The sequence below is a fragment of the Drosophila grimshawi genome, unplaced genomic scaffold (genome assembly GCF_018153295.1).
Source record: "Drosophila grimshawi isolate 15287-2541.00 unplaced genomic scaffold, ASM1815329v1 contig_311, whole genome shotgun sequence".
NCBI classification, from domain to species: domain Eukaryota; kingdom Metazoa; phylum Arthropoda; class Insecta; order Diptera; family Drosophilidae; genus Drosophila; species Drosophila grimshawi.
Window position 1 is genome coordinate 7,308,228 of NW_025063098.1, and position 135,120 is coordinate 7,443,347.

At 38.9% G+C, this 135,120-nt stretch overlaps 26 protein-coding genes and 5 non-coding genes across 38 annotated transcripts; 20 read left to right on the forward strand and 11 right to left on the reverse strand.

Annotated features, from left to right (window-relative positions):
* Positions 1-9,160: 9,160 nt before the first annotated feature.
* Positions 9,161-9,427, reverse strand: LOC6564218 (cecropin-C). The gene is made up of 2 exons (XM_001990068.1): positions 9,329-9,427; positions 9,161-9,253 (listed from the first exon to the last, which is right to left on the reverse strand). Exons 1-2 carry the CDS (start codon positions 9,425-9,427, stop codon positions 9,161-9,163), a joined length of 192 nt encoding a protein of 63 aa, XP_001990104.1.
* Positions 9,428-10,707: 1,280 nt separating this feature from the next.
* LOC6564217 (cecropin-C) lies at positions 10,708-11,097 on the reverse strand. The gene is made up of 2 exons (XM_001990067.3): positions 10,945-11,097; positions 10,708-10,879 (listed from the first exon to the last, which is right to left on the reverse strand). The coding sequence occupies exons 1-2, from the start codon at positions 11,041-11,043 to the stop codon at positions 10,787-10,789; spliced, it is 192 nt and encodes a 63-aa protein (XP_001990103.1). The 5' UTR covers positions 11,044-11,097; the 3' UTR covers positions 10,708-10,786.
* A 2,756-nt stretch (positions 11,098-13,853) lies between these two features.
* Positions 13,854-14,209, reverse strand: LOC6564216 (cecropin-C). The gene is made up of 2 exons (XM_001990066.3): positions 14,068-14,209; positions 13,854-14,002 (listed from the first exon to the last, which is right to left on the reverse strand). Exons 1-2 carry the CDS (start codon positions 14,164-14,166, stop codon positions 13,910-13,912), a joined length of 192 nt encoding a protein of 63 aa, XP_001990102.1. The 5' UTR covers positions 14,167-14,209; the 3' UTR covers positions 13,854-13,909.
* A 1,520-nt stretch (positions 14,210-15,729) lies between these two features.
* LOC122322514 (cecropin-C) lies at positions 15,730-16,099 on the forward strand. Its single transcript, XM_043215100.1, has 2 exons — positions 15,730-15,883; positions 15,949-16,099. The coding sequence occupies exons 1-2, from the start codon at positions 15,785-15,787 to the stop codon at positions 16,039-16,041; spliced, it is 192 nt and encodes a 63-aa protein (XP_043071035.1). The 5' UTR covers positions 15,730-15,784; the 3' UTR covers positions 16,042-16,099.
* Positions 16,100-17,134: 1,035 nt separating this feature from the next.
* LOC6571774 (cecropin-C) lies at positions 17,135-17,504 on the reverse strand. Its single transcript, XM_001997911.3, has 2 exons — positions 17,353-17,504; positions 17,135-17,287 (listed from the first exon to the last, which is right to left on the reverse strand). Exons 1-2 carry the CDS (start codon positions 17,449-17,451, stop codon positions 17,195-17,197), a joined length of 192 nt encoding a protein of 63 aa, XP_001997947.1. The 5' UTR covers positions 17,452-17,504; the 3' UTR covers positions 17,135-17,194.
* Positions 17,505-19,266: 1,762 nt separating this feature from the next.
* LOC6571866 (cecropin-C) lies at positions 19,267-19,625 on the forward strand. Its single transcript, XM_001997999.3, has 2 exons — positions 19,267-19,424; positions 19,490-19,625. The coding sequence occupies exons 1-2, from the start codon at positions 19,326-19,328 to the stop codon at positions 19,580-19,582; spliced, it is 192 nt and encodes a 63-aa protein (XP_001998035.1). The 5' UTR covers positions 19,267-19,325; the 3' UTR covers positions 19,583-19,625.
* Positions 19,626-20,581: 956 nt separating this feature from the next.
* On the reverse strand, positions 20,582-20,992 carry LOC122322515 (cecropin-C-like). The gene is made up of 2 exons (XM_043215101.1): positions 20,854-20,992; positions 20,582-20,788 (listed from the first exon to the last, which is right to left on the reverse strand). The coding sequence occupies exons 1-2, from the start codon at positions 20,950-20,952 to the stop codon at positions 20,696-20,698; spliced, it is 192 nt and encodes a 63-aa protein (XP_043071036.1). The 5' UTR covers positions 20,953-20,992; the 3' UTR covers positions 20,582-20,695.
* Positions 20,993-22,520: 1,528 nt separating this feature from the next.
* LOC6564215 (cecropin-C) lies at positions 22,521-22,887 on the forward strand. Its single transcript, XM_001990065.3, has 2 exons — positions 22,521-22,668; positions 22,734-22,887. The coding sequence occupies exons 1-2, from the start codon at positions 22,570-22,572 to the stop codon at positions 22,824-22,826; spliced, it is 192 nt and encodes a 63-aa protein (XP_001990101.1). The 5' UTR covers positions 22,521-22,569; the 3' UTR covers positions 22,827-22,887.
* A 984-nt stretch (positions 22,888-23,871) lies between these two features.
* Positions 23,872-24,312, reverse strand: LOC6564214 (cecropin-C). Its single transcript, XM_001990064.3, has 2 exons — positions 24,130-24,312; positions 23,872-24,064 (listed from the first exon to the last, which is right to left on the reverse strand). Exons 1-2 carry the CDS (start codon positions 24,226-24,228, stop codon positions 23,972-23,974), a joined length of 192 nt encoding a protein of 63 aa, XP_001990100.1. The 5' UTR covers positions 24,229-24,312; the 3' UTR covers positions 23,872-23,971.
* A 724-nt stretch (positions 24,313-25,036) lies between these two features.
* LOC6564007 (40S ribosomal protein S7) lies at positions 25,037-28,405 on the forward strand. The gene is made up of 4 exons (XM_001990063.2): positions 25,037-25,103; positions 25,383-25,550; positions 25,643-25,975; positions 28,177-28,405. The coding sequence occupies exons 2-4, from the start codon at positions 25,383-25,385 to the stop codon at positions 28,258-28,260; spliced, it is 585 nt and encodes a 194-aa protein (XP_001990099.1). The 5' UTR covers positions 25,037-25,103; the 3' UTR covers positions 28,261-28,405.
* On the forward strand, positions 26,182-26,324 carry LOC6564212. The gene has a single exon (XR_047192.2). It is a non-coding gene; the product is annotated as a small nucleolar RNA psi18S-1377 (small nucleolar RNA).
* On the forward strand, positions 26,548-26,690 carry LOC6564211. The gene has a single exon (XR_047191.2). It is a non-coding gene; the product is annotated as a small nucleolar RNA psi18S-1377 (small nucleolar RNA).
* On the forward strand, positions 26,948-27,090 carry LOC6564210. Its single transcript, XR_047190.2, has one exon. It is a non-coding gene; the product is annotated as a small nucleolar RNA psi18S-1377 (small nucleolar RNA).
* LOC6564209 lies at positions 27,360-27,502 on the forward strand. The gene has a single exon (XR_047189.2). It is a non-coding gene; the product is annotated as a small nucleolar RNA psi18S-1377 (small nucleolar RNA).
* On the forward strand, positions 27,737-27,875 carry LOC6564208. The gene has a single exon (XR_047188.2). It is a non-coding gene; the product is annotated as a small nucleolar RNA psi18S-1377 (small nucleolar RNA).
* Positions 28,406-33,350: 4,945 nt separating the features above from the next.
* LOC6564006 (acyl-CoA Delta-9 desaturase) lies at positions 33,351-42,370 on the forward strand. Of its 3 annotated transcripts, none has more exons than XM_001990062.3 (6): positions 33,351-33,545; positions 38,477-38,932; positions 40,310-40,440; positions 40,507-40,898; positions 41,759-41,934; positions 41,997-42,370. In XM_001990062.3, the coding sequence occupies exons 2-6, from the start codon at positions 38,527-38,529 to the stop codon at positions 42,158-42,160; spliced, it is 1,269 nt and encodes a 422-aa protein (XP_001990098.1). In that variant the 5' UTR covers positions 33,351-33,545; positions 38,477-38,526; the 3' UTR covers positions 42,161-42,370. The 3 variants fall into 3 exon arrangements, with proteins under 3 accessions (XP_001990098.1, XP_032593053.1, XP_032593054.1); XM_032737162.2 differs by lacking the exon at positions 33,351-33,545 and adding an exon at positions 36,503-36,581; XM_032737163.2 differs by lacking the exon at positions 33,351-33,545 and adding an exon at positions 36,862-36,958.
* Positions 42,371-42,540: 170 nt separating this feature from the next.
* Positions 42,541-44,406, forward strand: LOC6564005 (acyl-CoA Delta-12 desaturase). The gene is made up of 4 exons (XM_001990061.2): positions 42,541-42,844; positions 42,932-43,062; positions 43,554-43,759; positions 43,835-44,406. The coding sequence occupies exons 1-4, from the start codon at positions 42,664-42,666 to the stop codon at positions 44,334-44,336; spliced, it is 1,020 nt and encodes a 339-aa protein (XP_001990097.1). The 5' UTR covers positions 42,541-42,663; the 3' UTR covers positions 44,337-44,406.
* A 5,613-nt stretch (positions 44,407-50,019) lies between these two features.
* Positions 50,020-56,246, forward strand: LOC6564004 (acyl-CoA Delta-9 desaturase). Its single transcript, XM_001990060.3, has 4 exons — positions 50,020-50,683; positions 53,840-53,970; positions 54,977-55,368; positions 55,448-56,246. The coding sequence occupies exons 1-4, from the start codon at positions 50,224-50,226 to the stop codon at positions 55,890-55,892; spliced, it is 1,428 nt and encodes a 475-aa protein (XP_001990096.1). The 5' UTR covers positions 50,020-50,223; the 3' UTR covers positions 55,893-56,246.
* Positions 56,247-62,949: 6,703 nt separating this feature from the next.
* Positions 62,950-63,612, reverse strand: LOC6564003 (trafficking protein particle complex subunit 1). The gene is made up of 3 exons (XM_001990059.3): positions 63,490-63,612; positions 63,283-63,425; positions 62,950-63,216 (listed from the first exon to the last, which is right to left on the reverse strand). Exons 1-3 carry the CDS (start codon positions 63,586-63,588, stop codon positions 63,021-63,023), a joined length of 438 nt encoding a protein of 145 aa, XP_001990095.1. The 5' UTR covers positions 63,589-63,612; the 3' UTR covers positions 62,950-63,020.
* Positions 63,613-64,603: 991 nt separating this feature from the next.
* Positions 64,604-69,502, forward strand: LOC6564002 (protein suppressor of variegation 3-7). Of its 4 annotated transcripts, none has more exons than XM_043215102.1 (5): positions 64,604-65,410; positions 65,470-66,039; positions 66,108-66,443; positions 66,574-67,509; positions 67,573-69,502. In XM_043215102.1, the coding sequence occupies exons 1-5, from the start codon at positions 64,731-64,733 to the stop codon at positions 68,948-68,950; spliced, it is 3,900 nt and encodes a 1,299-aa protein (XP_043071037.1). In that variant the 5' UTR covers positions 64,604-64,730; the 3' UTR covers positions 68,951-69,502. The 4 variants fall into 4 exon arrangements, with proteins under 4 accessions (XP_043071037.1, XP_043071038.1, XP_032592707.1 ...); XM_043215103.1 differs by having other exon boundaries at positions 64,605-65,410; positions 67,585-69,502; XM_032736816.1 differs by having other exon boundaries at positions 64,605-65,410; positions 65,473-66,039.
* LOC6563812 (TBC1 domain family member 5) lies at positions 69,190-72,542 on the reverse strand. Its single transcript, XM_001990057.2, has 7 exons — positions 72,006-72,542; positions 71,532-71,936; positions 71,369-71,471; positions 71,154-71,299; positions 70,728-70,870; positions 70,284-70,666; positions 69,190-70,087 (listed from the first exon to the last, which is right to left on the reverse strand). The coding sequence occupies exons 1-7, from the start codon at positions 72,359-72,361 to the stop codon at positions 69,575-69,577; spliced, it is 2,049 nt and encodes a 682-aa protein (XP_001990093.1). The 5' UTR covers positions 72,362-72,542; the 3' UTR covers positions 69,190-69,574.
* An 8,286-nt stretch (positions 72,543-80,828) lies between these two features.
* On the forward strand, positions 80,829-86,776 carry LOC6563811 (acyl-CoA Delta-9 desaturase). The gene is made up of 5 exons (XM_001990056.2): positions 80,829-81,178; positions 84,670-84,964; positions 85,049-85,385; positions 85,443-85,789; positions 85,857-86,776. Exons 2-5 carry the CDS (start codon positions 84,670-84,672, stop codon positions 86,120-86,122), a joined length of 1,245 nt encoding a protein of 414 aa, XP_001990092.1. The 5' UTR covers positions 80,829-81,178; the 3' UTR covers positions 86,123-86,776.
* Positions 86,777-88,094: 1,318 nt separating this feature from the next.
* On the reverse strand, positions 88,095-89,302 carry LOC6563810. The gene is made up of 3 exons (XM_001990055.1): positions 89,237-89,302; positions 88,624-89,023; positions 88,095-88,564 (listed from the first exon to the last, which is right to left on the reverse strand). The coding sequence occupies exons 1-3, from the start codon at positions 89,300-89,302 to the stop codon at positions 88,095-88,097; spliced, it is 936 nt and encodes a 311-aa protein (XP_001990091.1).
* A 1,164-nt stretch (positions 89,303-90,466) lies between these two features.
* LOC6563809 (protein apnoia) lies at positions 90,467-90,938 on the reverse strand. The gene is made up of 2 exons (XM_001990054.1): positions 90,830-90,938; positions 90,467-90,753 (listed from the first exon to the last, which is right to left on the reverse strand). The coding sequence occupies exons 1-2, from the start codon at positions 90,936-90,938 to the stop codon at positions 90,467-90,469; spliced, it is 396 nt and encodes a 131-aa protein (XP_001990090.1).
* A 1,842-nt stretch (positions 90,939-92,780) lies between these two features.
* LOC6563808 lies at positions 92,781-93,942 on the forward strand. The gene is made up of 2 exons (XM_001990053.2): positions 92,781-93,471; positions 93,533-93,942. The coding sequence occupies exons 1-2, from the start codon at positions 92,781-92,783 to the stop codon at positions 93,859-93,861; spliced, it is 1,020 nt and encodes a 339-aa protein (XP_001990089.1). The 3' UTR covers positions 93,862-93,942.
* Positions 93,943-94,283: 341 nt separating this feature from the next.
* On the reverse strand, positions 94,284-95,962 carry LOC6563807 (wnt inhibitor of Dorsal protein). The gene has a single exon (XM_001990052.2). It carries the CDS (start codon positions 95,337-95,339, stop codon positions 94,395-94,397), a length of 945 nt encoding a protein of 314 aa, XP_001990088.1. The 5' UTR covers positions 95,340-95,962; the 3' UTR covers positions 94,284-94,394.
* Positions 95,963-96,805: 843 nt separating this feature from the next.
* LOC6564063 lies at positions 96,806-104,573 on the forward strand. Its single transcript, XM_001990051.3, has 12 exons — positions 96,806-98,037; positions 98,102-98,199; positions 98,265-98,582; positions 98,675-98,793; positions 98,872-98,957; positions 99,029-99,434; positions 99,862-100,516; positions 100,934-101,071; positions 101,139-101,494; positions 101,576-102,257; positions 102,499-103,424; positions 103,825-104,573. Exons 1-12 carry the CDS (start codon positions 96,849-96,851, stop codon positions 104,498-104,500), a joined length of 5,649 nt encoding a protein of 1,882 aa, XP_001990087.2. The 5' UTR covers positions 96,806-96,848; the 3' UTR covers positions 104,501-104,573.
* Positions 104,574-108,667: 4,094 nt separating this feature from the next.
* Positions 108,668-113,241, forward strand: LOC116805451 (glutamyl aminopeptidase-like). The gene is made up of 5 exons (XM_032737407.2): positions 108,668-108,815; positions 108,883-109,238; positions 109,889-110,570; positions 110,866-111,791; positions 112,500-113,241. Exons 1-5 carry the CDS (start codon positions 108,705-108,707, stop codon positions 113,173-113,175), a joined length of 2,751 nt encoding a protein of 916 aa, XP_032593298.1. The 5' UTR covers positions 108,668-108,704; the 3' UTR covers positions 113,176-113,241.
* Positions 113,242-115,434: 2,193 nt separating this feature from the next.
* On the forward strand, positions 115,435-119,384 carry LOC116805450 (glutamyl aminopeptidase-like). The gene is made up of 5 exons (XM_032737406.2): positions 115,435-115,571; positions 115,639-115,994; positions 116,060-116,741; positions 117,037-117,962; positions 118,659-119,384. The coding sequence occupies exons 1-5, from the start codon at positions 115,461-115,463 to the stop codon at positions 119,335-119,337; spliced, it is 2,754 nt and encodes a 917-aa protein (XP_032593297.1). The 5' UTR covers positions 115,435-115,460; the 3' UTR covers positions 119,338-119,384.
* A 342-nt stretch (positions 119,385-119,726) lies between these two features.
* On the forward strand, positions 119,727-130,278 carry LOC6564061 (glutamyl aminopeptidase). 3 transcript variants are annotated; one of them, XM_032737776.2, is made up of 9 exons: positions 119,727-119,817; positions 119,881-120,305; positions 121,026-121,396; positions 127,304-127,451; positions 127,694-128,215; positions 128,280-128,572; positions 128,636-128,779; positions 128,841-129,329; positions 129,409-130,278. In XM_032737776.2, exons 1-9 carry the CDS (start codon positions 119,808-119,810, stop codon positions 130,082-130,084), a joined length of 3,078 nt encoding a protein of 1,025 aa, XP_032593667.1. In that variant the 5' UTR covers positions 119,727-119,807; the 3' UTR covers positions 130,085-130,278. The 3 variants fall into 3 exon arrangements, with proteins under 3 accessions (XP_032593667.1, XP_032593665.1, XP_032593666.1); XM_032737774.2 differs by lacking the exons at positions 119,727-119,817; positions 119,881-120,305; positions 121,026-121,396 and adding exons at positions 121,648-122,042; positions 125,978-126,385; positions 126,670-127,159; XM_032737775.2 differs by lacking the exons at positions 119,727-119,817; positions 119,881-120,305; positions 121,026-121,396 and adding exons at positions 121,648-121,819; positions 125,978-126,385; positions 126,670-127,159.
* Positions 120,518-120,885, forward strand: LOC116805499. Its single transcript, XM_032737777.1, has 2 exons — positions 120,518-120,576; positions 120,639-120,885. The coding sequence occupies exons 1-2, from the start codon at positions 120,552-120,554 to the stop codon at positions 120,827-120,829; spliced, it is 216 nt and encodes a 71-aa protein (XP_032593668.1). The 5' UTR covers positions 120,518-120,551; the 3' UTR covers positions 120,830-120,885.
* Positions 130,279-135,120: the final 4,842 nt, after the last annotated feature.

Sequence of the window (135,120 nt, forward strand, 5' to 3'; positions counted from 1 at the left end):
TGGGCAAAAAGCATTTGTCACACGCGCTGCCCAACTTCAAACAGGTTAAGCAGCTGGCGGCATTTTTTAGCCAGAGTTTGAACTGTCAATTTGACAAATGACTAGCCGCTGGTCAGGTTCAACTTGTGCCCCCATATTAATTGTTGCAACCGAGCGACCGGACAAAAGTTCACTGGCCAATGCACACAAATTGGACAGTTGTGGTGGGGGTCCATATACCGTTTGACAGGCACTTAAGGACACTTTCGTATGCAAAGCGAAAAGGAACGAGCCGCGACATGTCACAACCTTATCATTATCATCTTTAGCTAACCTAATAACGGAGTGAAGTTGAAACAGCTTAACCCTTATGAACAACAAGTCGCAGCTGTGAACTGGGGCGGCTCACCCTTCATAAATCACGCCGAAATAATGCCGTAAGATTCTTATGAAATATTACAAAAAATATATGAACGCGTGGAAAACTGATGGAAAAGTGCCAAGTGACGGGACGTTGTCAGTGTGTTGCAAACCGGGTTAAGGCTCAAAGTCAAACTGCCGGGGAGTGAGTTGAGTTGGTGTGTTGAAAATTCGCGCCGTCGGATTGTGCGGCGACTTACAAGCGTCTGACATCAATCAAAAAAGCGCCCACCTCCCCCCTGCCACCCACGCTCGATGATGCGATTTGCACTAACGATGCAACGCCCAAACGGTTCGGGGTTTCCACATGTGTGACAAGAAGTCATTTGAAATTGGTTGAAATTTTAAAGTAGTTTGCCCAAATACTCGACTGCCCCGACGGATTGGCAAGCGCGTGTCAAAGACGAACCCCTTTGGGATTTGCACAGCTCTTTGAATAATGATGATGATGTCGACGTCGTCTAACGTGTTGGGAAAATTTGCATGTGGAAAATAAATCGCAAGTGTAGAATGCACCATGTAATTTACACGTTTGACAAAGTATCAATGATATCAACGATGACGATGACGACGGCGACAGCGACGGCGGCATCATCACCCATCACACAAATCGTCGCAAATCGTTATTTACAATACACACACATATACACACCTACATAAAAACACACAACAAACGATTCTGTTCCTGCTTTTCCTTCTGACTCTGTAAACTTGTGTGTAATGTGTGCATTTTCACGCTACAGCCAAGAGTGGCATGAGGAGGTGGCGGCACGGGCGGGGCGGGTATGTCTTTGGCGGTGGCAGTGTCACAAATATCCCGCGGCGTTCTCGCTACACATCCTTACAACAATGTGTGAAAGTTTTTTTCTGTATTCGTAAAAAGCAAAAAAAAAAATGAAGCGCCCCATGTGTCAGACACAGGCCTCAGTGCCCCAAGACTCCTTGTTGGGCTGTGCCTCTTCTTTTTAGTAGTTTTTAATGTTGTTATGGTCCCCGAGGCCTTTGGCACTCTGCTTGCCTGGGGCGTTTTGTACTTTTCTACAAAATTAATTTTAACCACAGCCACCGAAATTGCAACAGTTCGATGATTAATGATTTGTTTTTGGACGGCACGCGATCGAGTGAACAACTGTTCTTGTTCCTTTTTAATCGAAATGACGAAATGTGATATATCCACACACATTGGGGCCTTTTTTTTATTGGCGGGAATTATTCATTTCATTGTAAGCGTAATTCATTAATAATTTTTATGGTCGTTTCCAAGCAATCGCTGCATGGCGTATAAGTCAAAGTGGATGTAATGAAAAATGCCGAAACAAACAATTATAAAAACTCTTGTCGAGAGTACTCTAATGGAAAAAAACAACTTGAGTTGGAAGAGGTCGTAAAAAAATCAAATAGAAAATAAACATTTTCAATATACCATTTAAAATTAATTAAACAACTCACAAATTTAGTTCATTATTCACAATTCTTTTTACCAAATCAACCAAATAAATGAAGCACAATTTTCAATAATAATATTAATATTGAATTTGTTGTAAATAACGTGGCAAAATGAAGAGTCAAACGCTGTTGCTAATTATGGATTATCTTTATTATGCGCGATTGTATCTTTACTTGTTGAAGAATTGAGAGCAACTTAACATAGGAGAATAAAAAGCAGTAAAAGAACACGGTTCATGTGTGACCAGAGATTCGATATTAATCGATGCAGCGATACTTAATCGCATTAATCGTTGCTGTGATATTCAAACATATTTCAATAGAATTTAACATATAAATTTAATATTCATATACAGCTGAATTTTGTTAACTATCTTAGTTTATAATATTATTTATTATATGTATTAAATAAAAAACAGTATCTAGAACAGGGTTATCAATTTCAGAAATATTTTTTTTTTGCTTATTTATCTATCTATTTAATCTATTTTAGAAATTGAAATCAAATACAAGTCTCTAGCCGCTCCACTCTCCAAGATACACTACTTCTCATGAATATATTGACTTATACAATTTGTGGGATTGGGAATACCATTCTCTACTCGATCTACAAAACTATTATAATTTCTTCTTGTAAATTGTAAATAAAATAGCTAATAAAAACTTCTTCTTATGCATCATTATCGTAAGCATTTTATCAATTTCAGTCATACTTCCGCTTTTGAATCTTCAATCAATGCTTTGATTCAAAGCTGTTGCGACATCAAGTTCATATCTTATTTGCAATACGACTATTTGCAATTTTTCAGAGCTGTCAGCCACACACACGGCGCACGCCACATGCCACAGTGCCACAGTGCCATATCCTTTCTAGCCACCACACCTTCGCAGCACTTGGCGCCACATCAAGATACGCCCAGGCAATGCAGAAGCAGAAGCAAAAGCAGAAGCAGAAGCTGTTGGGTTGAGTTCAACAATAAAAAGACAAACATATTGACAGCTCAATGCCATTACGGTAATGTTTAAATAACAAATTTGCATTCATTTAGCAGCGTAAAAATGTTGAAGCTGAAGCGTCAGATCCACAGCCAAAGGGCATTGTTATTCCGCTACTCCCCTTGAGAGATTGAGACTGGAACGTCAAAAGTAACGCGCAGCACTTCGACATATGTTTCAGTTAACTTTGCAAAATTTATAAAAATGGCAAATGTGACGCAACAGCAATAAAAACAACAACAGCAACTGGAACAACATTGGCAGCATTGGTGAAAGTGTCCTGATGATTTGGGCGTTGTCGTTTTGAAAAGTTGAAAATGCTAACAGCATCATCATCATCAGTGTTGCCACGCCTAAACGTGCCACACACCCGACCCCTTACTTCAAATTAATGATGTTTTGCCACCAAATAGTTGAAGCCATTGTGAAAAGCGCGAAAACTGGCAACTGAGTGTTTGGGAATTGCCAAACTGGCAACTGGCAACTGGGAACTGAAGCACATGTGCGATTCTGTTTCTGATTCTGATTCTGATTCTAACTGACTGACTTTTCATATCCGTTTGCAATTTTTAAGCTCTGGCAAAAATTGTTATTCTTACGATTTTCCAATTCCCCTTTTGCGTCATTGGCGCGTAAATTGACATTGCTTTGCTTTTTAGTTACATCCATGGGGTGTCCTTTACAGCTCGTTATGCTAATATCCTGTTGGTAGAAAGCGTTTTTGATTAATGATGCCTAAAAACGGTATAAAAATGAGAAAAGCGTGACAGCTGTAGCTACAGCAAGTTATTAGTAAAAGAGTTTTCCAAAAAAGAGGGAATAAATAATCTAAGAATAATGCAAGCATATCTTATTATAAATATGAAAAGGTGTATGAGTTAAAACTCTCCACTTACAATGAAAAAATAAGGGTCTGCGGTATGGTTTTATGTTACGCTACTTTACTCTTTCAATATTTAATCAGTGTGGAGAGGTAGGTAGGCTGAGGCCAAACAATAATCAGCCATCAGGCAACAGGCAACAGGCATCGGATTCGGATCGGGACCCTTAATCAAAAAATCAAACAATTGACATTCAATATGGTCTAATTTTTTACGCTGCCATTAAACAAATTATTGGCATGCCATCAACGGGGACCAAAGAAAAAAAAACAACAACAACACACAAAACAAACACAAAATGACAGGCAACTTCGAGTGCCCAATATTCCCCAGCGAGTTCTGGGCATATCAATAAACCAAACAACAAACAATACACGAGTAGACAAACTGAATGACTGACTGACTGAGTGACTGACTGGTAATTGAAATTTTAGAATGAAAACACGCAACAACAACGTGCAACAAGGTGCGCAACTGTACTAATCATAAACTTCCGTTTGGATTTCACGTTACCAAAAAATACTTTGGCTGCATTTGACGCTCATCAGCCGCAGGCGCGAGCTGAATGGAAAAATAATTGCGGCCAATTTGGTGTAAAATAAGTCAGAAATTAAAGCAAATGTCTACGAATACGTTCGTTTCCGCATAATTAAGTGCACTCAGGGGCTCGTACTTCACTCCGGCGGACAGGACAATGCAACGTGCTGGGGATTTATGTGTGCCACTTGAGTGCCACAAATTAATTCAAATGAAATGCGCATGGGAAAAAAACATTTCTAACAATGCCAGCAAACTGGGACAAACTTGAATGTTAATCCACAGATACATCTTTTTTGCCCCTGCTCTAATATTATGCGATTTGTACACCTCGGACTTGGATTTGATTCGGCACTAATCGCAGAAGTGTCAACGGCCAGGAAACTGGTCGATTGGCCGGCCGGTCCGGGTCTGTTTGCTGTGTGTGCTGTTTGCCTCATTTCCGCGTTTAATCACCCCAAGCAAAAGTGACCCGAAAAAAGAGAAAGCCTCGTCGCCTTTGTTCATCTCATTTTGACACCAGGAATCAGACCAAACACTCCTGCAAAACTAATTTCCCGTTAATGAGGGTGCGGGTCCTGTTCTCTTTTTTCTTCGTTTTTTTTACTTTGATTAAGACTTTTCGCACTCACACATGCGTCTCATTAATAATTTTTTCATCACCGCTGCCACGGATCGAGATTAATTTACGCCCGGCCAGAATCTGACGTGCGCCTGTCAGAGGAAAACGTTTGGCCACATTTTCTTTTATCCTCATAATCGTTGCGATGGCCAACAACTGGGAACTGTGGACTGTCGACCAAGCACGGTGTTGTGCCACGGAGCGTTAAATTGTTATTAATTGAATTGAGAGTCAAAAGTGCGTGGTAAAAGTTTTAATTGGATTGCTAGCTTATCTATATGGATATTAATTGTAGAATTGTAGAATACATGTAGTTCAGCCGTATAAGTTTTAAAGTGCAGAGTGAAGAGCTTTCGGCAGGAAATTACTCAACTGTAACAAAATATTCACATATTTAATAGTAATAAAAATAGTTTTAAATTTTAGCTTAAATCATATTAATTAGTTATTTTGAACAAAAAACTTTTAATCTCAATATTTTTTTTAATTATTGTAATTATTATTTATTTTGTTTGCTTGTTTAGTTGAAACATTTGCATTGTTTTTTTTTATACCATGAACCCATTAAAAATGGATATAGGTATAGTCTATTCATTAATGTATGATATATGTACATTTTCATATAATATTTATGCAGCAACTGTTAAAAAATGCATCACGATCTGACAAGAATCACTCACTTAATTATTTATTTTTCATATCGAACAAGTTTTTACCAGCATGCGCAATTAATTTCTGTATACATATAAAATTCTACATTTGAGTGTGAAAAGTCTTTAATGGGAAATTTGGCAATAAAACTAGAACCTATGTTTTAATCGATTTAATTACTTTTACAGCTGGATACATGGTATCTTCAAGTCGACCCTTTTTAAAAGGCAGTATTCGAGAGTAAGAAGTCTTTGTCTAGATGTATGTATGATTTTCATTAAAAATGATTAACAATTGTATAAGAATTTGAGCGTATTAATTATTATTATATTTTATTACACGAAACTGAAAAATTAAAAAAGAAAATATTAAGTGATAACTGCATGTTTTTCTACTAAAATACATTTGGCGACATATGGCAATAGGACATTTCAAGCCTGCTAGAATCATGCTCGGATATCCATAGGCGAATATTATATGCCCCTTAACGCCCTTACGCGATCTAAGAAGATCTAAAAAAAGGCTTGTTATTGAGGGGCATTCGTGTGGAATTCGACAGTATTTCAATAATTCCTTTTATTACACAACAGTTATGCATTGTGAAGCGCGCCCAGTACGCAGTTCAGTGCCTAAACACAATGCTCGCCTGAATAGTTTTAGCAGTATCTCACAGATACATTCATACGATGTCAGCCAAAACAATTTCAATTGTGCTTGAAAAGCAACCAAAAAAAGATCTCGTTTCTCTTGTTGTTTTGTGTTTATTAAATTGTTGCTCCGTGGCTGGGAAAGGGGTGAGAGTTCGCGACAAAAGGGCGACCCCGACTGGTGCCAAAGGGGCCACCTTTATTAATTTGGACAATGTAATGTGCGACCATCATCAAGCTGGCCATAAATCTGGCAAACGAGGCCAGGCGACATGTGAGTTGAGCACTACAACCGAATTCCGGAAAGGACAGCGAAATTGAATTGCGTATGAAATGTAATGCCTGAGTTCAGGCGAAAGCATCGCATTTTTCATGCTCGTCTGCATTCATCCAGCCAGCCATTCAAGCATTCAATCAGAAAACAAAAATGTATAGATGGGCACAAATATTTCATAAATTGAATTGTTTTGCATTGTTCTCCTTGTCACTGGCTAGCGTATTTTTTTTTGGCGATACAATTTTGATAAATAAAAATAAATATCCAAAATAACAACTGTTTTTGTGAATACTGAATAAAAGCGGTTTGTGTTTCTCGTTGATTTATTGCGAACTTAGGAAATTGTCTGTACCAAAAACAAAATAAGTAAATGCTAACTGAAAATAGTTGAGTATTCGCGCAGTTTGCAATATTGAAAGGAATTAAAGCTAGACAATATTAAGTGTTCGGTGAGATTATGAAATTGTACTTTTTATGACTTACGTCTGCTTAAATATGATAAATTGTGCAGTTAAGTTTGCACAAGCCAAATTAAATCGTTACGCTCGATTGCAAGGATTGCCAAAAAAAAAATATATATATATTTATATGGCGAGGATGCCACAGAGATTCGCAGTGAAAGTCGGTAAATTTGCGGCACGACTCGACAACGAGTGCTGCTGACACCCACCACGCCCCCCTTGGCAACACTTTAAAATCGCTGCTGGCTGGCGAGAAGCGAATTGAATTTAAATTTGCTGATTATGCGGCCGGGGCGCCACTCGGCCGGCTGCTCAAGTAGTGCGAATAATGGTTATATTGAGCCATAAAAGAAATTAAGTCAAACATTATTTTTAGCTGAACCCCCTACCGCCTCCCTTCCGTTGTTTGGTAATAACTTTCACCACCTTTTTGAACTCTAGCTTGGGCAAATATTATTGATACATCGGCGGCTTCTCAATGTATTGTAAACGATTTCTGAAGAGGCAGCCTTGGGGGCAGCCAGGCGAGTGGTGCATACCACATGCGTAGCTTGTATATGTATTTGCTATCTATAGATTCTGTGACGCATATAATAATTTTTTGAAACATATTTTCAAGTGTTCGCTGATGCTGCTCCTGCTGCTGTTGCTGCTGTTGCCTGACGGCTTACAGATGATTTTTTGTTGGGATTTACGACGCCGCCTTTCAGCAATTTTACAATCCGCGCTGCGGGCGGGCGTCAGGAAGTTGTTAAATTACTTATATGTGGCAATGTGCGTAGCATTCTGTCAATTTTTTTTTTCTAATTTAAAAATGATTATTACATAAGCTAACAGAACACGGAGAGCGGATAGAGAATCAATGCATAAATTAGAATTTTTTGTTTGGCAGCAGAGACAAGAAGCTGATCTTTATTGTTATTCAAATGATTTGAGTGTGACGCTGTCTAATCAGGGCATTTGAGGCGCTCAAATGATAATGATTGACTGGCACTTGCGCCACCTAAGCTGTCAATAATTCAAACCATGTGCCGCGAGTTTTACGAACCGCCAACGGCAACGACAATAAAAAGGCTCCAGACGGTCGATTTCCCAGGCGACTTGCCCTAAGCCGATGGAGATGCCATGTAATTAGGCCGCATTCGTATCGTATTCGTATTCAAATTCAATTCGATTACTTTGCTCACTTTTGCAGGCTGGTTATCCGCGAATCCCCCCCTCTCACATTTACTTACTTTAATTGCAACTTCATATATCCTTATATGTATTTTCACAGGGCGTACTGATAATTTAATGTAAACTTTGCGGTCACGTGTCGACATGCTACCAAGCAAGTAAATCAAAGCAAATTACACACAACATACACACACACACACAACATGTGTGTGTTACAGCCACAGGCACAATTGCTATGCAACCCAACCCCAGAGTTTCACAAGTGTTTTGACATTTTATCGCGTTTTATGCCCAAAAATGACCAGCAACAGACAGTTGCTGGGTTCTGAGTCCAGGCCAAGGGTCTATTGCCAAGGGAGCTCTTACACTTGTGCAATTTGGTGGAAGGTTACCCAAAACTGTGAGAACTACTCTGCGCAACTAGAACATCAACCCTGTGATAAAAGTCGATTACCAACTGTACTTACATATTTGTAAATTGGTTTTATTTTTACAGTGTTAATTTATGTAGCTATTATGACTTGGGGTTTATATTTATTCAGAGCTTTGTATTTAATACAGAATATATGTCCGCTTCATGCGACTTATACTACGCGATTCAAGCGACCAAAAGCGACTGACTCTTGCTTCATGAAAATAGCTTAAACATAGCATCGAAGAAGGTCTTGATCATAAGGAACTTACAATTACCGTTGCTCGCAGGCAACAACAGATTAAGACTACAAAACGGGAATGCAAGACAAGCTGCGGTGTACATAGGCAAATACAGTTATTTCCAACAGTAGCAGTGGATATTAGTTTTGGCAAGTTGAAGAATCATTCTTTTAGTTAACAAAATTATTTATCAGCTTCATTTAATAGATTTAGATTTATAATATATATTTGTTTTTTGCATCTTCTAGACAGTCTGTTTTATTTTTTTTAATGTTTAGTTTAATTTAATTCAAATATTATATTATTTCTTAAGCAAGACAGTCTGTTTTGTTTTCTTCTCTCTTATGATCAGTTCATTATAAATTATTAAGTAAATAATATTTTATTTATTTATTTTACTAAGCAGAGTGCCTTTAGCCTCTAACCGTGGCAGTTACATCTGCGGCCTTTTGAGCAATGTCCACAACCTGAATGGTGGCATCTCGAACATGTTGGCCAATACGCTCCTAAAAGGACATTGATAATCAACGAACATTAAGCTCATATTGAATGTTTAAATAAATAAACTTAATTTGACTTACAATTCTCTTGCCGAGCCTTTTCCAAAAATCTGCTTTTGCTTGACCCATGGCAATGGCTAAGATAAGCACAACAAATATAAAAACTTTGTAGATATTCATGCTGAATTATTGGAACTATTCCTTGAGGATAATACTGACGCTCTGGTGGTTGCAGCAAAAATTGAAAGACTATTGATTAAATGGACTACAGGAGATGCTTTTATATTAAGAAATCATCAAACGTTATTCTGTATTCAGTATTCTGTACAAATGGGGATTTTGTTTTGCAGGAAATATACCTAAATTTATGACAGAATAAGGGAAAATACTGTGAAATATGAATCATTAAAAAAATACCCAAATCTTTTAGTCCAGATGGATATTTTGATTAAATAAATAACGAACATACGTGTGTAAGAATTTTGGTGTGCATTAATATTTAATGGGGCTAAAAAGAGAAGCCATTTAAAAAGCGCGAATATTTTTGCTGGCTGATGAATCATTATTTTCTTTTTTTGCAATAGGTTGTTTGATACATTCACTGTCAGCTAGGCTATAATAAACTGTCTTTAACAGTTAATTGGTTGTTTCTGTTAATTACCAAACCGGTTCGTCAAGCTCTTATGACATCAATAAATTCTGTTTCGGCGTTTGCCAATAAATATTGGAATAGGTTTATAATCCAACTTAATTAAATATTTGAAAGTACTTTTGATTCAGACCCTTGAATCCGGTGCTAAAACTTAATGCGAAAATTGCAATTGAGTTAGACATATTCGATTCCATTAAGTGAATATGTTCTTGTCTTTTGAGCATTGTCAATTTGCCAATTAACTAGATGCTTTGAAAATTTGGAATTTCCGGGGGTTGCACACTAAAACGAGAGTTCCCGACATAACATCAAATTTCCGAAAGTAGAAAGAAAGTAGAATATTAAGATTACTCATCACTGCTACAGAAATAAATATATTTGTTTATTTACAAATATTCGAAAGTTGAATATTGTAGCTTCAGTATTCTGCGGCAATCCTAAAGTTCTGATTGCTAAGTTGAGTTCAAAATACTAACAAAAATTATAAAAAATTGGACATTTGTTCTGCCTTCTGCAAAATTTAGCAAGTGTGCCAAGTTAGACAGTTTTTACAACTGAGGGACCAGTTTGCATAGAAACAGACGGACAGACGGAAAAGGCTACACCGACTCGGCTAGTAATGCTGATAAAGAATATATGCATATACTTTGTGGGATCAACATCAAACATCAAAACAAAAACATAATATTCTCTGCAATAATAGAGTCACGAAAGTCATGATATTACTCTGTATATAATTTTATTTTATTTCTTTTAAAAGTCACAAGAGGTTTTGCTTCGAAATATTTTAATTGTTAAATTTATTTATATATGTAAACACTTAAAATTAAAATAAATATATTTAATGAATAATTGAAGAGCACAGCTATTGATGGGGGCTATTGACATCAGCCCCTGGCAGTGGCTGCAACATTGGCGGCCTGTTGGGCGATACCCAGTCCCTGAATGGTGGCATCCCGAGTGTGCTGGCCAATGCGTTCCTGTAATAACACAAAAATATATCATAAGTATTGGTTTATATTGTGTGCACCTTCAAAACACTTACAATTCTCTTGCCAAGCTTCTTCAACCAACCAGCCTCGGATTGACCTATGCTGACGGCAAGGATGAGGGCAACAAAGATGAAGATCTTGTGGAAGTTCATGTTGAGATGTGGTATTTGAAATTCCTTGGAATGTAGTGGGTTAAGAGCTGAGTTGTTACTGTGGCTGCTGGAGCTGAGCGACTGATGATCTGAGTAGCCAGACAGTGCCTCTTTTATATGTCGAATGATTCAAGCTGTGCGCTCACAGATGCATTGCGATGCTGATAAGGCTTGACACGCTGAGTATTGAGGCTCGGGGATTTTGTTTTGCAAAAAAGTACAAAAGTCATACAGAAATACGGGAAAGTCACAATATGTTTTGTCTTCGAGTCGAATAATATTCTGAACGGTTTATGCTTTTTATGTTAAGTAATTCAACATTTATTTTAAACTTGTGTCATAGAATAAAAACCATTTTTTTCTTCAGAATTAAATGAGCTGATACATCAAGTATATATATTTCAAATGTGCATTTTTAACATACAATTATGAATTTTGCTTTTGTTGAGCAGGTCTTTGATTGCAAACGAATGTGAAATCGACAACAACTGTCTCTTTGTTTGTTAGAGATCATACTCTTATGGTTGGCATATCCGAAGGGGGGTGTGGCACACTATCAACCACCAAATGCCTGCTGTAAAAAAGACAACAACAACACCAACAAACGTCTTTAAATGCGAAGAGCAAAGACAACAAGCGAATTAAAATGAACAGAAACACAAGTTATGCCATAGGAGGATGTGCCCACTGTCAGGATATGCCACTAATTTCCTTAACAAGTAAAAACGCTTTACGGTCCTGGGTCTTGACTTCGGGCAGTGCCAAATCAAATTCAAAAGCGTTACCAAGCAATACGCTTCACCCCCATCCGTCGCTTGCAAACCTGTCGTTCTGTCAGCAGTCGACGGCAGTGTCTAAGTTTCTGTTGCGTTACTTTCCGGTTCTGTTTTTGTTGCTGTGGCGGGCTTTTGTCAAAATGTAAATAAACTCGCTTGAATTAACCGCTGAGTGACAGCCGCAAGCAAGGGCAACCCGCCAGGACAACAAGTATGTCAAAACAGACACATTGCAAACTCCAACTTCAACTTCGAGTCGGATTCGGATTCTCGATTCAAACTCTGGCATAATGAGTTAAGAACATTTGTGCGCTCAGAGAAGCGTAAGTAAGACAATAAATGCAACTGATGATAAAAATCAGCTGTGGGGAGAGCATTCTCGCACATTACAGTAAAGCCAATGTAGGGCTACAAGTTTCTATCATAAGAATATGAATAAAATATTGCAATTTAAAAAAAACTGAAATTATATATATACACTTTAATTTAAATAAGTACTATAATCTGTAACGTTATCTATAAGAAAAAAATATATACTCGAAGCAGCTTGCACTCAAAATCATATTTAAGAGAATTTATAAATGTAGTTTCTTTATGAACAAATAAACATAATCATCTGAACAAATAATTGCTACAGTCGAATGGTTTTTTTTTTTTATATATATACATGATAATGTATTCTAAAATACAAATATTATATTTTATTATATTATATACGTATACTCTAACAGATTACTCAGTTCAGTGCGCCTATAAATGATACAATATTTTAGTGCTTGTCTGCTCGCTCTGAGCTCTAAAGTCAGTTCTCTTAATCTCTAAAAGAGGGAGGGCAGCGCTAAGCAAAACCTTCAATGATAATTCGAAATATACACTTTATATGAATACACGCACCCACACCTACATATAGCTTTATACTTCCTGAGTTCTTTATTGTCTTTTGTGTACACACACCCTTTTATGCCTAGGTCTACGTGCCTAATTGTTTCTGAACATGCCGGGGAATTTTTCTTGAGATTGAGAGACCGGGATTCACAGAGTGCAGGTCCAGAGCAGAACAGATCAATAAGCGCAGTCAATCGATAACCAGAAAGAAATGCTGATAAAGCACCAGGCAACAGACAAACGCATCAGCAACAACAACAATGACAAATAAATACAAAAAAAACGTTCTCTTTGCGGTTCTTTTTGTTTGCCGGCTCGAAGCAGAACCGGTAAGTGGCATAGTCATTTTTGAGTAAAGAGGTCACAAAGTTTCATTCCTGATTTAGCTCGTAGTAAAATTTTGTATTTCACACAATTGGCTGTAGTACAGAAGCAGAAAAACCCGCGCAAAATTTCATTCATGATTTGCCTAGTAGTAAACTTTTGTAATTCACCCAATTTGCATTTGGCTTTAAAGTATGACAAATATTTTTGGTGGTTACCCGGATTAAACCTTTTTTACTGACCTTCTTATGAGAGCGACTAATTGGGAGAGTGCGGAAATACCTAGAATTTTGGCTTAAGTGTTATTCGATATTGTTTTGTTTCGTCATTGGTCTTAGCTTACACAAATTTTGCAGCAATACTTTATTAGTTTATTCCTAAAACTGTATCTGGCATAATCGATCACAATTGCCGGACATATAATAACAAAACATCTGAATAAATGCAAATATATTAGTTGCTAATATATTTACTATTTAAACAAAATTATTTAAATTGTCAAGACATGATTCATGGAAATATTTTTTATGGCAAATCTTACCACACTCACCATGCTTTCTTTCAATTCGCTTTCTTGCGGGACAAAATCCCCCTATGCATTCATGAAAGCCAAATTTGCAAAGAAACAGACTAGCAGACGGACCGGAATGGTAATACCGACTCGGGTAGAGATACTGATAAAGAATATATAAATAATATGGAGTCATATAGGTCATGATTTTAATCTGTATATAATTTGATTTTATTTCTTTTAAAATACACAAAAGGTTTTGCTTCGCAATATTTTCATTACTATTTTTTTTATTATATGTAAACACTTAAATTTAATAAATAAATATATTTAATGGATAATTTAAGAACACAGCTTGGGGTTATTGACGTTAGCCCCTGGCAGTGGCTGCAACATTGGCGGCCTGTTGGGCGATACCCAGTCCCTGGATGGTGGCATCCCGAGTGTGCTGGCCAACGCGTTCCTGTAATAACACAAAAATATATCATAAGTCTTGGTTTATACTGAATATACCTTCAAAGCACTTACAATTCTCTTGCCAAGCTTCTTCAACCAACCAGCCTCGGATTGACCTATGCTGATGGCAAGGATGAGGGCAACAAAGATGAAGATCTTGTAGAAGTTCATTTTGAGATGTGGTATTTGAAATTCCTTGGAAGATAGTGAGTAAGGATTTGAGCTGTTACTGTGGTTGCTGGAGCTGAGCGACTGATGATTTGAGTAGCCAGCTGAACGTGCTTATATACCGCAAATCAGCAGTCGAGCACCTTACCGAGTCTGATAAGGTTTGAACAGATGTTGCGCGAATAAAAACAACGCAGATGAATAGGGGATTTTTTATGGGGAATACTACGCGAATGTCAACCTGACTTTGTAAGAGTTTTAAATTGGGGAATCATTTGTTATATGCTTTTTGATATTTCTTTTAGTAGACCTTATATCATTAGAGCAGTTAAATTGTAAACTTTTATAATTAGCTTATATTGTATTTGCTCTGTTAATACACCATTTATTTCAGCAAAATTATTAAACAGTATTTGTCATGATGTAATTCTGAATACATTAAGGGAGACATTTCTGCGGAATATATCCGAGGTATATATATTCCTGATCAGTATAGAAATATGATAAAACTTGGCATATACATAGACTTTTTACTACAGGCGATAAATATATTGGATTTTGCCGGATCAATCAAATCAATCATATAAATCTCATTGGAACAATCAGTCGAAAGATAAATTCTTTTATGAAATCATTTTTTTTAAATACTCACAAAATCAAGTGACAACATTGCAGTCGGGCGTAACCGACTACAAAATACTCTGATACCATAAAGTATCATCCATGAAATATGATCCTTGAAGGAGATTTTAAGTTATCTGGCGTCTAAGTTTGACTTTAAAAGAGCGGTTGATATGGGCTTCTGGGAATTTTGGGGGCGGGAGTGGGCGTGGCTGAAAACAATTATTAGAGAAAGTTCCTTTTAATCGTTCTTCCAAGTTTGGTAAATTTAGCTCTTAAATTGCGGGAGATATAGGCATTTGATCATTTTGGGACCGAGAGTGGGCGTGGTCCAAAAAACTGTTGAGTAGAAAAATACTTAGAATATTAAAGCAACAATATTCTGATTTCAAATATTTTAAATAAACAAATTAACGTTCTCTCTGCGGTTAATTTAATACGTGTAGGCCCGGTCGAAGCGATCGCTAAATGTCATTACGATCAGCCAGAACAGGTCAGTGGCATATTCATTTTTGAGTGAAGAGCAAAAGAAATCCACACAAAATTTCATTCATGATTTAGTTCGTAGTAAAATGTTGTATTTCACACAATTTGCTGTAGTAGAGAAACAGAAAAACCCGCGCAAAATTTCATTAATGATTTGCCTAGTAGTAAACTTCTGTAAATCACCCAATTTGCATTTGGCTTTAAAGTATGACAAACGTGTTTGGTGGTTACCCGAATTAAACATTTTTTCCTGACATTCTTATTAGAACGACTACACTGCTTGCGTTCGTTCGTCTTCTTGCCAGACAAAATCCCCTATGCATTCATGCAAGCCACATTAAAAGCTTATCAGCCTGCTGCTTGCCGACGGCAGCTTGATGGCTTGAATCATTCAACATATAAAAGAGGCACTGTCTGGCTACTCAAATCATCAGTCGCTCAGCTCCAGCAGCCACGGTAACATTCAGATCTTAACCCACTACATTCCAAGGAATTTCAAATACCACATCTCAACATGAACTTCTACAAGATCTTCATCTTTGTTGCCCTCATCCTTGCCATCAGCATAGGTCAATCCGAGGCTGGTTGGTTGAAGAAGCTTGGCAAGAGAATTGTAAGTGTTTTGAAGGTATATTCAGTATAAACCAATACTTATGATGTATTTTTGTGTTATTACAGGAACGCATTGGCCAGCACACTCGGGATGCCACCATCCAGGGACTGGGTATCGCCCAACAGGCCGCCAATGTTGCAGCCACTGCCAGGGGCTAACGTCAATAACCCCAAGCTGTGTTCTTAAATTATCCATTAAATATATTTATTTATTAATTTTAAGTGTTTACATATATAAATAAATTTAACAATTAAAATATATCAAGCAAAACTTTTTATGTCTTTGAAAAGGAAATAAAGTAAAATAATATAAAGATTAAAATTATGACTTGCATGACTCTATTATTGCAGATGATATTATAATTTTGTTTTGATATTTGTAACGCATTTAAGAAGACGTCATAAACAGAAAATATTTGAGAGACTTTATTTTATTATATTTTAACTTATGTGAACACATTTGACATCGCAGCTTGTCTTGCATTTCCCTTTTGTAATTTAATCTGTTGTTAAATGCGAGCAAAGGTAATTGTAATTTATATTTGTATAAGTTACATGAATCGTACCTATTTCCTGTATTAGACACAAAGCTCTGAATAAATATAAACCTCAAGCTATAATTATTATTATTATAGCTCTTTCATCAGCCCAACTCCCTCATGAACGTGAGGATCTTTGTTGGGTTGAGGTCGTCTATGTCATTGCAATTCAAAATATGCGCCCCTAGGGCGCTATAATAGATATAACAATAAAATTCATCCCATGTCCTGTATATTTAATAATAAATACATCAGTTTGAAAGACTTATACCAAATTCTTACGCAATATTGTAGCTTCAGTAGTCTGCGGCAAACGCAGAGTTATGATAATTAACACTTGTATTAGTTGAGTTCAGAATACTGACAAAGATTAAATTAATTTGAAATTTGTTCTGCATGCTTCAAAAATAAGCATATATGCCAAGGTCGATAGTTTTCATACTGAGGGACCAGTTTGCATCGAAACAGACAGACGGAAAAGGATATACCGACTCGGCTAGTGATGCTGATAAAGAATATATACATATACTTTGTGGGGTCAACATCAAACATCAAAACAAAAATATAATGTTCTCTGCAATAATTAAGTCAAGCAAGTCATGATTTTATTCTGTATATAAATTTATTTTATTTCCTTTTAAAAGTCAAAAGAGGTTTTGCTTCGAAATATATTAATTGTTAAATTTATTTATATATGTAAACACTTAAAATGAATAAATAAATATATTTAATGAATAATTGAAGAGCACAGCTATTGACGGGGGCTATTGACATCAGCCTCTGGCAGTGGCTGCAACATTGGCGGCCTGTTGGGCGATACCCAGTCCCTGAATGGTGGCATCCCGAGTGTGCTGGCCAACGCGTTCCTGTAATAACACAAAAATATATAATAAGTATTGGTTTATATTGTGTGCACCTTCAAAACACTTACAATTCTCTTGCCAAGCTTCTTCAACCAACCAGCCTCGGATTGACCTATGCTGACGGCAATGATGAGGGCAACAAAGATGAAGATCTTGTAGAAGTTCATGTTGAGATGTGGTATTTAAAATTCCTTGGAAAATAGTGGGTTAAGATCTGAGCTGTTACTGTGGCTGCTGGAGCTGAGCGACTGATGATTTGAGTAGCCAGCTGAACGTGCTTATATACCGCAAATCATTAGTCGAGCATCTTACCGAGTCTGATAAGGTTTGAACAGATGTTGCGCGAATAAAGAACGCAGATGAATAGGGGATTTTTTATGGGGAATACTACGCAAATGTCAAATTGACTTTGTAAGAGTTTTAAATTGGGGAATCATTTGTTATATGCTTTTTGATATTTCTTTTAGTAGACCTTATCTCATTAGAGTAGTTAAATTGTAAACATTTAATCTTAACTTATATTGTATTTGCTCTGTTAATACAGGGGGAGACATATCGACATATCAGTCGAAGGATAAGTTATTTTATGAAAAACTTTTTTGCTTTTAAATATCCTAAAAAAAAATGATCCAAATGTGTGTTTTACTGATCACACTTGAACACAAAAATCATTGAAATCATTCCTTAAGTACAATCGGTCAAAATAATAATTCTTGAATATTGCTATCAACATTTTGAAATCATCAAAATCGGACTGCGGTATCATACAGCTTTCATAGGTTGGCTTAATAAATTTATATTAAAATTTAAACAACGACAATTTGACTTCAATCTATATGGGTTTGTAATCAAAGATGTAAGAAAGATTTAATTTTGCATGTTCTTATATAAAATAAAGAGCTTGACTAAATTACTAATTAACATTCAGCCCTCAATTTTTGTAAATTTATTTTAAGAAAGTATCTCATAAATCAACTACAGGATAAAACGGGACAGATCTAGATAGTAATGTTTTCTCCTGTTCACTCATCTCCAAAACCGACCAAACGTACTGGTTACTGTGCTGCTTTCATTATGTGGGTAAATATATTAACATCCAACAGGTATTTCTTACACCTTCCTTTTTCGAAAAAGGAACAGAACAGAACAGAGCAGAACAGATTAATAAGCACGGCCAATTTATTACTAGCAATAATTACTGATAAAGAGCCATGCAACAGGCAAACACACCAACAACAACAACGACAATGACGACAAATGAAAATAAAAAACGTTATCTCTGCGGTTCTTTTATTACGTGTTTGCCCGCTCGAAGCGATCGCTCAATGCCATAATGATCAGCCAGAACAGGTCAGTGGCATATTCATTTCTCAGGAGAGAGATAAAAAACCCGCGCAAAATTTCATTCATGATTTGCCTAGTAGTAAAATTCTGTAATTCACCCAATTTGCATTTGGCTTTAAAGTATGACAAACGTGTTTGGTGGTTACCCGGATTAAACATTTTTTACTGACCTTCTTATTAGAGCGACTAATTGGGAGAGTGCGGAAATACCTAAAATTTTGGCTTAAAGTGTTATTCGATATTGGTTTGTTTCGTCATTGGTCTTAGCTTACACAAATTTTGCAGCAATACTTTATTATTTTATTCCTAAAACTGTATCTGGCATAATCGATCACAATTGCCGGACATATAATAACAGCACATCTGAATAAATGCAAATCTAGCATTTAGTATTGACCCAAAACTATTTAAATTCACAAGGTATGATTCATGGCATATTTTACCTTTTTCACCATACTTACTTTCATCTCGTGTGCTTTTTTGCAAGACAAAATCCCCTTTGCATTCATGCAAGCCACATAAAAAGCTTATCAGCCTGCTGCTTGCCGCCGGCAGCTTGATGGCTTGAATCATTCGACATATAAAAGAGGCAATCTCTGGCTACTCAGATCATCAGTCGCTCAGCTCCAGTAGCCACAGTAACAACTCAGCTCTTAACCCACTACATTCCAAGGAATTTCAAATACCACATCTCAACATGAACTTCTACAAGATCTTCATCTTTGTTGCCCTCATCCTTGCCATCAGCATAGGTCAATCCGAGGCTGGTTGGTTGAAGAAGCTTGGCAAGAGAATTGTAAGTGCTTTGAAGGTATATTCAGTATAAACCAATACTTATGATATATTTTTGTGTTATTACAGGAACGCATTGGCCAGCACACTCGGGATGCCACCATCCAGGGACTGGGTATCGCCCAACAGGCCGCCAATGTTGCAGCCACTGCCAGGGGCTGATGTCAATAGCCCCCGCCAATAGCTGTGCTCTTCAATTATTCATTAAATATATTTATTTTATTAAATTTAAGTGTTTACATAGAATAAAATAAAATTAACAGTTAAAAATTATAATATAAAATGTTATTCAGATTAGAATCATTATTTGCATGGCTCCACTGGTGCAGATGATATTATAATTGTGTTATTATGCTTGTATTGCATTGAAGAAGACGATCCCACAAAGTATATTTATATTCTTTATCAGCATCACTAGCCGAGTCGCTTTAGCAATTTTGGTCTGTCCGTCAATTCGTCGTCCGCCTGTTTGTCTCTTGCTATGCAAACTAGTCGACTTGGCATATATACATACTTAATTTTGCAGAAGGCAGAACAAATGTCGAATTTGTTTTCATCTTTGAACGTATTCTGGACTCAACTTATTTATATATATGCTAATAATTATCAGCTACAATATTGTGTAGGAAATTATATTTATTATTTATAAGCACACCAAATTTGTTTATTTATGCAATTATAGAAATATAAATATATTTATATACATATATATATGTATATATATAAATATACAATATATATACATATAAGCTACATTTGACGGTCTATTATTTATAGCGGAAAAACAAATATTTATTACTCCAAATTTTGCAAGTGCAAAAAGGGTAACAAATAAAAATACGTAGCTACATGTTAGAGTCATTTAAACGGATGTATTTTTATTAAATACACAGTTTATTGGATGCATTTTATTGTTTATATCATATTAATTCATGCTGTTAAATACAATGTTAAACATGTCAAATGTGTTCACATAAGTTGACAGCTAAGCGTCAGGCACTCTTCTCTAACATATTTTCTGTTTATTATCTTGACGTCTTCTTCAATGCGTTACAAACATCAAAAGAAAATTATAATATCATCTGAAAGATTAGAGTCGTGCAAGTCATAAGTTTAATCTGTATATAATTTGATTTTATTTATTTTAAAAGACACAAAAGGTTTTGCTTGATATATTTGAATTGTCAATTTTATTTTATTATATGTAAACACTTAAATTTAATAAATAAATATATTTAATGGATAATTTAAGAACACAGCTTGGGGTTATTGACGTTAGCCCCTGGCAGTGGCTGCAACATTGGCGGCCTGTTGGGCGATACCCAGTCCCTGGATGGTGGCATCCCGAGTGTGCTGGCCAACGCGTTCCTGTAATAACACAAAAATATATCATAAGTCTTGGTTTATACTGAATATACCTTCAAAGCACTTACAATTCTCTTGCCAAGCTTCTTCAACCAACCAGCCTCGGATTGACCTATGCTGATGGCAAGGATGAGGGCAACAAAGATGAAGATCTTGTAGAAGTTCATTTTGAGATGTGGTATTTGAAATTCCTTGGAAGATAGTGAGTAAGGATTTGAGCTGTTACTGTGGTTGCTGGAGCTGAGCGACTGATGATTTGAGTAGCCAGCTGAACGTGCTTATATACCGCAAATCAGCAGTCGAGCACCTTACCGAGTCTGATAAGGTTTGAACAGATGTTGCGCGAATAAAAACAACGCAGATGAATAGGGGATTTTTTATGGGGAATACTACGCGAATGTCAACCTGACTTTGTAAGAGTTTTAAATTGGGGAATCATTTGTTATATGCTTTTTGATATTTCTTTTAGTAGACCTTATATCATTAGAGCAGTTAAATTGTAAACTTTTATAATTAGCTTATATTGTATTTGCTCTGTTAATACACCATTTATTTCAGCAAAATTATTAAACAGTATTTGTCATGATGTAATTCTGAATACATTAAGGGAGACATTTCTGCGGAATATATCCGAGGTATATATATTCCTGATCAGTATAGAAATATGATAAAACTTGGCATATACATAGACTTTTTACTACAGGCGATAAATATATTGGATTTTGCCGGATCAATCAAATCAATCATATAAATCTCATTGGAACAATCAGTCGAAAGATAAATTCTTTTATGAAATCATTTTTTTTAAATACTCACAAAATCAAGTGACAACATTGCAGTCGGGCGTAACCGACTACAAAATACTCTGATACCATAAAGTATCATCCATGAAATATGATCCTTGAAGGAGATTTTAAGTTATCTGGCGTCTAAGTTTGACTTTAAAAGAGCGGTTGATATGGGCTTCTGGGAATTTTGGGGGCGGGAGTGGGCGTGGCTGAAAACAATTATTAGAGAAAGTTCCTTTTAATCGTTCTTCCAAGTTTGGTAAATTTAGCTCTTAAATTGCGGGAGATATAGGCATTTGATCATTTTGGGACCGAGAGTGGGCGTGGTCCAAAAAACTGTTGAGTAGAAAAATACTTAGAATATTAAAGCAACAATATTCTGCTTTCAAATATTTTAAATAAACAAATTAACGTTCTCTCTGCGGTTAATTTATTACGTGTAGGCCCGATCGAAGCGATCGCTAAATGTCATTACGATCAGCCAGAACAGGTCAGTGGCACATTCTTTTTGAGTAAAGAGCAAGAGAAATCCACACAAAATTTCATTCATTTTTTAGCTCGTAGTAAAATGTTGTATTTCACACAATTTGCTGTAGTAGAGAAACAGAAAAACCCGCGCAAAATTTCATTAATGATTTGCCTAGTAGTAAACTTCTGTAAATCACCCAATTTGCATTTGGCTTTAAAGTATGACAAACGTGTTTGGTGGTTACCCGAATTAAACATTTTTTCCTGACATTCTTATTAGAACGACTACACTGCTTGCGTTCGTTCGTCTTCTTGCCAGACAAAATCCCCTTTGCATTTATGCAAGCCACATTAAAAGCTTATCAGCCTGCTGCTTGCCGACGGCAGCTTGATGGCTTGAATCATTCAACATATAAAAGAGGCACTGTCTGGCTACTCAAATCATCAGTCGCTCAGCTCCAGCAGCCACGGTAACATTCAGATCTTAACCCACTACATTCCAAGGAATTTCAAATACCACATCTCAACATGAACTTCTACAAGATCTTCATCTTTGTTGCCCTCATCCTTGCCATCAGCATAGGTCAATCCGAGGCTGGTTGGTTGAAGAAGCTTGGCAAGAGAATTGTAAGTGTTTTGAAGGTGCACACAATATAAACCAATACTTATTATATATTTTTGTGTTATTACAGGAACGCGTTGGCCAGCACACTCGGGATGCCACCATCCAGGGACTGGGTATCGCCCAACAGGCCGCCAATGTTGCAGCCACTGCCAGAGGCTGATGTCAATAGCCCCCGTCAATAGCTGTGCTCTTCAATTATTCATTAAATATATTTATTTATTAATTTTAAGTGTTTACATATATAAATAAATTTAACAATTAATATATTTCGAAGCAAAACCTCTTTTGACTTTTAAAAGAAATAAAATAAATTTATATACAGAATAAAATCATGACTTGCTTGACTTAATTATTGCAGATGATATTATATTTTTGTTTTGATGTTTGATGTTGATCCCACAAAGTATATGCATATATGCCGAGTCGGCATATCCTTTTCCCTCTGTCTGTTTCGATGCAAACTGGTCCCTCAGTCTTAAACCTATTGACCTTGGCATATATGCTTAATTTTGAAGCATGCAGAACAAATGTCAAATTAATTTAATCTTTGTCAGTATTCTGAACTCAACTAATACAAGTGTTAATTATCATAACTCTGCGTTTGCCGCAGACTACTGAAGCTACAATATTGCGTTAGAATTTGGTATAAGTCTTTCAAACTGATGTATTTATTATTAATATACAGTACATGGGATGAATTTTCTTGTTATATCTATTATAGCGCCCTCGGGGCGCATGTTTTGAATTGCAAAGACATAGTAGACCCCAACCCAACAAAGATCCTCACGTTCGTGAGGGAGTTGGAGCTGATGGAAGAGCTATAATAATAATAATTATAGCTTGAGGTTTATATTTATTCAGAGCTTTGTGTCTAATACAGGAAATAGGTACGATTCATGTAACTTATACAAATATAAATTACAATTACCTTTGCTCGCATTTAACAACAGATTAAATTACAAAAGGGAAATGCAAGACAAGCTGCGATGTCAAATGTGTTCACATAAGTTGACAGCTAAGCGTCAGGCACTCTTCTCTAACATATTTTCTGTTTATTATCTTGACGTCTTCTTCAATGCGTTACAAACATCAAAAGAAAATTATAATATCATCTGAAAGATTAGAGTCGTGCAAGTCATAAGTTTAATCTGTATATAATTTGATTTTATTTATTTTAAAAGACACAAAAGGTTTTGCTTGATATATTTGAATTGTCAATTTTATTTTATTATATGTAGACACTTAAAATTAATAAATAAATATATTTAATGGATAATTTAAGAACACAGCTTGGGGTTATTGACGTTAGCCCCTGGCAGTGGCTGCAACATTGGCGGCCTGTTGGGCGATACCCAGTCCCTGGATGGTGGCATCCCGAGTGTGCTGGCCAACGCGTTCCTGTAATAACACAAAAATATATAATAAGTATTGGTTTATATTGTGTGCACCTTCAAAACACTTACAATTCTCTTGCCAAGCTTCTTCAACCAACCAGCCTCGGATTGACCTATGCTGATGGCAAGGATGAGGGCAACAAAGATGAAGATCTTGTAGAAGTTCATGTTGAGATGTGGTATTTAGAATTCCTTGGAATGTAGTGGGTTAAGATCTGAGTTGTTACTGTGGCTGCTGCAGCTGAGCGATTGATAATTTGTCTGGCATGCAAGTGCCGTTTTTATAGCTCACTGGTGCTCAGCGATTCTGATAAGACTCGACCTGATGTCGCTGAAATATTTATAATATATAATAGCTTCAAGCGAAGGGGACTTTTTATTGAGCGAAACTACACAGAATTCAACCTTGGCCAAAACAAAAAGACGGGGGAAATTTTTCGGTATGTGATTTTTGATAAGTGAAATTGGAACCGGTGTATTTCTCCAGCACATGTATAAATACCTGTTATTTGCTTAAGAAAATAACTAATTATTCTTACTGTATCTGCAGTATCTAAAATTTGTTATCGTTTTCCCCAAAGTATAAAGTACATTTTTCTTTTATGTGCTGAATCTTAATATTTATATCTATTATTTACATAGATATGGACCGCACTGAAAATTTTAGTTGTCTGTATTATTTATTAATTAGTAGTTTCACCAATTTATTTATTTAATAAGCAAGTATTGTAGTACTAATCTAAATGCTAAGTCCAGATCAAAATGGTTTTGGTGTTGAAAATGATTTTAGATTTAAGAAAAATTATGGTAAAGAATCAAATGAATCATTAAAATGTAATTAAGCTGTTAGATTTGAGTTTTCGTTTTGTTTAATGTTTTTTACGTTCACATTCAAACAGCACACATGCGCCACCTATCGCTTCGCGTACAAAGCAAACCACCGCTGCCAACTTCACGTCAAAAGCAACCCTGAGTACCGATGACGTTTGCACAGTTCAGTGTCGCGTCGCTGACTTCCTTTCCTGTCAAAATAGTCGACAAAGGTTGGTGTAAATTTTCTGTGAACGCGATGAAAAAGTCGAAAAACCGGCGCAACATGCAACGCAAAGCCGAAAATAAATGCGAAAATACGTTAACAAAACAATGCCAATCATTTTGACACAAAGTGCCGAGTGAAAGCCATTCAAATCAAGTCGATGCACAGTGATTAGAAAAACGACTAGCGTTGAAAGAAAATTTGCTTTCGCGGCTTTGCTGTTGCTGTACACTAATTTTGGCAGCATTAATCACAATATTAAACGGGCATTCCATTCGATTTGCAGATGGCTATCGGCTCCAAGATTATTAAGCCCGGCGGCTCCGACCCCGATGAGTTCGAGAAGTCCATTGCCCAGGCGCTCGTTGAGCTGGAGGCCAACAGCGATCTGAAGCCTTATCTGCGCGATTTGCACATTACCCGTGCACGCGAGATTGAGTTTGGCAGCAAGAAGGTGAGTTGTTGCTGTTGATTGATGTCGACTCCAGCTAATGTGTGTTTACTCTCTCTCTCTCTCTCTCTCTGTGTGTGCGCGTGTGTTTGCAGGCCGTCATCATCTACGTGCCCATTCCCCAGCAGAAGGTGTTCCAGAAGATCCAGATCATTCTGGTCCGCGAACTGGAGAAGAAATTCTCCGGCAAGCACGTTGTCGTCATCGGCGAGCGCAAGATTCTGCCCAAGCCGACCCGCAAGGCGCGCAACCCATTGAAACAGAAGCGTCCACGCTCGCGCACTCTGACCGCTGTGTACGATGCCATTCTGGAGGATCTGGTCTTCCCCGCCGAAATCGTTGGCAAGCGTGTCCGCGTCAAGCTGGACGGCTCCCAGCTGGTTAAGGTGCACCTGGACAAGAACCAGCAGACCACCATCGAACACAAAGTGAGTGTCGCCAGCTGTAACAATATTACTCGAAATTTAACCACTGTGCGTTGTTGTTGTCCCCGTGTTATTTGCGGCGCGTCTGCCAAGCGTCGTGATTGTCACAGGGGACACACAGCATTCGCCAATAACTCGTTATTGTGCACCACTAACGCCGCCGTGCCGGTGCACATCTCCATATATTGGCCACATTTATAGCAATGCTACCGTTCTTGTGTTATTTGCTGAACTTAGTTTATCATTCAGTGATTGTCAAACAGAACGCACAGCAAATTCCAAGCCAGTTAACTCCACGTTGTTGAACCTATCAATACCAAGGTGTCTACATAACTATCCTCTGGCTACATTCCTCCTCTAAATATGTATACACAACTAAAGGATAAATCCAGAGCATATGTAATAATTGTATGTTTAAGGCAGATATATTCTATTTAAACTTCTATCAATATAATGTTTAGTGTAATTAGTTTGCATGGAAAAAAACAGAAAGATTGCCACTTATATATAATAATTGTGAAATTTGAGAATATACTTATAACCAGACTTGAAGGGTTTACACGATGAAACAGACACCGTTCTTGTGTTATTTGCTGAATTTAGTCTCTCATTCAGTGATTGTCAAACAGAACGCACAACAAACTCCAAGCCAGTTAACTCCACATTGTTGAACCTATCAAAACCAAGGTGTCTACATAACTATCCTCGGGCTACATTGCTTTAAAGTTATAGAAAAGTTTCAGTAGTACAGATGAACTCAACCTGAATATTTAGATAGTTGCTGTACAAATAAGCAGACGTATTATATGTACAATTATATCCACATATATTCATATAAGAATATATTAGTTTTCGAGAACCATTCAGAAAACCTGATGTTTTATATGATGATTGAGCAAAAACAGTTATAAACAAATTGACTCGAATAACGTCTCCTTTAATATGGGTTATACACTTAGTGACAAATTTTTAATACCGTTCTTGTGTTATTTGCTGAATTTAGTTTATCATTCAGTGATTGTCAAACAGAACGCACAACAAACTCCAAGCCAGTTAACTCCACATTGTTGAACCTATCAAAACCAAGGTGTCTACATAACTATCCTCGGGCTACATTGCTTTAAAGTTATAGAAAAGTTTCAGTAGTACAGATGAGGAACTCAACCTGAATATTTAGATAGTTGCTGTACAAATAAGCAGACGTATTATATGTATAATTATATAATTATATCCACATATATTCATATACGAATATATTAGTTTTCATAGAACCATTCAGAAAACCTGATGTTTTATATGATGATTGAGCAAAAACAGTTATAAACAAATTGACTCGAATAACGTCTCCTTTAATATGGGTTATACACTTAGTGACAAATTTTTAATACCGTTCTTGTGTTATTTGCTGAATTTAGTTTATCATTCAGTGATTGTCAAACAGAACGCACAACAAACTCCAAGCCAGTTAACTCCACGTTGTTGAACCTATCAAAACCAAGGTGTCTACATAACTATCCTCGGGCTACATTAATCTGGAATTTATGCGCAACTAGAATGGTGTTAAAGAACTACAGATTCAGAGCTTAACTTACAAGCTTACTCTAAAAAGGAAATTCTATTAGTATAGCTTTATCAACGAAGTTGAGAGAATCAAAGAGGAAAACGGAAATTTTGAAATGATCAAATTTGAGAACATATTTATAAACAAACGAGTGTTAGGTGTCACACAACATTATATTACTCACTCTATAATTGAAACGGCGACCGTTCTTGTGTTATTTGCTGAATTTAGATACTCGTTCAGTGATTGTCAAACAGAACGCACATTAAGTACCACCTTACTCCATAATGTTGAGCTGACTCTGGTCTATAGCTTTTACATTACTAAAAGCTGGTTACATGCCCCTCTCCATGAACACACGCATCTGTTGTTACTTTAAAGCTTAAAGCCTCCGCCTATTTGCCTCCCAAGCGCCGTTTTGTGCCTGGTGCCTTGGGACTTCCTATATCGGCGGCAAATTAAACAGACTCGTTTAACCAATTTTTACTACAGCTATTTATGTTGCAGCAAAAGGCTGAACCGTTTGACACTTTTTGTCATATTATTTATATAATTATTGTTTATTATTACAATACTGTTTAATATTATTTATATGTTTAACTAAATGGAGCTGTGACTAATTTATTTGTATTCTGTTTTGCAGGTTGACACCTTCACCTCGGTCTACAAGAAGCTTACCGGCCGCGATGTTACCTTCGAATTCCCAGACAACTACCTGAATGTCTAGATTGTGTTCCGCTGGCAATGTCGTCGTCGTCGCGCTGGTTCAGCTCAATCAGAAATTCTGTTGTACAGAAGATGCGGTTTTTTTTACAAGAGCTGAATGAACGTAACTTCAACTAAATAAATCAGTAAACATTTTTAAAAATTAATTAAAGTATTGTTTGAAATTTATAAATGGCTTTAAATTCTAATTGATGCTTGCCACATGACACCTGCCGCGGAAAATTCTTCAAAGCCCCACATGAAACATTAATTGTAATTTAATACTAAACAACGCCTTGTCATTATGAGAGTGTAATTTTTAATTCCTTGGCGCGCTCTGATCCACTTTGATGTACATGGACTTCTTTCTTTGATTAACAGCAATCGTGAATGGAAACACGCATCACTTCCGAGCCTTATGTGTGTCATCTTGTTATCCACTCCCCGAGGCGACATATTCGAATGTGCGTTTAATTAAAAAGTGCGTGGCGCATATTTATTGGATTCACTTTGTAACTTTTGTTGTTTCATAGGCCTGCCTGTTTGCCTGCCCCCTCCAGCCAGCTGGATGCTGTTGTACAAACACTTGTGGTAGCGATGCATGAAATCCTTGCCACACATGTGCGAAAAGGGGTTAATACTGCGGCTGGTGGATCTAGTTTTCCACACGACTCGGCTCATTTACATGCGCCGCTTGTAATTACGGCACATGTGGGAATCGGTAATAAATATTTTGAATAATCACGTGCGCATTCAGGGTGAAGTGTGAGGTAGAAGTAGATGGAGGGGGGAGGTGGGTGTGGTATGTTGGTGGTGGCTTCTTGTACAAAAGGGATTTATCATGTATACTATAAGAAAGCGACTTTTCCATGTTGTGCGACTTAATTTACGATGATAGACTAAATGTTGGGGTTGAAGCCGGCAACATTTTATAAAATTACTCTTGTCAAAGCCTGATGAGCATTTTTTTTTATATTGACTTCGATAATGTATAAGAACATTGTAAGCATTGAAAATAAAATAGTAATTGTTTTGATAAAGTTATAATCCTTTAAATAATATGTTACACCAAAGCGTTGTCAGCTTTTCACCAAGGCGAGGGGCCGAATACAATTTTTGTTGAAGCTTTTCATCTAAAGTCTTGTTGTGGGTGCACCTCTTTCCTGTTCTACTTGGCTATATAAATGCTACACAAATATATTTGAAAAACTAAATAAAATATTCAGTATGCAAATGTGTTGAGGCGAGGTAAATAATGGGAGTTTGAATTGGTTTGCAACTGCGCTAATATGCTTCGTGAAAATTCACCCAAATTTAAAATTCAACTCATTTGGTGTGCGTCTTTACTTTTCAATTTAGTAAGAACATCAACCACTAAAAGCTTAAATACAAATACTTCACATCGCCACCTAAATTATAAGCTTAAATAAAAAGCTTTTAGACGATTTCCTGTAAGAAAATTAACTTGTTCAACAATACTTTTAAATTTAATTAAATTTATTATTAAAGACGGTTACAGCGTGGTAAAATAATGTGTAGCAAATCACATGTTAAGTACATTTAATCTATAAGAAGCTCATAGATAATTATTGCTAATGCAACAAAAGTATTAAAGGCATTTAAATATTTATCGGAATTTTAAACATTATTTAACATTTTGGGCCCTTAATTATAATGTTTTGATAAGATATTATCTTTCGAATTATAAAATGTGTAATGACTGAACATACGAAATGGCATATTTATTAAACTATACTTGAATTATCTCATAATGATAGCTAGAATTTAGTATTATTTTTTTTTTACTACTATCAATACGTGGTTTTACTTTAGAACCTGTAATTCGACAAAAAATTTTTACAGGATACTGATGAAACTTTGACCACAACAAACAGCATGATTGCCATTTTGCTATTTGATTCAAGTCAACAGCCAAATCACGCAATATAACAATTTTGAAATGTGTTCCAGTGCATGTCAGTGGGAATATTCGAACAAGGCCAACACTTACAAAAGCAATATCCAAAGTGTAGCAACACGGGCTTACCCTCGCAATTAAGCCCAGTAATAATCCATTATGGAGGCTGCTCAACTAGGAGATACCCTGGATCAAAGCTTGAGCCTATCACAAGTTGGTTTAGATGACCGAACGAACAGACAGAAGTAAACACATGACAAAATCAAAAGTAAACAATTATTTAAACTAAACTAAAAATAAAATTTAAAATTCCATTTTAATTTAAAAAATATGAAAATTTTATTAGATGTCTGGGGTACTGTCCTCAAAAAACATGGTATAAAATTATTTCCCTTTCGTAACACTTTATTATACCCGTTCTGTACCGTTATAACGATTATAGAATATATAAAGTATTCTACTGGTCACAACATGCGCTGAAAGGCAACAATTGGTGGTAAATGTTGTTGCAGTTGTACGATTTGATAGACACTCCGGCAGACAAACTGACAGACAAACAGACAGACAGACAAACAGGCTGCCTAGGTGGCTGACATATTGGATTATTGTGTGCTTATGGCAATTACAGTTAGACGATTGATATCTTTTACATGCCAGACAACTGGCTCCTTTGGGGGACATGTATTATTAATGTCGTTCATCATTTCGTTAATTTAACTGCTTAGCGACCTTGTGCTTGAGTTTCTATAATTTTGTGAGGCATAGCTAACGAACATGAATGGTTCGCCAAACAATTAATATTCTATACACACCCACACACACACACACACACACATCTATATATATATACACACATACATATACACTAAAACACTAAACTGAATTTACAGCCACTTTGTATGTTAATATTATTTGGCATGTACTTTGCGGAAAAACTTTGTGTGGCACTCATCTAGCCAGAGTTGTCCTTTCTGTCAGCTTTTTTTTTTTTTTTTGTTTCCTTTAAGGGGGTTGGAGTATGGATGACGAATTGAATTGGGTCTATTATGTCATCACATGTTGCTGCTATTGGCAACGCTTCTGTCCAATGACTCACTGTTTGGTATAATGCGAAGTGCTCCTTGTATAAACTATGTATAAACATCAGAGATAAACTAATAGTCAGCACTCTTATCATCTTATCAATTTGAAATCCCATGCGATTGTGAACTTAATTCGAGTATCCCTATCGCTACTTTATTGTCATTGCACAGCTGTGGGGGGACTGAGTGCTGTCATCAAAAAGGGGTATTTATGATGGCATTTTGTGAATTTGCGCGGCTACGTGCCGGTAGAAGCCTGCGCCCCTAAGTTTGTGCTTTCATAACAAAAATAGAAATAGAAATATAGTGAATTTAACCAACTACTTTAACTAGTTTAATAACTGCACTGCGAATCCCACAATCAGAGCCAGATTTCGTCTTGTTCGATAAGCAAACAAACAAACACTCAATGATTATATGGACGTGTACATAAATACACATAAATATATACATATATATATATATATATGTATGTGTGAACATATGTGGAAGTCAAATAGTTGTCTCTCAGTATATTATTTTTCTATATTTATCACCGCGTTGCCATTGCATCATCATTCGCCGCGTTGGCCTACGCCTCCATTCCCCAAAAATACGAAAGAGCAAACCGGTCGCTATCGCTGTGCCAGCATTTTGAGCAGCAACAACAACAATAACAATAACAGATTCACATCATCTCTTCTTTTTTTTTGGTTTTATTTTTCCTGTTTCTCCGCTATGAATTTACGATTGAACATAATTAAAGGGGGCGTGGTTAAACATTTGATCAGCATGTTTTTTTTCTAATCTGATATTTGCTCATCTGAGCAACGGCAAAAGAATTAATTTGCATTTTTTATTTAAAGCAATATATGCGTTTAAATATGTTTATATATGCATATTTTTGGTGTGCTGGCAAATATTAGCTAAGGTGTGCTTATCAGAATTGCTGGAATTACGATTTAACGCTCCGAAGCGATAAGTACGAGCGCCTTGCTTCCGTCTCATTGCTGTACTATGGTCTATACTATTTTATTAATCAGCGTGCATTTTATTGATATTTATTTGTTTATAGTTCAGTTGATATGTCTCATATATTCCACAAAAAGAACTACCAAAAGTTATACTTTTTCAGCATATTTTTGATGGTTACTACATTTGTACTGGCTCATTATACCCCTTTTAAGCATTTCTTTTACGTTTGCAGGGCATAGGAAATATAATTTTTTAAAGCTCATAGAAGACAAGCAAGAGCAGCATGTGTTAATGCCTGATATCTGAGGCCCACGCAGTGGCGGGACTGATATTACCACTGACTAGGCAACAAACAAAAACAACAGACAGAGATAGAGAGAGGGATGGGGAGACAAAGAGAGATAGATGGAGAGAGCGTAGGGGAGAGCCAAAATGGTTTGTTGGTTGACATGGAGAAGCAACAAGCCTGTTTGTGGCAAGGAGCCCAAAACAATAAAAAAAAAAAAACCACAAACTGGGTTAACGTTGAAATTACTCCGACGCAGTGAACACGCTTTGCCGATATTTACGGGCATTGACTGACGAGTTGCGATGACGAAATGCTGCCACAGTTAAGTATATAAAATATAATGCCGGCTGTTGCTCACCCCTAAGCCAGACCAGACCCACCCCCCCTCCAACTACGCCAGGCGAGCTGTCGCCAACGCCTACACAATCAGCAATCAGAGAGTCGACTGGAACCGCTCGCTCAGACATTGACTTTGAACTACAAACTACAAACGCTGAACACACGCTGGCAAAGCTGGTTTTGCTGCTTTTGTAATGTTTACGGAATGTGTGAGCACAACAGAGAATAGTAAATAGCAGACATGGACAAAAGAGAGGGAAGCAGCACGCAATGGGTAGATAATAGCGATAGAGACGACGAAGCGAACAAACAGCAACGGCAACAGCAACAAGAACAGCAACAACAATAGCAACGCAAGCAAATAAAAGTGAAAAACAAATTGAATGCTAGTAAAAGGCAACGTTTGCGACGCCGCTTCCAGCTCCCAGCTCCACGCTCGCTGCGCCAGCAGCGTCAGCGCCAACGGCTGCGGCAGCGGCAGCGTCGAGGCGTCGTTAGCTCTTGGATATGGATGTAAATGTCGGCCAGTTGAGCAGCGGCTGTTAGTCATTTTAGTTCGTTCGGTTGGTGAACAGCGAGAACGCGCTAAACGAGCCAGAGATAAATAAGAAAAAATAATAAAAAATAATATTTTTTATTATTTTTTTGGCGTTAGTTTCAAGATTGTGGACGGAAAAAAGAATTTTTTCATGTGATTAAGCGCGTTGCCAACATAACAACATAAAGTACGTTTCAATTATTGTCGTCCATTCAAAAACCCTAAATAATAACCTTAAAAAAAAGCCGGAAAAAAAAACACTTTTAATTTTAAGAATACTCGTTGACTGACGTCAGCAAATGTTTCAAATTTCGACAAGGGCGCATACAAATTGTGTGAGAGTGAAACACTCGGCAAAATAAAAAAAGAGCCAACTGGCTAGATAAAAAGCAATTCCAGCAGAATTGTTACCAAGTTTGCTCAATTGTTTATTAACACAGTCAACACAGTTTTAAATTACGCGATCGGAACAACAAAATCCATATTCATATTTCGATCTAAAGCAAAAAAAGCAATTAGAAAACATTACGACTCTTTGATATTTATAAAAATATTTACAGGAAAGGTTTTCAGGTTATATATTTACCCATAGCTTGCTGATACGTTTACTGATTTTTAAAAGAATTATATAGGAAGAATGCTTGTATATATAATACACATATTCGAAATAATTTGATTTGATTTACGCGATCTGAAAAACAAAATTCCTATTCATAATTATACTGTGACTGAGAGCTATAGAAACACATTTCAAAATTTCGTATTTGAACATTTTTACAAACTTACACTTGAAAATGTCTGCTAAAGTTTGCCACGATAATCGAAATCTGAAGAGAGCCTCTCTGACTGAAAATACTTATTTTTTTCGACGTTTTCAATTCACTTGATTTGAGTTCCATTAAATTCCACTATTTTTTTGGATATGCTACATTAATCAGAATATAGTATTGCAGCGCAATGGGGCTGGTTTTCTTTATTGGTTTCTTAAATTTATTGCCGGCAACAATTGCCACAATGAAATTGATTCAAAGAAATTGAATGGCAATTAAGCTTGCATATTGTGTATCATTGATCGAAATAAGTTAATTATCAACATTGTATTAAGTGAATAATGAGTCTTTTAATTAGTTTAAGCAGTTACATCTGTTTCAATTTTAGTAAAACAAAATGAGGCAATTATATTTACAATTTTATTTTAATAATGCGAAAAGTTGGAAGCACGTTGCAATTGCTGATTACAGATTTCAAAAATGAGTTGTTTAGAGTCAACTAAACTAACTAGGTACAGTCAGAAGCGAGATGTATCGATTTTGTGACACTGGGGAAGAGTACATAAAGCACATCACAAAATAAGTTGCCTTAGACAGAAAAAGATATAGTATTCTAGAAATACTCTATACGGCAAAGATTCTTGCGAGAAGGATTGATGGAGCGAAAGATTCAAAAGAGTTTGCAATCCATCTAATAATAAATATATGAAATTATCTGAGGTTAATAATGATGGCTGCATTAGTTACCAGTTTAATAAGAATCATCTACTTGTGCCACAATCATGAAGCATGAACCATTTTAAGCAGAATGAAATTTGATAACAATCCACTTGAGAGTCGCTGAATACGAGGAACTGTTTATTGAGGGCAACTGCGAATATATAAATAAATAAATGCTTCCCAAGTGTTCAAATAATAATTTATTAGAAAACAACAAAAAAATCACCCCTTTGCTTATAGATTAAATTTCAAGGTTGTTTACACGTTGCACACTTGTCTAATAGAAATTGTTGTTAGTTGGAAGTCTGCACTCGATAAGCGGCACGGAAAATTTCCATTAAAATTTTTCATATTGATATGAAAGTGTTGATAGAACAATTTGTTTAGTATTTCCTTTTCTCTTTCAACTACTTTTATCTATATATTTATTTAATAGAGACGTGCTGTTGCCGTTGGGCAATTGGCAAGTTTTAAGAACTCGGTCAAGGGGCGGTCAGAAAAATCAGCGATATGGCCCGACTCTGTCATCAGTCAAAGTCCAGACGGACGAGCGGGCTCAACGAATAGCCAATAAAACAGTTGGTTTGGCTCTGGCCTCCTTTATTGTTTTATTATTATTTATTATTAAGAGTAATATAAATTGTTGTTTAGTGTTTGGTGTTGGCTTGCGTTGCCAAGTTGTGGCACAACAGCCAAAAACGGAAAAAACAAAAACCAAAACAATGAATTTTGTATAATAAATACGAGTATAATTTATGCATGCTCGAAGCAGACTTTGCCCTCGCGTTGCGTGTATTGGCACAATGAAAATGTTGATCAACTCCTGTGACATGCTCTCTCCAACCCATGGGCTGGCACTTCAGTCTGGTTGCCACCTTTTTGGCTGGCCACATTGGTTTCACTCTATTTGATTGTCATTGAGTTGGCCCCGTTGTCATCCTGTGTCCGTCCATCCAGCTCATATTCCCGAGCTCGGTTTTCAGCTATTTTGCTATTTGCCTTATCGAATTAGCGTAGCAGTGCGTTTTATGTGCCACATTATCTAATTAAAAGGCAAATACGAAACGGGGAGTGTTAAGCGCCACAGGGGACACCGATGGGCCAATGATGTTTGTCACTCACTGCGTATGATGAATGTCAGAAAACAACACTGTGCTGAAAAATTATCAAGTTTCTTTTCGCTTTTGCAACTGCTATTAGTTAATTATAAAAAAAATTCCCTGGAAAGGATTTGAGGTTAAACATTGACCAACAGTTAGCAAAAGCAATAACTAATTTTCCAGAGAACTTATAAAAAAAAGCAAGCTTGTAAAAAATTATCAACTTAGTTATTTCCTTTGCTTGTTGCAATTACTACTTAATGATTATTGATGATTGATTATAGGAATATTTCCTGGCAATGTTTGAGCTCATAAATTTACTGATTTTCAAAAGAATTATATAGAAAACAACGCTTGCAAATAGCACATAAAAGTTCGAACCAATTCTTAAGCAACGAAAATGATTTTGGATTTATTTAAAGCATATTGCATTGTTCAAGTTGTCAAATTTTCCAGAGTTTCTCAAATCAATTTTCAGAAATGTATAAATATAATGAAAACTTGATGATATACAAAGTACAAAATCAACTCGAAAACAATCTATATAAACCAGTCTGTCAAACTGTAGAAGAAAAATTCCGGTAAGGATTCCATTTTACTCAGAAACTTTTTACGGTTTTCGGTTACGGACTGGTATGTAATAATAATATAAACTCAATTTTTGAAAATTAACGAATATTGCAAAATGAAAATATGAATATTTATATAAACATATTAACCCCATTGTGGAAATGGCACACTTTATTCAGTTATTCAGTCTGCCAGAGGCACTTTAAGCTGACGGATGGGTGACATTGGAATACATCCATCTTATCTTATCAATAATGTGTGCAGAACCAATGGAATATTGGCAGAGTTTTTACGCCCCGTCTGGGCTAGCTTTAATGACTGATTGTTCATTTAACACTACAGTGATCATTTGTGGAACTCATTTGTACAATGAACGGACTCGCAAATATTGCCGAAATTAGTCATTTAACACCTGGCCGTTGTTTTCAGTGTTTGAGTCCGTGAGTCAGCCGAGTCTTTCCTTATTTCTAGTGATCACTTATCAGTCGCGTATCGCTTATCAGTGCCCTGAATGAACTACTCTTGCGTAATATCCACACGGTGGTATTTGCGTCTAATGTGAATGCGCCAGGTGTTTACTCACCTAATCATTCGCCCAGACGCAGCTGCGATTAGAATTGTCTGGCAATTTGTTTGGCTCATATCACATTGATAAGAAAGTTCGTTTTTATTGAAATTCCTGGTCGTGCTGACAACGCATTTTTAGTTGTACAGGTGTTAAACTATTTTTATTTTTTATATTGATAATTCTTTACTCTTTGAACACTGCGTCTTTCTACCCTGAACCCAGTAAAAGTGGGTAAAATGGTATAATGGTTTTGTGTAAATGTATGTAACAGGCAGAAGGAAGCATCTTTGACCCTATAAAGTATATATATTTTTGATCAGGATCGATATGGCCATGTTATGCCATGTATGAAATCGCGGATCTCAGAGACTCTAAGAGCTAGAGACTTCAAATTTGGAGTATAGGCTCTCGTATACCCGGTGCAGTTCAAGTTTGTTTTCTTTTTATCGATAACTGCCTCCGTTTCTCGATTATCGATACATTTAGATTTCCGATAGCAATAAATGCTACAGTTTTAAAGGCAGAATCTTCTAATCAATACACAATATGCATATGCATATTATTGATCAACTGCCCAAATTTCATCAAGATCGGATAAGAATCACACAACTTTTTAAAGAGAAATTTGTAGTCTGCATTTTTTTGGTGCGTTTGTTTTTTTCTGCGTATTTTGTGAGATTATTATGACTTTTTGGTTCGTAATCAGTACAAAAATAGGAAAGAGCAGTTGATTAGCAGTACTCAGTACTCAGTATGCTGGTAGCCTGTCTTTAATATATTTCAACAATTGCCAGCAGAAGATATCTTGAAAATTGTCTGTCGAAACTATGTTTGATAGTGAAGTGAAATGATAATGAAAATAAATAGAGAGACTTATTTTTAAATATTTTAGAGCATCTTATTGAAGATATGCATATTGTAAGAATATTCAAAATTCGAATCGTTTGTCGTCCTTTAATAAATAAGATTAACCATCATAACAAGCATATTCCAACCTGCCAATGGGTTATAATTTGTAGAATCTCAGAAAATAGATTGTTTTTATTGCTGTTGCGATAAGTTGGGTAAAGTCACTCACTTAGATAAGACAAATGAGGGAAATCGACGATGTTAATGGTTTAAAACGAGAATAACAATGTTAATAAATAGTGTAAATTTATGGGCATCTTAAAAGCCTCAAAACATGCTAGAAATGTTAAGTACTAGCAGGCAGTGAGCATGTGAGACATTCGAGCTATTCACAGCAGTCAACAGAGAAATATATATAAAAGCACAATCAATATTTACACAAATAGTCTGTGTTGATTAGATGAGATGAGGCCCATTCAAACCGTTAATTAGCAAGTCTATGGCGAGTCGATTACTCACAGATCAATGTCTCCAATTGCAGATCGTAGACCACCGGAGATTGGAGCAGCAATCAGAACCGATCCACACACGATGTGCCTTTCCACACCGACTATAAGCAAAGCCGGCACGGCAGCCGTTGAAGGACAGAGTAACGGCAACTGTTGCATGGGCGAAATGTGCGGCAAGAATGACCAAGCAGCAACATCAAGTGATACACAATTGAAACACAGAGGCCAAGCCACAGACGCTACACGAAAGACCAAAGAACAAGCTGAGCTCGATGATAATTTAGTCTTTAAGAAGGAGGATGTCATCTACAAGGAGAACGCGGCCAAGAGAGAGCTGCTGCCCAGCAAGGCAGAAGCCATAGAAGCGGAAGTGGCCTACAATCCTCAAATCCGATGGCCCGATCTTATCGCCCAAACATTTTTGCATGTCGGCGCCTTATATGGCGTCTATCTGCTGTTCCATGCCAAGCTCTACACATTCCTATGGCGTATGTATCTAATGACTTGACCTGCATAGTAATTTTCGTATAAGCAAGTTTTGGCGTCTCTGCCCACTTGTATTGTTCCCTGGAGTCGCAATAATTGCTTCAAACAATAGGAAAATTATATTTGTTGCTTATTTGAACAAGTTTATTTACATATTAGGCTCACAAACAAATCCGTTGTTTATATATACATATATAAATCAGCTGTATATAGCTTAGTTGCAGTTAGTTTTGATATGAAATCCTTCGTATATATTTATATGATCTACTAAAATGTGAGTAATACACAAAGTGTGAGTCATATCCACGTTACTTCAATTAGTTTTGAAAAACACTTCAATTCATATATCATATATATATACTTATATATGTCTAATCAGTTGTTTCACACAATCTATTCAGCTATGTGACTTTGACTTGACTATGACTATAAACTTAAAAATTAAGCTCAGCCAGATAAGGTTAACTAGAAGAACTGTTGAGTGGAGTAAAACACTCATTCCAAATGCATTTTTATTAAAATTTAAGCATCTTAATTGGAATAAATACAATTTGGAATAGCAACTGACTACAATTATATTTATTCACAGTAAATACACACATTTTTAGTCGAAATTAAATATTTTTTAGATTCAGATATGGAAGAGAAAATGTTGCACAAATAATTCCCTCATGTGAAAATTTCCTAATAATAATAATGATGATAATAATAATAATAACAATATTAATAATTACTAATTTTATTATTAATATTATAGGAAACATATTAATAATATTAATAATAATGAAATTTTACAAACATCTTAAACATTTTCATGGCAACAGATCCTAATAATATTTATTCTCAATAACTAAATCAAGTTTTAGTCGATACAAAATAAATAATAATAATAATAACAAAATATACATTTTTAGTTGAAATTTAAAAATACGTAAAACTCAGACACGAATATGGATAATAATTACTCCAATTATTAATATCATCATTCTATATTCCAGTCTAGAATCAAAGAATTTCATCTGGTTAAAAACGTGCTCTGATTGAGATTTACTCCAGATGTCTTACATCAATTAGAATACCATGTTTTTTGAACTTTGACCGTCGGTAATTAAAGTAAATTAACGCTTCAATTGCTACTCATTCATTTCGAATGTGCTGATCAAATAGAGAGTGAATAGTTTGAATAACATTAGGCAACTCGGACGGACTGACGCATGCCAATAGTAGAAATAGCTATATGTACTATATATTTATATATATGTTATTATGTCATCGGTTTCATCGAGCACTCAGCGCGCATATCAAGCGAGACAGCAACAAACAATTTTAGCCAAATCCCTACTATGGCCAAAAGCAATAACTGTTTTCATTTCTTGCAGTTGCCGCTAGCATTTTGGTTTCGGGCGTTGGGATTACGGCTGGTGCCCATCGCTTGTGGTCACACAAATCCTACACTGCATCCCTGTTCCTGCGCATCGTTTTGGCTTTTATGTTCACAATTGCAGGACAGGTGAGTCACCTGCCAGACAATTAACAATTGGCCAAATACCAACCCATTTATCATTGACTTCTGTAGCGCGATGCTTATACGTGGGCCTTGGATCATAGAATACATCACAAGTTTTCGGAGACGGACGCCGATCCGCATAATGCCAAGCGGGGTTTCTTCTTTGCCCATGTCGGCTGGCTGTTCCTCACGCCCCATCCGAAGGTTATTGAGAAGCGCAAGGTTATCGATATGTCCGATCTGGAGGAGGACGCCGTTGTCATGTTCCAGCGCAAATATTTTATACCATTGTTTGCTCTCATCTCGATCGGATTGCCAGTGCTGGTGCCCTGGTACTTCTGGGAGGAGGATCTGTGGATGTCATTCTGGATCAATTTCAACATGCGTTTCACCTGGACCCTAAACGTGGCCTTCTTCGTCAACAGCGTTGCCCACATGTATGGCAATAAACCCTACGATAAGTAAGTATTATCTTATTTACAATTGCCTTATCAAAGATATGAAACCCCCTTTCCAGTAAATAATATGACTACACAACTTGTGGGTTACAAAATTACCTGTACCAGGCAAAATGATACTGTCTGAAAAATGTTTGATGTATGAATCAATAGTGGGTTCGGCTTGTATACACAAATATTTGTATTGCAAGGCGTATAACGATAATCTTATGCCAAGTCTGAAATCAAAGACAAGTTCGCGTGAAAATATGATCATTTAGAAAATAGACAAGATATAAACAATTTTACGACTTCTAAATATTTGCTGATATCATAATTTATTGAAATTGGATACTAATTTGGTCAGCACACAGATTTTAGTTGAAAATTAGGTTATTTAAATACTTTTAAAGTGTTAAAAACAAATTACTTAAGTTAAGATCGTAGCTGCCTAAAATAACAGCTTCCTTTTTTCGATCAATACTTATTTTCATATGCAATTAAGAAAATAAAAGATTTCAATTCCAGATAAAATGAATACAATGAATATATGCTAGCTTCTTAGAATCTTAGACTTTAAAGTCAAATTTCTTCAGCTCTCAGATTTTAGCTTATAATTAAAAAAGTTTTGTTTGCTTAAATTAAAATCTTTGCTTTGTATTCCAATCGTAGCCACTTAAAATATCAGCATACTTTTATCGATCAGTACTTGACTGATGAAAACTATCATCTTGTTTTCCAGAAAACTTGACATTTCATTTTAAATTTAAATTAAATTGAATTTAATTTTCTTTATGCATTTCGGTTACTGTTCTGATCGTAGCTGCTTACTTTTATCAATCAGTTCCTAACTATGCAACAAACTGCCATCTGTCATTTCACAGGAACATCACATCCGTGGAGGTGCCAATTGTCTCGTTGCTGGCCATGGGCGAGGGCTGGCACAACTATCATCATGTATTTCCCTGGGATTACAAGGCGGGCGAGTTTGGCAATTACACCTTGAACGTGACGACGGCCTTCATTGACTTCTGTGCCCGCATCGGGCTGGCCAGTGGACGTAAGTCGTTTGCATAAACCAAATACAAATACAAAAATAAAACAAATACCCTACTTGAACAGGCAAATCAGTTTCGCCGGATATGGTACTGCGGCGTGCGGCAAAATGTGGCGATGGCTCCCGATTCCTGAGCGATGAATATGCGCACAAGGATCAAGTTTGGGGCTTTGGGGACTGTGATCTGCCGCGCGAGGATATCGTCGAGCTGTCTAAGATGCAGAATTGAGTATTAGCCGTTAATAATAAAAGCGTTCGCTTTCTGTTAAGCCCAAGTTACAGTTTAAGTATAAAATGTGAAAATGTGTCCCCCCATCACAGCCCACCCGAAATTTTCAAAATTACCATGTTGCATACCCCAAAATGTACACTATTCACCTATGTTGTTGCTTTTGTTACTTATTCGAGGGCATTAAACTATTACATTTAGCAAAACTTATTTCACTCGGAGTGTTTATTTTTTTGGGCATATATACGATCAGGCCTCGCTATGGGCACCAGCAGTCGCAGTGCTTGCGTACTGTGCATATTTTATTTGGGGTCTCATGCATATTGAAATCGTTTTTCGCATTTTACACTTTACTTTGCATTGCTGTTGATCGGGCTTCCAGTTGGACTCTTGGCTTAGGCGATTCGGGTGCGCCTGAGTTCAAATTAGTTGCGTTTAAGCTGGCGCATGCGACGGTTAGCTGGAGCTGAAGACCGCACTCAGGAAGCAAGGAATACCTCAAAATGCCAGGACAAACAAAGGCGGAGACAGTCGAAGGCGTTCAGACGCCGATGACGGAGCAGGAGTTTAAGAAGCGTGACGCCAACTGGGTATTGGTCCTTTTCTATATCCATGTGTATGTGCTGGGCACGTATGCCATTTATGTGACATTCACGAGTGCCTCGTGGTCAACGATATTATTCAGTGAGTTCAATAATCCAGACACTCGCTCATTAATCTTTAATTACACGCACAGTTTTTCATAATTATATTTCACCTTGACTCCTTTAGCGGGTCTGATCAGCCTGCTGGGTGTCCTGGGCGTGACGGTGGGCGTTCATCGGCTGTGGGCTCATCGAACTTTCACCGCAACCGCTCCGCTGCGTGTCTTCCTCATGCTCTGCCAGACGATGGCTGGCCAGGTGAGTGTCTACCCAATCCCCCCCTGACAAAAGCTGCTGCCAAAGCTCAAACTTAGCGAATACACCAACCAAATCCCAGCAGATAATACAACCGAACCGGTTATGGTTGTGTGAAAGCTTTAACACACCTGTTTCAACTTCCATTTTGTTTCATTTCAAATTTGAGAAAAACGTTACTTTTAAATGTGTACTGAAATTGACTTCAAATTTGCCAGAGTTGATTTTAATTCTTGAAAGTGAGATTATTCGATACAATAATTATAGCTTAAACTAAAGTTATTAAAAATGTTGTGCTTTCCATAAAGTGATAATTAATTAATTCGGAAATGCGTTTCAGCAATGTTATATTAACATTATTATTATTTTTATTTTTATTATTATTATTGTTTTAAATTATTGTTTTTTTACTTTTATTATTTAGTTTTATAAATTTGTTAAATGTTTATTAGTTTCAAGATTTATATACAGAACAATTTATAACTTTTGCTTAGGGCACCATCTACAGTCGCGTGCAGGCGCATCGCTTCCATCATGCCAAGTTCCTACAAGATGAGGATCCCTACTACAGCAAAGAGAGCTTCGTGTACGCCCAGTTGCATGGCAATCTGCTAAATTACTCCAAGCAGCAGGAGCAGATGTTGCTCAATGTGGACATGTCCGATATTGCCAGCGATCGCATTGTCATGTTCCAAAAGCGGTAAGTCTCCATATACAAACTTATCCATCATTATATGTGTATATATATATATGGGTTGATCTGCCACTTCCACAGCTACTATGTGCTGCTTTATATTGCGCTGAATGTGCTGCTGCCGTTGAACACAGCCTTCCAGTACTTTGGCGAATCGGTGGCCGTCTCAATTTTTGTTAGCTTCTGGCTGCGGAGTCTGATTGTATTAAATGTGGGCAACCTGGTGAATTCGGCTCACTTTGTGTGGAGCATACACAAGGGCTTCAAGCCCACCGATTCGAATAGCATATTCTTCATAACAAAATCATTTTGGCCACAATATCATTATATGCTGCCCCATGACTATCAAAGTGGCGAGTTTGGCGACTATGCAACTGGCACTGGCTCCACCATGATAAGGGTGTTTGCTGCCCTGGATCTGGCCAAAGAGCTGCTAACCATCTCCTCCGTGGCGGTGCGCAATGGTCTGACCATAGCCGTGGACACAAAACGGCCGATTGTCGAGTGCATTGAGGAGCAGAGGAAGCTGCAGCAAAGTGCCATGCCTGAAAATCATTTTCTCAATCGGGAAAAGTTCATGTGATGCTTAAGCCGGCAAGTAACATAAAAAAAAATACCTGTACAAATAAATAAAATGAAAAAGAAACAAGTAATTATTGCTCAAGTTGAGTTGCTCAATTGTCTACACAGCCAAAGCCAAGCCTAAGCATTTGTTTCTTAAGACCTAATCATTATAATTAGGCTTTCGAATTGATTTTTCGATAGTCGACGACATTTTCAGCCCATTTCCAAATGTCTTTCGATTTCATCAGCTTTCCCAAGCGACAAAAAAATAACACACACAAATTCAAATAAAAGGTTGCTCGGGTTGAGGGGGGTCATTGCTTTGTGGCAGGCACTTTGAGCAAATGAAATGAGTCGCACTCAATAAATTATCACTAATACGCAATGTTTGCCCAGCACTTGATTGATGCGTAAATATTTGAGCACTTGGTGGCCCGCACAGAAGCCTAATTCACTCGGCCAGTTAACCAGTTAGCCAGCCAGTTAGCCGGCCAGTTAGCCAGCCTGTTAGTTAGCCAGCCAGTTATCCAGCCAGCCAATTACTGGGCCTAAAAGCCGACAGGCTACTCACCAAGTAGCATACAATTCAATGTATAGTTGGCTTTTCTCGACAGCTTCTAGTCGCCTCTCCAGTTGCCATCTCAAATATTGACTAATTAAACACTTTTTATGCGCCTGAGCTGCGCCCAATCAAGCTGGGCTCGCTCAACTTATAAAATTCTGTATTGGCCCAAGCCAAGTTTGTTTTTTATTCCTTTATTTTTTGTTTGGATTTTGGTTGGTTGCGTGAAAAACAAATAGCTGAGAGTTTGTTGTATAAAATAAATACTTAACTCAAGATCGAAAATCGAATTGAGCTAAACAAATTGATTTGAGTTGGTATTTAATATTGCCAAACCAATTGAAATGTATATAGTTGTTTATAGCCATGATGATGTGATGTACATCAGTACATCATGAATACTATTCTCGAAATCGAAAATCAACTTTAGCATAAAAAGTGTTTTTTGAAAACAATTGGAAAATAGTCATTATAAACTGATAAACTGATCAAATTTTGCAATATTATTGGAAACAATTGGAATACAAATATATTTATGAAGTGATATACAAATTATATATGCACTTATCCACACCAGATTTAAAGCCTAAGCTTAGTCAGTCAAAACCGCAGTTTGTGTTTGACGTTTATTTTAATTTGTGAGACACTTGTACCAATTCCTAATGGCTGTGAAGTGATTACTAATGAAGTTGCCAGCTAAAAGGCATTCGGTTTGCCATTTTATTGTATACCCTCGCCAAGGGTATTATTATTTTCTAATTATATATTTGAACAACAGCTGACGTAACTATAGATTTCATTTCAATCATTTGAGCAGTTTCCCCAAGGGACAAGGGACTAACTTATGTAATAAGTGATAAATCTGAACTTTCAGTGCACAAAACATTATTTAAACAATAAATTAGAGCGTAGAACTATTGACCTATTTAGACTTTAATACCAATGTAGGCTAATAAGAATATTTAATCTTTTTTAAATTTAGCAGTTGCCGAATTTATTCTAATACAAATTCATCAAAAATTCCAAATTTGTTAAAGATGAAACATGGGTTATCATTCAAAATGCATTTTATCTTTTTATTTCATTTGTACATCAAATAATAACAGGCTCCAAAAACCAACAAAAATCTATAAACAAAAATGAAAAAACTTCATGTTACATAAAATAACCTGCAAATCAATTTCGTCATCATATTTCCCTCATAAGGATGGGCCTGGCTTAAACAAATTGTCCAACGTTATTTGTGCTTTTTTGCCTTCCTATATATTTCTTTCTTCAGTGATTTATAACAGCGAATGGCTGAGTTAATTCCTCGACAAACTTTAGCGCTACGTTCGACGTCAGGATCTTTTCAAGGAGGATGTTTATTCCTTGTTTGAAATATGAAAAAGCTTTCATAAATGTAAAATGCGCCTTAATTGAAGAGGGCCGTTATGGCGAAATGCCGTATAAAAAGCGGCCGTATGGTATGAGGTATGAGTGTATATATATTCTTTATCCGGATCAATAGGCGATTCGATCTAGCCACGTCAGTATGTATGAATGTGCGGATCTCAGAGACTATAAGAGCTAGAGAATACAAATTTTAAGTATAAGCTATCGTATATCGTATATCGATAACTGCTGATAAGAAATCGATTTCCGATAGCAATAAAAATGATTTTAGTTTAGTTTAAATTCGACAATGCAACTAGAATTCTACTTTTATTAGCTGAGGCCTGAGGGTATTTCATTGTCGAGCTGACTCGACTACAGCATTCTTGCTTGTTACTTAGTGCCACTGCCACAAAATGCTACAAAACAGTTCAAGCCCACACATAAATACATACATATATATGCTCATTTGGATAGGTTTTTGTTCACGCCACGCTTGATCATTGAGTTTGTTGCAAATTGCACTTGCGGCACTGTGTATAGTTTTGAGTTTTGTTATGTTAATTTGTTTTTGTGCTACGTATTTTGTTTTATTTTTATTTTTATTTTTTGGCTTATAGAAATAGTCAACAGGGCGACATTTGAAGGTTGCACAAATGCGCAATCTATAATTGTTGAGCGGCTTTGACTTGTGTAATGTTTAATCTTCAATGTTTGCCGTTCAATGCCCGATGCAAGATGCCATTTGACCAATGCAAACCATTCTGCATCTACATATCTGTATTGGTTTGGTTTTTGTTGTTGTTGTAATGACACCGGAACGGACTGGGTGTGCTCACAATTCAAGCAGTTATAACCCTGAGCCAGAGCCACTCTTTTTATGTTAGCTGTTTGTTTGTTTGTTTCTTTTTTTCTAGAAAAAACCTAGAAAACAAAATACAATAAAAACCTTAACAACTAATCGACTGCAAATGGTGTTTTCATACAGGTACATATGTACCTAATGGTACATACATATATACCTAATGGTACATAGCTGAGCTGCATGAATGGCTTTTTATTGTGGGCATGGCCTAAAAGAAGGAAATCATTAGTTTTCAGAATTATGGTGCTCACTCGCATTGTTTGCACGTTAGGCATAATTGCTGTATGTGTGTGTGTGTGTGTGTGTGTTTGTGTGTGTGTGTGTACATATGTGTATAGTAAACAGCTTTGTTCATATTCGCGCAATTCTTTTCGATGGTTTGAGCTCATAAAAAACGCTGACACTGCGCAAAACTGATGAAGTGAAGCTGCGCAATAAATCAGAAGTCGCTGCTGACAATAATTGTTAGCCACATATGCATGTGTGTGTGTGTGTGTGTGCTTAAGCACTTGACAAAATTGTATAAAATATTTTGTCATATTTGCTAAACAAACCTCTTTCGAATTTGAAGGTGCGTTTTATAGTTCGTAAAGGTGTCACACATATAATTAAAGTCATGGAGATGAATACAATCCTACAGTTTACTAGTAATCAGTAAATCAATAGTAAATACCAACAATAATAATATGAAAACTTAATAATAATAACATCGCAATGATTTTTGATAATACAAAAACCAAATCTTTTAACCGACGTTTTTCAATTTATGAGAATCTTTTCCGTTTCCATTTTGAACAAAAATCTTTCGTTTTTATTTTTAGGTGCACATAATTTTGTTAGCCTCCAGTCAAGTTTCATTAAATAGCTGTGAAAACTTTATTCAAATAGGCAACATAAAACAAATAGGTGGAATGAAACTAAAGACTAAAAATGTAATTCTCAAATTACTCCTCAATACACCACCCATTTTCGCTAAGTGTAAATGCGTGTGCAAATATTCTCGCTTTCGTCTCTTGGTTTTGCATTGCGGTAAATTGGGATATTTTTTTCTCGCTGTTTTGTTTGCCCATTTAAATCTGATGTTCAGCACAATTTGCTAATGTGTGAAGCAACCTAAACCACAGAAGAAGAAAAACCAGCAACAACAATAATGGATACCAAAAAAAAAAAAGTGTCGGTGACGGTTGCTTTAAAGTGCACGGGAATCTGAAGTCATTTAGGACCGTGCGAGCTGTAAGTAAAAGCAACGAATTCATTCATTTTTCGGTGTTTCGTTTACGATTTTAAAATATCTGCGCCGAGCGGCAGCTTCCTTTTAGTGTTCGCTTTTTATTTTAGTTTGCTGTTTTTGTTGCCTTTTAATTAACTTTTGGTTTTGTCTTTGCCGTTACGTAAAGAGAAAGCAACGAAGTCGCTGCTGTTGCTGCTGCTGCTGCCGCTGCTGTTGGCGCTTCTGTTATTGTTGTTGCTGTTGTTGAACTTCATGATCATGGAACGGTTTTTGACTTTGGTCAACAGAGAAGAAGCCAAAGTGGGGAAGGCTACACAACAAAGCGAACTGCGACTCGGTGATTCCAATTTTAAATACAAGACACACAGCCCATAGGGACTGGGCTTCCATGTACATATGTACATATGTGTGTACATACATATGTGTGTATGCCTGTTTGTGTACATGCCGCGATTTTGAGATTTCATAGGAGATATTGGATTGAGAAATTTCATATTATGCAAATACTGCCTGTATAAACGGAGAGAATTCGTTGTCGCAGGCCCTTGTCGCCGATTTTACACTATGCATATCCCAAATAGAAATCGATGTAAACCTGATATTTATATAATTTTACATTTACATTTAAAGTTAATAAATACAAATAAATCTAAATCGTTGACACAGTTTACAAATATATTTATTGCCCTTTCCTAAATGCAAATAAGTTGCTTGCAAAAATTTGTATTTTCAAAAATTCAACATGCTGTTGCCAAGAACCGTTCGAAAGCTTTCCAAACATTTATCATTTGAATGCTAGCTAAGACGAAGATCAAGAATAAGAACAAGAGCAAAAGCAAAGCGTGTGAGTAATCATTGATCAGCAGACTTCTTGTCGAGATGCTCCGCTTAGTTTCCAACCAGCACAAGCAATAACAACAACAACAACAATGCGACTGATGGATGCTGTGCGCCGCTATTGAAAACAAAGCTACTGCCCAAGTTGAAGCCGAAGCCGTTGCCGAAGTCACAGCCGAAGTTACAAGCGAAGTTCGTCGTTGTTACAGGTGCCGTCGCCGTGTGTATAGATGTGTGTATGTGTGAGTGGGAATGTGCATTTGTGTGTGTGATGGCATAATCTTGGCCTTAAGTTTATTTTTGTCTGTTTCTGTTTCTGTCTTTGCTTTACCATTCCTGAGTCCACAGTGCGAGCGGCGCATACAGCAACAGACCAACGACAACAACAAAAACAACAAAAAACAGCAAAAATAAAAGAAAAAGAAATACAACAACATTTAGTCAGTCGGTCAATCAGTCAGTTTGCTGGTGTGTCAGCCCAGCAGCAGCGACGCCGACTGCAAAGCGAACGCCAACGCCAACGCCGGCATAGGGTAGAAATTTTAACTTTTGACTGTGATCATTTGTCTACGGAACGGCGTCGCGTAGAGTTCGTTAGATAGTCCGAGCGGAAAGGAAAAACAGTTCCACAGCCCAGCTCCAAAGAGAAACTGCGCTCTTGCGACACACGCACATACTTACACACACACACACACACACACACCGAAAAACATAATATCAACCAGAGATCAGCGCCAAAATAAAAGGGCCGCGTCGAGTGCGCGTTTTAAAGCGGCATAAAGCACAAAAGCAAAACAAAAAATAAATCAGGCAAAGGCCAATAAGAAAAAAAGAAATAGATTATTTAGAGCTGCAATTAAAAATTGTTTTGTGTGTAAAACTGTGAAGAAGAAAGTTTGCATTTTTCGAGTTGCTGTTCTTTGCAATTGTGACACGTGATTTCCGTCCGTTAAGTTTAGTGTATGAAGTGAGAGAAACACCCATTCCACCCACCCCCAAAAACCCCACCCACCCATTCCAGGTATACGATAGAAATTATGGGACACCTGTCCACATCGGAGCGTGTGTGCAGCACAACGCCTGTGGCAAGCACAGGTGAGGGCAGTCCACCGCTTCTCTCTTCTCGTCGCGCCAAGCTGAGCGGCGAGCAGTCGCAGGCGCGTGGACGTGGCGAGGACTCATCGCCGGAGTCGATGCCGCGCGCCAAGCAGCAACAGAAGACGCTGGCAGCAGCAGCAACAGCACAGCAGCAATCTGTAATGGCACCGCCGGCGCCAAGGCATATACCCAAATATCTGATCAATCATGTACCCAAGGATCAAATCAATATGGACGAATATACGCGTAATTTCCAAGGCGACAATATTCTTGGCTGGCAATTCAAGGCACCACTAAAATGGGACAAAGTCATTCAGATCTCGCTGCTGCATCTGGTCGCCTTAATCTGTCTACTCACCTATCCGCTGCACGAGTTGCGCCTCAACACACTCATCTGGTGTAAGTATAAACAACTCCAACTCTCTTGCATAATCACGCTGTGAGTCAAACGAGAAATGTGTGAAAAGGAGAAATTGTCGAACAGACTTTATACAGCTTTGTTGGGTTGCTTAACGTGCATATTTCATATTTCTCATTTGCCCATCTAGCCATTCCATGAACCAAATATCTCCTCCCTCACCTCGTACACACACCAGCGCTCATTATTCACAATTTAGCGCGCACTCGTCCCACACGAGAGAAGAAAAGATTTTACACAGACCCAAAAGCACAACGATTTTTGTTTTTGGTATTTTGTCTCTTTTTGGGTCATCTGGTGTGTTTCACAATTTTGCTTACATTACAGTTAAATTTGTTGGGGATATTATTGATATTGGAATGAATGGAATTAATTGCTACTTAACATGCTTTTCTCCAATCTCAGTCGCAGCCCATCGGCTCTTCCACGCTGGCATCGCAGTCGTTGTCGTCGTCGTCATCGTCGTTGCCGTCTCTGTCGCTGTCGAAGTGGACGCTGACTTTGACTTCGCCATGTTGAAATTTCGTTTTTGGCATCGGGTTTATATTGTTTTTTTTTTGTTGTTGCTTTTGTTTTCATTGTTGTTGTTGTTGTTGTCGTAGTTGCTATTGTGCTCATTTGCTTGCATTGTACTCGTATTTTCATAAATTGTCATCGCATGCAATTTCAGCATAAATTTAACTGACACAGGTGAACCGAGAAAACGAAACGTACAAACCTACAAAAAGAAAAGCACTCAACACTTCAGTTGACACATATTTGTAATTGGGGCTCTCAGTGTGTGAGAGTGTGTGAGTGTAATGTTTAGCCAAGACACAATCCAAGGTTAAGTACAGAAATCGTTGTAAGTACAGAAATTTGAGTTGGGCTAGAAAATTCAATGCTGACAACAGTTAAAACAAAGCACTCGCCTCGCATCGCCATTGGTGGCCACTTGAGATCGCAGATCGTCTCTCAGGTGCCATGTAAGTCGTAGCCAGGGCCACGGCTTCAATACACACGATTTATGACTACTACAATATATATATATATATAAAGTATATATATCCCACATGCGATAAATCAAAAAAAAAAAACATTTTAAAAAACCAATATTAAACACTGGCAAGAAAACCCTCGACGCTTTTAACATTGAGATCTCAGGCATCTTCGATGGCTGGCGCATCATTGGAAATTCCAGGAAACAACTAAAATGCTAAAAAAAAAGTAAATGAAAAAACTTAAACATGCGTACATTGTAAATATTAATATTTATTGCGTGAGCCTGAACATGGGCTCCAAGCACTTGATTAAACGTCATCATTCCAGGCCCTTTTCTGGGCGGCGTTGAGCTCGTAAATATTTTGGCAAATTACAGGCAAACGTGCAGAGTTTACTTAATGACCAGTTAAGTTGTTCATCTTAAAATATTTTCCATTTACATTAAATTAATTTTTTTTTTTTTTTGCTTTTCCACTGGTGGTTTTATTCAGTTTATGTTATCTTTTCTTTGCCATGTTTAACACAACCGCCGCATCTGTAATGATATTAATTTGCTTCTGGGGCGTTGATGTTATACAAAAGTTGTTTCGCACTATTCGGCACGTTTTAACCAATAAAAGCGGCGCTAATGAATCAGAGGAATGTCCCTAATATATATATATTTATTTATTTCTATTTATTAGTTATTATGAACGCTGTTTTTGCAATGGGGATGTTAATGAACTTATGTCAAACCAACACGTAAACAGCAACATCCAATTCGCATTTTAGCTGGAAGCCTTATATAGATATACTTTTGTGAAAGTTGTAGAAAATGAAACTCTTGCATCATTTTTAATTGTAGAAGGTGGACATTTAAATATGAACTTGGCTGCATTTGAAAAAGGCGGCGCACAAGTGTACAAGGGTCTCAGACTCGAACGCATTTCATTTGACTTTCAAATCATGAAATCATGCAACCAAACAAAATTAACAAAAAAAAATATAACACATTAGACCAAGAATTGTAAATCTGCTTAACCTTGATGAACCGCCACAAGACATTCCTGTGCTAAAGTTTAATTAAACCGATTTAATTTAATTATGATACTATCATACCTACATAGGTAGATGGATAGCTAGATGGGTCTGCATGACAATTCAATTTGGGATTTTTGTTCATTTGTGTCAAGTGTGGAACTGGTTTTTGTTTCGACTTTGTCGCAACAACATAACAAGCAATCAACATTTGAAGGTTAATCTTTCATTCAACCGGACGCCATGTAACACCTTTGTGGGCGATTGACGGATCAGCCAGCAACAGAAATCGTTAACTTTTTTCATCACTAAAAAAATCACTAAAAATTGTGAAAGATTGTCATTGGATTAGTAATTTGTATTTGTAATTGTCATTGTCTAATTTCTTTTTGTTTTTGCTCACTTGTCATTAGACCTAATTGTTGCGAAAAACCAATCAATAACTATTAAAAAAACATTGCATTTTTTGTATGATGCTAAGTGCAAGTTGTAAGTTGCAACAGATGTATCTCTATATACATATATCTCCGTCTATATGGTGACAATTCACATATCAAGTCTAATTCATCAATAAACAGTGCAGGGCATAAGGGGAACCACAATCACTATTCTAATTGCCAAGGCTCTAATGAATGCAAATGCAAATGCATTCAGTGTTAACGCCGCAGTCACAGTCACAGTCACAGTCAGAGTGAGAGTCAGAGTCACGTGTTCATTATGCTTAATATATTCATTATAGTTAATATACCCGCACGATATTTCCATGCCATGTGCTTGCAATTACACACCATCCGACAGATACAACGACTTCTATATATATATATTTTTTTAACTCCATCTAACAACAACACCTTTCAACAACATTTTTCCCATGCCTGGCCTTGAGGGGGACGGGGAACAGCCGTCTCTTGCCACGGCTGCTTTGGTATTAAACACTAATTTGATCAACAAATTAACACCATCATACAAATGCCTCAATTTCCGCAAGTATGTAATTTCGGTAGTTTGAATTTTTTATTGTGCACACACACACTCACATAAATAGTTTTTATTTTTTTTATATATATATAATTAGCATGCTATTGTTGTTGTTGCTTTTTAGAGTTTACCTTAATACGATTTTATTCTAATTTTTACAGCCTTCTTTATGGGTGGCGTGGCTGGATTTGGCGTCACTGCGGGCGCCCATCGCTTCTGGACACATCGCAGCTACAAGGCGAACACGCTCCTGAGGAGTCTCCTCATGATCAGTTACTCGGTGGCTGGACAGGTAGGCTATACCAAAAGATTATATATAGTAACAACTTTGACTATACAAAAAAAAAGTTGTGGGCAAAAACTAAAACAAGTTATTAAAAAAAAATTGTTTTAAAAATATTGTTTACTTAAAATAAAATAGAAAATTGTATAAAACAGTTTCTAAAATACAGAAAATATACATAGGTCTCTAATAAATTATCAACAAAATAAATTTAAATTAATAATATATTTGTATCCAACGGAAAAAAAACGTATAATTTCCTTTGAAAATATTATAGTAGTTAAATGTAGTATTTTGCTAATTGAATAATTGAACATAAAATATTTGAGATTGAACAACTACTTTATTACAACAAAACTTCTCAGTTAAATGATTAATTATGCTCGTCACATTTGGACTAAATATGATCAACATCGGACGGTTATTTTTTCAAATTATAATAAAATTTAGATGACGGCAATTTGAGTTGGGTCGCCAAGAGTATCTAATCTTCGGCGTTCATTCTTGTTATATTCTAAAATCGTGGCGCCTCATGACCTTATGACGTCACAACATTTTGCAATTTGTTGAATTCAACTCATTTGATTTATGTCTCGCTACTTTTTGCCACCTGCGGCAAAGGTTTGGTTTTTTTTCTTTTCTTTTCATTTGCGTGATTTTGGGTTTTGGTTTTGTCTCTTTGGTGTTTGCCAACTACAACTTCAAAGTAAAATTGTCGTAATGCAATTAGCATTAATTGCATCATTAAGTACGACAACTTAATGCCTTTTTCTTTTTTTGTCGCTATCGCCGAAACTGTAAATGAACAAAAGCCGTCAACTACAAAAGATATAGGCAAAACGGCTTGTCTCTGTATCTGTCACTGTCTCTGTCTCTGTGAGTGTATCCGACAGATACATTTGTCAATTTTAATGACTGTCACGCAAGGCGGGTGGAACTCCAAACAAAATAGCAAGCCATAAAACCAACTACATATATAACTAATTTTGATGTGTGGGACTTTGGCTCGTTGCAGAATACGCTGTACGATTGGGTGCGGGATCATCGGGTGCATCACAAGTACTCGGAGACGGATGCCGATCCGCATAATGCCAATCGCGGCTTCTTCTTCTCCCACGTCGGCTGGCTGATGATGCTCAAGCATCCAGATGTACTGCGTCGTGGCAGGCAAATCGATATGTCCGACATTCTGGCCGATCCTGTCATCCAGTTCCATCAAAAGTATTTTGTGCTGCTCAAGATCATGCTGTGCTTCGTGCTGCCCACAATGGTGCCGGTGTATTGCTGGAACGACACCTGGTTCCATGCGTTTGTCCATCAGTGCATCTTCCGCTATGTGTTCAGCCTGAATTTCACCTGGTCCGTCAACAGCGCTGCTCATCTCTGGGGCTCCCGTCCGTACGACAAGTGAGTTAATTGTGTAAATGGCTAACTGAGAGTTGGCTACCATTCTCCACCTCTCTCTCCCTCTCTCCCTTTGTTATAGACGCATCATGCCCAGCGAGAATATCTATGTGTCGATTATGGCGATGGGTGAGGGCTGGCACAACTATCATCATGTCTTCCCCTGGGACTACAAAGCAGCTGAGCTGGGCAACTATAAGGTGAACTTTACCACCATGGTGCTGGATACGTTCCATCGCCTGGGCTGGGCCTGGGACATGAAGCAGCCGTCCAAGGAGCTGGTGCGTCGCACTCTCGAGAAATATGGCGATGGCACACACGCCTCCCAGCAGGGTGTGGCTGAGGCAACCACATCCAGTGGCGTTATCGGCAGCACTCAAATGGTTGGACACATCCATTATGCCGAGGTGCCGGATCCAGAACTGGAGTACGATGCGGAGTCGAGCAGCACTGAGAGCGCCAAGCTGGACGAGAATGACAATGAGAGCGAACGACAGAAGAAGGGCACCAAGAAGTTGGCCATTTAGTTGGTAGTTCGGGGGGAAATCTTGAATTTCAGTTGGTTTACTTAAGTGTGGGGCGCTCAAAGCATGTTCAACAACAACAACAACAACAACAGATACAACATGCCACATGCAACATGAAAAATGTTCAGACAATTTTAACACTTAACTCTTATTTAATGCGAGGTCTTGTCATCCCAGGAACAGGCCACGTCTGGCTGTTCTATATATATATACCTATATACATATATATATATATATATATATATTCATATACACGATTTATGCATCTAAGCATCCGCAACTTGTGCGTCTTGGGCGTGGGGCGGGTCATGGTCAATAATCGTTTTATTAAATTAATTAATATTCTTATTTGTATACTTACTATTATTATTTGTTATTCTTATTCACATTTCTATACGAATCACACCATCTGCAAGTGCAAGGCATGTGTGTCTGTGTATGTGTCTGTGTGTGTGTCTGTGTGTTTGTGTGTGTGTGTGTGGCAAGCAGTAACAGTACAGCTACCAACCACCAGACACGCCCCTTACAGATACCATTTCGATATCCATATACTCCATTTATTCATTTGCGTAGGTTTAGGTATTCTAGCTGACTAGCATGGTACGTCATAAGTTAAGCGACAGATTTACAAACACAATGATTGTAATTAAACACACACACACATACACACACACACACACACACACACACACACACACACACATACACACAAACACAAACGAATGTAAAATAAATAATTTACAAAAATAAATTTTCCATGTTTTTATTTCATTGAAAATTAAATTGGGACTAATTCTTTTGGGCCGACTTGGGCACACTCTGACACTTCTGCTGTTAGTGTGGGTGGGGTAGTCTTCGGAGGAGGTTTCTAGTAATCCACTGTCCAAATTTCGTAATCGCAGCTATGAAATTGCGGCGTTTACGATTTTTGGAAGCGTGACTTTGCTAATATTATTATTTTTAGCTTTCAAATTTGGCAGATTTGCGATTGTCGAATATCAATTTTCTAGTTCTCCTAGTGAGTTGAGACAGCATAACCAATATACTCTTTTACCTTCGGCATCAGAGTATGATAATTAAATTGGACAAATATTCTCTTATGAGAATTCCACGATATGTGAAGTCAAACTTTTGTATGAATTTGTGCTTGAATTAGAAAATGATTCTGTGCATATTAAAGCATTTACAATGGAATTATAAAGCTCATTTCTAAAGTACTCTGTAAAATACGTAGAGTCTGTAAGAACTGCGCATCAATTGAATTTGCTACAGATCTTAGATATTATATAGAAAATTTTTCACAATTCGTTTCATTTATGGTACTTATTTTTTGCGATATCATTACTGCCATAATCCAAACGGGATTTCACAGGCAATATCTTTTTAATCATGAGTTGGAACTCGAAAATAATATTACGTTTGAGCTGAGAGATTTTTCGGAATTTCATGTAGAAAATCTGATTTATACTTTCAAACTTAAACGGCATCGCAATGCGGAAAACGTAGTTTTCATCAAATTTCCTTATCAAATTCCTTGTCGTCATTTTTCAACCAACAAATCTTCAAATCTCAACTAAACTCAGAAACACAAAATGTATGACATTTTTATGAACATTTTACTAATTTAGTTTCTCAAATTATGTAAAATAAAGTATTCAAATGCAAATCATTAGAATTCAATATTGATACGGAAAACAGCTAATAATAAAATTGTGATTAGTTTAAGTGTTGAATATTTGTGACGCCTCAGCAAAGTAGACAACAACTTAATTATCAAATTATAAAGTTCTTGTAATTGCAAAGTACGACACGATTTAATTGCACTTTCATAAATCTGTAGTCACGATTTCGAAATTCTGGCAGTTAACTGAAATCCCAGCTTTGATGCTGTGATAATAATATAACAATAACAGAAACTGGGTTTCCACACATTTCCACACGCCTTCATTAAAGATGCACATCTGGCCTACGTGCATACTATATGCATATGTATATATATATATATATATATATATATATGCACCACACATCTCTGATAAATTTGGCAACTGACCTATAGTTCAGTTGATCACCCCACGCCCCGATTAAAATGCAAATGTAAATGAATGCTATCTTTTGTCATCGCATGCGTAGTTTGATTTGAGCGCCCAGGGTAATGACCAACTGGCTAACTGACTACTAACTGGCTAACTGGCTAACTGGCCAATGGTTTAACTGGTTTCGTTAGACCATGGCCTACGTGACCAAGTAGAAGTCAAAGTCAATAGCCAAAGCCAACAGTGGACTTCCTCATTTTGTACAGTCAGCACAAGAACTGTTGCGTCAGTCCTGACTTGTTGTTAATTGCAACCAATATCGATTTGCAAAGCCACGTTGCAACTGGCACGTAGGCCACATCTGGCCTACCTTGAAAAGGTTCTGTGCCTGCCTGCCTGCCAGCCTGCCTGCCTGCCAGCAAGTTGCACGTACGCCAAAAGGGGAATTCCTGATGCACCACGATGTGGCGACGTCTGCATGCCAATTTGCGCCGCCCAGAAGTGGCGTAGCTGAGAACACAAAACCCAGCAATTATTTAAACACATTCATCAGTGATCCACTCTTGATATGCTCATGTCTCATTAATTTTTATGCAATGTTTTTATCAACAATTCACCGTCCTTGTCCAGCCCACTTACTTAACTGCCACACGTTGAGTGCAACACCATGATGCGTTAAAAGAAAAGGTCACCAGTATTTTCAATATCAATATTATTAGGCAACGGCCAAAATAACAAACTGTCGTCTCGTGTCTGTCATCGTCATCTCATTAGCAGGCAGGCAAGTGCCAACTGCAGCTTGGTTGGGCCTGGGACCTGGGGCCTGGTTGCACCTCACTGCGTCTAATTAGTGACACGCCAGCAAACACTGTTGAGCCCCGTTAAGCAGCAGAAGTCTTGTTATGATCTTGCTAAGTAATGATTTAATATCTTTACAAATTATGTAAGTTGCCTTGTTGTGTTTTAAATCGGCTTTCAGATTTGTTCCTTAACAATTGTTATCTTTATAAAATATTTAAGTTGTCCTAAGTTGAAGTACAATTGTGATATAAAACATTTATAAAATATATGTAATAAAAAAATTATGTCCATAAATATATACCAAATTAATATTGATTGATCAATATATAAAATGTAACTCATATAAATATCAGCTCAACCCTTTAACACCAAAGATTCTGTAAAACCAAAAATTTACTTTGTTTGAAAATAATATAATTTCAATAATATATAAATAATAATAATTTCAAAATCCACAGCTGACTGGGCTGGGAATCTCTCGCTGAAGACTTCTCCAGACGGAATTCAAAATACCAAATACAACATTTATGTATTTATTTAGAACTTAGAAATTATCGCGCTAGTAACAAAAGAAATAAATAAAAAGAGGTAAAAAAATAATTGGCTTGATGCTTAAATACAATTAGTGTGAAACTAATTGTTAACTTGTTTATGTGTCTCTTCTTTTTTTGAGCCGAAATGGGGTTTTCAACATTCAGAACTGCTGTATCAGAGTATAAGTAGTATAAGCAAATTAAACAATATAAAAAAGATAAAAACTGAATAACAAAACAAAATGTGCGACATTTGTGGACGTTGTACCCATTGGAGTACACAACATTTTAGCCTCGCTCACCATTTTCTTTGAATTAAAACTCTTTGGTACTGAAAAGAATGAGTCTTAAAGTGAATCACATGATTTTGTTATTGTTTTTTTTTTTTGTTTGTGTACATTGAAAGCAGAAAGTATATTTTTGCCCATGTTTATTGTTTACAATATGTTAATTTTCAGGGCCAATTGTGGGCGTTTATTCCTTAAAAGGGCAGACAATCCATGTTCTTCGAAATGCACGAAAAGCTGAAAGTTGTATCTGCTTCTTGGCCTTAGTTCCCTGGAATTTTTTTTTAAATACAGAAAACCCCCGATATTGTAAGACTATTGCCCAAAAACGTTTTTATACCCTTGTAGAGGGTATTTTAATTTTGTTTTCAGATTTGCATTGTATTACACATGGCATGCAAAGCTTTCATATAAATTCCATATATTGTTTCAGAATTGTTCGACAAAACTTAACAAAATCACAAATAGTTTTTATTATTTTTTTTTAGCTATTATGTTTAAAATAATGTGTTTAGCGTTTAGTGTTGGAATTAATTGTGAAATTATAAGTTTCTTGTAATTACAAATTTCCATACAATATAATTGTGTTTTAATAAATGTTTAGCCACGATTTTGAAATTCTGCCAGTTAACTCAATTATTATTGACTGTGTTTTAAGACACAACTAAAACACTTAAAAACACATCGAACTACATCATTATATCCAATATATAAGAACGGCTATAACAAATGTCATCCTCTCTGCGAGAATATATCTATACAAAATGTAAATGTAATCAGCTAAAACCAAAGAGAATATCAAAAAAAAAAACGTACAAAAATAGAATATTATTATTATTCCGATCTGTGAACGTGTTTTATATTCGGTTTGACTAAGCTAATCGTTCTTTCTTAATTGTGCTAGAAATTTGTTTAAGTAAAAATAATTTATGAGATGCAAGTTTTTTATGGGTAAAATATTTTTTTAAAATCCTATTGCTATTCCTATACCCTGTTAAAGTAATTCCAATTAAGTGAAAATAAGTTTCCTCCGACTCTTTACCAATAATACAATCAATTTGTTTGGCTTTTTACCCGTGTCAATTAGGCAAAGATCTCCTAAATTTAAATTTTGTTCTTCTTAACCAAAATTAATCACTTTGTAAGCAAAATAAAGAAACGGCTTGACTAGAAAATACTCTGATTTCGGCCTTTAAACGGACAGTTCGCTTCCTGATAATTTGTTGTTCAACATTACAATACATTTTAAATGCTTATTAAGTTCTCTGCAATTTGTTTATTAAATATGCAAAATTTTCCTTTCGATTTATCGATTAAATGAAACTAACTTCATCCTTATACGAGAAATGATATTTCAAATTTGAAGTCTATAGCTCTGAGAGTGAACGGCTTGTTGAAACAGACAAAGATGGCTAAATCGATCGATGCTGATCAGGAATATATATACCTTATGAATCTTCCATATTTCCCTTTACCTTATTCGTTATACACTTTTACACATCTTTAATGGATTCGGGGTATACACATATAACACAACATAATAAAATAGGGTATCTTTTGGTGAAGCACTGGCGACTGGAACATTCTGCGTATGTTTACGTTCAGGCCTAAGCGCATTTACATAATATTTTAGTTTGGCCTCATTAGCATCGGGTTACGATAGCGTCGCCAAATGGAAATATTTAGTCAAGGCCCTTTCAAAATCGAGAGATTTTGAGAGAGACTCATCAATTATTGTCACAACAGTTATTTAAGCTTAGTTAGCAACTAAATGAAAATGTGCCACTTGGCTTTTCAAGTTTAATTAAGTTAAAGTGAAAAGCTAAACAACAATTGTGCACGAAAGTCTCCAATTATCTCTGAAAATGATAAATTCCCAAGCTTAAAACAATAGCAATAATAGGTACTTAAAAAAAACCCAGAGAAATTTCAAATATTTTTTAAAACAAGTAAGTGCATTTCAGCTTCGAGCAATATATATTTTCTTTGTTTTGTTTTTATTTTCTTGTTTTCATTTTCCAATCCGGTGCGGCCCAACAAACCGTTAATAACCTTGTCGGGTTGCCCAGTGACGAAAATGAAAACCGTTGACATTATCGTAATTTGCGTAACAATTGCAGCCGCCAAACACCAAAAATGGATAACGAATTAGAGAAGAAAAGAAATCAGCGAAAGATGGAGCAAGGTAGAGCAGAGTAAAGCAAAGCAGCGCAGCGCAGTTACTAATTGACTGTTGAACTGCTGCTGATGGTAATCATGATCATCGTGTCATCGATAAACAAAAGCAAAAGCAAACTGACAAATTGAAAGTCAAACAACAGTAGAAGAAGCCCGCCGACTATCAACCGGTATTCGTTATTCGATATTGGCTATTGGGAATTTGCTGCCTGCAAATCTAAATGCTTATATAATTGCACACATATGTATATATCTGGCTATATATGTGTGTTTGTATGCCTCTATGCCTGTATGCAATTATGAACGCAGATTTGGAAAGGGCCGATTTTGTAATCTGCAGATGCTAATGCTGATGTTGTTGCTGTTGCTGATGCTGCAACTGCGTGACAACGTTGATTTGATGAATTTGATGTTTGCGGGTTCTCTTTATTTGGGCGCGTGCCTTTGAAATGTGTTTTTTTTTTGTGCATATAGACCCGAAAACTGTAAACCGGCTTTGTGGTCATCATTTCCATTGTATTCGACGCTTTTGCAACGAACTGTTGAAACTATTGGTTTCAAATGCGTCAAAAGTGACGCTTTGACAAATAAAAAATATATAAAATGTGGTAAAAGCAAATTTAGACCAAAAACTGCAGATGACTTGCGTTATTTTTTTTTCAAACGGAGTGAGACGTCGTAAAAGTCAGCAAAAAGATAAAAACACAAATAAACAATACATAAATTTGTATGTATAAGTGGATATATACATATGGTATATGGTATTAGCAAGCAACGGTAAATGAGCGACAGGTTTTTATTCATATGTATGTATCTGCCTCTGTCTAATTTTATCGTCTACTCTTTCTTGCAAACAGACACACACATTTGATGGCATTTTGCAAATCATTTTTCATAGTTACAACAACAGTTGCGCAAAACCCTTAACACGAGCGCAGCTGCGTAGCATAAAAGTAACTGGCGATAGGGGCGAGACTTGCGCTCGCCGATTAAATCGCGTGAGGCCAAATAACAGCACTTTTCATATGCAAACGAAATTCACAGAAAACAAACACACAATAATAACTAACATGCAATTGCAAATAACAGTTTGATACTTGTCTAACTCCCCTTCGCCTTCCCCTTTCAGTTCACAGTTCAACTTGCGCAAGTTTTCAAATGTCGCCGTTTCCGCTGTCTGTTAACATTGTGTTAATAACCGCTACAAAGAGCTGCAATTTGCTTATGTGACACATCATTTGCAGTTTTATGCAATGCAATTAACTTAATTTAACAGTGGCGCTATGTAAATCACTAAATATTTCGAATGCCAAAAATGGGCGACTGCTTGACAAACTCGTCGAGTTTGCTCTGGAATAGCTCGGAGGTGACCACTGTGCCGGGCATCCAGAGCGGATCACGAACGACGTACTCCACCCAGACTTTGGCATATAGCTGCTGCAGCAGTTCCTTAACGTTAATCGCTGTCGTGTCGGTGTTTAGCACAAACCTAAAAATACACAAGGCATAACATAAACATAGCAAAATTAAGCAGCTCTCTTTTCATGCTACTCACTTTAATCCTGAGGGCGTTTCCAGATAATGCAAAGCATATCGATTTGTTTTGTAATAAAGGAATCCCTCGCGCGGATCGTGTGGCGATATTTTGCTGACAAACGACTTGATCGAGAATAGCATGCCATATGTAAGCTTAGCTTCCTAAGGAATACATTGATATAAAAAAAACAATTATTTTGTATTTGTTTATGACATTCTACGTCACCTCTTCTCGTGTAATGCCTGATTTCTTGGTGCGATTCCACTCGGCGTAGTGCATCAGAGTGCCCATTTTGTCAAATATATACAGATTGTATATCGTCATTTTGTCATAAGACGCTTAAATTTGCAAAATATAGCAAACAATAACAAACCTAACAAAAACAATCTTGGCAGTGTGACCCTATAATACGTACGATGATATTAATATATCGATAGAAATAGTTGATGTGAGGTTCCTTCGATATTCCTTAAAAATCAAATGTTCTTGACTTATCGATAGGTGCGTGCTGCCGCTTTAGCCTTTTTCCAGACAGATGTGCTGCTTTTTAATTTGAAACAGCGTTTGTTAGGTATTAAAGCCAATTATCCTTTGCTTAATTTAATTAAAAATTAATTAATCAATTTTTTTCTTTAAGAAACGAAGCAAAAATATAATAAACGTAATTTTCTTCTAATTATAATCTTTCTCTTGATTGTTGTTTAACATTGATGAATGAAACCCTCTAGCCTGTTTCATGGATGCTTTACTAAATTTAATTAAATTCTCAATCCGTTCAGTTGTTTGAAACTGATCGCACTGTTAATCGGCTTCAATTATCGGGTAATGCCATTTACTAACAACCGATACAAATCAAATCGATTCAATTCCAATTATCGAATATTTTGTGTAAATTTCGCGGGAAATTACAATGTAAACAAGATACCAAATAAGATTTATATGGAAGAGTTTCGGAAGAAGATCGTATCCAGTAACTGTATTTTATAGCTAAAATAGGAACAATCTGCTGACAGATGAGTTATAACTCAGCTCTACAAAGGTACGTAATCTTTGGCGTGCCTATGATAACCGTTATTTCTTGTATTTCAGCGATAATGATAATCGAAAAGAATTCAATAACTGTCCTAATTTACAATTAACATTAAATTTGTTGTCAGATTCGGGTAAGTCGCCATTAATATTGCTGCAATTCCCATAGCCAGCCTGAAAAATATTTGAAAATGAAAAATTACCCTCGATCTGTGCTATTGTATTAATCGATAGAATCGATAGACTGGCAAAATTGTTGCACACTCGCTTGGTAGAAATCATATTATTCGATACCTGTGAATAAATGCGAGTTAGTTACCTTACATAGCCAACTTGACATTATTTGAAGTACGTATGTGACTTAAACGAATGGTGGCCCGCATTACTCGGTAATTGCACCAGCTGTAAGAGCACAGCAAACTGCAGCATTATCTCCAATGGCAACGGAAAACGGGCAAGATGTTGAAAATACCTTAGGACAGCCAGGTGATGCCGGCAATGGCAACAAAATGGCGTCGATTAAAAAGGAAATCGAGTACGAGCTGAAAATAATGGAAGTGGAAGGCGCTGTCGTTCCAAGCGAGGAAACCGTAACAATTGAGGTGGATAACGATGATGTTGATATGGACGGTGTGCTTCTGGTCGCCGAATATCAAACGGCCTCCATTGACACTACGCTGGCTGCAAAGCCAACGGATGATCCGCTGCTGGAGGACAAACTGTCCACGAAGACGAAGCCGAGCAGCGACGGTGACAGCAACTGTTCGTATAGTGGACCCGATCCCATGGGTCTGCTGGAGCCCATCGATTCTAGCCGGGATGTGGATGACAACGAGGACGACGACGACGATGATAGCTTCGATGAGGTGAGCAGCGCTGGCAGCGGTTCCCGTCGCATCAGCCGCCCCGAACGCTGGCAAATCTGGATGAAGCGTTGGCGCTGGCTCCTGCACGAGGAGTGCGACGGCGACTATGGCTTTTGTCTGTACTGCAATGTGGCCATCAACGTGAACCGTAATCTCAAAAACATACAGCAACATAATATGTCGCTCTACCATCAGGAGCGTGAGAACAACTATTTATCCTTCAAGAGCAGCGAGGCGCAAGTGCGCAACAGGTAAAAAGAATCATTATTCATCATTTTCTAATTGATGTGTTAAAACTATTTAATTTCTGCAGTTGCAGTGATAATGAGGTGAAGCACGAGTTCGGCACGGATATCTATGTGGCTGCTATGAAACAGAAACGCGCCAGCGAAGTGGAAACGTTCAACAATTTCAATTGGCAGCGTTGGCTGAACTGGCATCAGTGGCTGGAACGGGTGCAGAATGATGGCACCATTGGTCTGTGCAAATACTGTAATGTGCGGATGAATGTTGAGTTCGTCTATCTGCGGAAGCGGCACGAGACCAGCAAGGGACACTGCGAGGCGCAGCGATCAGCGCAGGAGAAGTCGTCACGGAAACGTAAGCGTAGCGTTAGCCAAGATGCTGAGCAAATAGACCCGGAGAGACCCAACAGCAACAATAACAACAACAATAAAACCCAAGTTGAGGATCCAATATTCGTTGTTGGCGCCAGCGTCGAGTCAACGGATCCGAGTGACTTCTGGGAGGCGTTGCCGGACACAAATCCGGCACAGTGTCGCTGCAAACTCTGCGACTGTCGCATGGCCGTCACCAGTTTTATGCGTCACCTCAAGACCAAGGTGCACTGCAGCAATCTGTCCAGTCAAAAGCGGAAACTGTACGTTCAGCACAAACTCTTGCTTATTCCAACTGCATTTGCTAATTAATTGTCCATATTTTTTGCAGAATGAATCTGAATCGAGGTATTTGGGCCAAGTATGCGGATCAGCATCCCTGGCTTGTCGCCGATCCACGTGATGAAACGCTGGCCTATTGTCATGTATGCTGTCGTCGCTTCATGTACGGACACTCGGAGATCAAACGCAAGAATCACGAGAACTCCGAGAAGCATCAGGCTGCATTGGTGGCCGCTGCGACGGCAACTGCCGGAGAGGACGCAGAGGAGGCGGCGGCACAAAGCGAGCCGGAACAGTTTGGGGTACGCAGCGAGTCAGATGATGACGACGCCGACTACATTGAGGAAGATGACAAGCTGTCCACGTCCTCAAGGAGTTCCGTTGAGTAGGTGCCAAAATTCTCGTCGATGGGCATTTTATTTTATTTACTGACTGATTTACTGAACGAATTAATGAATTTAGTAATTTATAATCAATTTAATAGTCGATAAATTAAAATTTTTCTAATACCACAGACGCGCAAAGACGGCGCAAGTCGAGTCTCACCAGGCTGAGCCGGTTGTGCGGCATTTTTCGTGGCTGCGCTTCACCAAGGATCGCAAGATACAGATGTGCAAGTATTGCCGTGTGCGGTTCTACAACGAGTCGAGCAAGTTGCGGCACGAGCACAGTGTACGCCACAAGAATCTCAGCCAGCAGTTCAAGGCGCGTCAGGCGGCACAGTTGAGGCAGGCACGCAAGCAGCGCAGACGCGCAGCAAAGGAGGGGAACGTCGACAAAGGCGATGAGGTGGAAGAGGTGCAGAGTAATGCTACAGTCGAGATAATACAGGACAATGACGTCGAGCCATCATCAAGCACCGTAGCCAAACAGAAGCCAGAGTTCCGGCAGACGCCGCCAACAATGCGCGGCAAGGTGTTGATGTGGAAGGAACGCTTTCCATGGCTCTCGTATAAGCGCAGCGAACAGCGCACCAATTACGGCTGGTGCAAACTGTGCGAGGTGTCCGTCTACTTGTCCAGCTTCAAATATGCCTCCAAACATCAGCGCAGCGCGCGACATGTCCGCTTGCGTTTCGAGCGGAAGCGAGCAGCACGCCAAATGCCATCCACAGATGCCACCATCTCGCCCGTAACGCTGACCACGGGCGAAGCGAAGAATAAGGTGGCCATGGCTGAGCTGCAGGCCAAGTACGAGTGGCTGGAACCGGATGCCAGCGATGAGAACTACTGCCATTGCAAGATCTGCGATACACGGCTGCCGATCAAGGTGTTCTTTTTGCGGCAACACGACGGCTCACGCAAGCATGTCGATCAGCTGGAGCGGTTGAGGATCAGGAGTCAAACGGAGGGGGGCACACTAACAGCAACCGGCGAAGCGAAACCCGCTGCTGCTGCTGCTGCCTACGGCATCGAAGACGACCAGGAGACCGATGAAGCGCTGAGCGTCAAGTAAGTGGGACAATTCAAAAAGAGCAACACAGCCAATATCTCGCTATTGATCTCTAATTTAAGTCCGCCTCTTAGGTCCGAGTGCAGCACCGAGGAGCAGCTGCTGTCGAAGCGGATGCGTCGTTCGCTCGAGGTGCGTCGCATCCTGCGCGTCCTCCGCGGCTCGATGGGGAAGCGTGGCGACGAGCGCAGCCAGTTGGACATGGCCAAGGATATGATATGCTCCTCCTTCGAGATTGTGTCACGTCTGCGCACCATGGAGCGCGAGAACGTATCGCGTGAGCTGCCAGCATCATCACCATCACTTCATCATCCTCAGGCATCTGCCTTGGTTTTGCCAACTCAGCCGCGTGACACCATCGATCTGTTCTTGGAGAGCATATCGCAGACGATGAAGAATCTGCCCGCCGACTTGGCTGCCGAGGGCAAGGCCAAGATTATGCAGATTGTCTGTGATTTGGAGCTGCGCGGCATGCAGCGCACAACTGCACAACCAGCTCCGGTCACACCACCACCACCACCCGCAATTACGGTGCAGGCAAAGGAGACGCCAGTGGTGCGCCAGCCTCTCCGATCTAATTCGATGCGTTCGACTGTGGATGAAGTGGTTGAAGCTGCAGCGGTGCCCTGCTCCCCCGAATCTCTATCCTCTACCATAAGCGTTGAGGACCTGACGGATGAGCAGCAGACGGAGCCAGCCAACGGTGCTACGATCAACTTATCCGAAGTAACAGTGACGCCCAAGCCACGAACAGCCGTCACCAGCAATCCGAGTCCAACTGGAGCAGCAGCAGCAATTGCAACTGTTAACCGGTTTAACCGACGTGCCAGGGATGTGACACTCAAAGTACGTCGCCTGATCCCAGGCAAGCTGCAAGTTTCAGCCATACCCGATGCAACGGAGTCAGTTCGCGTTGTGCCCATCAGCAAGCTGGCGTCCACCACACAAACTCATCCAGCGAATGCGACCAATGCTGCACGCATCAATGGCACACCGCATCTGACACAGCGCAACGGTCAGCAGCAGCAGCCAAATCATTCGTCACCCAATGCCATTGTGAAGCCTAAGACGCCCAATTCCAGCTCCCCTTTATATACGGAAGTGACCAATGGAACGGGCACGAATCTTAGTGGCTCAGCAATCATATACCGTAAAATACGCGTCGGCAATGGCAATGGCAACGGCAATGGTACCAAGGTGATAACGTTCCAGAAGCAGCAAGCAACACCATCCCAAACGCAGCAGCCGCAGCAAAAGTCGAATACACAGCAGCCATCACAGTCTGTCCGCTACTCGAATAGCGGCATACCGCTGACGTCGGTGCAGATCCAGGCGCAGGCACAGATGCAGGCCCAGGCACAGCTCCGCTCGGTGAATCTTAATCAACGGACAGTGGTGCGTCCAGTGGCGCCAAACAGGCCACCGCCGCCGAACCAGTAATCATCTTTATTTGTTTCAAAAATATAAATTAGATTAGAAATTAGTTTTCGATGTTACGTTCAAGTTGCAGCGCATACGATTTTAAGAATTAATATATATTTATATAATAAGTACAATTTGCCAATTTAGTCGAGGCAATTATCGAATTGTTTCATTGTCACAATTGAAATAGGCCTAAAACTGAGTAAGTAGCTGATTGCACTTTATAATAATAATAAGAAATATTTATGACCAAAATGTGAATGGAATGAATTGAAAATTTAATATGGATAAAGTGTGTACAATAATTGAGTTACTTTCAGTTCGGCAAGTTAATGAATTATAATGACATATATATATATTGTATACTTGTAAGATATGCACATGCAAATTATGCGAGATGCTCTTCTTTTTGTTCTCTCTTTCGAATTTTGGTTAACTATATGTACAGATAAGTATTTTAGAATTTTCAATATGCAAATGCATTGATTTATTTCCTGTATTTCATTTCACTGCTGCAGCGCATAAAAATAAACACATCACTAAGGTCTTTGTTGACGCAGTTTAAGTTCACTTAATGTTTACATCGCTTAATATTAAAATGTTTCAGTCACCATTGATGATTGATCACCATCATCATCAACATTATTGTTGTGGTCGCTGTTGCGGTTCGGCCGCTGGAAGACCATTTTGTAGCACCATTATTTCCGGCCTTTCATCGCTCGTGATGGTGGACAACTCGATCTCCCGCCGATCGCCCAGCAGACGAGCCGTCGAATTGTGCATGAACGCATTCTCTGGCATCTCATAGCCGCCGCCAAAGCCACTGCCACCTCCACTGGCCGATGGCAGGCCGGGCATCTGCTGACTGTTGCTCATCGTCGGGTTATTTGTTGGCTTCACCGCACTCTGTTTTCGCTCGTTGGCTTCGAGTGCCTCGTCAATGGGCGTGGTGCGTGCATGCATCGGGAATATGAACTTCACATCCAGAAAGCTGCACAACTCCTCGATGCCATCGAGTGTACGATTGAGCTCCTCGTTGCCCTGTTGTTTGTCCATATGCCGGCGCACAGTGGACAGATAATTCAACAGTTTACTGCGAGCGATTTTGATGACAGTGTGCGCATTCTTCAGCTCCAAGCGCAGCAGCTCAGGACTCTGTGGTTAAACACAAGGAAATTAATTTAATTTAGCATGAAGCAAAAAGTCAATATTTAAAGTTATTTAGATTTTGATCAGTTGTTTCTTCAATCAACACCTAGATCTTATTATACTCAAATTAAGGCAGACGGTTTCTGGCCTTTCATACTGATGGAGAATATATATTCTTAAAATAACCTCCATAGGCACTTACGTCTGCTAGGTGGCCATCCATGGCCATGCGATTGGTATCTTGGAGCTTGGCCAACGCGGATAGGCTTTCAGCATTTCGTGCCTGCATGTAGGTTATCTGACGATTAATGTGGCTGCCACTGGCACCAGTTGAAGATTCCGAATTGGTGTGCACACGTTGCGACTTAAATGGCGTTGGTGCAATGGCTGCGCTGGCAGCGGCTGCGCTGGCAGCGGCTGCTGCCAAATTGTCTGCGAACGAGACGCAGGAGAAGGCATTCACCGGATAGTCGAACTGCTTGGGATTCAGCATGTGCAGAGCATGTCGCAGCACCAGGTTGACATCCACATTGCTCGGATAGCGCATCAGATATGTCAGTGACGATGTATAGTCGCTCAGCAGCACTGCAAACAAATGAGCGAATCAATATCAATATTATCTGTAACTATGTTGAGCATTACGCACGCTTGTCGCGAATGTGCACCAGCATGGCAACCAGGATGTAGTTGGGCAGGTCGAAGCGGTCGCTGTCCGCAAAGATGGCATCCCACAGCACCAGCAGATCGATCAGCATAAACTCGCGCCCAAAGAGTAGACGCAGCCAACGGCTGCAATCATAAAGGAGAAAGTTTGAGTTGAGACATGTTTAGAAATTATGTCAATAATTAATTTTAATTTTAAATTAATAACTATTTTTGGCGGATACTTGAATACTTGAGCTGCATCAACTTAACTCATCGATGCAATCAGCATTTATATTTACTTTATAGAGTCTTAGATGTCCGCTTCTTAGTCATAATTTGGCACAATTTCCCAATGGTATCGGGTATATTTGAAAAAGTGAAGCTGAGAATTTGTGTGATGCTCTAACCGGTTTGTACCGCTACTCACATGCCGAATATATGCAATGGTATTTCCATTTTGAGGAGATAATGGTGCAAGTGTTGATCCTGCTTGGCAAGTATTCTATCACGAATGAAATTCAGCTGACTGATAACCTCCGCCTCAGATTGCAGCTCAGCGTCAGCGTTCGGGGACTGTAAACAAGGCAATTATCAAAAAAAAAAAACTTGCACAATATACAATTGAGAGAGATTGTGATGCACCTCGTTTACTCTTTGCGTTTCCAAGTCACCGCCTGGCGTGGAGGCGAAACGAGAAACGCGATAATAGGACTCAACCGAAGCCATAAGACGCGAAAAAATGGAGCTGGAAAGGCATTTGGATTACGATACATAAACCAGAGAGGTCTTAAGCACAATGATTTACTAGGTGTCCGCTTCCAGATAGGCTGTATTCAAGACATCTAACAGTGTCTCATTGATTTCCGTCTTGGCGATTTCACTGAAATGCAACAGCGACTGATGATCGCTGTACAGCACAAAGATGATGGGCGCCAATATCTCGTGCATGCCCTGGCGATAGCACATATAGGGATGTTCTCGGGCATAGTAGAAAAGTATGTTTGTCATGGCATTCTGGATGAGGGCCTTGCGAAAGAAATCAACGGCTGGAAAGGTGCGCACCACATCCTGCCGTATGAGCGCAAACAGCTCCTGATCACTGAAGTACTGATTCCACACGCTCTGCGTCGACTGCGACAAGGGATCATCGTTTTCCCGCACCGCCAGCTCATGAGGATTACTAACATAATCCACGCGAAACTTTTCATATCTAAAATTGATGAATGACTTGACATATAAATATACATGAAGATGAAGATAGATACTTTGTTAAAATTACCTGCTTCGCTGCTGTTGCCGCTGACCGGGCCAGCTGCGATAATCCGCATTGAGCACGCGAAGCAACAGCGCCCAATGGATGCTCCGAAACTTGGACATCTTTAGTTTCCCGCTGAATGCAGCTGCTCGCAGCATCTCGGGATTCTCATCCAAATTGGCCAGCAACTGTGTCCATTCTTGTCTATAACGCTCCACAGAGTTCATTGTGTTCCCGTTGTTATTGCCACCATCAACAGGAACAACTGGTTCGATTGTTCTGCCCGTTTCCTCTGGTATATTTGTCTTTATGGCTGCTGCTGCATCTGCCTTTGACATCGGCATGTACAATTTAATGGCTTCGATGCCTCGCACTGTCATTGCTTCGATGCTGGCTGACCATTAATTCTTATTACTAGCATATTTCGCATTCACTCTGGCTCTATAAACAGTTGCTTTTCCCCAAGAGATTTATATATATCTATGGTATATAGTATATCTGTGATTTACAAAACACACTCGATCCAATTTGGCAACATTTCAGTTCAGCGATAAGGGTGCAAGTGTAACCGTACTGCGCATAAAAAATGAATAATTTTATAAGGTCTGGCAAGCTTGTGCGTTCACTTCCACAGCTGCGATAATTTTGCCTAAAGTATCGATACTTACGCTAAAATAATTTCAAGTAATAGCATCGAAATAAAATACACAGCTCAATTTAATTGAACAATAATAATATATAATACAATTTCAGATGTGTTTATTTTCAAAATTACAAGTATAGATTTTAATAACTTATGTTTTTTTTTTGGTTCAACAATAATAATAAACATTAATAATAAACAAACGAGGCAATCGATGGAGTTGGCGCCACTTTCTCATTTGAATCTTAAACACTTTGACCGTGATTATGTTTTACTTTAATATACCAATCAAAATCGAAACTTATTTGTTTGATATGAAGATTATTATACACCAGATTAGCAATAATACTAATAATAACATACATACACACACATATATATATATATATCTATATATATTGAGGTCAATGCTTGCGCACGGTACACATTAAGCTATCAAATATAACGCTTAACCGTCAACGAAACTGACAAACCAGGAAATAAAGAAAATAACAATAAACAATGTCGCGACGTCGCTGCAGTATTAGCATATATGAAATCGCCTTAGCTGAAGTGCGTTCGACCCCTTGCTGAAAATTGCAAATAACCTACTGACTCTAGTTAATAGCTGAAAAAAAGAAAAAACAAAAAACAAATCACTCTTCTATTTTTAATGTATTTGGCCATTGGCTGGGCGCTTCAGCAAAGTAAGACGGTCAATGCCGTTTTTTGATCTAGTCTTGTGCAATTTTTCTAACAAGTTGTTGCTCTTGCGGTTTCTGCTTTAAACTTGACCCAATGAGGCAGCAGCAACAGCGGCAACAGCAGCAACAACATCATCACCAGCAACATTTGGTGGGTGGCCCCTCGCTCGATGGAGCGTCTCCAGATTAATAATTTAACTGTCACTATAACATTTATTAAATCAAAAGTGCCAAGAGCCAGACATTACAACTTAAATGTCAATTGCATGTATTTTTTAGACAAATGAAGAGCCGGCAACGGCAAAGCAAAACAAAAACTTCGAACAGCCCATAAAAAAATGCGGGAATGCTTAACATAAGGTCAGGGTCAGACAATAAAATGGTGTTTCTGTTCTGATATGCTGATATATATATATATATATATATATATATATATATATATATATATATATATATATATATGTATATATATAATACGCATTGCAAGCACATTAAAATATATCGCGACGGCATTTAATTTTTTTCCGTCTTACCTAGTACCAAATATATACGTGAATATTTTGATGTAGAATATATATGTTGCGTGTTGTGCGCCTTTGATCTATGTAACACACACACACACAAACACAGATTGGCCTATGAGGGCACGTATACGCCGCATTGGCTTCGATTTTAATTTCTCGGTCAAAGTCAATGTCAATGAAAATGCGAATTACGAAGACGTAGGGCTGCCATGGTGACGAATTAATTAACTAATCTGTTGGGTTTTTTTTCTTCTTTTTTTGTATTTTTATATTGGTCTACTCGTTTTTCGTGCAACGGTCAAATGCGAACACGTTTTGTATATTTGTAGCTTATCAAACACGATGCTTGCTTTTGGCCCGGGAACTCGTTTTTTGATTTTTTTCTCGCTTTTTGTTTTTGTTTTTTTTTGGTTTCTTGTTTTTTGTTATTTTATTTTATTTTTTTTTTTGGTGGGGCCCTGTTACAGTTTGCTTTGGCTGCTTTGCATTTTATATTTCCTGATGTTTAATCAAGCAACAGCTGAGCAACCAGCCAATTGAATAGGTGATTTCAATTTTAATGCTTTTGAAAATCTTCAACTTGTCAGCTTCTTTAACCGCATGACGCTGCGAGGTAAGATTCGATTTTGCGCGACTTTGGCCCTCTTCCACTATTGGCTTTTTGTATCCATTTACATATTTTAATTATTTTCTATTGCCGCTTCGATTTCGTTAGTAAGTTATCTATCGTTTCAAGATCTTTACAGTTACATTTGCAAGTCGATCTACGGTATGTACGCGGAAGCCAAACGCCGGAAGTCCATGTCCAATGTCTGCCAACTGTAATAGTCAACTAAAAAATGTTTCAAACACATATCGTTTATCAATGGCACTGCCTGAAGCGGCATTACTTCATTTACATACATAATATATGCATATTCTTTTAAATATTCTGAAGCATTAGAAGTTCACACTAATGTTAAGGGTCACACTCAAAGAGAACTTGTTCTACTCCCAATTAATTCCTGTTTAGTCTGTTCACTAAATTAAAAAATATAAACACATAATTATTGCATAATATTGAACTAGTGAAATACTCACAACCCCATTTTTATTAGCTTAGTAACAAGTCCAACTGGTTTTGGGTCAGGTATTCTAAGGGCACACGTATTTTGATTGATATTACCTAGTTCTTAGCACCTTTTTCTCCAACTGTCTCTATATATATATATATATATATATATCTATGTGATTTGTATGTAGTGAGTTTTTCATGCATATTTAACAGAATACGAAAAAAAATGATATTAATAGAATTTCCGAATTCAAGTCAATACGGCATGTCTTCCATTTGTCCAGGCTCAGCATATGTTTAAGACACGAAGCAGGTTTGCGAATTGTCTCCCCTTGAATTCTAAATAGTATGCGGTTTTGGACTTATCGATGCCAATCATGATCGAGTTGTTAATGAAAATAGTGAAGTTGCTGCTGACAAGCTCTCCGATGGCACCCCGCATATGCCGGGGCGCAAAGAACGCGGAAAAACGGACAAAAAATAATAATAAAACACAATACAAAAAAAAAAAACAACAACAAGAAGAGAGATCATTGCAGTCGGGTGTAACCGACTGCGAAATACTTTGATACCATAAGTAATACCAGCTGATAACAGGTAGCAGGGTTGATGTAGCCAATGTATAGGCTTTTGTGAACTTTAGGTATATAAAAAATAAAAAATCGATAAAAAATGTTGGAAGACGGACATTTTACAAAACCAATATACTATGATACCTTCGGTATCAAAGTATAAAAACGGATATCGTTGTCATTCCAAAGAATAAACACTTTTGCAGACCGAAGTTAATCTGCTGACGTCTAAACTTTTGTTTAAATTAGTTGAATTTAATTTGAAATAAGTATTTAAAAAATTTGGTTTTAGGCAAATTCGGTAATTTAATAATTCCCTTTTATTTATATATAATTTAATTTGTGACTTTAATTGTAGTTTTCTATTTAAAAATAAAATTCGTTTTTGAAAACAATGAACTTCTTTTAGTCTAAATTAATTAAACAAATAAAACAAAAACTGAGGGGCTACTGCGCAAATAAGACAAAATAATTCGGACAAGGCTATATCGAATCGACTGATCAAGAATATATATGGGGTCGTTACACACGTTACGATAAAACTATAATACATTTTATACAAGGGTAATATCAAAAAATCTGAATGGAAAGACAAAGTTCAGAGACAGAGCTATAAATATTGCGGTCTTTCTGGCACGTGATCGATTTACCAATTTAAGACCATTTTCTGCGTATCGCATTCGTGAATTAAATGTTTCTGTAATGTTCTATAAAACTCTTAAATACCTGTGCTTCCTGTGCTTGCTTGAACCAATTCCATTTATTATTATGACTGTTTCGTTTAAGTCACTTAAACTACTTATAAATTAAGATGATAGTCATTTAACATAGAATACATATAAGAAATTAACATAAATAAAATAGATGGTAATATTATAATAGAGTTTAATAAATCAATTTTCGCAATGGTTCATGGTTCACGTTATTTTATTTATTACTTTATTTCGTTTAACTATATATTTGTAGAAATTTTGCTTTTATTATCTCATTATCAGATAGCTGCTTTAATAAAATATTCATAATCAAGGCACTCCATTTATTAAGCTCTGATTTCATTTTGCATTATTTTATTATACTGTATATTTTGTTAAAATATTGTTTTCATTTATTAGAATAAATAAGAAATAAATAAAAGTATAAATTGATAGATGATTTCATTTTGCCGTATTTTATTATATTATATATATTTTTAAAATATTATTTTCACTTTTAAGAAACAATTTAAAATATAAATCGATGTACATATGTATTTATACTCTATTTATTTCCTGCTGAGCCCGAACTTAAGGCCGAATATATACACACATACTTATAGAAAGCAGTAATTACGTTGTTATTTGTATATATTTAAATATACACTATATAATACTATTTTGTTTATCGGGGTATATGCTTGATCTTAGACTTGAAGTCAATTATATACAAATAAATAAGTAAAGAGAGAGAAATAGAGAACAAGATATATATATATATATATATATATATATATATATATATATATATATATATGTTTATATGTATGAACGTTTTTTTTTTTTTGGATATGTGTCTTTAATTGAGTTCTAATGGGTTTCATTCGTTAAGCTGTTGTCAACCACTTTTTGGGATCGTAAAAGACAGTCGTGTATTTGATGGATGGGAAACATGTTCTACATAAATACGGCTTTATTTGGCAATGAGTTCGTTGATACTTTGGAGCTCTCATTGCATCCCTTGTTGCCATTACAAACATACGCATTTACGACTGAGTTTTGTTTGTTTTACTCTAGTCATTTTCATGCCACATTGCACACTGTTGACTCAGACGTGTGACATTGCGTTCTTCCTGTGGCTGCGACTCGGTTCGCGGCACGCATTTGCATAGGCATTTGGTTAAAGCGATCGGTGTGTTGCATATATCCAGCATATCCAACGATTTGACCGACCTAATTAGGTTTTCACGCACTTTAGACTTGTCTCATTGATCTCTATTGTTATTGAAGTTTGCCTACTGCCAGCGTCGCTCAGCGCATTTCAATTAACTTTACTTACAACAAATACTTCAGGCATGAGATAAGCTTACAGTTTACATATGTTTGTGTAACTTAAAAAATATTATGATGTTACCTCAACAAAATAGTTAAATTTATGTCATAAGCTGTCGCTTGTGGCAGAGGGGAGCTATTGTAAAATATATAATTATATATATAAGCATGTGTAGTAAATAAGCCATTGCGAGTTAAGATATTCGTAATTGTTTTGGGTAATTGACTTTGCTCAAGAACTATTGCTTTGCCTTGGCTGGCTTGGGGGCTCTACACGGTTCTTTGTGCATCTCAAAGTTGTTTTTGCCATTATGTGTGTCTTGTTTTTTTTTTTTTTTGTGTTTTGGGTTCATTAAGTGTTTGGCAGCGACACTGCCATTAGTTTTTAACTGCCAACAGCCTTTCAATTACTCAGGAAGGCTAAAGCATATGTGAGGGGTTACACAGTGTTAAAATTGCATGCTGCACAGTGGTGCAAAGTCGAAGCAATTTAACTTTAAATTAGAATTAACTGCTGTCATTAATTTTTCCTTCTTTTCTTTTATTTGCACAGAAAACCAGACGACAACATTTAAAATAACAATTTTGTATTCAATTTAAGGTTTCAAATTAAATTATATACATTTAAAAGTGAATATCTAAATTTAAATTTAAAATTAAAAACAAAAAAATAAATAAATAAATGATTAAATATTGAATATTTACTGCAAGGGTTGGGTAATCCGAGAAAATAAAGAAAAGGGAAAGAGAATAGTTAAATAGTGAGATGGCTGATCTAGAATATATTTATCTAATGGATTCGCTGCTGTCTGCTTCAATGTGTGGCAAACTTTACGACAAAATTGTAGTGCCCTCTAAAAGTGTATAGCAGGCATAATAAAGGCTTATTTAGTAATAAATTAACATTTTGACGAGTGTATAAAATTTAATATCTTAAATCGTCCTCTAATTATGATGTAAGCCGCATTTATACAAACACCTTGAAGCGGAGTACTTGAATTGATATATTTTGAATTCATTCATTCATCTGCTAAATAACTCATTCAACAAGTGCATTCAGCAAGTTGAATGCCCCATTTAATGACTATTTAGACAATATTTGTGAATCGTACACGTGATCACGTGCCACAAATTATTGCTCCCATAATGTTGATTACACTATTAAAGTCGCACATGCGTGAACTTGTAAATGTCGCTTATGCGCTTTTATAGAGTCAACTATGCCGACCCATTTGGGTGTTGGCCCAATTCAAACCGGTTGCCATAGACAATAGTTATTTAAGTCAACTTTCCACACAAACACATAATAGCTATCATGTGTTTTAGGTACACGAAAAAAAATCGACATCATTTTTAAGTCTTAAAATTTGAAAACTAGACAAATTTTCATATTGTTTGAAAAAAACAGAAGAGCTGATTTTCTATTTTTCAGAAATATATTTCTTACTGACAGAAAATAAAAATACAAATAAAAAGTTGAAGTGCAAACCTTTGCTTGGAATAAATTCTTTTTGAAATTAAAAAAATTGTAATAAAATTTACTTTCTTGATATCTAAGTTAGGCTAGGCTAACCCACTAGAAACTAGAAAATTTTTCCCAAATTTTAGAAAATTATGAAACTAAGAAAAGAAGGAACAATGGATTTTATAAAGACAAAATGTTACCCTTGACGTCACTTCCAACGATTTGAGTGTATAAACGCGTACTATTGCTTACCACTGTGTGCAACATTATATGCCACCTATTGACCTTGAGCTATGGCTTCGGGTTGCAAAATAGATACGTTGTCAAAAGCCTTCGCCTCGAGGCTTTTGACATCTAGACATCTAGTCGTCTGTCTATCTGGATAGTAAACAATTTTAGTGGCGGTTACTAAATAAAATTATACAACTCATTTCAACTTTGCGCTCAGTGCGAAAAACAATCAACATTTGACCGAATACTGTAAACATATATGTATCTTTTTGGTTTTGGGCCACAAGAAATAAGTAGAAAAATAGTTATTGGTCTCAGGCACAGTATTTATTGCTGTGCCTATATATATATATTTATATATATATATATGTGTGTACTCTTACTCAATACCATGCCTCACAGGTCTCATTTATGTTTATCTTGAGAACTGAGTTGAGTTGTTTTTTTTTTTTTTTGGTTTTTGTCAATTTGTGTGGCCCAATATTGACACGGATTAAACAACAATTAAGTGTGGTCATGAAAAATATTATTCAGAACTGTAACAGCAAGCCGCAAAGATTATTAGAGAGACTGCAACTAATGTGATAATGATGATGATGTTGATATATGCCCTGTTTACCATACTCGTACTTGAGAACCCGAAACATTTGGCAAGCACTTAAACAGGTCGCTGGTTTACCATACTCGCACATGATAAACCGAAGATGTTATGAATATTATAAAAGATGAGGAAGTTAACCAAAATCGATTTCGACAAATCCGAAATAATTTCAAGACTTGAAAGAGTGTGTCAGTTTTCCATACTCGTACTCGTACTTGCCCCGTCAAGCAACAGCAGCAGCAGCAGCAGCAGCAGCAGCAGCAGCTGTAGACAATATTGCATAGTTTAATAATTATGTGGGCCACATTAAGAACGTGGTGTCAATAACGCTATTAACGATATTAGCCGGTTTGCATGCATAATGCAAAATAATAGCCAAAATGAGCCAGTGACGAACGCGCTCAACTTGACCGATTGTTGTAGCCTGCATGACCTGCAGCCAAAACTGCCGACCCTGTTTGAGTAAGCCAAAGTCGCAGCAACAACAAACACTCAGATAAGAAGCGTTTCAACAAAAATGTTGTTGGGCAACTTTGGCGTGAGAGCGCGGTACTGAAGAAGCCTACGTGAGATTGGCCAACTAGACAACGTTAAGTGCATAGCTAAATGCCAATTTTACGACGGGTTTCCCCTTTTAGTTTTTCACTAAAGTCAACTGTTGTCAAACGCTTAATTGTTTGTTACATTCAAAATTACTCACGTCGCATCTATCTAAAGCAGTTTATTTAATTATTTTGGCCAAACTTTGACTTAAGCCACGCGTCTAAGATTAAGCAAAATACAGAAAAAAATGAAAAAAAAAACAACGAAATACAAATAAATAAAGAAATAAAAAACATAAACGGGCCCGATCATCAGCAGACGCTGACGAAGTCACTCTCGCTGCCGCAGCCGCTGCCCCCGAACCCCCCCTCCGGCTATACATCACTGCTGCTCGTCACAGCTCAAGAATTGCCAACGAGCCGTGATTGGAGACGAACCGAGCGGAGAGCCGAACGCGATTGTGGACATAAATCGGCTTTAAATTTCGGCGTTGTTAACTATTTGAGGCACTGTTGACAGCGAACACCGGAGCACAAGAGCCGAACTCTCATCTCTGTTCGTCAAACTTCGGGTGTGTGCGAATATTTTGAACTAGCCGCTTAAAAAGCATTGCTACTCGTGCCGTACCTCCATACGCCGTGCATTCTTCGCGAATCTTGGATGTGCCGTGTGTGTGTCCATATAAAGACAGAACCGAACATCCTTATAGGGATGCTATACGAACTTTAGCGTGTGCAATTCGCCTATTGATTTATGTGTGGTGAAAATTGAACAAAACATAAACAAAACCAATACAAGAACACTTTGAAAGAAATTTCTGGAGTATCAATATATTTCTTTCATCCAATTCAATAAAGGTGAGTGTTCAATCATCAATACCAACCGATTCCTTATGGAAATCTCAGAAAGGTTTTATTGGTTGAATTAGAGTTGAGTAAATATTCAAGAGAATACATGAGAAGTATGTTATTCAAACTAAACGAGTTTTAAAAAGGAATTTAATATTGCTACAAGGTTATTAAGAACAAATTAGAATGGCTTAACTTAAAGCTTAACTTTAAATATGATTTCAATAACTATTAATTCAAATATATATTTGCAATTCGTGCAATTCGAGTTTTACGGAAGTGACAAAAACATGAAATTCATCAAGAATTTAACCATTGTTCGAAGTTGGCAAAAAACAAAAATTGAAATAATAAAATTTGAACAAGCTGCAAACGTCAATCCACAATAGTTGTGAATCATTCACATATAGGAAATCACAGATCAGAGATCACAATTATGGAGTGGTGATTACGCTATAAAAATCACGTACCGATAATAATCAAAAATTATGCTAGCCTTAAAAAGCAGACGATCAAAAAGCAGCTGAAGTTAACAATGATGTTAAATAAGCTCGTATAAAATATGCAGATAAGGGACGAGTATTTGATATCAATAAATATATAAATATGTATAGATAGATAGATAAATAGATAGATAGATAGATGTATAGATGTATAGATATACAAATAGAGACTGACGACAACTCGGCGTATGCGTAATGAGTTTTGTGCGCCATTTTTCTAAGCGGCTTATATTCGCTGACAAGTTAGTTTCTTTGGCGCACGCCGCACTTATGAATACGAGCCCAGTATATATCGGCATTTAAGTTTATGCATGTACATAAGTACAATGAGTATTGTTGCCACGCATAATGCGAACTGGCAATAAATACATTAGACGAGACCATGCATATAGAACAGTGCCTTTGGTGTGTGGAACGTGATTTCCCAGTCCCAATTCCAGTCCCAGTCCCAGTCACAGTCGCAGTCACAGTCACATTTTGTTATGCGACAAGTGTCGCTGTTTGCGCTCGCTTGTCGAATCGATCAATGGATGTATCCAGCACAGTGACAAATACAGCTTAAGATATATGTACAGGTATAGGTACAGCGATACAGCTACTGACGTCGGTGTAGGTTTTATTATTATGATTATTGATATTGCCAATTTACTTGTGACGTGGTTTTGGTTGCTGTGCAAAATTTCAGCTCTGTATATATACACTGAAAATACAAAAAATGTATATATATATATATATATATATATATTTCGCATGCGTGTCTGCAAAAAAAGAAGCAAACCACAAACCTTACTCAAGTTTCTGCCCCAAAACTAGTTATGATGCGAAAGAACCTTGATCCCACAGCATACATTTAAAAAAAAATATCTATATATATAATCGATATTCTAAACAATAGCATTTTTTATGCATAAGTTATTCTTGGTTATTCAACTATGCTAATAATTCCGGTAAGGATGGTCGTATACTATGCCTCATCGCAGCTTAAACAAGGTTAGCTTACTTTTCTATCCATTGGTGGCATTGGTGCTGGCTAAAACAAGTTTCGCTCTAGAAGGGGGGGATTTTGTGATATATGTGAGGCTGCTTGTGGCAGCACTCTGTTTGAAGTCGTTCTTCACACGTGCTCAATAAATCAAATCTCCAAATGAGTTTGTCCGCTTTCTGATCTGAACTTAAGGCTACTTGATCTGAGTGCAGGAAAGTTATAAATTTCATATGAAGGCTATTAATTAGCAGGTGATATCGGTTTGTCTGTTATTCTGCCATTTGAATGTCTGAAAATTCGTGGCGTAGTTTTTTTTTTTTTGAATGTGAGCTTAAGCAAAATTCAATTCAAATCTTAATTGTTTGGCCCCTGCTCGCATGTAATTCAATTTCGATTAAGTGGATGTGCGGCTTTTGCGTGACATTGAACCGAGCCAAGTTATTGACTGTGGAGAACTAAGCGCGAGGCTAAGTCAAAAACACGAAATACTACAACTGCGAAATAAGCCGCCAGGCAACCAATAAGAACACTTTTGTGTTGCTTCAAACAACATGCATATGCTATGAGGTCAACCGGTTGTCGATTCTAAAGAAGCCAACTGTCTGCCAGTGCTCCTCTTACACACACACATACACACACACACACACACACACACACACACAAACACTGCCTTCTCGGGGCAGCCTCCACTGACAGTTAACTGACTAACCATATAGTCAGTTGCTATAGACCAAAAATCAGGCAAGCTTGACTTTGAGAATGAGTTGCTGGCTTGCAGCTGGCCATGGCAACAATTGCAATCGTAAAACTGCAATTACCAATAAGGCAGACACTATTTATTTTCACACAGCGTGCAAGTCATGCATTTTTAAGTGGCGCTGCAGATTATTTGAGATTTTCACATTTGACAAAACATAATTTTTCACGGTGTTGCGTTCACCTGCATCAGATTCCAAAGTCAGCTGGTAAACAATGCCACAACTTGTAGACAACAATTAACATATTTGGCCAAAGGCGATGGTATCAAGTATCCAAAAAAAATGCCGTAGAGAAAACAAAAACCAAAAACCCAAAAACACAATTAGTATGCATGTGTACATTTGCTTAACTTTGCGTTTTTTTATAGCATGGGTGGCCCGGTGTTAAGTTGTGTAAAAAATCAAATCACTTGCATTTGAAATTACCATAGTAAATTGTATTGGAAATTGAAACGCAAAAATAAAGTAGGTGTATTGTAGGTGAGACCCTTCTCCCTCTCCCTTCATTTTCACACTTTGCTCAACACGAAATTGGTAAACAGATTCATTTGTCGACTTTTGGTTGGTTTGATTGGTTTAAAATCTATTTGCAAGCGTTCTATTAAGCGGAACAAGTATTTCACTTCCAAGTTTTAACATTGATTCAACTTTTTAGAGTTTGGCAGAACCGTTAATATTTAAGTATGATAAATAATAAGCAAAACATATTAGATATATTGATTTTATTAAAAAAAAAAAAAAGGAAGTCCAAAAATGATTATTGATTGCCTCTTGAAGTTAACAGAATTGAGTTTATGCATTTTTGTTTTTGTTTTTTATTATTTAAGCTATTTCTTGTTTTTGTTTTTTTTTTGTTGTTACTTTTTGTTTTCGTTTTGTTTCGCATAACTTCCGGTTTGGTTCGGATTTTTGAAGTAGCTCTGAAGTAGCTCAACTGACGAAGGTCGTTGGCAATGAATCGGCTGGCTGCTCTGCCAGCTGCTCAGTTAGCAGCCTTAAGCTGGTCCATAATTAGCCGTGCAGCTGGGGATGCCATTTATGAAGAAAGCCATAGAGTATGCTCAGAATAGCAAATGAGTAGCGTTTATGCCGATCCCATTTGCATCTGAAAGCTGCACAAATAATTGAGCAGTCAAAGCCAACTAGCGTTGACAGGCCATTAATAAGGAAGCGACAAGCTGCGGACATGATTCATTTTCTATTCCGTAAACACACATCATGTGCTTCACTAAGATGCTTTCAATGTTTTTGCAGATGGCACCGAATATAATAGGCAGCACCTTTATATTGGCCGAGACAGCCATCGCCGATGCCAACAACAACAAGATGTCAGCAACTGGCGCACCTGCGCCAGTTAAGCAAGCACCAGCAGCCCCAGCGAAAACTGTGGCACCTGCGGCAACTGCCACGCCACAATCGACCGAAGCTAAACCCTTCAAAGTCCAGGTCGTCTGGCACAACATTTTGCTGTTCATCATTCTCCATTCGATGGCCCTATATGGCCTGTATTTGATATTTGCCGAGAGCGCGTACCTCGAGATTCTGCCCAGTGAGTATCAGTATCAGTGTGTGTGGCTGAGACTGACTAACTAATTAATCCACATTTATTTTAAACATTTTTCGTCACTTGCAGTATATCTGTTTTCGTTCCTCGGCGGATTGGGCATCACTGCTGGAGTGCATCGCCTGTGGTCGCACAAGGCTTACAAGGCGAAGTTGCCGCTGCGCATCTTCCTCATGCTGTGCCAATCGTTGGCCTTCCAGAACAGCATCTGGGAGTGGACACGCGATCATCGTGTGCACCACAAGTTCACGGACACACACGCCGATCCCCATAACTCACGACGCGGCTTCTTCTTCGCTCACATGGGTTGGTTGCTGTGCAGGAAGCATCCCGATGTTGGCTCCAAGGGCAAATCGATCGATATGAGCGACATTGAGCAGGATCCCGTCGTCATGTTCCAGAAGAAGTGAGTTCGCATCAGCTGCTATTGGAGATTGCGATATTAACCTGATTTTACTTTCAGATACTACTTTGTGGTGATGCCAATTTGCTGCTTCATTTTGCCCATGATGCTGCCATACTATTTGATGGGCTCCTCATTGATGGTGTGCTTCTTCAGCTGCTCCATGCTCCGTTACTGCATCTCACTGCACGGCACCTGGCTGGTGAACAGTGCTGCCCACTTTTACGGCATGAAGCCATACGATGTGAACATTAGCTCGGTTAACTCAAGACTGGTGTCAAACATCACCTTTGGCGAGGGATGGCATAACTATCACCATGTGTTCCCCTGGGATTACAAAGCAGCTGAGCTGGGCACCTACAACGGCAACTGGACCACCGCTTTCATCGATCTGATGGCCAAGATAGGTAAGCACTCAAAACACTTTAAATGCAGACCACGATATTTAACTGGTATTCTTTTTGCTATATGCAGGCCAAGCTTATGATCTGAAGTACGTCTCCCAGGAAATGGTCTATAAGCGACTCAGGCGCACTGGCGATGGCAGCCACATAGCCGCCTTGCTGGATGCCAATAACAATGATGTGAAGGAAAGCGCACCAACGAATGAGATGGTGGTACATCTGGACCATGATTTGGAGGAGAATGCGGTTTGGGGCTGGGATGATAAGGATATTAGCGAGGAGGATCGCAAGAACGCCTCGATTGTTAACAAAGAACAACAGTGTAAACAGGAATAATTGTAGAGGATGTTCATTGCGTCTCGATTGCGTTAAATAGCTATATAACTAAATATGCGAACCTCTTTCCGGCCTGAAAATTGGGATCGCAGTATTTAATTATATTGATTGCCTATACTCCAAAAATATTATGTTTGTCACAAAGCGGAGCAAGTCCGCTTAATACCGAACTGTTGATTGGTTAGTTGGGCGCATCGGGCGCAATAAGATTATAAATGGCTTCAATTCCAAAAAAGAAAAAAATAAAAAGCAAAACAAACAAACAAACATAATAAACATTACAGCAAGATCAAATAACACAAGACCATATTCGAGATTAGTTCAAATTTCTGCTGTAAAATTGTGAAAAAAAGATATAACCACAACAACATTTTTATATTTTTGTGTAATTTGATACATTTTTTTTTTTGCTACTTATTTGCAAATTGAACAAATTGACCCTATAAATATGTAACATATGCTTAACGACGCAAGAGGTTCTAGAATTAGGTATACAATTTAAGTTTAACATTTAAGTGTCCAATCTTAAATGAGTGTACATTGTTTTTAGTTATTAGGTGTGTAGGATATTAAGCTTTAAGTCTACTGTATATTTAATCATAACAAAATGTAGAAACAAAAATCCGAAAAAAATCGCTAAAATTCCAAAAAATACTTAAAAGTGTTCTTTTTCTTATACACATTACTACATACAATTTTGCTCAGCTCGTAAAATCTTATACTATTCAGGAAATTCAGGAAATCAGAAAACCTATCTTAATATTAATTAAGAATGAAAAAAAAGAGACATTTAATTGGTATTTAAAATTATAATTGAGATTCTAAGCGCATATTTTGAATCGCATTAAATGGAGCTCTTAACAACGATTGCTTTCAGTTTCAGGTTTAGATTGCTTCTCAAAAAATTCACCGTATGTGTGGTGTCTTCAGTTTAGCCGGGAAGCAGACTTAATGTCTGTCGAATTCTTGACTGTATAGACACACACACATATATATATATATATATATATATATATATATATATATATGTATTTCCTAATGTGAAACTAGTTGGCTTAGATTTGCTGCCCGAGTCGAGCGCACGCGCTCATATTATTAATATGCTTAAAAAAAATCACACTGAACACTATGACTTATTGAATAACTAAAATTTCATTTTTAGAACTGACGTAAAAAAATATTTATTTGCGTTTGAAATGAAATACACTTATATCTTTAATTTAATTAGTATCATATTGTTCTGTTTTGGTCCAAGGTTTTTTGAATATCTATGCGTCCATCATATTTTCTTACGAGTTTCTCAACTTACAATATAAATCGTCAACTAACAAAAAATATTTACTGCGATAATGTTGAAAAATGTCTACAAACAGAAAGGTCAACCGAGGTCGAAATACATTTACGTAACTCCATCATAAAAGAAAGACAATGCTTGGCAGTCGCATATTCTGTTCCCAAAATCTTAGCAATAATAAAGTGACTAAAGCTGTGACTGGTGGATATTATCCTGATCTTGATTTATGATTTGCCCTCAGTGGCTTGGCCCAAAAATTATAGCTCTCTCAGGTAAATACGAGTATATTGAGTATTCAAATATTGAGTATTGAGTAATGTCAAATAATTCCACAACAATAAATAACAGATTGATAAATAAGTGTATATCTTCTGTTTTTTTTTAGTTATATTATAATTGATATTTACTCTTGGAACTGGTAGCTCAATACAGTTTCTATTTTAAAAGGGACAATTTTTCCATTTGTCTGTTTTCGTAAATTTGGTCACGCAATTGTATTCCAACCTTATGATGTTTTTCGAAAAAAAAGCATACAAATTCCTTCTTTCCTAACAAAGATAAAGAAAACAAATCGGCAAAGTTGAGTAAACTAAAGCCATAGAGCATAGAGACAGCCTTTATTATTGGAGAAGCGACTGGGTAAGTAATTGAGAATTTGTAAATCGAAATGGATTTGGTTCAGTGAAAGCTATCGGTATAACCATAGCTGATGTGCTGCGGCTGGTTGGCGGCGCTGGAGGCCGAAGCGGAGGAGTAAGCATAGAGCATGGCGGCCAGGAAGGCGCCATTGTTCATGAAGAGCGACAGAATTGTGGCCATTTTCAGCGTGGGCAGCAAAAACGGCAACAGACTGCCCAGCAGAATGGCAGGCAACACTAGAATGGGAACAGCGACTTGCATCATTGTTGTCTTATAGGAGTGCTTTTTTTTGCGCTTGTTGAGCAGACCGCCGCCGGCACCGGTGTCCCCTGAACTTCCTCCACCATGCCCGCCCTGTTGCTTGGAGTCGCCTTCCGCTTCCGGTTCGTAGTTCTCAACGCTGGCACTGGTGCCACCAACGCCTCCAGTCATCGATGGCAAATTCATGAGATTCAGCGGCAGTTCCTCAGTGTCGCGTCGACGGGCTCTTCCCATGCGTGGCTTATTCGCTACAAAGGCAACAGAGACAAAGTCAGCCACAGAGATACCCCATCGACTAGCTACTCACCCTTCTTTAGTGTAAACTTCAGTTTGTTCTCCTTGCTGGGCACAATCTTGACCAGCATGCCGGGCAGAAAGTGAAGCTTGATATCGCAATGCTTGAAGAAACGCTGAAAATTTTGAACCAGTCGCTGATTCAGCTCCTTCTCCGACATCTCCTTGTACTTATCCGCTATCAGGCTGCCCAGTTGCGTCTCCTCGCCAAAGAACTGGTCCATAAAGTCCCTGGTCAGATTGCCAGTCTGCGGCAGATGTCGGCGTTCCTCCAGTTTTTGCAGCACAAACAGTTTCGTGCAGCGCAACATACTCGACTCACGTAGACACTCATAGATCCGCATCGGTATGGACGAGCCATATTTTCGTGTCACGCAGTTGGAGCTCGTGTCATCGCAAGTTTTAAACGCGCGCTGCAAAGTATGCAAATTAAATAGATCTTGTGATGAGTGTGTGGATAGCGACAGATATAATGAAGTTCGCACATTTTCTGAATTTTAAATATGCACGTCAAACTCATGTTGAGCTGCCTTGATTTGCATTTACCCACAAATCCTGACACATTTAATGTGCTATTTTTAATCAGTTTAGATTTTAATTTATATACTTCTTTTTTATTTTATTACCCAATCTATACCCTCGATAAGGGTAATTCCTAAGAGGATATGCACAGCAATAAGAGCGGCACGCATTTTAAGTTATATATTTTACAAATGTCTATTAATTTGCTGAGGATTTGCCAACTTTTAGTCTCGATCTGGGCACAACTGCACGGGAGCAGCCACAGCGTCAAACTGAATGCACCACCAAGATCACAGTCACAACAATCCTGGCCAGCAATTTTCTCAGTCGCTTTCGTCTGTTGCCGACTGTTGCCAACTGGTTTTGCACATGCCACAACTCGTGGCGGGCTACAGATTTAGTTCACCGGGTCAAATTGGAACCGATGCTGTTTGCGTTGGCTGTTTGGCTCACGTTGTTGCCCCATTTGACTGACTTATTGCCGCCCCAAATTGCAATACGAGAGAATTCAATATCAGATTAATAAACAATGGGATTATCACATAAGAATTTACTGCCAAGTTTCGGTTTTAAAACTGGCCTTATCACAGCACTTTAACTTTGTTATATTATTAGGAAGGGGTCCCTTACCCCCCAGCTAAGATATGAGCGAGTATAGATTAGAAATTTGTCAAGTGTAGTCAATTTAAAATGGTTGCAAAGTGGAACAATTGAAGCCGGACTTAAACTGGTTGCCAATTAGTTGACTCGTTCAAATGGCTAACTAAGCGATTCGCTTTAATTAACCATCGGTTAATCAAGTGAGAGTTTATTAATAAGTCACTCTCCGTAATGAGATGTAAGTGCTACCCATTAGAAGCAGAGAAATTCATAGACAATAATTATTGTTTCTTTCGATTTTTTTGCTCTTCTTTCTGTCTATATTTGACTAAGTGCGACCTATATTGAAATGGTCAGACTTTCTATACGTGCTGGGGCGGCGCACACGTTTCCAAAACTGGACTCAGTGCGGAAGAACCGTAAATCGTGTACGGCTCTGAGTTGCATACTAAATAAGAGCCAGAAATAAATTTCACTTTTCATAAGAAGCAAATAAGAAAAACAAAAAAAAAAAACTGAAAATAATTGATTTGTTTGTGGTAAATATTGCAACTGATTGATCAGTCAATAAAATCGATGCGTTTCAATTCTTGCGTTTTGTATTAAATAAATTGTAAATAAATAATTTAAACTAGACTTAAATTATTATTTGGTTGCACGCTCGCTGAGGTATAATTTGGCCTGCTACCAGCTCGCTAAGTCACATCCCATTCTCAGGAATACAGGACTACCCTCTACCACTCCTTCTCCAGCCAGACGGGCTGCTGTGTGTGCGAGTGGGAGTAGACAACGGGAAGCGGAGCGGGAGCAGCCGTATATGCAGCGGCGGCATGCACGGGCAGAGCACGGGACAGCATCTGACCGATGGCCAGCACGAGTAGGATGACACCCACACCCAGACCCTTTATCGAGACAACAGTCAGCGCTGCCAGCAATGTGGTAATAACGCCCACAACAAAGGCGACCGGCACCAAGGCAAAGCTAATGCGACGCAGCATATGATGCCCAAAAGTGCGACTTTCTGCAAGAGCAAATTTTTAGAAACATATTAAAAAAAAAACAATATATATTTATAGATTTATCCCAGAACTACTGACCAGTCACATCCGCGTCGGAGTTGTTGTTGGCCAGCTGCTGACACCAGGCAAAATCACACAGCAGACACAGGCAGAGCAGCGAAAGGGCAAATTTCTGAGCGGCAGCCATTTTGAATGAATATTCCTGTTTTAGTCCTTTGTTGTTTCGTTTAATCCCTTATTGAGTTTGGCACACTCTTCACTGCTCCAGCACTGGCAGACAATTGAATGTGCTGCTCACATTGACATTGGCTTTTATGAGGGCGTAGGTATTGGTCAGTTTGGTTACTCGACCAGCCCACTTAGCCAGCTACTTGGCCACTTGGATACTTGGCTACTTGAAATGCGACAGCCGGACGTCGCACGAACGTGCGCCAAAACAAGCAATTCGTGCTATGGCTATGTGGAATGCTTCAATGTTGCCGCGTTGCCGCTCGATGCCCAATCTGTCTGCTGCACACTTTTTTTGTTATTCTTTTTTTTTTATATTTTTATTTTTGAATATGCATACACTTTATCATTATTTTCACTGAGTGTGCAACTGTGTGTGCCCTTTAAGGGGCACGCGGCACCCACCACACTTTTTTGGCTGCTTTTTCCATGTTGCACTTGGTGCTGCGACAAAGTCTTGGACTTGGGCATTCTTTCACGACGCGTGTCTATATATTGAGGACAGTCCATTCGCTTTCGTTTCTATTTGCTTTTTTTTTTTTGCGCGCCGTATAAGTTAATGAGTTAAGTCAGCTAATTGGCAGGAGGGCAGCGCATTTCAATTACAAATACGATATATGATTTACGACTGGATGGCCTGCCCATTGATAAACACACTTGCATTGCAATTTGTTGAAGTTTGCAATTCACTTTCATTGCGGACTGTTCGACCCTATAGAAGGAACGTATTGTCTAGGCAAGAAAAACTACTTAATATAAATAGAAAATTGAAATAACAAACTGGTGCACATAATTGCTAATGATTAGCAATACTGTCTACATTATTCTGAGAACTGAGTCTGAACATTTACTCAGAATCACGTTGCAACGGGTTTAGAAAAACTGTTGTGCAGTTGTGTGAAAGTCGTTAGCGAAAACACCAAATATGGTAAGCGGATTTTTCATTGCAAAAACAAAAAATAAATTTACTTTCTAGTCTTAGTCTAAGCAAAGCACCCGATCCTAATTCAGCCAAAGCTGATAAAATCAAAGCAGTCGCAGAAGAAGAGCACTTTTCTAGCCACTTCTGTCAACAACTTTCTCATGCTTTAGCCGTCAGAGTTAATTGTATTTTGGTTATGGTTAAGAGAATCTCACACACAAAGTGACCGTTAGCAGATCTTAGACTTGACCAGATCAGGCTACTTAACGATTCCATATTATTATTTATGGCTAATGGCCTGCGAATGGTTAGCTCGAGGTAGGTGTGTGTGTGTGTGTGTGTGTGGGAGGGGAGGGGTAATTGTGTGTACAGCAATTACAGCTAAAAGAAATCATTGAGCGAGTTCAATAAGAAATTGCAGGCCTGCTCCAGTTATCTTTTCAAGTTTTGACCAAAACAGCAAACAGTAAACAGCGGCTCTTGGCCAATTTAATCGAGGAAGATTCAGAAGAAAGAGCGCAAGAATCGTGTTCTGGCCACAAGTTGCAATAGAGCAAGCCAAGTGACATACAAGTCTAGAAGCAGACTGTGCCCAATTCCAATGCCAATTCTAGCTGTATGCTGCCAGTTCTAGCGGCTTTCCTCTGGAGGCTGCCACAGCAATAGCAACAGCAATAGCAATAGCAACAGCAATAGCAACAGCAGCAATTGCAGCAGCAGCAGCAGTTGCTGAGTTGATAAAATGGATGTTGAACGACGATCGTGCCACATTTTGTGGCTGGTCACCGCGTGGTAAGCACACACTCAGCAGCAGCATTAACAGCAAAGAGAAAAACAAAACTATATAGTTTCCTGGTGCAACAGTGATATGCGTTAGAGATGAGCGCCCTTGTGAGATTCCTAATGTTTTTCGCGCTATGCGCAACGTTGGCCAACAGTCAGGATACCAGCGAGGCTGCATCGAATCCGGCTGCCGACGATACCACAGAGGCGGGCCGTGGCCTGGCCAGTAGCAGCTATGAGCCGGATAATAAGCTGGCGCTGAAGAAGAACTCGCACATCTACATGGGCATCTACAAGAACTACAAGAGCACCTATCTGGGCAACAAGACAACCAGTGAATACAAGAAGCGTTTGCGGGATCGCATCAATGGCGCACCGCAGCCAAGTCAAGTAACTGACTACCAGGAGCTGGAGCAGGATGAGCCGCAGCAGCAGCAACAGGCTGTGGATGATGTGCTGGTGCAGGAGCTGCGCAGTGAAGCAGATGCCGACGCGCTGCTGGAGGCGCAAACCGATACGCCCATCTACGATGAGAGCGAAACGGCGGCAGGCAAGAAGCGACGCAAGCGTAAACGCAAGAATCGCAATAACGAGAAGAAATTGGGGGAAGGCAGCCAACCGGAACCGGATGAGCCTATGCAAAACAATGTGGAGCTGTACCATGTGGGACCAGGTCTCAATGTCAGTCTGGACATGAGCAATGATATTGTGCGTGTGAAATTGGATGGCGAGAATCTCAGGGAGATTATTGGTGCACGCTGGCTTGTCACGGACAACAGCGAGGAGGGTGAGTCAAATTGAGTTGCCACATAATATATATCGGATATATCACGGTTACCGAATTACAGGTCGTGGCAAGAAGTACGATATGATCACAAAGGTGCTGCCGCTGTTTATACTACCATTTCTCATACAGTCAGCGATTGTGCCGTTTCTGGTGACCAAGTTGAAGCTGCTGCTGGTCAAGTCCATTTTGGTGGGTAAGCTGGCCATATTCTTGCTCATACTCTCGGCCATCAAGAACAGCAACAAAATGATGCAATCCTATGAGGTGGCACCCTCCTATTGGGCCAGCGAGCCGAGCCGAAGATCTGAACTGGCAGCAGCCGCCTCATCAGCGGCCGCAGCTTACAATGGCTATCGGGTGGAGGGGAAACCCACCACCTGGGTGAATTAGAGAGAGACTTTAGACAGCTAGTTGAACAAAATAGAGACAAGAACACACTCAAACACACAAACCAATTGCAATAAGTTTCACATTAAGTTATATAATATGAAAAAATAAATAAAGCAAATCGGGTGCATCACTGTGTTTTTGCAGTTATGAATTAGAATCATTTAAACATTAGAGATGATGATGATGTACCTAGAAAAACATAAATATTTTTGGCTTTGTAGGAAAAATAGAATCTTTGAAAAACATACGAATGATATTTATAGTTCTGTAATCACTATTGTCAGATTAGATACACATACCTGGAAAAATGTATTAAGTTTTGGCCTTGTTAAAAAATATTATTAGTCGTTTTTATGGCTTTCAATTATATCTTTATTTCGTTTGTTTGAGCAATAAATTAAGTATGACATGGGTACAAATAAATTAACTAAAGTCTAAAGTCTGAGTAAATAATTGCACCTATTGCGAGGTTCAACCAGCGCCCACAAAAGATAGCTCAGTCTCTCTCTCTCTCTCCATCTGTCTGTCTTTCTCTAAAAGCAGCTGTATTGTCGCTCCAGTTGAATACAAGCATCACACTGCAATCGGAATCCCCAGACGAGTTTGCAGTTGCAACGTCGCTCGTTGCGCACATGTTGGGAGCGGACGCGGAATCCACAGACGCGACAGAGCTGCTGACAGGAGAGACGCTCATCGGCAGGGGTTCCACTGCCACTATGCTTGCTGCACTGGCGCCCAAGTGTGCCTGCCCAGCGATTATTCTCCTCCGGCTGGCAGTAGTTGGGCGAGTCCTGCATGTAGACGAACGAGTCGAGAGGTATATTCTGCCACATGATCTTCAGGTTGCTGGTGGTTGTGTCCAGCTGTATGGCATCGTCGTACATATGCAACAGATCCTGTGCGATAGCCTCAAAGGATTTGAGCACCGGCACACACTGCTCCTTCAGGCAGTTCCCCTGTGCATTATGCTGTTTGCAATGGCACTCCAGTTCCAGTGATTGCTTCATCAAGGCACCAACCACACGTTGATTGTGGCCAACGGCACCTGTTCCAACGCCATATCGCTGCTGATAGAGCTGCAGCGCCTTCTCTGGCTCATGGGCACAGGGCACATTGAGGACATTCTCGCTGCAGCCGCATCCAGCAATGATCCCATTGGCGCAGTCCCTTGTCAGTTTATGCAAAATGGCTGCGGTGGCAATGGCTGTCACATAGACATCTTCGCGATCCATCTCCTGGGCGATGGGTGGATCTGTGCGTCGCTTGATAAAGTCATGACTGGGGCAGTTCCAGCGTTGCCATTTGAAGCTCTCCTGACAACTGGTCATGGCCTGCTCCAGACTGCTGCTGCTGATGGCTTCCCAAGAGAGTGGCGTCTGGAATTGGGTGTACTGGTAGTAGTTGCTCATCGGTTCCACAATGGTTGCTGCCGTTGCGGTGCTGGCAATGCTCAGGAGTATTTGAATTATGTAGTACATGGTGTTGTCACGTTGTGTTCTCGTTGCTGTCGTTTGCTCGACTGTGTGCTGAACGGATCCTGTGGCCTCGTTTTATACAAAGTCGCTGTGGGTAGGTATCCGTGGGAAATACGGAGACTGGTCAAAAAACCGGAAATTTGAGTTTTTGTCCACTTGGGACTTTTTGGCATATAACACAAAACTCCCAGCGCCCGCAACAAATAACCCAACAGACACACCCAGGTCGACGCAATTACGGAGCAGCCCAATTTTTATTCCTGATGTCTACCTGCTCTCTCCATCGATCTCCGGCAACGTCGATCCTGGCTCCGATCAACTTTCCCACGCTTAGGCAGGTAGACCTCAGGCTCACGTTCATGAATGAACTTCAATCGATTCCATTCATTTTCATGGACTTCCCAACGGTTCGAAATCAATGCTTTGGGCACAGAGTTGTGGGATGAAAATTTGAAACGTGCTCGGGTCGTACGTAGTTTTGTGTTTTGCCAACTCGGCTGGCAAAGCCAATTATCTAACAAAACATATGACAAATAACATAATTGGGAAAATTAATTGCGTTTTGTGGTAAACGGCTGTGAATCCGTTCCAGCCTGTATTGCCATCATTCTTTTTTCTTGGTAGTTTCAGCCAAAAGTAATGGCTGTGTTTGGCAAATTACATGATAGCAATATAATTCCATATTTTTCATAAAATATAATACGCTGATAACGCTTTTGTTTATGGTCATTATAAATATTCCTATCAATGTCATATGTATAGGCAATACCTCACGTTAGTGGATTTTGTACACGCTATCCATAGTAATCCAATTTCTATTTTATACCAAATATCTGCATTTATAAAGTTGGGCACACTTTTGGCCTGATAAAGTCAGTGTATCATTTTGACAAACGCTGAAAAACATGCGCGGAATTTTGGTTATTTGGGTTTTGGCACAATGAAAATACCAACTCTCTAATTAGGCCGAGAGAATCCCACACCGGAAAAGGGTTTTTTAAGTACCTAAGGCGCCGGGTAATACACAAATACCAAAAACGTCAGCGATCTGTCCGATCGATCAGGTAGTCGATGTGGGTAAAACTTTGCTCAATTGGCCCAAACACAAAACTACTCGACATATTCACACATATGGGCGTCGGCGCTATGGAAAGTTGGCCCGCTGGCGCCGGGAGTTTCTAAAATGCCAAAGACACGGGAAAAATGCGCAGATTTTTCATGACATTTGGAAGTGCGTTAATCAATGCTTTAAAAATCGAATTTGCGATCCGGCGCAAAATGTCGAGTGGCTCGTAAAATTGTCAGATCGCTGAAGTATATATACATATGTTGGAAATCGGTACGGGGACGGTATTATCATAGATTAGTAATTGCTTTGATTAGATTAGCAATCAGTATTGTCCAATAAAGATAAAGTCGTTGAAGTAATGCTGCTTATAGCAAAGCGTTCAGTGTCAACGCTTAGTTGCGGTTTCAATGTTGCCCGCTTTGGATTAGCCCATCAAATCAAATATGATAATAACGGCGAAATTGGTTAGCATTTGTTTGGGCGTCGCTTTGACAGCCTTCACCATCTCCACCATTGTGCTGGCCGTGCAGAAGGCCAACTTGCAGGATGACCTGCGCGATGCACGGGAGAAACTCGATTTGCTCGAGGGAGGCTTCACATCCACAACGGCATTGCCATCAAGTACCCCCACCACCACAGGGCCCGGCACAGGGACTACAGAATCGCCTCCGGAGAAGATTAATTATCGATTGCCGACTGCTCTGACGCCCACCAACTATGATCTCACCTTGCATCCGAATATTGATACGGGCACGTTTAGTGGTGATGTGATTATCTATATAACGGTAAACGAGCCAACCGATCAGATAATATTGCATTCGCTCTATTTGGACATAAAGAGTGTAGTAGTCTACGAAACCGGGGAATCCAGTGTGATTGTCGAGAACTTCACTTTCGATACAGTTCGAGAGTTCATGATCATCAATTTGAACACGAAGTTGACTGTCGGATCTCTTGTCCACCTTTATATCGAATTTTCGGGGAATATGGCCAACAAAATTGTGGGCCTGTACAGTTCCTCATATTTGAAGGCCGATGAGACACGCAAAACGATTGCGACCTCCAAATTTGAGCCAACCTACGCACGACAGGCATTCCCATGCTTCGATGAACCCGCTTTGAAGGCCACCTTTGAGATCAAGCTGGTGCGGCCAACGGGTGGCAATTATCATGCGCTGTCTAACATGAATGTCGATGTGGAGGTTGATGAAGGCGCCACCACCGACGTTTTGTTTGCCAAGAGTGTGCCCATGAGCACATATCTGGCTTGCTTCATAATCTCCGATTTTCAGGCCAAAACGGTGAAGATCGATACGAAGGGCATTGGCAAGACTTTCGATATGGGCGTCTATGCAACGCCCGAGCAGATCGATAAGGTTGATTTTGCCGTGAATGTGGGCAAGGGGGTCATTGAATACTATATCGATTACTTCCAAATTGAGTATCCACTACCCAAACTGGACATGGCTGCCATACCAGACTTCGTATCGGGCGCCATGGAGCACTGGGGTCTGGTCACCTTCCGTGAGACCTCGCTGCTGTACGAGGTGGCCACTAGCTCGACGGTAAATAAGCAGCGCATTGCCAGTGTTATTGCACATGAATTTGCGCACATGTGGTTCGGAAATCTAGGTGGGTAAACTGATAATGATAAGAATTTTTGTGCTTAGCTGATATTATTGGTCATTTTTTGTAGTTACCATGCAGTGGTGGAATGATTTATGGCTAAACGAGGGCTTTGCCAGCTTTATTGAGTATCTGGGTGTTGATTCCGTATATCCCGAGTGGCAAATGGTAAGTTTAAGCCAAATATTTTAACCCAATCAATTTTTTCGTAATCATAGAATTTTAATTTATAGCGTGATCAATTTATTGTGAGCACTTTGCACGGAGTGTTTAGCTTGGATGGCACTCTGGGTTCCCATCCCATTATACAGAAGGTTGAGAATCCCGATCAGATAACGGAAATCTTTGACACTATTACGTATTCCAAAGGCTCCTCTCTCGTTCGCATGTTGGAAGACTTTCTTGGCGAGCCAATCTTCCGTCAAGCGGTCACAAACTATTTAAATGAATACAAATACAAAAACGCTGTGACTGCTGACTTCTTTAACGAGATTGATAAGCTGGATCTGGAATATAATGTGACGGATATTATGCTCACATGGACGGTGCAGGTGTGTGTGAAGATCTTGAGGCTGTGCAGCATTCCCACGAGTTGGGAATTTGCATATGGCAATTTAACCCATTTTTATGGCTTTCGTTGTAGATGGGTCTGCCCGTGGTCACGATCGAAAAACTCTCGGACACTGAATACAAATTGAAGCAGAAGCGTTTCTTGTCCAATCCCAATGACTACAATGAAGGCCACGAGCCCTCAGAATTCGAGTGAGTTGTTCATCTTTATCAATCTCTATTTCACTGATTATCTGATTACAAATTTCACACATATATTATTTATTATAGCTATCGCTGGTCTATACCCATAACATATACGACCAGCGCGAATCCTCAAGTGCAGCGAGATTGGTTTTATTACGATTATGGCGAAAGTAAGTGCGAATACATCATCTATATTCCACTCGAGCTGTCATTGATGTATCAAATAAAATTTGTCTTGCAGTGATCATTAAGTTACCCGCCGCAGTGCAGTGGATCAAGTTTAATCACGATCAGGTTGGCTATTATCGCGTCAACTACGATCAGGCATTATGGCAATCACTGGCCAATCAAATGGTAGCCAAACCAGACGCCTTCAGTGCTGGAGATCGTGCCTCCATACTGAACGATGCATTCGCTTTGGCGGATGCCACACAGCTGCCCTATGAGGTTGCCTTCGACATGACCAAGTATCTGGACAAAGAGGTCAACTATGTGCCCTGGAGCGTGGCTGCCTCCAAGCTGACATCACTGAAGCGCACCCTCTACTACACCAGCACCTTTGTCAAGTACAAGAAATACGCAACTGCTCTGATCGAACCCATCTACACATCGCTCACCTGGACCGTGGGCGAGGATCATTTGGACAAGTGAGTACGATTGTGCGCCTAAGACGTAGTTATTGGGGAATCTTATATGGGGCAAGTTTTAATGAGAATTTCTGAAATTTCGATCTTTTCAATACAATTTAAAATTCGCTCGGAAACCCGGAAAGCTAAGCAGTTCGTCAACTATTTATGATAAATATAGTGTGAAACATTTCTGAGGTCTGAAGTCTGAGGCCACTAGTAGCTTGCTTGCTTGCTAGATTGTTTGAGACATGTACTTTGTTATAAAGTTTATTAGTGAAAACTAGTATTCATTTACAAGGGCTTTATATTTTAGTCCGTATATATTCATTAAATATCCTTTCCCTTCCTTGCATCACAATCTGAATGTAGATAGTTCCATATAGCATTCAAGTCATAAAATATTATTCATAATATTCGTACCCTATCTATAACTGTGTTCATGTAGCCGCCTACGTGTGACTGCCTTGGGTGCTGCCTGTTCTCTGGGTCTGGATGCGTGCCTGACTGAAGGAGGTCAGCAATTCAAGATTTGGCTGGCCACTCCCGACAAGCGTCCCAGTCCCGATGTGCGCGAGACCGTCTACTACTACGGCATGCAATCGGTTGGCAATCAGGAGATTTGGGAGGCCGTCTGGGAACTGTTTATCAGCGAAACCGATGCCAGTGAGAAATCGAAGCTTATGTATGGTCTGTCAGCTATACAGGAGCCGTGGCTGCTTCAACGCTACATTGACCTGGCGTGGAACGAGGAGTATGTGCGTGGTCAGGATTACTTCAGCTGCTTAACCTACATCTCGTCTAATCCCATGGGTGAGTCGCTGGTGTGGGATTATGTCCGCGAGAACTGGATGCAGTTAGTCGCTCGCTTTGGTCTCAACGAGCGTTACTTGGGAAATTTGATACCATCGATAACTGCGCGCTTCCACACCCAAACGAAGCTCGAGGAAATGGAGCACTTCTTTGCCAAGTATCCCGAGGCGGGAGCCGGCACTGCCGCCCGAGTTCGTGCTCTGGAGACGGTCAAGAACAACATCGTCTGGCTGGCTGAAAATCTCGAGAGTGTGGATGCTTGGCTCGACAAGCAGGATAAACAGCTGAGCTAGAACTGGCGCGTAGTCAACGATGGTCCTAAAGTATATTATTGGCTTTTGAACTAATCGAATTAACTAACATACTTTGTCCACATAACCAAATAAAGATTTCCCAGATATAGACAACCCAAAAAATAAAAGCATAAAAACTCAATAAAAATATAGCTCTATAAACTATCAGAAGTTAGAAGTTAACGATTCCAAGATTATCTGCATGGTCAATTTTTGCTTTTAGATTTGTCCGACTTTTCGTAATTTACACCAATCTCTTTTGTGGCAGTATCTATTGAAATTCTATCTATATCAGCATGGAAAAATTTTTGGGACTATCAGAACATGTTAGCTATAATATAGCGCATTCAAGTGCTCATAATAATATTATAGCCAATGCCGTAATCAAGCCAAATGTAAGGCTAATGTCTTTAGTTAACTGTTGTCGCTCGACCGGCTAAGATGCATATAACGGACAATTGGTTGCGAGTGGTATTGTTTTGGAGCGTGGCCACAACGATAGTTGTCGCCGAGCAACGCACACAAGAGGGGAAGCGTACAGTATTCGAGGAGGTAAGAGGTGGGAGCTGTGAAAAGTTGGATTGCTTATCACACAATAGCCTATTTGCTATTCACACAGATTGATTATCGTCTGCCGACGGCACTTGTGCCCACGCACTACTCTCTGCATCTGCATCCGGAGCTGGATACGGGCAACTTTACGGGCCAGGAGCGCATCTCCATAAAAGTGTTGGAGGCAACAAATCAAATCATTTTACACTCCCACAACCTGGACCTTGACAGCGTTTATGTGCTCAACAATGAGGTGACCAGCTATGAGTTGGACGAGCTGCGTCAGCTGCTGATCATCAACTTGCAGGAGGAGCTGGAGGTAGATGCAGCTATTACGCTTGGCATAACTTTTTCAGGACAAATGCGCAACAAATTAGTTGGATTATACAGCAGCAGCTATGCGACGCCTGCGGGGCAGCAGCGGTAAGTGATTGTTGCAACTAAAAAGCCTAAAAGCATGTAACACATTTTTATATATTACATATATATTGTGTTTATTTGTAGCAACATTGCGACTACGCAATTTCAGCCAACTTATGCGCGCCAGGCATATCCATGCTTCGATGAACCCGCCATGAAGGCCACCTATAATATCAGCGTTGTACATCCCACTTCCGGTAACTATCATGCACTGTCCAACATGAACCAGGTGGACACGATGTTACTGGGCGAGAACACGATGGCCAGCTTTGCCACCAGTGTGCCCATGAGCAGCTATTTGGCCTGTATCATTGTCTCCGACTTTGACTCGGAGACCAGCACGGTGAAAGCAAATGGCATTGGCGAAGACTTCGAGATGCGTGCCTTTGCCACTCCCCATCAGAAGAGCAAAGTGACATTTGCATTGGGATTTGGAACAGCTGTCACAGAGTACTACATTCAATACTTCAAGGTGGCGTATCCACTTCCCAAGTTGGATATGGCTGCCATTCCCGATTTTGCCTTGGGTGCCATGGAGCACTGGGGTCTACTTACATATCGTGAGACTGCTCTCCTCTATGATGAGCAGATTAGTTCCACGTTGGATAAGCAGTCAGTGGCTAGTGTACTGGCTCACGAGATTACTCATCAGTGGTTCGGCAATCTGGTCACCATGAACTGGTGGAATGATCTTTGGCTAAACGAAGGATTCGCTCGCTTCATGCAGTACAAGGGCGTCCATGCTGTGCATCCCGATTGGGGAATGGTAAGTGAGAATGGGGGAATAGTATATAGAATTTTTTCTTACTGAGGTACAGATTAATTAGAAAATACTAACTAAGGAGACCAAACCAGAACTGGGAACGTTGAAAATTAACTTGGTAATGTATTAGTAATGTTATTATTTTTTCATTTTTAGATGAATTGAATGTATTTTAAATAATTTTTAATTGTTTTTATAATTTTAATAATATTTTTAAAACTCCGAAATCGTATCTTTTCTGAAGCTGGAACAATTTCAAATAATTGCACTACATCCAGTTTTGGTGTTCGATGCGAAACTCTCCTCACATCCCATTGTGCAAAAAGTGGAGTCTCCGGATGAAATATCGGCCATTTTTGATACGATTAGTTATGATAAAGCTGGTTCTGTGTTGCGCATGTTGGAGACTCTTGTCGGGCCAGAGAAGTTTGAGTTGGCTGTTACCAACTATTTGACCAAATACTCATACAAGAACACGGTCACCGACGACTTTCTGACTGAAGTGGCTGCCCAGGTCAGTGACTTTGATGTCAAGCAATTGATGCGCACTTGGACCGAGCAGATGGGCTATCCAGTTATCAATGTGCGTCAAACCGATACCGGTTTCCTTATTACCCAAAAGCGATTCCTCTCCAACAAAGCCAGCTACGACGAGGAGGTGGAACCATCTGAATTCGGGTACAAATGGAACGTTCCAATCACTTATTTAATGGACAACGGCTATACTGACAATTTAATTTTTGAGTACGACGTTGATGAGATCGGAGTGGCAGCGCTATCTGATATCAACTGGATCAAGCTGAATGTGCATCAGGTGGGTTACTATCGCGTCAACTATGAGGAAAGTCTGTGGCAGAAACTCATCCAAGAGCTCGTCGAGAAACATTCGCGTTTCGACATTGCGGATCGGGCGCATTTGTTGGACGATGCCTTTGCATTGGCCGATGCCAGTCAGTTGTCCTACACTGTCCCACTGGAGATGACCGCCTACCTAGCTGATGAGCTTGACTTTGTCCCCTGGTACGTCGCTGCCTCCAAACTGCAAACTCTCAAGAGCCATCTCATGTTCACCGAGAGCTACGTCTCCTACTTGACTTATGCTCGTACCCTGCTCACCAATGTCTACCAGGAGGTCGGCTGGACGGTCGATGCTAACAACCATTTGAAAAAGTGAGTATAGAATATTTGTTAATCTGTATACTTCTTGAACCCCCAATTTTTATTTTATTGCTGTGTTGTTTAGTGAAAATAATTAAATTTTAATGAATGAACTTAGTTTTATTAAAAATAAAGTGATTGAAAGTGATAAATTGGCGTGATTTTTAAGAATTTAACCACAACATGACATCTTCTTGAAATGTTATTTATGTGTTCTATTATGTAAGGGAAGCATTTTCTAAATTAGAAACACCTTTGCGAGCAAACTTTGCACATTTGCTTACAAATTATTTAATTTTAAATACAGAATATTTAGAAACTCGAATTATTGACCAATTAGAGATTACCTTTTAAACCAAAGTGATCACATTTCTTAGCTAATAAATCACCTAATCACAATTTTCTCCTGCAGTCGCCTACGGGTTTCAGTCCTTTCCGCTGCCTGTGCTTTGGGAGTACCTGACTGCCTGACTCAGGCAACGAACCGTTTCAGTACTTGGCTCCAGAATCCCACCGCTGCCAATCGTCCTGCACCAGATCTGCGTGAAGTGGTCTACTACTACGGCATGCAGCAGACGAGCAGCGAGTCCAATTGGGAGCAGTTGCTGGAATGGTTCAAGGCAGAGACGGATGCTAGCGAGAAGTTGAAGCTGATGTACGGTCTGTCGGCTGTGCAGAATGGTCAGCTGCTCTACCGCTTCCTGGAGCTGGCTAGTGATGAGAATATTGTGCGCTCCCAGGACTATTTCACGTGTGTGCAGAATATCGCTGCCAATCCGGTGGGTCAACCCATTGTCTGGGAATATTATCGAGAGCACTGGCCACAATTAGTTGATCGTTTTGGCCTCAACGATCGCTATTTTGGCAGATTGATTGTGAGTATCACGAGTCGATTTGCCAGCGATGTTAAGCTTGAGGAAGTGCAGCAGTTCTTCAAGAAGTATCCCGAGTCCGGAGTCGGTGCAACTTTCCGGCAACAAGTGATTGAGACAATCAAGTACAACATTAACTGGCTGAAGGAGAACGCAGCCGACATTTCCAGCTGGCTAAGCGGCACGGCCAGTCCATTGGAAACGAATAACCCATAGAAAAATTGTATGGTCCCACTTATTCACTTATTTCCACAATAAAATGTAAAAATAAAAATAGAATTACTAATAAGAATTTTGTGTCAGGAATTATTATTATTGGGTTTTTAAGAGGTGAAAGTGATGCACTTGGCTTAGCGGTTAGACAAAGAAGAACTTTTATTCAATTAATTCTTATAGTTGGGGTATCGAGCGCAGTATACGAGGTGTGTTCAAAAAGTATCGCGAATTTTGTGTTTTTTCAGATATTATTTATTTATTCATGAATATCTATTTTGTCCCCTTCAAAGTAATCCCCATGAGATATTATACACTTGTGCCAACGGTTTTTCCAATCTTCGAAGCACTTCAAAAAATCATTTTTTTTTATCTTGTTCAGCTCCTCCTTCGATCCTGTCTTTATCTCGTCAAGCGTAGCGTAACGTCGTCCTTTCATGGGCCTCTTCAGTTTAGGGAACAAGAAAAAGTCACAGGGGGCCAGATCTGGGGAATACGGTGGCTGCGGCATCATTAGTGTGTTGTTTTTGGCCAAAAAGTCGCGCACAAGCAACGATGTGTGAGCAGGGGCGTTATCGTGGTGCAAAAGCCAATTTTTGTTCTTCCACAAATCCGGGCGTTTCTGGCGGATTGCTTCGCGCAAATTGCGCATAACTTGCAGGTAATATTCCTTATTGACCGTTCTACCCTGTGGCAAGAACTCATGATGCACCACGCCCCTGCAATCGAAGAAAACTGTCAGCAAAACTTTCACATTCGACCGAACTTGGCGCGCTTTTTTCGGTCTTGGTTCGTGCGGCAGCTTCCATTGAGATGATTGAGCTTTGGTTTCCACGTCGTAACCATAAACCCACGATTCGTCACCAGTTATGACCCTCTGGAGCAAATTTGGGTAGTCGCGGACAGAGTCCAACATCTCATTAGCAATGTTCATGCGATGCTGTTTTTGGACGCAATTGAGCAATTTTGGTACGAATTTCGCGGCGACCCGTCTCATGCCCAAATCATTGATAAAAATCGAATGGCATGAGCCAATCGATATGTTTAGCTCCTCAGCAACTTCTCTAACGGTGATTCGACGATTGGCCAATACCATTTTCTCCACTCCATTAATTTTTTCGTCTGTTGTTGAAGTGCTCGGGCGTCCGGCACGCTCTTCGTCGTTCACATCTTCTCGGCCTTCTGAGAACATTTTGTACCACCGATAAACGTTGCTTCGGTCCAAGGTAGCTTCTCCGTATGCCACAATCAACATTCGGAATGCATCCGCGCACTTAATTTCGTTTTTCACACAAAATTTGATACAGGTTCTTTGATCCATTTTTTTGAATAGGTAAAAATCGAAGACGATCCAAAACACGTGCAAGCAAAGCAGCTGTCAACAATTAAGTGAACATTCAAAATGGCCGAGCTTGTCGGCATAGAGACATGAGTACCAACATAACGCTACAAAAAAATCGAAATTCGAGTATACGTAACCCGCGAAAATTCAAAATTCGCGATACTTTTTGAGCACACCTCGTACACTTATTAACATTAGTAATCGGAATGTTGTATTGATCTTTTACATATTTTCAAATTTGCTTGTGCTGTTGTAGTTCACGCCACGCACCAATTTCATATTGTTTAACTCTTTGAGGCTTTGCATGTTCAGATCTCCATATCTCTTATGCCATTTTATAATGAGCTTACTGCCAGTTTTGCCATTTCACACAGAAATTGCTTTTATGATTTGCAATAATTAGAGTTTTACGGTTTTCCTCACATACACACGCACGACTTGAAGGTTACAGTGCAGCCTCCTTTTACTGCTCTGCTCACAGAAATAAAGTAGCATTGTAATTGTGGTACATAAAGAATAATTATGATGACTCCTCTTCCGACTACTTCTAGTGACTTTTCACCAGCAAGTGTGACTGTATCAGTGAATTGTTCAAACGAATAAAACATATTTCGATTTGCGCACATATGAGCTGTGACGCCACTATCCAAGCACCACGCTGACTTGTCAAGCAGTCGTCCACTGTTTTTTGCACTTAGCAACGTGTAGAATCATTTTTCGTCTCTTCCTTTCACAATTTTTTCATTCGCCTTGGACCTACATTCGGCAGCAATGTGGCCAATTTTACCGCAATTGTAACATTTCATTTTTCGGTTTCGGTTCTTTCCTACTTTGTCTTTCTTATTTGCGTTCTCTTTAGCGTACTGTACTTTGCCTAAAAATGCCTGTGCATTATTTTCGATTACACTCTCCATACGTGCTTCGTTCTTGCGTCTATCGTACTCTTCGATCAATTTAACCTTCAAAGTCCTAAGCTTTGGTAATTCATCACGTGATTCCAATGCTAACCCATCTTTTCATATGATTTGTGCAAACTTGCCAAGAGTAAAGTAACACATATATTTCCTCTTGCAGCGCAATGCCAATCTTATTGCGAGAGTAATCATCGTTAAAACCTTTTCGTTTTCTGATATCCACTGACTATATTTACGCACCCTATCTGAACTAGGCCATTTCATAGCTCCCGAAGTGACGGACAATAGCTCCTGGTAAATTGACACACTTCATTTGGACACACCACGAATCATAATTTAATCATAATATTGTACAGCGCACACATTATTCGCTCGTACTTGTTCTCACACAGAAAACTTTAGTTGGTATGCACACAGCAATAGAAATGATGCATTTGTAATGAAAATTTCCCTCGATCTTAAACGCGGTTTTTCAACATAACTTACATTCAACTTTTTCTTTATGCCTGGGCCCATAACCTGTTTGGTTTGCACTTGGCTTGGCGGTTAGACAATCGAGCGCAGTATCGATATCCCTGTTATTAACATTAGTAATCGGAAGTTGTATTGATCTTTTACATATTTTCAACAATGATCATAGGCATTAATGTATGGGATTTATTTACTATAAGCGACGAGCGTTTTAGCTTATCCGGCCCGAGGGATGAATTCTTGTATTTGAATAGATTTTTTATAATTCCATTCGACTTATTATTAAGCTTTTCACATGATATTTAATACATATATAGAAGAAATTGATCTATCAATTAATAAGTTTAAATTACATTTAAATTAATTTGATTTACAAAGGCATATGTGGGACCTTTAAAATCCACTTCATTTTCAAAATATTCGTGCCCTGGAGACGGCCAAGAACAACATCATCTGGCTAGCTGAAAATCTCGAGAGTGTGGATGCTTGGCTCGACAAGCAGGATAAACAGCTGAGCTATAACTGGCGCATAGTCAACGATGGCCCTAAAGTATATTATTGGCTTTTGAACTCATCGAATTACCATTGTAAACTACCATACTTTGTCCACAAAACCAAATAAAGATTTCCCAGATATAGACAACCCAGAAAATAAAAGCATAAAAACTCAATAAAAATATAGCTCTATAAATTATCAGAACTGGGCAGCAAAACCATTGATAACGTAGAAGTGAGAAGTTAACGATTCCAAGATTATCTGCATGAAAAACGCCCTAAATAATTGGTTATACAAATATTTGTACAAATGTATATTAAACTTAACTATAAATATTTGTACACAATTATAGCTTGAGAAATAAACATATTACTCATAAATGTTTTGCTTAATCTTTAATGAAGATCTTAAATCTTCTTACTTACTAATATTAGTTTATATTGTATTTGGTGAATGTTGTGGAATCCAGTGGATGAACCAGGTTTATATTCACAATTTTCAAAACGTTCAAGTTATAGTTAATATCATTTTCAAATTCGGCAACTACAAAATTTGTATATATTTAAATTTTTTTGGTAGGAGGGAGAAAGTTTATTATTTATGGTCCCAGTCTGAAGGGAATCATAATTGGTATTTATAAATATAGGCATACCAAATGCCAATATACTCTGATTCTCCAATGGTAACAGGGCATAAACAGGAATTGATAAATATATCAATATCATGCTTTTGTTTTTGGATATGTCCGACATTTAGTAATTTGCACCAATATTATTACGGCAGTATCTATCGAAATTCCGCCTATATCAGCCGGGAAAACAATTTTTAGCACTATCAGAACATGTAGCCCATTCAAGTGCCCATAATAATATATTATAAATAATCATATTTATTGACTAATGTATATGGTCACAGCCGATGCCATGATCGAGGCAAATGTGAGGCTAATGTCTTTAGTTAACTGTTGTCGCTCGACTAGCTAAGATGCATATAACGGACAATTGGTTGCGAGTGGTATTGTTTTGGAGCGTGGCCACAACGATAGTTGTCGCCGAGCAACGCACACAAGAGGGGAAGCGTACAGTATTCGAGGAGGTAAGAGGTGGGAGCTGTGAAAAGTTGTATTGCTTATCACACAATAGCCTATTTGCTATTCACACAGATTGATTATCGTCTGCCGACGGCACTTGTGCCCACGCACTACTCTCTGCATCTGCATCCGGAGCTGGATACGGGCAACTTTACGGGCCAGGAGCGCATCTCCATAAAAGTGTTGGAGGCAACAAATCAAATCATTTTACACTCCCACAACCTGGACATTGACAGCGTTTATGTGCTCAACAATGAGGTGACCAGCTATGAGTTGGACGAACTGCGTCAGCTGCTGATCATCAACTTGCAGGAGGAGCTGGAGGTGGATGCGGTTCTTACGTTTGACATATCTTTTTCAGGACAAATGCGCAACAAATTAGTTGGATTATACAGCAGCAGCTATGCGACGCCTGCGGGGCAGCAGCGGTAAGTGATTGTTGCAACTGTAACACATTTTTATACTTATTATTGTTTTTTGGTGACCACCATCAAAATATATATTTTATTTATTTATGTACTGCTCACAGATAAGCTCAGCAGATAAGGCATTCAGCTGGCTTAAGCTTATGATATTATTAACATAATTATGTTTAAGTGGTTTTTCCTAAGGAATTCTAATGTAGTTGTGACAGTGGGGATATCAGTATCTTATAATATGTTCAATATTAGTATTATGATAGTTATATGTTGTCTTCTGTGAAAATTATTATTTATATATATATACATTTTTTGAGGGGCTTTTGCTCATTTGTTGATACCAATTTTATGTTTCTTCTTTTGGTAGAGAGTTTTTGAAAGAATTCATGAAAGACTATTGGAAGAGGATTATTTTTTATTGCAATGAGATAAACTGTTATCGAAGGCCTTGTGAATAATTTGCTTATAATAGAAGTATTAGTTGGGGTATATGGTGGGTTTGCCGATATTTAATATTCTGTTAATTCTGCTTGGGTATTTTATTCTTTTGGGACTTCACGAGGTTTCTAAGGGAAGCGCTGGTTGTTAATGAATGTGATACGAAAAGCTTGCAATGCATATCTGATTGTAGAGTTCCTTATACATTGTTTATATTGTAGCAACATTGCGACTACAAAATTTGAGCCAACTTATGCGCGCCAGGCATATCCATGCTTCGATGAACCCGCCATGAAGGCCACCTATGAGATCAGCGTTGTGCATCCCACTTCCGGTAACTATCATGCACTGTCCAACATGAACCAGTTGGACACGATGTTACTGGAAGAGAACACGATTGTCAGATTTGCCACCAGTGTGCCCATGAGCAGCTATTTGGCCTGTATCATTGTCTCCGACTTTGACTCGGAGACCAGCACGGTGAAAGCAAATGGTATTGGCGAAGACTTCGAGATGCGTGCCTTTGCCACTCCCCATCAGAAGAGCAAAGTGACATTTGCATTGGGATTTGGAACAGCTGTCACAGAGTACTACATTCAATACTTCAAGGTGGCGTATCCACTTCCCAAGTTGGATATGGCTGCCATTCCCGACTTTGCCTCGAATGCCATGGAGCACTGGGGTCTAGTTACATATCGTGAGACTGCTCTCCTCTATGATGAGCAGATTAGTTCCACGCTGAATAAGCAGTCGGTGGCTAGTGTACTGGCTCACGAGATTACTCATCAGTGGTTCGGCAATCTGGTCACCATGAACTGGTGGAATGATCTTTGGCTAAACGAAGGATTCGCTCGCTTCATGCAGTACAAGGGCGTCCATGCTGTGCATCCCGATTGGGGAATGGTAAGTTGAAATGGGAGAATAGTATATAGAATAACATTTCATTTTATTTGGCTTAAATGCTTTGTTCCAAGGCAAAATCCAGACAATTAAGTCGAAAATATAATCATATTTTTTAAATTATTAGACAGATTAAAAGTAAAGTAATTTTGACATTTTATCGTATTTTTTTTTTACTACTGGATTAAGAAATTATTCTCTCTTGTAATTATTGCCAAGTGAAAGTTATTTTCTGTAATTTTGAATTCTGACATCATTTTCCAAATCCTTTGCTTTCTTTGCAACTTTTTTTCTGAAGCTGGAACAATTTCAAATAATTGCACTACATCCAGTTTTGGTGTTCGATGCGAAACTCTCCTCGCATCCCATTGTGCAAAAAGTGGAGTCTCCGGATGAAATCACTGCCATTTTCGATACGATTAGTTATGAGAAGGCTGGTTCTGTGTTGCGCATGTTGGAGACTCTTGTCGGGCCAGAGAAGTTTGAGTTGGCTGTTACCAACTATTTAACCAAATACTCATACAAGAACACGGTCACCGACGACTTCCTGACTGAAGTGGCTGCCCAGGTCAGTGAATTTGATGTCAAGCAATTGATGCGCACTTGGACCGAGCAGATGGGCTATCCAGTCATCAATGTTCGCCAAACCGATGCCGGTTTCCTTATTACCCAAAAGCGATTCCTCTCCAACAAAGCCAGCTACGACGAGGAGGTGGAACCATCTGAATTCGGGTACAAATGGAACGTTCCAATCACTTATTTAATGGACAACGGCTATACTGACAATTTAATTTTTGAGTACGACGTTGATGAGATCGGAGTGGCAGCGCTATCTGATATCAACTGGATCAAGCTGAATGTGCATCAGGTGGGTTACTATCGCGTCAACTATGAGGAAAGTCTGTGGCAGAAACTCATCCAAGAGCTCGTCGAGAAACATTCGCGTTTCGACATTGCGGATCGGGCGCATTTGTTGGACGATGCCTTTGCATTGGCCGATGCCAGTCAGTTGTCCTACACTGTCCCACTGGAGATGACCGCCTACCTAGCTGATGAGCTTGACTTTGTCCCCTGGTACGTCGCTGCCTCCAAACTGCAAACTCTCAAGAGCCATCTCATGTTCACCGAGAGCTACGTCTCCTACTTGACTTATGCTCGTACCCTGCTCACCAATGTCTACCAGGAGGTCGGCTGGACGGTCGATGCTAACAACCATTTGAAAAAGTAAGTTAAAGTAGCTAGTAAGTAAAGTAAGTGAGTATGCGTAACAAAGATTAGTTAGATAATTAGGCTGGTTAAGTTAGGTTAGGGCGGCTGTCCAGGGGGAAACACCGTCGGCTTAGTTGCTGCACTTAATCCATTTAAGTTTTCCTACTATTGCACTGGACGTCAAATGTGAGACACCATCCATCCCGTTGATTTGATGAACATAGATACTTGCCTTGGATGGAGGACCAAGGGATGGGCAGTGTTAGAATAAGTGCACGACCGACTCTCCTTCCTCTTCGCCACAACAGCTTCAATAGAAATCTCTGTGAGGGACAGATAGCCTAGTTGCGTGGTTCCCTTAAGGCAGTGCCCGGTAATAGTTTGGCTCACTGCACTGCAGTTGAATCTGCTATAGTTGTTCAGAGCTATTCTCCTTGATATTTTCTACAAAAAATTAATTTGAGCCTCCAGAATAGCAAATTGTCCAGAAAAATGATTCCTCATTCTCTTAATCCTTTATTTAAATTGTTTTCTCATTAACTTCAGTTATTAAGCGCTTTCATTATATACTTGTCGAAAACAAATTTGGCAATGATTTCTAGACATTTTTTAATTTAAGATATAGCATACTTAAATGTCGAATTTCATATCTACTTAACTTTCTTACTTTGTACATTTTGGGTAAATACTTCCTAAATTATTCACAATTTTCGTCTCCTACAGTCGCCTACGGGTTTCTGTCCTTTCCGTCGCCTGTGCTTTAGGACAACCCGACTGCCTGACTCAGGCAACGGACCGTTTCACTAATTGGCTCCAGAATCCCACCGCTGCCAATCGTCCTGCACCAGATCTGCGTGAAGTGGTCTACTACTACGGCATGCAGCAGACGAGCAGCGAGTCCAATTGGGAGCAGTTGCTGGAACGGTTCAAGGCAGAGACGGATGCTAGCGAGAAGTTGAAGCTGATGTACGGTCTGTCGGCTGTGCAGAATGGTCAGCTGCTCTACCGCTTCCTGGAGATGGCTAGTGATGAGAATATTGTGCGCTCCCAGGACTATTTCACGTGTGTGCAGAATATCGCTGCCAATCCGGTGGGTCAACCCATTGTCTGGGAATATTATCGAGAGCACTGGCCACAATTAGTTGATCGTTTTGGCCTCAACGATCGCTATTTTGGCAGATTGATTGTGAGTATCACGAGTCGATTTGCCAGCGATGTTAAGCTGGAGGAAGTGCAGCAGTTCTTCAAGAAGTATCCGGAGTCCGGAGCCGGTGCCAGTCCCAGGCAACAGGCGATTGAAACGATCAAGTATAACATTAACTGGCTGAGGGAGAACGCAGCCGACATTTCCAGCTGGCTAAGCGGCACGGCCAGTCCATTGGAAACGAATAATCCATAGTAAAAATTCGATGTTCAATTGGATAATGACAATAAAATGTAAAAATAAAAATACAATTACTAATAAGAATTTTGTGTCAGGAATTATTATTATTGGGTTTTTAAGAGGTGAAAGTGATGCACTTGGCTTAGCGGTTAGACAAAGAAGAACTTTTATTCAATTAATTCTTATAGTTGGGGTATCGAGCGCAGTATCCATATCCCTGTTATTAACATTAGTAATCGGAATGTTGTATTGATCTTTTACATATTTTCAAATTCGCTTGTGCTGTTGTAGTTCACCCCACGCACCAATTTCATATTGTTTAACTCTTTGAGGCTTTGCATGTTCAGATCTCCATATCTCTTATGCCATTTTATAATGAGCTTACTGCCAGTTTTGCCATTTCACACAGAAATTGCTTTTATGATTTGCAATAATTAGAGTTTTACCGTTTTCCTCACATACACACGCACGACTTGAAGGTTACAGTGCAGCTCCCTTTTACTGCTCTGCTCACAGAAATAAAGTTGCATTGTAATTGTGGTACATAAAGAACGTTTGTAAGTTTTACTGTTGACTATTTCGTTTTAATTATGATGACTCCTCTTCCGACTACTTCTAGCGACTTTTCACCAGCAAGTGTGACTGTATCAGTGAATTGTTCAAACGAATAAAACATATTTCGATTTGCGCACATATGAGCTGTGACGTCACTATCTAAGCACCACGCTGACTTGTCAAGCAGTCGTCCACTGTTTTTTGCACTTAGCAACGTGTAGAATCATTTTTCGTCTCTTCCTTTCACAATTTCTTCATTCGCCTTGGACCTACATTCGGCAGCAATGTGGCCAATTTTACCGCAATTGTAACATTTCATTTTTCGGTTTCGGTTCTTTCCTACTTTGTCTTTCTTATTTGCGCTCTCTTTAAAGTACTGTACTTTGCCTAAAAATGCCTGTGCATTATTTTCGTTTACACTCTCCATATGTGCTTCGTTCTTGCGTCTATCGCACTCTTCGATCAATTTAACCTTCAAAGTCATAAGCTTTGGTAATTCATCACGTGATTCCAATGCTAACCCAGCTTTTCATATGATTTGTGCAAACTTGCCAAGAGTAAAGTAACACATATATTTCCTCTTGCAGCGCAATGCCAATCTTATTGCGAGAGTAATCATCGTTAAAACCTTTTCGTTTTCTGATATCCACTGACTATATTTACGCACCCTGTCTGAACTAGGGCATTTCATAGCTCCCGAAGTGACGGACAATAGCTCCTGGTAAATTGACACACTTCATTTGGACACACCACGAATCATAATTTAATCATAATATTGTACAGCGCACACATTATTCGCTCGTACTTGTTCTCACACAGAAAACTTTTGTTGGTATGTACACAGCAATAGAAATGATGCATTTGTAATGAAAATTTCCCTCGATCTTAAACGCGGTTTTTCAACAAACTTACATTCAACTTTTTCTTTATGCCTGGGCCCATAACCTGTTTGGTTTGCACTTGGCTTGGCGGTTAGACAATCGAGCGCAGTATCGATATCCCTGTTATTAACATTAGTAATCGGAAGTTGTATTGATCTTTTACATATTTTCAACAATGATCATAGGCATTAATGTATGGGATTTATTTACTATAAGCGACGAGCGTTTTAGCTTATCTGGCCCGAGGGATGAATTCTTGTATTTGAATCGATTTTTTATAATTCCACTCGACTTATTATTAAGCTTTTCGTTTAATATTTAATACACATATGGAAGAAATTGGTATGTCGAGGTGAGGCTCGAATGGACTGCACTGCTTATCAATGAATAAGTTTAAATTACATTTAAATTAATCAGATTTACAAAGGCGGACGTGGGACCTTTCCAGATATGATTAATATCCATTTCATTTTCAAAATATTGACTCTATTTCGAGTAAGCATACTAAGTCACCATGTATATTTAAAGTCTTATTTTGAAGGTCATCATAATTTGTATATGTATAGGCGTTTTAGCACTTGTGACGAATCCACAAGCACAAATGTATGGATATAAATGGATTGATAATTAAATGAACACCATGTCATTGGCTTTCGATATGTACGACATAATTGGTCATTTTACAATCTCGTACTAAGTTTTGTTTACTTTTAGCACACTTTATCGGAATATTTTTGGTATAAAGTGGTTCATGTGCCATAAAACAAATTTATTGAATAATATATATGGTCACAGCCAATGCCGTAATTGAGCCAAATGTGAGGCTAATGTCTTTAGTTAACTGTTGTCGCTCGAACGGCTAAGATGCATATAACGGATAATTGGTTGCGAGTGGTATTGTTTTGGAGCGTGGCCACAACGATAGTTGTCGCCGAGCAACGCACACAAGAGGGGAAGCGTACAGTATTCGAGGAGGTAAGAGGTGGGAGCTGTGAAAAGTTGTATTGCTTATCACACAATAGCCTATTTGCTATTCACACAGATTGATTATCGTCTGCCGACGGCACTTGTGCCCACGCACTACTCTCTGCATCTGCATCCGGAGCTGGATACAGGCAACTTTACGGGCCAGGAGCTCATCTCCATAAAAGTGTTGGAGGCAACAAATCAAATCATTTTACACTCCCACAACCTGGACCTTGGCAGCGTTTATGTGCTGAAGAAAGAGGTGACCAGCTATGAGTTGGACGAGCTGCGTCAGCTGCTGATCATCAACTTGCAGGGGGAGCTGGAGGTAGATGCGGTTATTACGCTTGGCATCATTTTTTCAGGACAAATGCGCAACAAATTAGTTGGATTATACAGCAGCAGCTATGCGACGCCTGCGGGGCAGCAGCGGTAAGTGATTGTGGTAACTGCCTAAAAGCATGTAGCACATTTTTATAGGTTGTGTACATTTGTAGCAACATTGCGTCTACACAATTTGAGCCAACTTATGCGCGCCAGGCATATCCATGCTTCGATGAACCCGCCATGAAGGCCACCTATAATATCAGCGTTGTACATCCCACTTCCGGTAACTATCATGCACTGTCCAACATGAACCAGTTGGACACGATGTTACTGGGCGAGAACACGATGGCCAGCTTTGCCACCAGTGTGCCCATGAGCAGCTATTTGGCCTGTATCATTGTCTCCGACTTTGACTCGGAGACCAGCACGGTGAAAGCATATGGTATTGGCGAAGACTTCGAGATGCGTGCCTTTGCCACTCCCCATCAGAAGAGCAAAGTGACATTTGCATTGGGATTTGGAACAGCTGTCACAGAGTACTACATTCAATACTTCAAGGTGGCGTATCCACTGCCCAAATTGGATATGGCTGCGATACCCGATTTTTCATCGAATGCCATGGAGCACTGGGGTCTAGTTACATATCGTGAGACTGCTCTCCTCTATGATGAGCAGATTAGTTCCACGCTGAATAAGCAGTCAGTGGCTAGTGTACTGGCTCACGAGATTACTCATCAGTGGTTCGGCAATCTGGTCACCATGAACTGGTGGAATGATCTCTGGCTAAACGAGGGATTCGCTCGCTTCATGCAGTACAAGGGCGTCCATGCTGTGCATCCCGATTGGGGAATGGTAAGTTGAAATGGGAGAATAGTATATAGAATAACATTTCATTTTATTTGGCTTAAATGCTTTGTTCCAAGGCAAAATCCAGAAAATTAAGTCGAAAATATAATCATATTTTTTAAATTATTAGACAGATTAAAAGTAAAGTAATTTTGACATTTTATCGTATTTTTTTTTTACTACTGGATTAAGAAATTATTCTCTCTTGTAATTATTGCCAAGTGAAAGTTATTTTCTGTAATTTTGAATTCTGACATCATTTTCCAAATCCTTTGCTTTCTTTGCAACTTTTTTTCTGAAGCTGGAACAATTTCAAATAATTGCACTACATCCAGTTTTGGTGTTCGATGCGAAACTCTCCTCGCATCCCATTGTGCAAAAAGTGGAGTCTCCGGATGAAATATCGGCCATTTTCGATACGATTAGCTATGATAAAGCTGGTTCTGTGTTGCGCATGTTGGAGACTCTTGTCGGGCCAGAGAAGTTTGAGCTGGCTGTTACCAACTATTTGAGCAAATACTCCTACAAGAACACGGTCACCGACGACTTCCTGACTGAAGTGGCTGCCCAGGTCAGTGAATTTGATGTCAAGCAATTGATGCGCACTTGGACCGAGCAGATGGGCTATCCAGTCATCAATGTTCGCCAAACCGATGCCGGTTTCCTTATTACCCAAAAGCGATTCCTCTCCAACAAAGCCAGCTACGACGAGGAAGTGGAACCATCTGAATTCGGCTACATATGGAGCGTGCCAATTACCTATTTTATGGACAACGGGGAGTCAAATAGTTTCATTTTAGAATACGACAATGATATAATCGGCGCAAAGGTTCTATCCGATACTAATTGGATCAAGTTGAATGTGCATCAGGTGGGTTACTATCGCGTCAACTATGAGGAAAGTCTGTGGCAGAAACTCATCCAAGAGCTCGTCGAGAAACATTCGCGTTTCGACATTGCGGATCGGGCGCATTTGTTGGACGATGCCTTTGCATTGGCCGATGCCAGTCAGTTGTCCTACACTGTCCCACTGGAGATGACCGCCTACCTAGCCGATGAGCTTGACTTTGTCCCCTGGTACGTCGCTGCCTCCAAACTGCAAGCGCTCAAGAATCATCTCATGTTCACCGAGAGCTACGTCTCCTACTTGACTTATGCTCGTACCCTGCTCACCAATGTCTACCAGGAGGTCGGCTGGACGGTCGATGCTAACAACCATTTGAAAAAGTAAGTTAAAGTAGCTAGTAAGTAAAGTAAGTGAGTATGCGTAACAAAGATTAGTTAGATAATTAGGCTGGTTGGGTTAGGTTAGGGCGGCTGTCCAGGGGGAAACACCGTCGGCTTAGTTGCTGCACTTAATCCATTTAAGTTTTCCTACTATTGCACTGGACGTCAAATGTGAGACACCATCCATCCTGTTGATTTGATGAACATAGATACTTGTCTTGGATGGAGGACCAAGGGATGGGAAGTGTTAGAATAAGTGCACGACCGACTCTCCTTCCTCTTCGCCACAACAGCTTCTATAGAAATCTCTGTGAGGGACAGATAGCCTAGTTGCGTGGTTCCCTTAAGGCAGTGCCCGGTAATAGTTTGGCTCACTGCACTGCAGTTGAATCTGCTATAGTTGTTCAGAGCTATTCTCCTTGATATTTTCTACAAAAAATTAATTTGAGCCTCCAGAATAGCAAATTGTCCAGAAAAATGATTCTTCATTCTCTAATTCCTTTATTTAAATTGTTTTCTCATTAACTTCAGTTATTAAGCGCTTTCATTATATACTTGTCGAAAATGATTTCTAGACATTTTTTAATTTAAGATATAGCATACTTAAATGTCGAATTTCATATCTACTTAACTTTCATATTTTGTATATTTTGGGTAAATACTTCCTCAATTATTCACAATTTTCGTCTCCTACAGTCGCCTACGGGTTTCTGTCCTTTCCGCCGCCTGTGCTTTGGGAGTACCTGACTGCCTGACTCAGGCAACGAACCGTTTCAATACTTGGCTCCAGAATCCCACCGCTGCCAATCTTCCTGCGCCAGATCTGCGTGAAGTGGTCTACTACTACGGCATGCAGCAGACGAGCAGCGAGTCCAATTGGGAGCAGTTGCTGGAACGGTTCAAGGCAGAGACGGATGCTAGCGAGAAGTTGAAGCTGATGTACGGTCTGTCGGCTGTGCAGAATGGTCAGCTGCTCTACCGCTTCCTGGAGCTGGCTAGTGATGAGAATATTGTGCGCTCCCAGGACTATTTCACGTGTGTGCAGAATATCGCTGCCAATCCGGTGGGTCAACCCATTGTATGGGAATATTATCGAGAGCATTGGCCACAATTAGTTGATCGTTTTGGCCTCAACGATCGCTATTTTGGCAGATTGATTGTGAGTATCACGAGTCGATTTGCCAGCGATGTTAAGCTGGAGGAAGTGCAGCATTTCTTCAAGAAGTATCCGGAGTCCGGAGCCGGTGCCAGTCCCAGGCAACAGGCGATTGAGACGATCAAGGACAACATTAACTGGCTGAAGGAGAACGCAGCCGACATTTCCAGCTGGCTAAGCGGCACGGCCACTCCATTGAACGCGAAAAACCCATTGTAAAAATTCGATGTTCAATTGGATAATGACAATAAAAATAAACAAAAGTACTCACAATTGTTAATTTGGAATGTAGAAAGTCGTATAATAATAAAGCTGAAGTAAAAACCATAAATAAAACAGTAAAGGTTATTGCACATATCAGCGTGGCGATTTTTATGTGTGCATTTAGTTACGATAACTCTGATGATAAAAACATTGTATTAGTTCTACTACATAATGCAATCCAAATCCCAATTACGACTCAGGTCGGAGTATAGATATATGAATATATGGACTCTTCATAAATTTAAAGACCCCCATAATAATGATATGGCCTGTCCACATAAACCCAAAGGTAATCTAATTATCAAGTCAAAATAGTTGGTCAGAATCGGGTTTTAATGTTAGTTCAAGTTCAGACGTGGTGTGAAGTGGAAGTGAAAACAAGCACGAAGAGTGAATCCTGATACTGAAAGGAATTTTGTTCTAAAATGGTTGCCTGTAAGTGAAGAATGAAATTGAAACAATTATAAGCAGCTGATTTGTATGCGACTTTGTATTCAGGGCTAACGGCAAAAGTGGTTGCCATTTGTTTGGGCCTTACCGCAACTGCCTTTTGTGTGGCCACAATTGTGTTGGCTGTGGAGAAAGCCAGTCTGGAGGATGATCTGCAGGATGCCAGAGATAAGCTAGAAGTGATATTAGCAACGACAACAACGCCAAGCCCACCGGATCCTACCTCACCCGGAGATACAACGGCAGGCGAAACCTCACCTGGTGGAGGCACCTCACCTGGTGGAGGCACTACACCTGGTGGAGGCACTACACCTGGTGGAGGCACTACACCTGGTGGAGGCACTACACCTGGTGGAGGCACTACACCTGGTGGAGGCACTACACCTGGTGGAGGAACCACGCCAAGCTCATCGACTAACAATCCGAATCCCATCTATCCCACACTGCCCACTGGGCTGCCAAAACCCGAAGACGTAAGTTGACATGTTTCTGTTTTTTTTTTTTAATTTTTTCACTTTTTATGACGGTCAAATTGTCGTAAAGGCGGCATTGCCACCAATTCAAATATTATCATATTATCATGTATACATTTATAAGGCCGATTATCGGTTAGTGGTTAGCGGTGAGCCATTTTTGTCTCGTTTTATCTTGGCTAAAAAGCTTAGCTCGCTTGCTTGGCGGTCAGTTTAGCCTCAGACATTGTACAACTTAGTATCACAATGAAAATAACGGGCAAATTAACAGGTGAGGCATTTTAGTCTATTAGACTCGATTTTCGTATTATCATCTAAAAGTTGTTTTGTTAGAGAAAATCACAGCGGAGCATGTGGCAATTTTCTTTGGCCTACTTTCCACTTGTCTGATTGTGGCCCTGGTGGTTGTGGTGGTGCATAGGGATAACCTGTGGCTGAAACTGTCGGAGGCCAGCGAGAAACTGGATGTGTTGGAGGACTATATACGAGCATCGAGTTTCAAACATATTAATTACCGGAAATAACCAGCTGTTTTCATATATGGGTTACAAATAGTGAATAAAGATTTCAAAGTCCGTTACCTTATTGCTGACTCAGTTATTATATTGTTATTGACAATCTGACCAATTTACAATGCCGTTTATCGCGACCCGTCCGACAGCGGGGCATTATCAAGTTTTTCGCATGGATATTGACCAAATATTTATAACCGCAAACTAGATTGTTTATCGGCTGCCGAGTGAGCTAACCCCCGTCCGATATCGCCTCTATATACACCCCAATCTGGAGACGGGCGAATGCGATGGCACTGTATCCATACAATTCCAACTGGAGGTCCCAACTAATTTAATTGTCCTGCATGCCAAGGATATGAATGTGCACAGCATTAGCATTCTGAATATGATGGCTCGCATGCGAATTGCCATCGATAAATATTATCTGGATGATAAACGCGAACTGCTCATGATCGAACTGAGGGAGGTGCTGAGCGTGAACAAGGCATATACGCTATCGGCCAGTTTCGACTGTAATCTGAATAATCTTAATGGCGCCTATCGAAGCAGTTACACCGGTGCCGATGGCAAGCAGAGGTGAGTGTATTTATGCATTTCATATAGTGAGTCCCCCTAATGCATTTGTGATGGAGTTGGTGCACTAAGATTAGTGAAAAGCTTATACTCAATGCTCATTGATCATAGTATTTTGAGTCAAAGCTTTTAAGTGAATACGCATTTCTCACTGAATGCGAGCGGGCCAGCACGCCATGCCGGTCTCAGCTGTTGACAGAAGCTTTCCGTATTAAAAAGCTTGATCGCAGCTGCCTTTTCAACAGCGACTGTTCAGTAATAAGTTCAAAGCTTAGCGCGACGGTTGTCGTTTGTTGATGCGCGTCGCTTGGTGGAACTCAGATCTCGACTCGTCCCGACTCTCTCTATCTATCACTCACTCTCTCTCTCTCTCTCTCTCTGTCGCACGTGCGAATGCGAAACGTGCGCGGCTTCGATTTAAATTAAGTAAAGCTGCAGCTTAACTCAAGTGCCGCTTTTAAATAGAGCAACAATTAATAGGCATAGCTAATAGTAATTAATTCAAAAATTAGCCAAAGTGCGTGCTTGCTAACTAGAGGCCTAACGGTAACTCAAGCAGAGACGACATCCAAAGAGTAATTGCCAAAAAAGAAAAAGAATTAACTGTAAAGTGCGAATTATAAACTGTGTGTAAATAGATAAAAAGCATGTAAGCTAGTAATTATGAGTGTATTTGTCAGCTCCGAATGAATACCGTATGAATACACACGCATAAAAACATACACACACACACATATATATATATATATATATATATATATTGATATATATATACATTTTTTTAGCTTGTCATTGTGATTTGTGGAAGAGCCGTTATATTTGCGTTGCCTGTGTTCTAATTGAGCGCATTGAGGCGCGAACTAATTTTAATACGCAAATAATACTAATAACAATCACAACAATAAAGCACAATTCTATGCCAACTTTGACTTTCAACAATAACGACAACAACAATAAATAACCGCAAACAGAAATCGACGCACGCAAAACAGGTTGCAACTGCGAATGCGTTTGCGCCTGTGCTTCGCCTTGCCACACCTCGACGCACCCCTCTAGTGTGTGCCACAGTTAGCCGGCAAACAGGCTTCAGTTTCAGCTTCAGCTTCTCTTCTCTCGCTCATAGTTCACTTGCCGCGCAAGTTCTTGGCCTTAAAATCGGCCAATCGCTTCTTGGCTTGTGTGTTTACATTTCCAAACTTGGCCAACAACAGCATTCGACCATCCGCTTGAATAGAGCTACTGAATCTACTATTCGTTGTATACACAACATATATATATCTGTATCTGTGGAATTACTTTCTTCAAAAGCACCAAACGAAATGGGTCGACATCGACTTTAATGTTGTTTCCGTTTGTTGTTGTTGTCGCAGTTGATTCTTGTTTTTTTTTGTTGTTGTTGTTTTCTTACATTTTGTTCTCTCGCTTTTTAGTTGCATGTTTTGTTTGCTTCTCTAAAGTTCAAGCAACGCGCGTTTTTCAAACCTTTTTTTTTTCATTTTCATTGGCACTGATTTCTTTTCCATTTCCATTTCTCTTTGACGCCTCTGGGCAACAATCACTAAAGCCCATTACAATTTCATTCTTTTGTTTCAAGTTTCAAAAATAATGCGGGCCATATTACTATTAATTTTGTTGTTGTTATAATTAACAAAATGATACTTATTATTTTGGGTGAACGTTTAACGTTGAACGTTTTAATTATTTGATTTTTATTTATTATGTGTAATTTTTGTCAAGCAAATCGAAATACTAAAAGTAACGAATTAAAAACATGATTTATGTCTAATTATGTTTTGAAAATATCAAATCTCGTAAAGACATAAAAATGCATTTTGGTTAAATTTAAGCAAAAGTTAGCATTCATTTTGAATTAATAATTAGTACAATTGAAATTTATCAAGTAACTTAAAATATTTATTATTTTAAGGTATATATATTGATTTTTTCGGTATTTTTCTTATTTCGTAATAGTTTTACTTGTTTTTATAAACTTTTTAGTTTTATTAGCGTTGCTTATATAACTTACAGCCAAAATCAATTTAGTTGCAGTGCAGGCAAACTGTTGTAAATAATTTGTTGTTTTTTTTCTTTTGTTTTCTACTACATATTGAACTAGTATATGGCATAGGTGTTATCACTCGTATTACCAATTGCAGTCACGTATTGGGGGCCCTCTATGCGTCACAGTGACCCAATCCGAGTAATTGTTATATGTTATCGTCGGGTTTGGTTTTTTTTTTTTTTTTTTTTGAGCATTTGTGGGGAGTGTGTGGCGCACTTTGCATTTATTTATTTTTATTTGTGAAAGTTATGACCTTAAAAAATGCCAACGAACGAACAAGAACGAGAACAAAACATTCGAAAATATTCTCGCAGTGCATTCAACTTCAGTCAAATTATTTACTTGAATTAATACCACATTCATTAGCGGCATACAGCATAGTTGTAACTGTTGTCTACTGCTTGACATTTACTCAAGCCCGATGAGTAAGCGGCTGCGGTGCAGAACCAGATACAGATACAGATGAGGCGTATAAAATTATGCAGTTGCAGATACTTGACAGCTGCCATGTTGTTGTTGCATTATATGGCTTATTAGCTAGGCATGCAATTTTTACGTTTGCTGCTTGATCTTCTTACTTATTGTTATTGTTGTTACAGTCGCTTTTGTCTGCAGCCCAATTGAGTCAACGCCGATGCATTGCATCATCGTAGGCGTAGAGGCGACAACGACGACAAAGTCGACACAGTGATGAGTTTGGATTTGAGCTTGCCTCCGCCTCAGAAAGATTTGTGCAGCTCTCTCGAAATTATCATATTATTCATAATGTTCAACACTTTATATTCGCACAACTTGCCGAAATTAATTTTATTGTGGTCACAGATATACATGTATGCAAATGTGTGTATGTGTGTGTGCAGTGTGTACACAAATGACAGTGTATACATAACCACACAATGAGATACAACAAATTACGACACTTATGTAAAGTTGACTGACTTGTGATTTGAAAAGAGTCGAACTAAGCCAAACTCCTTTCTATGTTGAAGCTGTAGACCAAATTATTGCCAATGCTGTCGACTCTTGTATCAAGATTAAATTAAATTTGAAAAAAAAAAAATCCCTTTTTATTGATTTTATTCGTTTTTTTTTTATTTCAAAGTTGATGTCATTTAAATATAATCGAACTTAGTCAAACTCAAATGTTTATATATTTACGTAACTCAAACTAAAGCTGAGATATAAAAATTACATTTTAAAAATGATCTCTTCTATTTTAGCTAAGTTTATAATCTTGATTTTCTAAGTAATTTTATTATTCAGATAAATGTATTCATTTGAATTTCAAAACAGGTCTTAGCTTATTTAAAAACTTGAGTTATTGCATTTCTGTTGAATTTGATTGCAATCGGATTTCAATTGATGCTAAATCAATCACACATTAAGCGAATCGCATTTTGATTATACGCTCTATGCTAATGAGTAAATTTGTTATTTTGATATCTCTACCGCATCTTACGAACATGGCAAATTCAATTCGTTGTTTCCAATGCTCAGTTTGCTTGGGCAACAATTGCTTCCCATGGCATAAGAGCCAAGAAAGAGGCTGGCTTGGCTGCATTACAAATCAACTGACAAAAAGCCAACAACCTTCCACCCATCCAACAGTCCATCACTCAGTCAATCATTGAGACGAGACAACGCCGAAGTTGACGCCGACGCCTTTTGTAGAAAGTGGCCTGCGGTCGTATCGATGCAATTGTTGCAAGTAACAAACCTGGAAATTTGTAATACAACATTGCGGTTTGCCTCAGCAACGTGGCCACATTTATATAAAAATAATATAGCTTGGCTTAAAGCCGTTACAATTACACACACACACACACATACACAGAGACATATAATCACACAAACAAGGCGAAATGTCCAACTTCATTACGTGACAGTGGGGAGATTACATTTGATTGATCTGCAATGGAGACAAAATCGCATCAACTCGCATCAGCACTGAAATTAAGTCAAATGCGACGGAAACCGCTCAGCAAAAAACAACAACAACAACATTAACAACAAATCAACAAAAGTTATGTCTCTGTTTAGAGGGAATAACTGTCGCAAAAGTGTTTGTAATTTAGTCTGCTTAGAGATCTTAAATTACTCTCGTCTTGCAACTTGAGCTTTCAGTTTTGAGATACATTTCAAGATACCGCCAGAGTAAATAATTGCATTTAGAGTAGAGTTTACATTTTTATTGCTTAGACAAGCTAGTAAATATGATATAAGTTGCATGTAATTAACATATTTAATTACTTTGAACTCAAATTAGTCGTAATTTATACACTCATTAAGAAATATAAGAATAGTTAGTCACCCTATTATTAAGAAAGGGAATTTCTTAAATTTATGGAAGAGGAAAAATACCCATATTTGTTCGATTATCGACTTAGGGCAAAGCTTTTTAAAATTTAAAATTTTTTTGTGACTTAGTAATTATTTCTAAAAAATAGAATGTTTTAGTAAAATGTTAATCTATTTTTTCGAGTGTGGTACATAATCATTCTATTTTTCTGTGTCACTGGCAGTTGGTTAATTAATGGTTCAGCGTATCAGTGTCGATAAACAAACCCAGTTAAATACGCTCTAAAGCCAAATAAATAAAAATAAATATAACGGTATGTACGCGACGAAAAACGTGCGACCGCGCAGCAGCCTCTCTACAGACGACAATCATCGGATCAAGGACACAAATCGCACGCAGAACAAATCGCCGAGCAACACGGTTCTCACTTTGATCGCGTTCTGTGTATTTCTGCTGGTGCTGTGCAGTTTTCTGTTGGGCGCCTTGGTTTATGTGGGCAAGAATATTGCCGAGGAGCATCAGAGGCAGCAGGCGGGCGGCACTCTGGCCGTTATAAACGATACCATACGCACCATATATGTTGATCGTGATCAATTATTGTCGACAAAGCCAATTTTGAGTGTGATCACAGGTTTGTGTCAACGTTTCAATCAAAATTCAAATTACAATCCAAATTCAAGTTACAATTCAAATTCTAATTCAAATGTTGAGCGAATGCGCGACAATCAAATCGTTTTGCTTGTATCATTCAGCTTTTTGTTACTCTCAACCCGTTTCGCATACCGCTGTATCGTTGTCGCTATCGCTATCGTTATCGCTATCGACCGTGCAACAGCTGTTGCTTTGGACGTGCTGAGAGTTTTTTTTATAGGTCGAATATATTAAACTAACAGATAAATACTCCTAAAATACCAGATAGTCGCGGCTACACCACCCAAGTACCCACAACGAAGAGAACGAACCAAGCCATGGCTGCCATATCACCCGAGATAAGAACTGCCAGTCGAGTGTTGCAAAAACTTGGCTTTCGATTGCCAAAGTCGCTCAAGCCACGAAAATACAATCTGCATTTAAAACCGGATTTCAGTACAAAGAGCTATACGGGCAACATCAGCATCCATCTGCAAGTGCTGGACCCCATTGCCTTCATACCGGTGCACACCAAACAGCTCAATGTGAGCCATGAGCAACTGCAGCGCTTGGATGATTCGGGTGCTCCTCTGACGGAGATCAAGCCTAGTCTGACGTTCATTCATCCGGAATACGAGTATTGGGTATCGGAATTCGAGCAGCCGCTGGAAGTGGGCAACTATACGTTGCGTCTGCAGTTCAATGGCTCCTTAGTCGATCGCATTACGGGCCTGTATCAAAGTTCATACTACGACAGCCTGCAGAATCGCACCAGGTAGCTGCTGACCGAGTTGTGCTCCTCTTTTTTCTTTAACTTTAGGCACCTAACCCACACTATATGCATGCACTTCACTCAACGCCTCGACTATTATCTATATATTTGTATTTATGATTTACTAAAGTTTATTGTTTTGCACAGATGGATTGCCAGCACCAAATTTGAGCCGACCTATGCACGGCTCGCCTTCCCCTGCTTTGACGAGCCGCATCTCAAGGCACAGTTCATCATCACGGTCGCCCGGCCCAGTGGCGATGAGTACCATGTGCTCTCCAACATGCCAATCGCTGTAAGTCAACTAAATCGAGAGAAAGATTATCTTTCGGTTATCTAATCGCTTGTAGAGTTTCTGTTTCATATCAGTTTGCGATCAATCGAAGCGGAAGATAGCTTTAAACTTGCTCCATATTATATTATTTTTAATTGAACTTTTCAAATTTCTTGTTCAATTTAAATTTCTTTAAATTACAAATTTCGAGCTTGCACTCTCCACATAACACAAATTGCTATAAAATTTGCATTCATTTCCAGAGCGAGGAGGTCGATGGAGATGTGACTGAGGTGACCTTTAAGCAGACATTGCCCATGAGCACATATCTGGCGGCCTTTGTCATATCGGACTTTGCCAGTACGACAACTAAAATTGGAGAAACTGAAATTGATTTGCGTGTTTTTGCGCCACCCGCACAGGTGCAGAAGACACAATATGCACTGGAGACGGGTGCTGGCGTTACGGCGTATTACATTGATTATTTCCAAGTTTCGTATCCGTTGCCCAAACTGGACATGGTTGCCATACCCGACTTTGTGTCCGGTGCCATGGAGAACTGGGGTCTGTTGACCTACAGGGAGACTGCACTGCTTTTCGACGAGTTAACCAGTTCCAGCATTAACAAGCAGCGTGTCGCGACTGTTGTTGCCCATGAGTTGGCGCATCAATGGTTTGGCAATTTGGTCACGATGAAATGGTGGAACGATCTGTGGCTAAACGAAGGCTTCGCCACATTCATTGAGTACAAAGGTGTGCACCACATGCATCCTAATTGGGATATGGTAAGAACTGCCTCCTCTCTCTCTCTTTCTCGGTCTATTTGCTAATTAATTTGTGAATTTTCAGCTGAACCAATTCGTTATTGGGGATCTGCATCCAGTTTTCAAGATTGATGCCACTTTAGCCTCGCATCCCATTGTCAAATCCATTGAGAGTCCAAATGAAATAACGGAATACTTTGATACGATTACGTATTCGAAAGGTGCCGCTTTGGTTCGCATGCTGGAGCATCTTGTGGGCGAAGAGAATTTCAGGAATGCCACCAAACGTTATCTGGATCGCCATGTGTACAGCACTGCCACCACCGATGACTATTTGACCGCCATCGAAGAGGAAGAGGGTATCGAATCGGATGTGAAGTATGTGGTGAATGAATTGCTCCTGCTATGACAAGATTCATCTGATTGCCCTTTTGCTTACAGACTAATCATGCAAACGTGGACCGAACAAATGGGCTTCCCCGTCGTTAATGTCGTCAAGGAGGGCAATAATTACAAATTAACCCAGAAACGTTTCCTCGCCAATCAGGATGACTATAACGTTCAAGTCGAACCATCTTCCTTCAAGTAGGTCCAATGCACGTCCAAGTCTTATTATCATTTTGCTTAAATCTCTTTTCCCGTGCAGCTATCGCTGGTCCATTCCTATCATCTATACAACAAGCGGCGGCAGCATCGAACATTTAATATTTAAACATATCGATAATGAGGCTGTCATTAACGTGCCAAGTGCTGTTAGCTGGATCAAGTTGAACAAGAATCAAGTGGGCTACTATCGCGTCAACTATGACGAGGATCAGTGGACAGCTTTGGCCACAGAACTCAAAACGTCGCGTGAAACTTTCAGCACGGCAGATCGTGCCCATTTGCTGAACGATGCGAACGCTTTGGCAGATGCTGGCCAGCTGAGATATCCAATTGCACTGGAGCTGAGCACATATCTGGAGAACGAAGTCGACTACGTGCCCTGGAGCGTTGGCACTGCCTCTTTGGGGTCTCTCAAGAATCGCGTTTACTACACCAATCTGTATAAGGACTTTACGCAATATGCGCGCAAACTTTTGTCGCCCATAGTGGAGAGGCTCACCTTTGACGTCGGCACAGATCATTTAGAAAAGTATGCATATATATATATATTTATTTATACATATTTATCAACAATATATATATATTTCTTGTCTGGTTTTTGTTTTCAGCTCACTGCGGATCAAGGTGCTGAACTCTGCCTGCAGCGTTGGCCATGAGAGCTCACTGAAGCAGGCGGCGACGCTGTTTAACCAATGGCTGGCCAATCCTAGCACACGACCCAGTGCCGATGTACGTGACGTGGTTTATTACTATGGTATGCAGGAGGTCAATACGGAGGCCGCCTGGGATAGTGTCTGGCAGTGGTATCTTGGTGAGACCGATGCTCAAGAGAAGCTTAAGCTGATGAATGCACTGGCGGCTGTGAAGGTGCCTTGGCTGCTGCAGCGATGCATCAATCTGGCGTGGGACGAGAAAAATGTGCGCAGGCAGGACTATTTCTCGTTGCTCGGCCAAATTTCGGCAAATCCCGTCGGTCAGAGCCTCGTCTGGGACTATGTGCGTGAGAACTGGCAACAGCTTGTCGATCGCTTTGGCATCAATGAGCGTACGCTTGGCCGCTTGATTCCCACCATCACTGCCCGTTTTGCAACGCAAACAAAGCTGGAGGAGATGCAGCAATTCTTTGAGAAATACCCAGAGGCGGGCGCTGGCACTGCGGCGCGTAAACAGGCCCTGGAAACGGTGAAGGCCAACATCAAATGGCTGGAACTAAACCAGGATGAAGTTGGCAAATGGTTGGCCAACTATGTGCAGCAGTCAACGGCTACCAATCGCATCAATTGAGCCTGAGCCTGAGCCTGTGCCTGGGCCTGATCCTGGGCCTGATCCTGATCCTGTTAAATATCCTTAATGTAAAAATAACTTACTGGTTTTTTAAATAGTCTTAGCCAATGCATGCAGTTTGATTGCATTGCGTATGTGAATGAAGATATTGTGAATATTATGATATTTTTGGATTAAAATACATATTGAAAGAAGATTCGCCGATGCGCCTTTTGCATACTTCTCTTCTCTACGGCAACTTCAACCATTGGCCATTAGATGGATACTTAAATCAGCCGAAAGTCTACCAACCAAGTCGACCTAATCAGTCTGGACTTATTCATTGCTTTATTATATCGCACATGACCTACAATTCTTTCCCTCTCTCTCTCTCTCTCTCTCTATGTGTGTGTTAATGTGTTTGTGTGTAATTTCAATGAAATTGCGGAAACGGAAATGAGGAACAACGTACGCATGTTTTTGTTTAATTTGAACGCTCTGCATTTTTATGGGCGAACCAAATTTGATGTCGCCAAAAGCTGTTTATGGCAAAAAGGACATCAGTTTTGTTTACTTAGCAGCACAAATTTTGCCCATTGGAACAGCGTCAGCAGCGGGGCCGTTAAGTAAGATTGTTTACGACTCGAATTGAGCCCAATTGAATTTGCCAACTGATTATGATATACACACATATATGTATATCTTATAGATACTACAATTCTTGGCCAAGTCAGCGCTGGGAAGCCAATCACTCAAATGGTGCGATGTAATGATGGCCACATTTCAATGCCATCGTAGTCAGGCAACTGCATAAATTTCGCCAAGGGTCGTTAAATTATCACCAGCAACAAATACATACAAAAAAACAAACATAAGAAATATTTACAACAACACAACAAAAAGAAAACAAACAATATAAATGTAGATAAAAAGTACTGATGGACATATTTTGCAGCAGCAAAGCAAATCAAATAATTCAGTTGGGGGTTTGATAATCTGTCGCTGAAATGCGAGCGATTCGTTTGATTTCGATTTTATTTGAATTTGATGTTCGTTGGCAGGTCGTAAATTTTTGATTGTAAAGCATTTAACAGCATTCTTTTGTGTGTGAGAATGCCACATTTAAGTTGTCGTTTTTTGGTTGACATTTAAACGGTTGCTGTCCACACAGGTCCAAGGTCATTCCTATCGACTCGACCAGACAGAGCGTTGCAACTGTATTAATGAAATCGCACGGCATGAGACGATTGAGACATGATAATGGTCATCAGGCAGTTGGACCAAACTTCTCTCTCACAACAGCTGCAGGCGTTTAAATTTGCCAGCTGACAGCAAGAAACGGCAAATGTCGCTCGATTCCCACTTGCAATGCTGAAATCATTTGCTCGTTTGTCCATGCCCCAGTGCCCCATAAAGAGTCATATTCTGTCATTTTTTAGCCAGCACGCACACACACACACTCACACTCGGTTTCGATTGGCCTACGGCCAGTCAAACTAATTTCGCCTTTGTCTACAGACCATCATATTGTGCACAAGTATTGCAATTTGTAAAGCTAACATTAGAAATGTGGCACTAAAATGTGTATGATTTAAATAGGAAAATTCTCTGAATTCAATTGCCTCCAGGTGCAAAAAAAAACAACTGAATATTAAAATAGTTAAAGTAGACTTCAAGATTTGATTTTGCTATAAAAAAAAAAGTCAAAATATGTGTTTAATGTAAAACTAATTTAATGCTTATTATTGACAATTTTGATGACTCTGTTTAAGCTGAAATAATTTTAAAAAATGAATTGGTTTGGCTTAATGTGAAGTCTTGTATGCAATTATCTCAACATTTTCAGTTTCTCATTTGCATCACTCAAAGCCGAAATGGATTAACAACAAGTTTAAAGTGTTTCATTCGAGTTTCAAGCAATGCACTTATAGAACTCAAAACAATAGACTGAATTCAATTTGAAGCATCTTAGCTTAGGCTTTCAACTTTTGATTAGGTTTTTACAAGCACTCAGTTCTGTTAAATTAACTTTAATTTGCTTAGGCAAAACGAAACACAATTTGCATTTGCACATTACACTCTACAGCAAACTATCATTTACAAAATATAAGGCTACAGACTATTGTCCGGTTGTCAATAAAGAATAATTTTGTCTGCTTTAGCCAATTAAGTGTCCTTGGGCAAGTTGGCAATGCTCATACGACATGTAGTCACATTCGGGCATTGACTTGTGTATTTCAAGTCTGTATGTGGATTCAACCATCTGAAATTGCGCTCATATTGAGTTCCTAATTATATACAATGATATATATATATATATATATATATATATGTGTGTGTGTCTGTGTATTTAGACCTATGACGTCAAACCTGTTGATGGCTAATGTAATGAAGTGTAACACTGCGGAATGAAATGGATTGTGCGTAAAGCGATTCGCTTAACCCCTGAAATGACTTCATTAGCAGCTAATTGAATTCGCGTTGCACTTGACTGTGCAACTGATTGTGTCGCACAATACTCACCGCTCGAAGCTCTCTAAGTGATTAATATTTATTTTATTAAAGCAACGACATAGCAGCCAAACAGGCCGGCAAACAAAATAATCAACTGTTGCCGGGCGGAAGGCGCGCATATAAATTTAGTTGATGGCAAGCATACCATCGATAAAACAGCAGGCAGGAAGCGAAGGATTCAGTTGTCCTTATTTATGTTGTGCTAGCTGTAGGCAATCGTACCAGCAACCGTAGCACAGTAGCTATTAATCTTAATTTGATGTAAATATTCAATCAAGCGATTCTCGCCAAATGGTTACTTTTGTAATTAAAGGCACATTAGGCGCTCGTAAAAATTAAATTGTCAGTTGTGTATAGCGGCATTGAGCCATCTGCAGCGCCTGCCCCAACCTTTGGCCTTGCGTCGAGTGCCACTAATTAGCGGCACTTAAGCTCTCTCAACCATGCCACTTATACATTGAAGCCAACTATTGATTGTGTTAAGGCTTCGAACAAAACAGAAATTTGCATGCGGCTTAATTAGACAAATATTTTAATTTATAAATAACTTTATTGTTTGCCTGGAAAATGAAAGTTTTTGCATTTAGAATCGTCTTAATAGTAAATATTTGCATACAAATTAATCAATATTTTGTTTATATTCTGTTCATTCAACTGCTTTTCTGTTTACGTAATTTTAAATAATTTCAACAAGAGACTTTCCAACAAAGGCTAAGCATGTTTATAAAAAACAAACCATTAAACTCAATTAAGCAAAAAATATATTTCACAAGTATTCTTGCATTGCTTATGCAAAAAAGAAAACCAATAAAATTACCATAAATAAAAACCAACTGATCTGTGAACTTATGCATTTAACTGGATGAACATTGCATAAAAATATATATATATATATACACATATATATATATATTCATATTCAGCTTGAAGAGTCTGTCAATCAACCATTTGGTTTTTATATTTTGTTCATATGCGAATTTTGATGACTTAAATTCTATTCACTTCTTCAATCTATGCGCTGTAACATTTTTTTTCTTTTTGATATATTACCTCTCAGTATTATATAAATATTCAGTTCATCGATTTCATGCATAGGTCGTTAACATTGGCCAATATTTTCTAGATGGACAGCCAACTGCTGATGCGTAGTTTTATATTTCAACGCGCACCCACATAAACACATATGTCTGTGTATATATACATATCTCTCTATATATATATATACATATATGCAAATTGAAGATGTGTTCGTTTTGCGGGCAGGAGAGGCTAATATCTGCCTGTCTACGGCTTGTTGCTGTTGCTGTTGCTGCTTTATTGTGGATTGTTTGTTGTGTGTATGGATCTAAAAATGCATAAAATGCCATAAAACTGAATCTTGTGTGGTTGGCACTTAAATTCTTGGCAAAGAAGTGCAATAAAAAGGCTTTAATGATGCTGATGACTGTCTGTAATTAAATGGAAACCAAACACACACTGCGTATGCGTGATGTGACTGAACCTTAAGCCAGAGGCGCAATGAATTGGTCTCCAAATTCATCTTTATTATTATAATTAAATGCTTAAACTCGCGATTCTGCTTATCTACAGACATGTTTAATCTGAAATCCTTACTCTATGAACTATACTCATTTTTATATATCTATATTTTTATTCATTTTATTTTTTTGTTTGTTACTTAGTTGTTGTGCAGTTGGCGGCTATCGATGAGCCATTGTCTGCGGCCAGAATATGACATTTAATTTATGACCGCTTGTTCTTCGTTAAGCAAACAAGGCCATAAATACACACAGAGAAAATAAAACAGAAGAGTCGCCAAATGACAATAGGAGCAATATTCTCTGCAGTTGCAAGTTGCAAGTTGCATTTACAGCAGTGATTTTATGCAATGATCTGCTAAAGTTAAATGCACTAAGGGCGAATAGTCGCCTCATTGCACAAATATTCGTCTGTTTGCACACAGCGTATACTTAATGTTGCATGTGGTAAGTAATGACAATGACTTGCTATTTTGCCAACTTGGAAAGCGTAAGCAATATCCATTAACGCATTTGTCCTTTGGCTCTTGCGATACATTCGCTTGCATTTGCCATTAGTTTATTTTCAGCAACCAACTGGAAATCTAGAACCATTTGCATTGCCCTATTTCTGCCTGATAAGCTGACTTTATTGGGAAAGTTTCGATTGCGTTCGCTGCGTGCGTCGCGACAATGAAATTCATTTAAATTTATTTCCGCACACTTTGTAAAAATCTCTGCCATTTGTCGGCTGCAATTTGTTGTTTGGATTGCCACCGAATGCAAAGTGCAAATTAGTGATAAAACAACAACAAAAAAACATTGCATTTTGTGCGAGCCCACAAAATGAATGACCATAAATTAGAGAACCGCAAGGTTGGCATCCCCTAGTGGGCGCTGTCCAAATGTCCACATTCCCTAAACATTTGACAGTTGTTGTGGTCACTGGTTTCATGCATATTAAATTCATTAACATTTCCATATCTCTATTTTTAATGGACTGACGAATATGTGCAGCTTTTTTGA

What these genes read in the sequence shown, in the direction of transcription:
- LOC122322514 (XM_043215100.1), top strand. Translation starts at nt 15,785, where the DNA reads ATGAACTTCTACAAGATCTTCATCTTTGTTGCCCTCATCCTTGCCATC. An exon ending in AGAAGCTTGGCAAGAGAATT is followed by an intron (nt 15,884 to 15,948) that starts GTAAGTGTTTTG and finishes GTGTTATTACAG; the next exon opens with GAACGCATTGGCCAGCACAC.
- LOC116805499 (XM_032737777.1), top strand. Translation starts at nt 120,552, where the DNA reads ATGAAAATAACGGGCAAATTAACAG. An exon ending in AATAACGGGCAAATTAACAG is followed by an intron (nt 120,577 to 120,638) that starts GTGAGGCATTTT and finishes TTGTTTTGTTAG; the next exon opens with AGAAAATCACAGCGGAGCAT.
- LOC6564006 (XM_001990062.3), top strand. Translation starts at nt 38,527, where the DNA reads ATGTGCCTTTCCACACCGACTATAAGCAAAGCCGGCACGGCAGCCGTT. An exon ending in GCTCTACACATTCCTATGGC is followed by an intron (nt 38,933 to 40,309) that starts GTATGTATCTAA and finishes CATTTCTTGCAG; the next exon opens with TTGCCGCTAGCATTTTGGTT. An exon ending in TGTTCACAATTGCAGGACAG is followed by an intron (nt 40,441 to 40,506) that starts GTGAGTCACCTG and finishes TGACTTCTGTAG; the next exon opens with CGCGATGCTTATACGTGGGC.
- LOC6563811 (XM_001990056.2), top strand. Translation starts at nt 84,670, where the DNA reads ATGGCACCGAATATAATAGGCAGCACCTTTATATTGGCCGAGACAGCC. An exon ending in GTACCTCGAGATTCTGCCCA is followed by an intron (nt 84,965 to 85,048) that starts GTGAGTATCAGT and finishes CGTCACTTGCAG; the next exon opens with TATATCTGTTTTCGTTCCTC. An exon ending in GTCGTCATGTTCCAGAAGAA is followed by an intron (nt 85,386 to 85,442) that starts GTGAGTTCGCAT and finishes TTTTACTTTCAG; the next exon opens with ATACTACTTTGTGGTGATGC.
- LOC6564061 (XM_032737776.2), top strand. An exon ending in TCTCCAACATGCCAATCGCT is followed by an intron (nt 127,452 to 127,693) that starts GTAAGTCAACTA and finishes ATTCATTTCCAG; the next exon opens with AGCGAGGAGGTCGATGGAGA. An exon ending in GGTATCGAATCGGATGTGAA is followed by an intron (nt 128,573 to 128,635) that starts GTATGTGGTGAA and finishes TTTTGCTTACAG; the next exon opens with ACTAATCATGCAAACGTGGA.
- LOC6564003 (XM_001990059.3), bottom strand. Translation starts at nt 63,588, where the DNA reads ATGACGATATACAATCTGTATATATTTGACAAAATGGGCACTCTGATG. An exon ending in CAGGCATTACACGAGAAGAG is followed by an intron (nt 63,426 to 63,489) that starts GTGACGTAGAAT and finishes TGTATTCCTTAG; the next exon opens with GAAGCTAAGCTTACATATGG. An exon ending in GAAACGCCCTCAGGATTAAA is followed by an intron (nt 63,217 to 63,282) that starts GTGAGTAGCATG and finishes GTGTATTTTTAG; the next exon opens with GTTTGTGCTAAACACCGACA.
- LOC6564218 (XM_001990068.1), bottom strand. Translation starts at nt 9,427, where the DNA reads ATGAATATCTACAAAGTTTTTATATTTGTTGTGCTTATCTTAGCCATT. An exon ending in AAAGGCTCGGCAAGAGAATT is followed by an intron (nt 9,254 to 9,328) that starts GTAAGTCAAATT and finishes ATGTCCTTTTAG; the next exon opens with GAGCGTATTGGCCAACATGT.
- LOC6564217 (XM_001990067.3), bottom strand. Translation starts at nt 11,043, where the DNA reads ATGAACTTCCACAAGATCTTCATCTTTGTTGCCCTCATCCTTGCCGTC. An exon ending in AGAAGCTTGGCAAGAGAATT is followed by an intron (nt 10,880 to 10,944) that starts GTAAGTGTTTTG and finishes GTGTTATTACAG; the next exon opens with GAACGCATTGGCCAGCACAC.
- LOC6564214 (XM_001990064.3), bottom strand. Translation starts at nt 24,228, where the DNA reads ATGAACTTCTACAAGATCTTCATCTTTGTTGCCCTCATCCTTGCCATC. An exon ending in AGAAGCTTGGCAAGAGAATT is followed by an intron (nt 24,065 to 24,129) that starts GTAAGTGTTTTG and finishes GTGTTATTACAG; the next exon opens with GAACGCGTTGGCCAGCACAC.
- LOC6564063 (XM_001990051.3), top strand. Translation starts at nt 96,849, where the DNA reads ATGATAATAACGGCGAAATTGGTTAGCATTTGTTTGGGCGTCGCTTTG. An exon ending in TATATCCCGAGTGGCAAATG is followed by an intron (nt 98,200 to 98,264) that starts GTAAGTTTAAGC and finishes TTTAATTTATAG; the next exon opens with CGTGATCAATTTATTGTGAG. An exon ending in TTATTACGATTATGGCGAAA is followed by an intron (nt 98,958 to 99,028) that starts GTAAGTGCGAAT and finishes TTTGTCTTGCAG; the next exon opens with TGATCATTAAGTTACCCGCC.
- LOC6563809 (XM_001990054.1), bottom strand. Translation starts at nt 90,938, where the DNA reads ATGGCTGCCGCTCAGAAATTTGCCCTTTCGCTGCTCTGCCTGTGTCTG. An exon ending in CTCCGACGCGGATGTGACTG is followed by an intron (nt 90,754 to 90,829) that starts GTCAGTAGTTCT and finishes TTGCTCTTGCAG; the next exon opens with AAAGTCGCACTTTTGGGCAT.
- LOC6571866 (XM_001997999.3), top strand. Translation starts at nt 19,326, where the DNA reads ATGAACTTCTACAAGATCTTCATCTTTGTTGCCCTCATCCTTGCCATC. An exon ending in AGAAGCTTGGCAAGAGAATT is followed by an intron (nt 19,425 to 19,489) that starts GTAAGTGCTTTG and finishes GTGTTATTACAG; the next exon opens with GAACGCATTGGCCAGCACAC.
- LOC6563810 (XM_001990055.1), bottom strand. Translation starts at nt 89,302, where the DNA reads ATGCGTGCCGCTCTTATTGCTGTGCATATCCTCTTAGGAATTACCCTT. An exon ending in TTATCGAGGGTATAGATTGG is followed by an intron (nt 89,024 to 89,236) that starts GTAATAAAATAA and finishes CATACTTTGCAG; the next exon opens with CGCGCGTTTAAAACTTGCGA. An exon ending in GAAGTTTACACTAAAGAAGG is followed by an intron (nt 88,565 to 88,623) that starts GTGAGTAGCTAG and finishes TTGCCTTTGTAG; the next exon opens with CGAATAAGCCACGCATGGGA.
- LOC6564216 (XM_001990066.3), bottom strand. Translation starts at nt 14,166, where the DNA reads ATGAACTTCTACAAGATCTTCATCTTTGTTGCCCTCATCCTTGCCATC. An exon ending in AGAAGCTTGGCAAGAGAATT is followed by an intron (nt 14,003 to 14,067) that starts GTAAGTGCTTTG and finishes GTGTTATTACAG; the next exon opens with GAACGCGTTGGCCAGCACAC.
- LOC6564005 (XM_001990061.2), top strand. Translation starts at nt 42,664, where the DNA reads ATGCCAGGACAAACAAAGGCGGAGACAGTCGAAGGCGTTCAGACGCCG. An exon ending in GTGGTCAACGATATTATTCA is followed by an intron (nt 42,845 to 42,931) that starts GTGAGTTCAATA and finishes TGACTCCTTTAG; the next exon opens with CGGGTCTGATCAGCCTGCTG. An exon ending in GCCAGACGATGGCTGGCCAG is followed by an intron (nt 43,063 to 43,553) that starts GTGAGTGTCTAC and finishes ACTTTTGCTTAG; the next exon opens with GGCACCATCTACAGTCGCGT.
- LOC116805451 (XM_032737407.2), top strand. Translation starts at nt 108,705, where the DNA reads ATGCATATAACGGACAATTGGTTGCGAGTGGTATTGTTTTGGAGCGTG. An exon ending in AGCGTACAGTATTCGAGGAG is followed by an intron (nt 108,816 to 108,882) that starts GTAAGAGGTGGG and finishes CTATTCACACAG; the next exon opens with ATTGATTATCGTCTGCCGAC. An exon ending in ACGCCTGCGGGGCAGCAGCG is followed by an intron (nt 109,239 to 109,888) that starts GTAAGTGATTGT and finishes TTTATATTGTAG; the next exon opens with CAACATTGCGACTACAAAAT.
- LOC6564007 (XM_001990063.2), top strand. Translation starts at nt 25,383, where the DNA reads ATGGCTATCGGCTCCAAGATTATTAAGCCCGGCGGCTCCGACCCCGAT. An exon ending in TTGAGTTTGGCAGCAAGAAG is followed by an intron (nt 25,551 to 25,642) that starts GTGAGTTGTTGC and finishes GTGTGTTTGCAG; the next exon opens with GCCGTCATCATCTACGTGCC. An exon ending in AGACCACCATCGAACACAAA is followed by an intron (nt 25,976 to 28,176) that starts GTGAGTGTCGCC and finishes TCTGTTTTGCAG; the next exon opens with GTTGACACCTTCACCTCGGT.
- LOC6564215 (XM_001990065.3), top strand. Translation starts at nt 22,570, where the DNA reads ATGAACTTCTACAAGATCTTCATCTTTGTTGCCCTCATCCTTGCCATC. An exon ending in AGAAGCTTGGCAAGAGAATT is followed by an intron (nt 22,669 to 22,733) that starts GTAAGTGTTTTG and finishes GTGTTATTACAG; the next exon opens with GAACGCGTTGGCCAGCACAC.
- LOC122322515 (XM_043215101.1), bottom strand. Translation starts at nt 20,952, where the DNA reads ATGAACTTCTACAAGATCTTCATCTTTGTTGCCCTCATCCTTGCCATC. An exon ending in AGAAGCTTGGCAAGAGAATT is followed by an intron (nt 20,789 to 20,853) that starts GTAAGTGCTTTG and finishes GTGTTATTACAG; the next exon opens with GAACGCGTTGGCCAGCACAC.
- LOC116805450 (XM_032737406.2), top strand. Translation starts at nt 115,461, where the DNA reads ATGCATATAACGGATAATTGGTTGCGAGTGGTATTGTTTTGGAGCGTG. An exon ending in ACGCCTGCGGGGCAGCAGCG is followed by an intron (nt 115,995 to 116,059) that starts GTAAGTGATTGT and finishes GTACATTTGTAG; the next exon opens with CAACATTGCGTCTACACAAT. An exon ending in TGCATCCCGATTGGGGAATG is followed by an intron (nt 116,742 to 117,036) that starts GTAAGTTGAAAT and finishes TTTTTTCTGAAG; the next exon opens with CTGGAACAATTTCAAATAAT.
- LOC6563812 (XM_001990057.2), bottom strand. Translation starts at nt 72,361, where the DNA reads ATGACAGTGCGAGGCATCGAAGCCATTAAATTGTACATGCCGATGTCA. An exon ending in CCATTGCATATATTCGGCAT is followed by an intron (nt 70,871 to 71,153) that starts GTGAGTAGCGGT and finishes TTATGATTGCAG; the next exon opens with CCGTTGGCTGCGTCTACTCT. An exon ending in GGTGCACATTCGCGACAAGC is followed by an intron (nt 70,667 to 70,727) that starts GTGCGTAATGCT and finishes ATTTGTTTGCAG; the next exon opens with TGCTGCTGAGCGACTATACA.
- LOC6563807 (XM_001990052.2), bottom strand. Translation starts at nt 95,339, where the DNA reads ATGTACTACATAATTCAAATACTCCTGAGCATTGCCAGCACCGCAACG.
- LOC6571774 (XM_001997911.3), bottom strand. Translation starts at nt 17,451, where the DNA reads ATGAACTTCTACAAGATCTTCATCTTTGTTGCCCTCATCATTGCCGTC. An exon ending in AGAAGCTTGGCAAGAGAATT is followed by an intron (nt 17,288 to 17,352) that starts GTAAGTGTTTTG and finishes GTGTTATTACAG; the next exon opens with GAACGCGTTGGCCAGCACAC.
- LOC6564004 (XM_001990060.3), top strand. Translation starts at nt 50,224, where the DNA reads ATGGGACACCTGTCCACATCGGAGCGTGTGTGCAGCACAACGCCTGTG. An exon ending in CCTCAACACACTCATCTGGT is followed by an intron (nt 50,684 to 53,839) that starts GTAAGTATAAAC and finishes TAATTTTTACAG; the next exon opens with CCTTCTTTATGGGTGGCGTG. An exon ending in GTTACTCGGTGGCTGGACAG is followed by an intron (nt 53,971 to 54,976) that starts GTAGGCTATACC and finishes GGCTCGTTGCAG; the next exon opens with AATACGCTGTACGATTGGGT.
- LOC6564002 (XM_043215102.1), top strand. Translation starts at nt 64,731, where the DNA reads ATGGCAACGGAAAACGGGCAAGATGTTGAAAATACCTTAGGACAGCCA. An exon ending in GAGGCGCAAGTGCGCAACAG is followed by an intron (nt 65,411 to 65,469) that starts GTAAAAAGAATC and finishes ATTTAATTTCTG; the next exon opens with CAGTTGCAGTGATAATGAGG. An exon ending in GATGAAGCGCTGAGCGTCAA is followed by an intron (nt 67,510 to 67,572) that starts GTAAGTGGGACA and finishes CTCTAATTTAAG; the next exon opens with TCCGCCTCTTAGGTCCGAGT.
- LOC6563808 (XM_001990053.2), top strand. Translation starts at nt 92,781, where the DNA reads ATGAGCGCCCTTGTGAGATTCCTAATGTTTTTCGCGCTATGCGCAACG. An exon ending in CACGGACAACAGCGAGGAGG is followed by an intron (nt 93,472 to 93,532) that starts GTGAGTCAAATT and finishes ACCGAATTACAG; the next exon opens with GTCGTGGCAAGAAGTACGAT.